We start from the raw sequence: 144179 nt of genomic DNA on the forward strand, positions 1-144179 counted from the left end.
TGTATTTTAAGTAGTTATGTTGTAGAAAAACATTTGTTCACACTTTTCGTTTTAAAAAAATATTGTAAAATTGTATAAAACCCGAAGCAATTAAAAAAAAATGCAAATTAAAAATGATTTCACTTCCAATCCGCCCATTATTTCCTTTAAACCAAAATGGTTCACCACACCATTTTCGTATGCTCATAAGGAAGATCAGGTAACTTGAAATAGAAAATTATCTTTTATGTAACATGCATAAATGCTGACACTAAATATAAACTAGATTTTCCTTTGATATTGCCATTAAAAAAAAAACTAATACAAATACACTTTCTGTGAAATCTTGTCTCTATTACCTGGTTTCACTTACAAGCAAACGGCATGCCATATACTTAAAACTAACGCGCTCTAAATACAACTGAAGGCCCATATGGCCCAGTAATATATTATTACTTAATCACATTGAATATTTAGGATTTAAGAGAGCATTCTTCGTAACCTATATCACAATAAAAGTAATTTGGCATGTCATTGACATGTAAGGCAACATTTTCGTTGTGTTCCGTTTATTAATAACTACCTTCAACAATTAATTAATTCAACTGTATATATATTTGACAAAAAAAAAACACTTAAGTCTATGGTTATAACTTTTGACATACTAATAAACCATAGACATTCGTATTTTTAGCACTTGATTCTATAATGATGTAAAATTATTCCATAAATAAAACAATTCTGTAATCAATATTAATTTTAAAACAACGCTTTTATGACTTATTTTAATTCTTCCTGTATGTTTCCTGTTAAAACCCGAAAGTTCATTACCATAAATAAATAATGAGTAAATAAAATTTTTAAAACCGTTTTGGAATCTCAAAATCACAAATACATATACCTGCATATATATACACATAAATCTGGAAAATTCCATCGAACGCAGCAACCAAATCATATATTATGCAATGTTTTTTTGTCCAATTTAGCATGACATTTTACATATATTTAAATTCATAATTAAAAAGTATATGATTTTTTTGTATTCTTATTTTAAAATTTATTTGTCATACATTAATATGGTAACTAGGCAAACTATGGAAGCTCCAACTTTTTCAAAACAGATCTACCATACCTGCAACTTCAAATAATAATACGCATTGTCATAATGCCTAGATGGCCTTATATATTACCTAGATATGGATAGAAGTCAATTTTCAAGAGAACAATATTTTTTAATCAAATCTAATTATAAAATGTCGTGTTAAACTAAACATAGATTAGTTCAAATAAAGGGCACAAATTAATTTATTGCATGAGGCAAAATTCCTTATAGTAAATATATAAAAAATACATTCCAGAAAAATGTCTGTATGAGAACTGAATTTGAAATATTACAAAATGCATTTACTAATGTAAGTAATTTATGTACTTTATGATCTTACACATTGTTACATGTATTTACACATTTTCATCACAAGGAAATTAAAATGTTTGATTGTGAGACATCCACAGATGGTAGGAACTGTTCGAATATAGCATCAAGGATAATTGTATATGCTCAATTATCTGGACATTACCATATCTTATATTACTGAATTTTTGAATAACTCTTGTAGAAGTTAGACTTTGGATACTGTAAAAAAATTTTTAAAGTTTTCTTTGGACCAATAAAAAGAGATATGTCAATGTGACAATGGTGTATTTTTGCATTCACTGTTAACATGCAATACAATGTAAAATTTATGTGCTCTTATAACATATACAGGATGTGTCATATTGAGGCTAAGTCTGGTCATAGAGCAGGTAAACACTAGATTATTAATTTAAAAAAAAATAATCTCATACTCTTTTCATATCTTGATTGATGATAGATTTAGTAATAATTCTGTGTACACCCTTTGAAAAGATGTGCCATTTTTTTAAAAACCAATGATCTTAGAATATGTTATAGCTTTACATTTTGTGAAAGGTTAGTAATATTAACAACAATAAAAAGAAAAATTTTGAAAAATAGATTTGTTTACTTTTTTCAATGGTAATGATTTAAAAATCCTTGACTTAGTTTTTTTTTCAATAGCCTTTGAGGTAGGTAGTGGCCTACCATATCAACCGATTTCGGCTTGAAATTAATTAATGGCTGTCCCCTGTATAACTATGTGATTTTAACTTTAAAAAATACACTTGTGCGACAAGTATGTATATGTGGATGTATTTTAAACAAATTTCATGCGAAATTTCCTGGCTGGAAAGGAAGACATTGATGATTCTATAGATGCTTGTGATTTACTTGATATATGGTTATGCCTTGCAGTATATCTATAACAGTGATTACATAAATAGTTATTTTTGTTTTTATCATCTTATAAATTTAAAAGTAATATCATATGTTTTTTTTTAATTTCCCTATGATGAATATGAGATAAAATTTGTTATATAAAAATGCATCAGTTCTATTTCACTTTTGTGGTAGTATTTGATCCCTTTATATAACTAAATTGATAGCATTATCCGTACAATGACATGCCCATAATATTAAAACTTACTCCACACTTTTGAACTATAATTCCGTTAACCTACTATACATAATGTGAGAAGAATCTTACGTATAAAAACTCGCCTTCATTAGTTTTCTATTATATACAGTTATATCTCACATACAAAAATCAACACTAGACACTTAACACTATGACTGAACTTGCGATGGCTCCATTACTTTCTCATGACATGACTCTTCTATATACACCGGGTCATCTTTTTTAACACTTAAATTTTGTATTGTCTCATCACAGCCTTCCTCGCACTTCATTAAGTTCAAACCTTGATTATATTCATTAACAAACTCAATATTTTGCTCACTGTGTTTAAATTGTAAATGCTTCTCTAGACTTGACTTCTGTACACATCTGTAAGGGCAATGTGGACACTTAACTGATTTCTGACGAGGTCTGTATGGTTTCACCTGGCCTTTTAGCTCAACCTTCTCACCTTCCTTATCATTCATATGCCTTTGCTTGTGTTTGGTTAAGTTTGTCTTTTGTACACAACGATAGCTGCACATGTCACAGCTGAATGGTTTCTGGTCTGTGTGCAAGTACATGTGTTTCACTAAATTCGGTTTCTGAACCGTACGGTAGTCACAGTATGGGCATGCAAAAGGCTTATACCCTGTGTGGGTTCTCTCGTGAACGACTAGATTATTCTTTTGCGCGCATCTATAATCACAGTATTGACATCTGAACGGTTTCTCCTTCATATGAACTAATATATGTTTGGCGACGTTGTTCTTTTGGCCAGATTTGTAATCACAAAACGTGCAGGAGTATGGTTTTTCGCCTGTGTGCGTGCGTTCGTGTATTTTCAAGATGGCGGGCGACTGACAGCGGTACGCACACTGTGTACAGCTAAATTTTCCCAATTTTTCAATTAGATCGTTCACCTCGCCGTTATCAACGCAAGTCTTCACATGTTGCTTTAATCCCCGCTTTGACGGGAATATTTCGTTGCATTTATAACAGACATACTCACCCTTTATGTTCATAGAAAGGTCATCCATATGCACCTTGTTATGATTACCTGAATCGTTTTCGTTTTTCTCTGCGTTATTAATGTATGTATTTGGATTATAGTCCGCGTAGAACATTTTGTTTTGGTCTGTTGGTCTAAGGTTCTCTTTTGGGTCTTCAGTTTTGGAGCTGTCAATTTTCCCGCCATCTTCGCTTTCATCTCTAGGTTTTTTGAACTCTTCCGCGTTGTATGGACTGCAATTATCGAACTGCCTATGAACGACTAGATTCTGTGGATTGTCCCTGTTGACGTTTGTTACGTAGCTTTGAACGTAATTCTGTGGTCTGGGGTACAGATGATCGATTGAGTTTAATGCGGAGATTGGTATATGGTTGTTGTATATTGTGTAAAGGTGCTCTTGTGGTAGCGTCGGTGAATTGGTCGAGGTGTGCTCTGTTTGCAATGATATGTGACCTGTAAAGAGAAACATTACCAATAAAAGCAGATAAGAAAATCTCGAATCCATGTGTCGACGTCTCGATTTTTAAAAAAAAGTTTTTTTTAAACTATATTAATAAATCGTCTGTTTTTAATATATTTCAATGAACTAAAAAATTATAATTACATTATAATGACCATCGCTTATGTTAGCAAGTGGTAAGGCGGAGTAACATTACAAAAAATTAAATATGGTTTTATAAGAAAACATGTACCATATACGCATGCTGATCTTAAATATCTAATGGATTCGGGGGTTATTTTGCGGAAGACCATCCTAAGTTAGAAAAGGACTAATATATAGCTACTTCCGCCAATGCAGTAGTAGTCGTGCAATAAAGTGCACCGCCCGCGTGCCTGCTGATAAATGCGCATGCGGCAAACAATGCGAATTACACAACTATCACCGTTAAATCACTCAACACGTGTTTCACCCCTCCATGGGGCATATTCAAGAGTAATGTTACACCGATTAGTGCTAAACTCAGAGTTTGACTCTGTAGTAGTAGTTGTGTAATACGCATTGTTTGTCGCATGCGCATTTATCAGCGGGCTGGCGGGCGGTGCACTTTATTGCACGACTACTACTACATTGGCGGAAGTAGCTACATATTAGTCCTTTTCTAATGTACCATATAGTTAAATTTTTAATATTTTAAATTAATTATCAGTTTCAAAATCGACTTTATTTGAACCTTTATCTTTTATTTTTAATAACTTTATATATCAGTGTTTTGTTGTATAATTTCTTTTCAAATGTCTCCAAATATATAAATTATCAGTTATCTTAAGCCCACATGAAAAAAAAATCACAATTTGCGATAACACCGCCGCTTGTGCTTCATCTTCTGCCCATTTCATACGAATCTTTTTTTGAACAAGAATATTAGTATCGTGACATATATACATACTTCGTTGTATTTTTTCTTAATTTATTTAAACATGTTATATGCAGCCTGTTATTATGTAATTAAGATACAACGAATTCTTCATATGATATATTGATGGCAAAAAAATTAGTTTCTTTTGCCAAAGTTAATTACGATCGCGTAATTACTTAATTAATTATACCATCGGCAACACCGCGACTGTCTAGTCTAATATAATTTAAATGAGATTTAGGATACTGGTTTATACATCGATGAAACAAGAAAACACAAAAAAAAACGTATGGTCACATGAAGGTGAAACATACACTATATCAGAAGTTATTTAAAAATAAATTAACTTTAAAAAAATAGTTTTGATATTCAGAATTGCATTATACAAATGGATTTACATAATATCATCCAATGACAACTATCCCGACTGGTTCTCTGCGAATTGAAAACACTCTAAAATATCTGTGCAAAGATGATAATCATCAAAGTCCTGGTCGTGCATCTAACAAACAAGTGGTATTAGAAACCAGTTTACAACTGACCTTTCTTATTGACATTACATAAATATTCATTGAGATGATGCTGTGACTCGAAAATATAATGCATTTCAGAATATTTAATAGATTTTAATGTTATAACTAATTAAAATATTATTTATCAATTCAAACTTTAAGGATGTACATTGTATACAACACGTATTGAAATCGATTAAAAATGTCAATTGACAACACTAGATTTGGCGGGAAAACATAACTAACTTTTGAGGTTATAACAACTTACCGTTCAACGCATTGTTGTTTAAACCCTGATTAATATTGTCGTAGAAATATCCATCGTCCTCTTGTTCAGATTTAATATGAAACGGCATTGGCAATAAATGTTCGCCTTGCTCCACCTGTCGTTGACTGTTCTCGTGTAAATTCAAACCTAACCTATGTTCCATTCCTTGACCCATCGTCTGATCCAGCCTCTGCGATAGATTCTGTTCTAACCTCTGGACTAGATTGCGTTCAAGTAGGTGACCATCTGGCACTGCTTGAATTAATGGTGTACGACGTTCATCTTGACTCAGCATTACATTTTGTTCAATGTTTGGGCGGTTTAGATGGTGAGATAAATCGATTTCATGTCCCAACTCGTGAGGTATATCAGGTTCACTCCGGCCAATATTCTGTGGTAGTACATCATTGATCCTACCCAAATCTGAGCTTATATTCCTTGACAGCTCTTGCTCATTAAGATTTTGTAATAATGTTTGAGTTATATTTGACTGTAATTCTAATTCATTGGTCAGAGACCTCAGGTCAATATTTCTAGCTATATTACCATTTATATGTAAATCCTCATGCCGTCCAAGGTTATGAGGTAGTTCATTTGCTAGGCTATGCACTAAATCCATATCCGTTGTAAGATTACGCGACAAATGTGCAGGTAATTCGTTAAAATTTAGACTTCTGCTCAAATGGTTTGATTTAAGCATCAGAGTTGACATCTGTCTGGGTGATAATGGTAATTGAAAATTATGTGCTATGTTACTGGCGTTGAGGGATGTTTGCATTGCTTGATGTAGTTGTTCCATAGATATTTGTGTGTGGTACTCTGATACATCCATCTGATGTGTTTTTTGAAACTGGAACAAAAATATTTGGTTGAAAAAGTATAGACTAGAAAGACCAAAACAGGTGTAAATATCCAAAGGTGGAGCTATAAATTAGTCCCCATTTTCCTCGGTCACTTTATAACTTGTAAAAGACTACCAATTTCAATAGATTTGAAACCTGTTTTTTTATTTTTAAATACTTTATAGAAGGTCCTAATGGAAAGAAATATAAGATATTAATAAAATATATATCTATGTATTTGTATATATATTTTTATTATATGTTAGTGGGACTGGAAAGTAATGTTGCTTTCTTAAGTTAAATTCACATGACTACATTTTTAACCAGTTTTTATTTCTCATCAACAATATCTTCGTCTTCATTATCAACAACCTTTTGCCATCTATTATACAAATTTTCAATATTGGAGCAGCATATATCAATTGATTTTTCTGTAAAATAAGTCAATAGAAACGACATTACTTTTCGGTCCCTCTAATATAACTTTCTTCAAATTGAATAATCAATTCAAACCTTAATAACAAATAAAAACACATACAGTAAACTTCTCTCTTAGTTAATTCAAGAAATTTATTATGTTCAGGCATAAAGTAGGTCATAAGGTAGGGTTTTTTTAACTGTTTAATAATAATAGTAACAAATAATAACTATAATAGAATACTGTAAAGTATCGCTAATATATACTACAACCCATATAGTAATACCATAGAAATACCATTGCTGGTCTTAATGCATTCGGCAATGTTTTACAGACAACTTTCTAATGGATTGAAAATAATTCTGTATCTAATAGAGTAGTTTCAATTAATATGGAAAAAGACAAATTATCATAGCATCAAAGTAATTTGTGATCTTATATTCTCAGAGAGTATGCTATTATTATTTAAATAATGTAAGGTCTCATTTTATGCAGTGGATATATTCTACAGAAAGATGTATACACTTAATTTAAAAAAGGAAGGATATGTTCCGTAATTTTTTAAAATTGGATAAGACCAAAACAAGGAGAAAAATTTAACTCAAGTTGTATAATAAAAGTTAGAAATTTAAAGTAATAGGCTGCCTAATAAATTACTTCAAATGTCTAAAAGAAATTTGTATAAAAGCTATTTAAAAGTAATATAGCTTTACATTTAGAAATCATTATCTGTTAAATTATACGAGGAGAGATTCTCTGTGTCATAGATATTTCAGGTAAAGATGGATTTTCATAAACTTTAATCTTCTTTGGTGTAGTTCGATTCTATTCAAACAATATAATCAGAAATAAAACTTTGCAAGAAAAATATTATTATTTTTTAATGTACATCACAATATCCAGACATGCGGTTTTAGAGTTTAATTTAAAGGCACATTCAGAATTGGAATCATTAATTAGAAAAATATTGCCAAGTTTTCTTCACTCTGAAATATATTACAAAATTTTATTTTTTTAATTTTGGGCCAGTAATTTCTGGCAGTATAAAGCCTGCAAGGTAAACAATTTTTAATTTTAATGTGTGGTAATCTTAATTTAGACAATGCCTTTAATTGCTATATTATCATTATATTAATTCTAAAACTATTGAATTTTCAATAGGAAATACTGTACATTAACTGGCAGTAAATAAGCTACACATCGATCCCTTTAAGGCTTTTACATCTATAACATTTTACATCACCCTGTATAGTATAGTGAGAGTAATAGTAGTGAATTTTTATAATGTATCCTTCCTCTGCAGAGTTAACCTTTTGTTATAATTTTTTTTTAATAATACATTTCACTTCTTCCAAAATGCTTTTTAACCATAGTGTATTAAAACTAATATTATTTGAAAACAGTTATATATAAAATCAAGCTTCATTTCAATATTATTTTTATAAATAAATATAACTTTATGTCAATAATTAGTTAATGAAACTTTTTAAAAACATGGTAGATGTTGTTTTAATTTTTTTATTAAATTAAATATATTGAAGTTGAAAACACTTCACATAGCAATATTTCATATTTTTACCTGCAATAAATGTTATGTACATTGCTTATATGTGATAAAATTAAATAAATTTTATTTAAAAAACAACTACACGAAACTTACACTGTCCAGATAAACCTTGTAACTTTCCTCGTCAAGCACATTTGGATCTTCTCTTTTAACGAAATCCATATTTACGTTTATTTGAAGACGAATAATATAAAAAAAATCAGTTAATGATTGAAAAATGCCCAGTTTCTAACCTCACTGTTATATTTACACTATAAACTAACACAAAAGTAACACTTAAAGTGTACGAAAATAAACTAAGGCTAGACTAGCGGCTATAAAATTACATGATTCACGAGCGAAAGGTCAAGTTTAATCAAATAAAATTAATAAAACAAAAAGGAACAGTTTTTTATTCGCTTGACGTTGTTAGCGACGAGAGGAAGCTGTCCATAGACAAAGCGGAGCAGCCGTCAACGAACATCTGTTCAATAATTAATTACAACTATGTACATCTTAGTAAACCGTCGAAGTTAACTAATAACAAAGAAATCTTAACAATTAATGCAATAATGCAACACTTTGGACTTCGAAAAATCTAAGCGGTTGCGGGCTTTTCTAGCTTTCATTGTCAAGTCTGAATTAACTTTATGGAGAATTATCTGTTAATCTCGTCCTATCTTGCACATCCAACCGAAAAATTAATGAAAATGCATTATTATCTTGTTATTTAAGCTAATATAAAAGTTATAATTATTCAAAGCATTTTATAGAAATATGGACAAAAATATTAAAAAAATATAAAGTGGTTATCGTAGTTGTATTATAAGATCGGTATATTTACATCTTTAGTATAACACTAACATTTAATAGCAATTTTCAGTCCATTTCTGTATAAAATTACCCATATATTACATTAACAATTAGAAATATTAAACGATATGATATTGGGATAAAATAGCATCATGTCATAATTGTAATATAAGTTTGTTAAAATACATTAGAGCACAACAGAGCGAAAAAATAGTTTATTATTGTACATTAAACAAGCAATTCAATTTAAAGTATATGCAATTTGATATAAAACTAACGCTACAAAATCATAGCATCTGTGGCGTTTTTAATTATATAACAGAATATTCTGGAGTATTTAAAGTGACCTTCACTAGAAACCGGGTATATGTCAATTTTGATGTTTTCAATTTTGAAAAAGACAACAGAAACCTATGCAAAGTTGTTTTATTCGCAAATAGAATTTAAGTGTAATTCTTATAACGTAGTTACTAAAAGGTTTGTATGATTTTATGTTGGCTTGTTTCAATCAGCTATATATTTTTAGATTACCTGTATATTTATTTACCGGCTTTCTTAAATTTACAAAATAGTTTGAATTTTGGGTTAAATGAAAAAATTGTAACAAATGTATTTTACACGGTATTTTTGTTTACAGGTCCCATAAAATTTGTCAGACCATGTCGAAAACGGCGCTCGTGATCTTGGCTCAAGGAGCGGAAGAGATGGAGACAGTCATCACTGTTGATATGTTGCGAAGAGGAGGTGTAAGTGTTAAAACTACAAATAAATTTAACGATGTTGAAGAATCTTTTGCAATAATCTAACCTTATATTAATATTGATGTAGTCTTAGTTTATATAAACTCTTAAATCAACTGATAACAAGTTGTAATACTCAATGTTACGATAGTTGTCAAAAAAGAATAAAACATTTATAACACAAACTGTTTTGTGATGAGTATCTTGCTTGGGTAAATTATAACATCTTTAAGAGGGGTGATCTTATAGTCTTAGTGACTCGCAAAGAACAATCAACGGTCGCGAGGGGTACGAGGGGTAAGCGAGGCGTGAATTATGTAAAAAAAATAGTATAAATATAAGAGCCTTTTGTGCAGTCCATGCTTCTGTTCATTGTAATTGTTTAAATTTATACCAACTTTGTGTGATATATAAATACTCTCAAAAAAATTCCTGGAGTTACTTTTCTTTTGCTACTGTGAAACCTGGGTAGTCTACATAGTCTACAAGTAACAGATTAAAAACGAATATGCTGATGCTGATGCAGATCTGTGAATGGAAAGAAAACTGATGTCCATCAATTTATGCATTATGTATTACTTGCAACGTTTCAACATTTGTATTTTTATTAAGTAAATTTAAAGATCAATAACAAATAATTATAGAATTCATTCATTATGTCCCATGCAAACCAAATCACCACTGATTATTCTTATGAAGAATATATATTAAAGAACTTAAATTTTCAGGTAACAGTAACACTGGCTGGCCTAGATGGCAACTCCCCTGTCTTGTGCTCCCGTCAAATTACACTTGTCCCAGACAAGTCTCTAAGTGATGCTCTGGCGGACAGTCCTCAATATGATGCGGTAGATAGTTAAAAAATGCTTATTAACTTTTCTTAATTAGTAGGGTAGTTCAATGCTTTGCAGTATACTGGTCATGGTGGAGAGCTACTCTAAGCCTCTGCCATCTGACCATGTCACCTGGTCACACTTAAGTTGCTTTAATTCTTAGATTTCTAGACTATTATTCTGCTTCAAATTCCATGAAGCCCAATTGCAAACAGCATCAGACTAATAATGGCTTTCTTGAGAAATGTGCACAAAACCAGTCATCATGGCGATCTCTGGAAAAAGCCTATATCTTGTGAATGGCCTCTATCGGCTAATATGATGATAGTGAGCTATTGTTATGTTGAGGGTTTCTTGTAAAAGTAATCATTCACCAAGCTTTATATATATATTTAATATTTTGCAGGTAATACTCCCTGGTGGTTTGGAGGGTTCTGATCGTCTTTCAAAGTCAAATGTGGTTGGAAGTCTGTTGAAGGAGCATGAGAAAAATGGAAAGATTGTAGCTGCCATTTGTGCTGGTAATTTTGTGGGAGTATTAAGTTTTTTTATAAGCAAGGGTAGTCTAGCAGTGAAGAACTGATATTAGGTTTGATTTCTAACCTTAAGACCGTGCATACATAAATAAGCCTTATTCTATTGTTTAACTAATCTAAGAATCTATTGGGGACCCAGAGTCTGAGCTAGTACTCTGGTGAGCAGCAATTTCCCTGGAGCCTAACCCAGACTGTCACTATGACCATCCAATGTCCTTTAGTTGAGTTTCTTGGAAGGGACATCAGATGTTTACATTGTTTTGACAGCTTATTTGACAAAGTAAAATCTAGGATATTGATATACCTTCTTACCTAGTTTGCACATTATTCTGCAATAAGCCATCTGGTATTTTCATACCTTGAGAGTGAAAGGAATATATATAGTTTAGTGTAAATAATGATATATCGACAACAGAAATCATTCACTTCTTTAAATACATTGTTATGATGTTATTCTAATATAAGAAGATTCATAGAAACTTTTGTATTAGAAAAATGTCGTAATAATCAGAATTATATTCCGCAAATATATCATTGGTAAAATTTTAATGACACACTTTTTAAATAACACGATAGAGACAATACATATCATCATTTCAGTCATCTATCGATCATATATCTATTGTAATTGTATATGTTCTTATCAAGTCTAAAATATTAATTTATTTATCATGACATATAATTATTTCTAGATTTGCTGTAATAATTTCACTGACATAAAATTGCCTGAAAATACAATTTAATTAAGAATAATTAGTTTAATAATATAACAAAAAAAATGTTGGTTGATCACTCATAAGCACAGAGAGGGATTTCTTGTTTAGAAAACTCAAAACCCTGTTATTGCTCTAGTGCCTTTCAAAAATTATTGCACCTTATGTAACATGTATAATTTTTATATTAAAGCGGATAAATTTGTGTCATGTCCACTTTCGAATTGCCCACCTGTGGGGCATGTACCCCATGTTGAGAAACACTGCTCTAGAGTGTACAGTTTATTGAGAACTATATCCCCAATCATATCCCAATTTAGGCCCCTTTCTATCTATACTGCGTGATTGAAAGTTAATTCTTCTACTACTTTTCAACCGAAAGATACTACTTAAAGGGATAGGTCTCCACGTAAAATCAACAGAATGATTGATCTTATGCTGCTCACTTTCAGTGACTTCCCGCGACCTAAATTTTGTCATTGGTCCACCATGTGGGAGGCTTAACCACATCCCCTACTAGTTATATAGTTATATACTATTAATAAATTTCTAGAAGTCTCAATGACTGTAAAAAAACAACTTTACTATCGCTTAAACATGTTAGATGTTAATAAAAACATTTTGTTTTGTCTCAGCACCGACAGCATTTGTTGCCCATGGAGTTGCAAAAGGCAAACGTTTGACTTCATATCCAACTACCAAAGACAAGATCACTGGAGATTATCAGTATGTAGAAGGAGAAAGAGTGGTTGTTGATGATAACATTGTGACCAGTAGAGTAAGTATAGATTATCATAATAATTTAAGCTGTAGGACATCTACAGTTTGATATAGGTCTCTGTCTCGAAGTAGTGTCTTTTGACTACCTTGACAAGGTGCTCTGTCCACCTCATGAGTAGATGTCCTCCTCGGCTCTTGCCAGTTGGTGGTCTCTACTCCAGAACCTCATACATATGTAGTAAATATTGTAATAATTAAAATAATTCATATTTGTTTAATTATTTTTTAATTTAAAAATCTAAGATTTTCTTCAAAAATATAACATTACAAAATTGGGACAGACACATAATAATACAAGAAATAAAAATAGATTCAAAATGCCCAAAATTTTCTCCAAAAGTTCACCTCTTTTAGGGGTACCGAGTGTGCATATATATAATTTAATTTCGCAAGAAATCTTAGCCCTTCCTTTTTGCATGTTTAATAACTAAAATGAAAAATATGTTTTGTATAAATCTGATAACTTATTATTTTAGTCTGATTGAAATATGGTACCTTGGTTTGTTGACTCATTAATGTTTATGGATGGAAAATTGTTAAAATTAATTGAAAAAGAGCAACAATAAAGATAGTTAAAACGAGATTTTTAATTATTATTATCATAGTTGTTTTATAGTACTATTGCAGTACAAATTTTAAATAATTTATATTTACCCACATAAATAATTTTAGGGCCCTGGCACTGCATACTGGTTTGGACTGAAGCTGATTGAAATGCTAACAGGGAAGGAAAAAGCTGACCAAGTGGAAAAAGGCATGATCATCACTGGTTATTAATTGAAATAACCATGTCATAAGCATTAACTGTGTATTTGCCCAAATTTTAGACGGCTTTGCAAACGTGATTTTTATTTGACATATTTGTAAATTAGTCACTAAAGATGGCAACACTGTGTCAGTAAATAATTGCTTTATTTCCCTAAAATGCTCTTGAATTGTTTAATTTTAAGCTTTTACTTCAGGTGTATAACTTGTACAAGTTAAAAATGTATCGTAATAAATAGTCTCCAATAAAATATTTCTTTTATAAATGTTTCATTTATTGACGATAGCCAATTTAAAAATTTTCGCCATTTTTATTTCGCGGAGATTCCGATAAAACCTTTACTTGATCATTTCGTAACATAAGATTGATCGTCCTCTGGATATAATTTTTTTTTATTAGTGGTAAAAAATGTGCTCTGGATTTGGGAAAATCAAGATTGAAAGATTACCACGAAATGACTTCACCTCATGGAGTAAAGAGATATTAAAAAGCAACACTACAAACACCTATTATCACACAGGGGTTTTACATTTTCAGATTTCTCCAGGTCGTGGCTCATTTTTCTATTATGGACCTAGTCAAAAATATGCAAGTATAGTAACTTTTGCTATACCTTCGTCTTAGTTTCCAGCGATTTCAAGATTAAATCTGAATATGATTAATGCAATGACAATGTTGCATTTTTGTCATCAACCAATATTCATAATTAATCTCCAAGGTTAAATAAGTAACATGCGATTAAGTAAAAATAAATGGGAAGTATTTTTAGAGAAACTACCATTAACACGATACCTATTAAAATGAACATAATATGTGAATAATTATAAATATACACATAACTTTAAACCTAGAGAAAAAAATACGTTTATGTTTTTGTAACATCCTTCAAATCATATGGGTAATGTTTGTTACTAGTTAATGATTTTTTCATAAGAACACGTTAATTATTTTCATATACATTATACATATATAAATCGTTGTTTTTGCTTTCGAGTTACTGATTCTTTAATAAAATATGTCTTGATTATGAATACCAGGTAAATAAAATATTTAAAAAAGTAATCAAAACTTTCCAGGTTATTTTAAATGATATTAAGGAGAAAAATAATCAATTTTTTTTAATCATATTAAAAACAGGTTTCAATTTTTTTGTTTTGTTTTAATGTGTGTATTTTTGCACTGGTAACACTAGAGTGCCATGCCCGTTCGAACTACACGACGGGCAACTGTTTATGTAAACTTTCTGTCAAGCCAATCGTGTTTCAAAATAGTCGAAGCTGCGAAAATAACATTTCGTCTCCACACGGGCGGAGACGTTGCAATCGTGTAGATTTTAATAATTTAACTGTGCCGATCGTGTCTTCTAATTCACCGAAAACTTATCTTTTGTCTATATTTAACGTCATACGAAGTAAAAAAAATCGCAACTGGTTTTAAACGCCTTAAACTGTTTTAACACGTTCAATACATGTTTTGAGACTTTTAAAAGCAAACGGTTGTTTCATTTGTTTCTCACCGGTTCATTTCAATTGGATTATAAACATGTTAGTGTAGTGTTGCCTTTGTATTTGCTATCAACTAATACTCCACTATATTGCACTGATAAGAATCGTGACATAAATTGTGTTTTGTTTTGTTTATGTGGTAACTCGGAAAGTGAAATTTGAGTGCTTAAACATGTTCGTTGATTTAAAATAATGATATCGTCGAGAAACAGAGTGCAAGCTATTAAAAGTAAATTTGAAAATTTGAACGTCGAAAACGTGCCCGTTGTTCGTAAAAAAACTGGCGCGAAACAGCTGTGCATACAAAGTAAGGAAGGCGAATCGGGAAACGAAAATATTTACATAGGAAAAGGAAACATAACTAGCCGAAATGAAATACCGTTTACGGAAAAAAATAATTGCGGTGATTCAGACTCTAGCGACGATTTATCGCCTAAACCTAACCACAGCTATCTGTACAGTGAAGTAAAAAGAACCAGCAGTGATGCAAAGAAAACTCTGACTCGGCAGACAAGTGACCCCGGGAAGAAACTACATAGGAGCCACGCCTTCCGATGTGATAGAAGTCAGAAAATCAACGACACTCCTAAGAGACACGGTAGTTGTAACGGGCGCTCCGAAACAAGCGATTTCACATTCAAAATGGGCGAAAAGAAACTCAGCAAAGAAAGATTAAAACGTCTAGGCAATCTACTAGAGGATCAAATGAGAAAAGAAAACTTTAAGATATCTGAGAAGGATGTTACAGTTCGAGAAATACACACGGTTAGAGCTCCTGGCGACTCTATACCCGATTCTCAAGTGCCAAAACATATTCTGGATCAATATGCTAAAGTTGTGAAAAAGAGAGATGCCGATAATAAACAGGATGCCATGACAGATAGTGGTGTGAGTTCTGAAACAGAGAATTTAGAGGAGGAAAAATGTAGTAAGATAAAACAACTTGTGTCTCACTATGAAAAGCCAGATATCACTAATGACTTGTCTGATATTAAGCAGGTACAGGAGGTACAAGAAGTTCAGGAAACTGAAGTCATAGATAAGCAGTTAGACAATCCAACAAACTTAGAATCTATGAATGTTCTATGTGCTTCAAGTGAGACAATGAAGCTAGAACGTAAGAATCCTCATTTAGTTCTAACAGATACACTTAAAAAAGCCCTTAAACAACCACTACCTCCTGGTCCTCCACCTAAGAAACCACCTAGAATATTCTCTGCCCCAATTCAGGAATCTCAATCAGTACCTCCACCAGAATCCATAGATAAAAGGAGAAAGGACACAAAAAAGATGATAGAGAAGCTTGAGAAAGTATTACAGAAGAGGGAAGCTGAGAACCAACCCAGTAAACATATATATGATGTTGTGGAAGCAGATTTGAGTAAAAAGAGGCCAAAAGAGATACACTACCTGTGTACAGAGGTTCTTGATATAGCTCAAAGGACATTTCTACCTGATCACAAAGTTTTGGATCCCATAACAAACTGTTTTACTTCATTAAACTGTGCCATAGTGACTAATAATTCTACTTTAAGCCTGCCATATACAAGACTGAGTACTGCTTCAAATAATAGAGATTCCGGGCACTTTTGTACAGGTGGCAACAATTGCATGGAATGCAGGCCACGTTTGAGTACATTTTTAGATGATAAAACTCAGAAAGCATGTGCCAAATGTAACTCTACTGATGGTTTTAAATGCTATTTGAACTGTAGAGGCCATTGTGAAGAAATTGAAAATCATGGTAGGTTTAAAAGCTTCCTTAAATCTGAATCTAAAATAAATAAATTGGATTATTTAGATGAGGAACCAATATATGATGAACCTTTCACTGGTGATTGTGACAGTGTGCCTGCTTTAAGGGGGAAGTGTGAATATGGAACTTTGAGCAGTTGGAAGTTTAGAGACAACTGCAGTAAAAGCCTAGAAGACTTAAGAGTTGCTGGGAAAACAGAGGTGAGTTTAATTTTATAATCCTTTATATGTTTTTCATAATATGCATTTTAATATAAACCATACTGTAGCATTGGCATATATTCTCAGATACAACATATTTTCCTGCCTGTTACTGTTTTTATATGAGGTTGACATTTTTCAGTTCTCTTAAAAATTTGTCATAGGATAAATAAATTGTTTGTTTGCAATCAAATATTCTTAATATCTAAGATGCATAAACATAATAGTCATAACAAAACAGTGTAACAGGAAGTATGACAAGGGATGGGAGGCCATGCCTAAATGTAATATGGGGAATGCTGTATGATCAAAGTATGCTGAATGAGAGAAAATACAAAGGATGAAAGAGAGAATAAATAGAGAAATTGTAAAGGATGTGAGAGAGAAATGAAAGTAGGAGGATGTATATTCCTCTTCCGAAGACAAGATGGAAGAAAGAATATTTAATAAAAATACAGTACAGTACAGTAACATATATATTATTATATATTTTTAAACTCCCTGTCTATCACTGTTCAACATAGGCTGTCAGCTGTTTTTTTTACATTATTTATAATTAAATTATAACAAGTATAAGACATACTGCTCTAAGATACTTGACTGTATTGTCAAAAATCAAAAACAGCAAATTATGAAAAATATTTTATTAACAAATTAACACAATTGTTTCTGACAATAACAACATTGAGTGTAAGTTCTTATTGTCTATTTTACATAATTAAGTTGTAATTGCTCTTTGGCAAAGTAGCCATTGTAGAAACTTCAGTCACAATGTAAACTAACAAGCAACTGTGTCACAACTTCCTCTGTGCAACATACTGTTGATCACCTGGAACTGTGCATGTTTATACTTGAAATCCTGTGCTGCACCATATTGTAAGAAATAATGTCTATAACTTATGATAAGTTTACCTTGTTTGTTTAGTAACTTTAAAAAAAACTTTGATTGATAGACCTGGAAGGTTGGTCTTTTTTAAATATTTTTATTTGATAACCATATTCATATAAATTCTAGAAAGAGTCTCATGCAAATAACTTTAGGCATTCATTTAGTTATTATTTCTTTTTTAATTTAATGAGTGATGAATTTGTTTTCTAAATCTTATAGGTAAAATCTATTAGCGTAAATGGATGGTTTTTTGTATCTTCTGGCAAACATAGTACCTCCTTTTTAAAATGTTAATATATTATTAATAAAAATCTAAGAGATTTCTACCTACATTCCTATTTACCACAATATCTCTGGAAGCATAAAACTTAGAATCTTGAAATTTGATAGAAAAATTTATTTTCTGGAGGTCAGCAAAGGGACTTAATGACTTTCAACCTGCAAGAGAGGAATTGAAGGAGTGTTCATAACAAAAAATGCCTATTGATTTTTATTTTATTTTTGAAACTAAATTTGAAAGAAGAATAAAATTTTGCTAAAGTATATCCTCCGACATGTTAAAAATTACCAAAGATGGATTTTATGAAATAACACCCACAAAAGACAGTGCTAGCTGTGCAAAGCGGACTGGAGGCAAATGGTTAATAATAAATGTATGCTAGCATTCAATGTAACATAACATGGTTTAACTCTTTAATGGTTGAGTTAATATCATGAAAAAAAAAAGTTTTTGTGACTAAACATATTAAAGTTTACTCAGTCTTGCCAAACTACCAGGAAATAGAGAATGAATTGCCCCAATTAAATGTTCCCGTTATCAAAAAAACATATGCGTTACACTTCATTGAATATATAGTATCCTCGGGTGTAGGATTACATTAACTGTAGATATCTAATAGATTCAGGCGTTAATTTGTGTAAGTCCATCTTAAGTAAGAAAAGGACTAATATATAGCTACATCTGCTATGTAGCAGTAGTCGTGGAAGAGAGACAGAGTCGAGGAGTAATGACTCGGTGTTTGGCACTAATCGGTGTAACATTACTCCTGAGGATGCCCCGTGGAGGGGTGAAACACGTGTGGAGTGATTTAACAGTGGTAGTTGTGTAATTCGCATTGTTCGTCGCATGCGCATTTATAAGCGGGCTGGCGGACGGTGCACTTTATTGCACGACTACTGCTACATAGCGGAAGTAGCTATATATTAGTCGTTTTCTTAATTAACAGTAGAGAAAAACTTGTATATGATTCTACAACACATATTTTCTTCCTTTACCAAAGCTATCCACGACGTTCGATCCTAAGCTAGCCGCATCTAGTAACTTTCTTTGATTATTATGTCGGTCTATCTAGAAGAGATCTACCCACACAGCGTCTACCGGCTCGTGGTCGAGGCTCCGACGACCATCAGCACGATGTGACCACGCCCATTTTCACTTCAGACGAGCATTTCTTCAAGACGGATACTTTGATATATCTTAACTAATCTCAATGGGCTGGTTTCAGCAACCAAGTGACACTGCGTTCATTTTGCCTTCGGTTTATTTTGTTTTCGATTTTACTTTGCGTTTCTGTCAACATATTTTACAGAAAAATCGGTTGAGTTTTATCCGGTCCGGCATTTATTTGTGTATTAGATGGCAAAAGGAAGTTGATAAAAAAGGTGAAAATATTGTTGATCAAAAAAAAAAAACTTGTTAAAAATGTAGTCGTGTGAATTTATTTTGAGAAAGCGATGTTGCTTTCCGGTCACCTAATAAATGCGGAAATAATATATTGAAGGGTTCCAACAACTGCGCAATTGTTGGAACCCTTCAAGATCAATTATATATATCAATATATCAATAGTATTATATTCATTGCGCTTATAAGCGGCATGTTGTGGCGACGTTTTTAATGCGATGTTCTGTTGTATTTTAGGTGGTTCTCTAATTACATCGTCTGCTAATATCATTTTAGTAAATATACGCTCACTGTATAGCATATGCTTTTTCCAAAGATGGCCACGATCACCGGTCTTGCGCCGTCCGCTTCCAAATTACTTCCCAGGACCTTGACTTTGTCATACTAGGTAATGGAGAGCATATCCAAGTCGTCATCGTCTGTTCCCAAAACGATAATTCGCTTTCCGCTTGAACTATTTCGTTGGTCGGGACTCGCGCGTTAGCAACTTGGCTGATAACATATTTAGCTTAGTGTGGCAACACCACTATCTATACCGGAATAACACGCAATACAAAGGATAACGATCCTTTGTCTCAAGATGTCAAAAGTATATAGGTCGCCGAGTTCATTAGCGTATGTCCAAACTGCGCAGCAAGTTGATTATATATGTAAATATATATATATTCAAAGATGAATAGTTTGAATGTCTTTATATATTATTGTTAAAGCATACATCTAACAGGTGGCGCAAAAGTAATGTCAAAATGTGAACGCGCCTTAATTTTTAGAAATGTCGCCAAACGTCACTGTGTTTTGACATTTATGATATATAGAGACAATTAGTTGTCAACAAGCGATGGAGTAAAAATTAAGGTACGTTCACATTATGACATTTCTTTTGCACCACCTGTTGTAACTTCAAGTAACTAAGTTGCAATTTGTCAATTATTATTTGATCATTGTTAAGTTGAAGAAAGCAATACAAAGTTTAAAATTAAGACTAATAATTCTGAGCATGTGTTTAAACACACATTAAAAAATTATATATACACACCAACATATTGACGAGTTAAAAATTAATTGCGTGTATGGTAATAGAATTTTTAACTTAAGATTAAAATTTTTGTTGTTTGCATAGTGTATTTAAATTATTTTGTAATTTAAGATGATAGTTGTAAAACAGTTTGTAACCAGTAAAGTTGCCAACGATATAAAATTTCTTATCCTCATAGGATAGTTGGGAATCGTAATATCCACCGATGGTGGATAATACGTAATGTAGCTCTTGTTAGTGGATCGAACAAATAAACTTTACATGTTTATTATATATATATATGGTTATATAGAAGCCGTTAGCATATTTATGTATTTTATGAGATTCTCTTCCTTCTCTATTTGATTTTACCTTTTCATTCTATCTCTAGTATTTTATGATATTAATTAGTTTCTCCTACCTTTTCAATATGTTTCAATACCGCCGAAATGTTTAACTGGCAGAGAATGCTTTCAGCATTAAGTTCAAATAAATAAACAAAAATTAGACTATAGTAAATACGGACATGAATTGTGAAATAAAAGTTTAATAAAAATAATTTTCCTTCTCTAAAAGGTCTCTGTTATTTGGCAGAGGGTTTTAGGTGACTAAATAAATAAAAACCGGCGTTGGAGGCTTTTAGGAATAAAAACAAACTAGTAGCTCCGAGCAAAATCGGAACAAAATTACAGATGTCGCGTGAGATTCATAAGTGAATAAGTCGGCCATATTGCTAGAAGACAATATTTCTGGTGAACGTGCTACATAGAATGGACTTAAAGACTAGATAAAGCCTCAAAAGGGATGAAGGGTATGAAGGTTACAGCAATTAGAATCTCACTGCAGGGATAAGTCGATAGAGAAGAGGTCTATTTTAAATTGAAGAAAGCTCAAAGTGAAAAAAGAACATTCGAGAATTGTCTAGTCATCATCGTCATGTCAGCTGATAGAAGTCTACTTTTTTTTATTAATTTTAATTTGTGTCGCTAGTATTTTTTTTTACAATATTTATTTTTCGCTTTAACTAAACGCAGACAGTTGGGAGAGGGTTGCCGCTATTTGATACGGATCTTTCTTCTCCCAGCTGCGAGGCACGACAGCGTTTCATAATTTTTTTCAATTTTTCTTACACAATTTTCTCTTATGACTAAATACAGCTAAAATTTATACATATTAACAATACAATTTGGAATACTCAATTATATATTAGTTGCTACATTATTTTATTTCAAGTCGCTGCCTAAGCGCTACAGACCGTTAAATGCCTGGAGATTTAGGACAACGTGCCGGGCTAACTCATCTTAAGATTCTGCTGTAGATTTTTTCTTGAGAAGGTCCGGTAAGTTGAACGGAGGTAAATTAAGGTTTTCACATAAGGGTCACGTGGTTACGTCCTTTAGATGCGAATCGGGAGCAGTGTCTGAGTAAGTAATCAAAAGATAGAAGTCTACTGCAATACAAAAGTTTTTCCCCTAAGATTACCACGATGCTTGTTGCTCACGTCAAGTTACTTTTGTTTCCTGATTCGTGGTCGCCACTCTAGAACTGTAATTGTCTCAACGTGATCCAATATAGGTAAAGAGGGTCAAACTCGAGTGCGCCAGAGCGTTTCCGAGTAAGGTTGACATTGACTCGTCTCGCTTCGCTGCATGGGAAGCCATCCCTTGTGCATTCAACTTGCCGTATGGGTGGTCATTTAAATAATGATGAAATAGTATCGCATTTTAATAGAAAGAGGGTAACTAAGGTTACATCCTTGAACCTTTATCATGCTATAGAGCAGTGTGCCTCCTTTATTGTGTGCCATGCCCCACCTAAAATTCTTACGCCCCCCTATGTAATATAAATATTTTTTATATTAAAGCGAAAGGGTTAAACTCGTATCGATTCTATTTTAGAATTACCCCTCTTTTTTTAGATTTAATTTTTTATCATTTTTCATCCAAATATTACGCTGATATTCCATTGTTTAAAAGATGTCGACATTTTTCTACTATATTGATTTAATGGAATCAGGCGTTACCTTGCGGAAGTCCATCCTAAGTAAGAAAAGGACCAATATTTAGCCACTTCCGCACATGCAGTGGTAGTCGACTTTTTTTACATTGTAATAGGATTTCTTGTTTTGATTGTTTTATAAGAGAGAGCCATCCGAGAATTTTACGGCTTAAAGCCGCCAATCTCCTTGTGAAAAGGATTCAAAGAAATCAATATTCTTACATTGGCCTCACAATACATTTATGATAATATTTTGTACGCTTAAAATAATTATTCTAAATTAAAAAAAAATAAGGGACGGCCATAGTGTATGACTGTAAATCTCTAAATCATTCAATAAACGGGCTGATTTGCAAAAATCAAATCGCAAATAAAAATTAAATTGACGGAAAATGCTTATTATTCAATAAACGAATATTGAAATGAACAGAATTGTTGGTAGTGAAGTGGCTTGATTATTTTGATTTTATTTAGGCTATATAATACAGTGTATATATATAAAACTATGTTGAAGTAATAAAAGAAGTGTTGTGGAGTTCTTCCTGCTTATTCTCCACAACTATAACACCTTGCGAGAGTAAAAATAAATAAATCGATCATCAATAAGATAGATAAATAGATAGATAGATAAAAGTTCAAATGTAGAATAAATTAATTTTACCATTATCTTTTAGTTGGTTGTTTATACGCCAGCATGGCAACAAATATTTGATTCAAAATATAATACATAAGCGTAAGTTATATAATATGACATTTAATTAATGTCGCTAGTGTTATCTGTATTTTTTTTCTTTCAATTCGATGCCGGCATCGGTAATCGTGTTCGGCTATTGACCGCGGAATATAATCTGGATTATTAATTAAAAAATTAAAAAATCAAACTAATTAAATCATTCATTTATGCATATTATTGTCTATATAGAATCAGTTACAATGATTACTTGTGTGCATCTATTGAAAGAGTAACCGAGCAATATTTTTGTGAAAAAGTTATCAAAACGTCGGCACAAGTGTATCAAGATATCATTCTTGAAAAGATAGTTAAGCACCTTAGAACACCATGGTCAATAACCAAGAATATTCCTTTCAGACTCGGCGCCGGGTCACAAGGCTCGATCCATCCAATCATGATTAAAATGTTTTGGACTTCATCAGAGCTGGAGACTGTCATCTAGTCCTGATATCAATCCACTGGATTATGATAACTAAACGCCACGATAATTTGGAGTTTCTAAAACTATCCATACGATTGACAGTGAAGAATTTTCCCATCGAGTGCGTATTGATAGCTAGCATCAAAGTCTAAAGTACTGTATTGTAGCCAAATGGAGACCGCGTCGTTTTATATTCATGTATTAACTATCACACTGTAATAGTTATAAATGTTAGGTACAATAATCAATGTAGTTTTTTTGTAACAATATTTATGACAAGATCTAATAGTGAGTTTCTTTCGCTTGCATTTTACAGGTGAGGTATTTCATACGAACAGGTAGACTCCACTTGAATTCGATAAGAGATTTTTTTTATGACCCCCGCTATTGGGGGCCTCTCGTACGCCTATTTATGGTGGGACAGGGACTTTATTTGCATTTTTTTTTTCACATAGTTTTTTATTTTCTTTCTCTTCTTTCGTACTTTATTGTCTCTTTCGGTCTATTATCTATCTTTCGATAAGAGATTTAGTACATCGTATGTTGAAAAAGGAATTTTGGAAAAACAATTTTCAGAGCGAGATTTTGATATTTTAGTTAATTCCTCAGGAGTGTGACATACTAATTCGTGCCTCCACAAAACAATGCAAAATGAGGATAATTTCAACATTTAATGTTTATTTAGTAATCCTTCATAAATACTATTTGTCAATTCGTAGATAAGCCAGAGTTAAAGGTTTAATTTATGTTGAGATAGAAGTGTTATCTATGTTCACACCAATTATGATAAAAGGCGGTGATTTTTAATTGGGTAACATTGGATATAGCACGTGCACGTTGCAATTCAAGGGCCCCTGTAGTGGTTTGGTTGTGCGTGTGTGAGTGCCCTCGTGTGAACGACCTTTCTCTCGGCTTGTTGCATCGACCGCATTGTCTACTTCGCTTATGTCGGCCGGCGTCATTAAAATGCGTTTTAAAACGTAACAACTGCTGTCGTTGCGATCATCGGGGATCGATAATATATGTATTTTTTTCCGAGAAATTACTACTATATGTTATCTAACTTATATTAATACACTACCGTAAATATGAGGGGGAGTTTAATTTTATGTTCACCCTCAAAAATGTACACGATATTTAAAGATAAAAATATAAAATTTATTGATTGAACATTGGAACTATTAACACAACTCTTATTGATCGTCAACTTGTTACTTTTTAATATATTTTATCTTTGAATCTACTCTGCTTCGTTAGGTGTTAGGAGAAGAATCAGGAAGAAACTCCACAACAACACATTTTTAATAAATTTTGAAGTACATGTATGTACACTATCAGATATAAAGCCTAAATGAAATCAAAATATTTAGGCGTCATTACCAGGATTTCATGACATTTGAATATTTGTTTATTGAATAGAAAGCTTATTTTAAGACGAGACAATCGAAATATATATTTAATATTGATTTCATTCCGTTTATTAATTTGTAAGTACAATTTACCGTACAATGCATAAAGTCATAGCGATTTTTTTAAACAAATATTCTTATTGCAAAAAAAATTATGGAGTCCAATTTTAAGTTACGAGCGTACGGTACAGGTCTCTGTGTTTTTTGGTTTTTAAATTTTATTTTTGTTAAAAAAAAATTGACGTAATTCCCTAAAAATTAGTTTTAACTTAAATGAATATTCACACCAATTTTTTGGCCAGATTAATCTAATAAATTATTCTAGTGACCAGTTTTTTTTCATATAAAATAAAATTTGCAATGTTATATAAATCGTTAGGCCAAATTCATAAAGTGCCAAATCAAATCGCCGGAGCCATTAAGAGGTCATTATTGTGTCATTTCTGTCAAGTCATGTCAAGACGCGTCGGTGAAACTTTCGCTCGCATCTTTACGCGATTTCTAATGTGCGATTTGAGACACCGTATCAGGAACTGAATGTATTTTCGCTATGTAATGTCGAATATTAAAATTTTAATGTTATATTTAAACGAGAAATCGTGCGATTGGTAAGAAACTTGGTCACTAAATGACGTGCGTAAGCATTACTATATAAATTATAGTCCGACCGGAACCGCTGTACCGTTCGTTAGGAAAATGCACACAACCAACGGTAAAACGGTGTCGGTTGGACAGTAAATTTACAGGTAACTAATTTTAAAGTATTAAGCAAGCAGATCAAATTAAGCCGCGCATCTTTTCACTATAGTAAAGTTTTTCAGAATATTAAACTTTTTAAAAATATTTACACTCATAAATGGTATCATCTTTATTTCAGTCACTACGGTATAAAGGCATTTGAAGACACATGATAAATGCAAGAAATAAAAAAAAACTCGAGACTTTTGACTTCAAAGTTAACAAATCCTTTATGGATATGGGTGGGTAGGCATATATAATACAGTTACAAAAATTTCTTAGACCTCCCGTATATTAGTTTTAAATCTAAATTTAAAAATATATTATTAAATAGGTCTTATCATAGCATTCGTGAGTTTTTAGTTGATGCGTGGAACTTGGTTTGTTGAATCATTTACATGTTTGATATAATATGTACAAATAAAAAAACTAAATTTCATTTAAAAGAGCACATGTTGAGTTTCTGGCTCTTTTCAACAGATCAGCTTTCCGAGCCGGTGTTTGCTTACTTATGTTAAAATAATCGTCGATTTAAAAGCGCGTGTCTATGCGTACTTAAATAGAGATATTTTGAATTTGGAACATAGTATTCAAATAAGACCGATGGAAAGTGGCCAGTACACAGCGCCTTTATATTGACAAGGTCATCTATCGTTCTACACTGCGTTTTTCGGTCTGTGGTAAATACAAAACATTAAAACGAATGCAGCCATCTGTTCTATATGCTTGGCTATGTGGATACTATCTTCGTCTATGTAGTTATCCATTCCGGATTTGATCAATTCGGGGAATCCCATCTACAGTTTCACTGTGCCTGGGATTTTAGGATGATGAGATGATAAGATTCCATGGAGACTGAGCTTGTCTATCATGTGGGACGAATAAAGTAATATAGCTACTTTAGTATCAAAATAGCGTTTCAAATCACATTTCCTCAGTGAACAAAGTGAAAATAAAATGAACTCGACAGTCGACAAAAAGTTCTTAATGGAGCAGGCCGGAGAGACGCGATCAATTAAATCTTACAATGCTATCGACATCTAACTAATTAACGGGTAAAAGTCGGATATTGGTTACAAAAAAATTAAACTCGTTTTTGTGAGAATGGAGAAAGAGACATCTTGCTATAGTGTGCCTGTACATGTCTGTGGTACATGAAGAGACAAATCAAACTGTCTAAAATCAATCTGTATAGAAATATCTCGTGTGAGTAAGAAAAGGACCAATATTTAGCCACTTCCGCACATGCAGTGGCCGTCGTGCAACAAAGTGACTTTGTGTTTGGCATTAATCGGTGTAACATAACTCCTGAAGAAACCCCGTGGAGGGGTGAAACACGTGTTGAGTAATTTGGCGGTGGCGGTTGTGTGATTTGCATTGTTTGCCGCATGCGCATTTATCAGCGGGCTGGCGGGCGGTGCGCTTTGTTGTACGACTACCACTGCATGTGCGGAAGTGGCCAAATATTGGTCCTTTTCTTACTTAGGATGGACTTCCGCGAAGTAACGCCTGATTCCATTAAATACATATCTCGTGTGAGTCCTGTCAAACATGCCCTCCCTCGTCTCACCGATTAACATATAACAAAACAACGTTTCTCAACGAGAACAAGAATGAAAGAAATTTAAACTTTATTAAACAAAATGTAAATGTTTGATCCTGCATAGAAGGCGGTGGAAGTGAGGCGATGTACGAAAGGAAAGGTAACAAAAGGGATGCAAGATATTGTGAACGGAAAAAAAGAGAAATGAATAGAAGATATTAAGAAGCATGACAATGATAATATTCAGTTTAAATTAGTAATTGTATAAAAAGTTCCTGCTTTACCATGGTAGGAAAGAACGAGAGGTCTTCAAACATGGAGGTCAAATCAAAAAAATACATAGACAATATCAGTTTACACATTTGACTTCTTTTAAATGTATATTTATAATATGTATTATACCTTATTATGTGTGTTTTGTACACGTTTACTACCTATTATACTTCCACTGTTTCCATACTATGGTTGTCTGTAAGAGATTGCCTCGTGTGATAGGCCGGTCCATTGTACACTTTTGTTTATTATAATGAAACTATTTATATGCATCCTAGCGTGTACAATTAAGAATATTAAATTAAAACGATTTGTGTTGCTGATAGTATGTACATATCTATAATTTGTTACTTATAATATACTAATGTCACCCGATAGGTACCCACAGCAAGGGATAGGTCTCTCTCACGTCAAACTCTTTCACGTGGACGAAGTCACGTGCGAACATGAGTTATATAACTGTATCGATACAACGCGCCAGACAAAGGTATCGCTTTTGCATATTATGCAATTACCGCCATTGTTGAGAAGAAGCGTGTAGCATGATTGTTAATAACAGTCTTTATAATGACGCATCAATATGCGCTCATACATTATTTCTCTATATAAGGGTTTTGAGATAAGAGTCCTCGGAACTCTGCAACGCCCAGTTCAAATGTTAGCGCTCTGAGCAGAGACTCCCACGGGAGCCAGATATACAATATCGATATCAGTAAAGAGGCTTGGAATAAAAAACCCAAATAATTGCGAGGTAATTTGACATCAAACAATATGAAACAAATAATGGAATCAGGCGTTATTTTGTGGAAGTCCATCCTAAGTAACAAAAGGACTAATATTTATCAGTCCTAAGTGGCTAAATATTGGTCCTTTTTTTACTTAATATCAAACATTATCTTGTAAATCTTACTTCGTAAATAATTTATTAAATGACGGAATAAGTTAAATCTCTGAATGCGGCAGATTAAAATCGGCCACCGTGGTGATTATTGGCCTGCAGAAAAAAAAGAAGGCATTCTTTTTTATGAATCTCTCGTTCCACCAACTATGTAGTGCAGGGACCTTACAACTCGAGTAAATATTTCATTCATTTTATGATAATTATCTAAATTTATTTTATGTTATAATCTCATAAATTACTTTCCTTCTATTCTTCACACTATCCATCTTTAATCACATTCAAATCGTCTCATTTGTATCATCTACGTACCTCATATTTATTCCAGACCACTATTTGCTACATTATCACAGTATGTTACATTATCACAGTTTGTTACATTATCACAATTTGTTACAATATCACAGTTTAGGCTCAATTTTGCGATTTTATTTTTATTTTACTATTTGTTGTAATTTTTATTTGTTGTTTTATTTTTATACAATTATAGTCAGTTTATTATTTACTAAACCTGTATTGACTTTATGCTAGCATGAAATGATTAGCTTGAGATTTGTTCGACCCTTTTTGACCTTTACAAAAACCAAGTAGTTGTTTATGGAATAGTAATTAGGACCATCGGTAGTCTTGAATTTTGTGTGCTTAATTTGGGTGAAGGTACGACACAACAAGTGTTTATTATCCTGTCGAGAAATTCATCTGATTTTACTGATAAACACCAGACGTATTTATCTTACGGGTGAAAAGTGGCCAGGTGTCAGGTAATGTCTTGACATGACAACAAAATCGGCTTATCACAGACCAGTATATTCTAATACTGTTAAGTTACCTTATGGGTTTGGAGTCAAATCCTCGTTGAGACTTTAATAGGATACTAGGTTACTCGCAGCAGTTGGAACATTCCTCTCGCTATAAATGGAGTGACATAATCGGTCGATGACCGCCTGGATCTGTGTAGATATTTTACGAAGAGGTTTAGAAATGAAGACCAGGGCAAAGGACATGCATCAGATACTTCCATAACTGTCAACATTCTTTGTTTACAGTTGTATAGTTTTCATTGCATATGGGGTGTGCCCTTAACGTTTTCAAAAACACAGTAACGTCTCCTGTAGCTCATATATATATATATATATATATATATATATATATATATATATATATATATATATCTTTCGTTTTACATTACGATTTATTTAAGACAATTATACACTGATATATGTTGGAAATAATCTGTTTGACACGGCCATCTGTTGACCGCTAAATTTATTAAGGAAATAACAATTTCAAGGCATTTAATATGTTCGATAATTAATTATTTAATTATAGATTTTAAGGATAATTTTGTTCAATAAATGTGCACACCGAAAAATATAATACAGGAATAGCATAGGAATTTATTTCAGCTCTATTATATTATAGACTGTACCAAAAAGGATTTATATGGTATAGAATTCGTGCTATGATAATTATCCGAATTGTCATTTCAGATATAAGAGATAGTCAAGGTCGCATGAAGTCTATGCGGACAGTATAAGCCCCAAGGCTGGGTCGTTCTTGTCTGACTGTACTTATACTACAAATGCTTAACCCTTTTAGTGCCTGGAGCCTATATATCGGCTCCTGCTACACTGGCGAGAAAAGAGTTAATAAACATAAACGTATGGACATGAGTGAAATTGTTTTCACAGATTATAAATAGCTATATATATATATATATATATATATATATATATATATATATATATATATATATATATATATATATATATATATATATGTCTATATAAATTTCGTGTTTCTAAAGCCAGCACGGCGCGGGTAATCCCCCATTAGATGGACTGACAACACACTGTAGGTCTTGGGAAGTCTCTGCATGCGTGCAGTATAAGCCCCGAAGCTGGGTCGTTCTTATCTGACTGTACTTACGAATGCTTAATGAACATAAACGTATAAACATAAATGAAATTGTTGTCACAGATTATAAAAAATAGGTCTATATAATTTCGTGTTTCTAAAGCCAGCATGGCGCGGGTAAACCCCCATTAAATGGACTGACAACATACTCAAGGTCTTGGGAAGTCTGATTACGGGCAGCGCAAGACCTGTTGTTGTTGAAAGTCATAAGTGGAATCCTATGCCTTGTAAGCATCTATCGCCTGATGATGACGATTATACAACGGAATAGCGTATACACCATTACCCCACTTTGCGTCATGGTCACGTTTCAAAAAAACTCGGCGCAAAATGATTTAAGATTTCTATAATAAACCATGTAGAGATCGAAGATACGTTCCAGGGCTACGAAAATGCTACTTTTTAATAAGGATATTGAACAAAGTAAATATTAATAAAACAAAAATATAGCCAATCTGCCAATAAATAAATTGGAAATTTATTTACCATTTTTGTAACCGGAAACAACACGAAAAATATATATATATATTTTTAATTCTCTTTTAAAGAAAAGTACAATACACTACGTATTTGAAAGTGAACTCTAAAATTAGCAAAACAAAGTGAAAATAAAACTATTAAAATTGCGATGGTTTTTAATTAGGAACAAAATTGTTGTCATCTTTTAGAAAAAGAAAATTTACAAGAAAAATTAAAGACTAACCCAAAATAATGCAAACTCGAAAATCTAACGACGCACAGTGAGAATTAGTAATAATTAACCACGTTTATTACATTAGGAGGTCTAAAAGACCCCTCGATTTTTATTTTATGCAAACAAAATCATGACACTGGAGCAGAAGCAATGTTTAAAGTACCTTGTGTATGTAATATAGTAAAATAAAGTAATATAAGGGACTTATTGGGTCTCATACATAGTACAGGAAAGTTTAGTATTTGGTTTTCTTTTTGAAACAACAAACTCGTAGTTTGAAAATGACGCAGCGAGCGTGTTAAGCAGCGACGCGACTTAGAAAAAACGCAAAATAAAACTTCGAAAAGCGATGTATTGGTGTACAATATGACCATCATCACGTCAGCAGAAAGATGCCCAAGGCGTACGACGCAAAGCGATATATTGGTGTACAATATAACCATCATCACGTCAGCAGAAAGATGCCCAAGGCGTACGACGCAAAGCGATGTATTGGTGTACAATATAACCATCATCACGTCAGCAGAAAGATGCCCAAGGCGTACGACGCAAAGCGATGCATTGCTGTACAACATAACCATCATCACGTCAGCAGAAAGATGCCCAAAGCGTGCATACATAGTTATGTAATATTCATAACATGCCCTTCCAAACACTCCGCGCGCTTATAGTTTAGTGAATCACGCGGTTTAATGAACTCGTCCTCTTGCCGCGCACATGCGATAGCCCTCTACAGTCGGGAGGGAATTGTGAAATAGAGAAACAAAAACTAATTATTGTTTAAAAATTAAACGTTCCATTTTTAAAGTTCCCTTTTTTGACACTAGAATATCATTCAAGATCTCAACACATGTGGATTATTAAATGTATAAGAATGATTATATATGCTTGTAAACGATCGTTCTGGTGTGAAGACTACGGATATATAAACGCAGTGAAAGATGCCCAATCACAAGGACAGATAGCCTAGATATACTTTACGTTGGATTGAAGTTAAAAAGATAAAATTTATTTATTCAATATTGGAACATTTAACAGAACACTTATTGATCGTCAACTATTTTTTTTTCATTATTTTATTTTTAAATCTTCTCTACTACGTAAGATATTATAAAAGGTTGTCAAATATCTCCCTTCCGCCTTTTTGTCTTTTGAATTTCGCGGCTATGTACAAAGCGCTACAGAGCTCGTATCTGGCAATACTATATATAATTTGAAAGGTCTTGACATAACCTACAAATCGACGCTATGCATGATTAGTTTGGATATTGCGTTCAACAGTTATAGACGTGTAAACATGGAGTTCACTAACGCCGAAATTCGCGCTATTTTAAAGTTTTCCTTCGTTAAAGGCAAATCCGCTAGAGAAACGTTCCGTGAGATTAATGGTGTTTTGGGGGATGGTACTCTATCACTTCGAACCGCGGAGGAATGGTTTCGACGATTCAGAGCCGGCGAAAACGACACCATGGATAAGCCAGCCGGCGGAAGACCTGTGACGACAAATACCGATCAAATCATGGACTACATCGAGTTAGACCGGCATGTGGCATCTCGTGACATCGTCTAGGAGATGGGAGTTAGTCACCAAACCATTTTAAACCATCTGCAGAAGGCTGGATACAAAAAAAAGCTTGATGTTTAGGTGCCGCATGATTTGACGCAAAAACACCTTCTGGACCGAATCAACGCCTGCGATATGCTGCTGAAACGGAACGAACTCGACCCATTCTTGAAGCGGTTGGTGACTGGCGACGAAAAATGGATCACATACGACAATATCAAGCGAAAACGGTCGTGGTCGAAGGCCGGTGAATCGTCCCAAACAGTGGCCAAGCCGGGATTGACGGCCAGGAAGGTTTTGCTGTGTGTTTGGTGGGATTGGAAGGGAATCATCCACTATGAGCTGCTCCCATATGGCCAGACGCTTAATTCTACCATCTACTGCGAACAACTGGACCGCTTGAAGCAGGCGATCGATCAGAAGCGTCCAGAATTGGCCAACAGGAAGGGTGTAGTGTTCCACCAGGACAACGCCAGAACACACACTTCGTTGATGACTCGTCAGTAGCTACGGCAGCTCGGATGGGAGGTTTTATCACATCCACCATATAGCCCGGACATAGCGCCAAGTGATTACCACCTGTTCCTGTCAATGGCGAACGCCCTTGGTGGTGTAAAGTTGAACTCAAAAGAGGTTTGTGAAAAGTGGCTGTCCGAGTTCTTCGCAAATAAGGAGGGGGGCTTCTACGAGGGAGGTATTATGAAGTTGCCGTCGATAAAGAGCAAAAAAGCGGAAGGGAGATATTTGACAACCTGTTATGTGGAGAAGAAGCAGGAAGAAACTCCTCAATAATACATCTTTTAATAAAGTTTAACAATACAGATTTATATATATACACAATGTTAGATGCAGACTGTTTTTAACAGGTATTGCTATTGGATATCTATGGAGAGACCAGTGAATGTGACTGTGTGAAATAATGATATTGATGATGAAAAAATATCTGTACCAATCGAAAGGTAGATGGATGGCGACCAGATCCAAAACACACTCGACATCCCAGTAGGAGAAACAATAAATGCCACCCGATGAGAAGAAATTTGTCCAAAAAGAGTTATGATCCTCGATGGTGAGGTATACGATGGACGATCTTGCTTAGGTTGAAGTGGATGCAGGCTGCTTCCAGACCTAAGTCTCTTGGGAGGCCTATATCCAGCCGTGGATGTTCTACGGCTAAAATAAGTTCAACAAAGTTTTAACATCATCTAGCATTCATCAAATATGGCTTTAAAACAAAAGGCTGAGATTAGGTCTGTACGTATGCACGTACAGACCTAATCTCAGCCTTTTGTTTTATATAAAAGTTATTTGTATAGTCGAGTGTATTTACTAAACTTAACTTGTTTCCGTGCTTTGTTCCAACTTGACGCACTGTGACCCGACTATCTGTTGGCAAATACAGGAGAGCTTCGTTTATACTGCGATATCGATACGTTATTTCAACTATATATTAACAAATGTCGTTTAATACATTTGTCTTATTCACCTGTACTTAGTTATTTGTCAATCAAGTTATTTTTTTAAAACTAAGATACTTCTATGCTGTCTTTTCAAGAATTACATACCATATTTACATAATTGTTAAATATATATATATATATATATATATATATATATATATATATATATATATATATATATATATATTACTTATAAGTTTTCAAAGGATGAGCAGCAGCGTCTGCTGCGTATATACTGCGATCGCCAACCCGCCCGCCCAAGTATGGCGATGATAGTATATCCCCTCCATATATATCTTTAGGAGAGGCTTTTATGTCTTTTCATGGTCGTCTTTTTTCTTTTTTCATGAGATGAAAAGAAGAAATCAAGAAAGATAACATTAACTTGATTCAGAATATCTTGAGTATTTACGAATTTATTTTTAATTAGAAAATAGCCTTTTATTTAACTTCTCAATTCTTTTTTTTGACGCTGATTTTTGTATAGGTTGTGAGATATTTTGACAGAAAATGAGCTATATATTCATTCCTTTATATCTTTTTTAAATTTTTATTTATCTACCCACTGGCATGGAGATGCAGTGTGTTTTGAATTCTATTTTTTTTTAATTTTGATTTTGTACACATTTAATGCCTTTGTCTTAACTGTTTCCTATTATTCTACAATCTATACTCTTCATGTACAATTACCGATGTTTAGTTATATGTGAAAGACGAGGCCATTAGACACTTGTGTCTTTCCATTTTAGTGTTATTAAAAAAAAACCACGTTCTTCAAGTCATTTACAAACCGTTGGCACTTATCACTCTGTTGCCAAACAAATGACATTTGAAACTAACCGACTGTTAGGAGAACCATTACTGACCATGACAACCGCTTTTACATGCCCTAGATCCAGGACAAATACCAGTTGCTGGCATGCCTTGTGACGTCGCACGGCGATTGTGTGTCAGTGAAAATGCCCCTTAAAGCATCCACAAAGAGTTGTTTGTTCCTTATTGCATGCGTTATTTTCAAAGTTATTTCAATATTAAACTCTATTGTACATTCTTAAGGTTGAGTTTTATAAGAAAAACACGAAGAGTCTAGGCCATCGGCACTTAACGGCTTATCCATATAAAACGTACAATAGTACATACAAATGTGTGTTCAAATGCGCTTGTCATAAAACAAATATTACCTTGAACAACACTATTTTCATATTAAATTTATGTGCAGATTGTGTGAGGTAAATTATACTTTAACCGTACGATATAAAGTGTATATTGATGTGTTTATTTTTGATATATATGCCGAATGATCAGTGCCCCTAGACATGCAGAAATGTAACTATTACCAAAGGAAATTCCTTGTATATATGTAAACAAAATACGTGCACCCCAAAACTTATTATAAAAATTACTTGTGTTTAAAAATACAATGAGGTTTAATTTAATAATAAAATACAATTTTAAACAATACGTGTATTTTAGAATATAACCCTTAATAGCCTAGAGTTTCAATTTTGATACCAATCTTTTAAACCGAATGTTCACATTACTATTAGTTTTTTTTATAGGTTGGCTGTACGAATTTTACTGTTGAATAATATTCTTTCCAACGAAATTAAAAAAAAATCTATTATCCCTTCATCTAGACCCTCAAGCAAACACAATAATATTTAAAAAAAATCACTTTCGTAAATCAGGCTATTAAGGATTAATAAACATCTGATCCTGACTGTAAAAACGATGTTTTTGGAAAATTAAAATCTGTTAGTCTTTTGTTTTGACTCCTGCGAATACGCTGTTGAGTGTTGTGTATTTGTAAAGTAGAGCAGTTTGCGATACGAAATGACGATACAACGAGACCATGGTATAGAAACTTGGACAAGACATCCAATTGCTTAATGATCAGGGAGAGTTTCAAGTAGAGATTGTTAGATTAGTGAAAGTGCGAAACTTCTACATAGCGAAGATGTGCTGTGCAATCAACCATTTAAAGGTATGCGTAGACTGGTTCTCACGCAAAAAAAATGAGCAGAAGTTTCATTACTACTGATGACCAGGTCACTTTTCCGTGACTCACTGAAAAGCCGCCGAAACATATTCTGACTCAGTTTTTCTCAGTCCGAGAGCTAATGTCTTGAGGTACAGCTGCAGTGAGCTCAGAAATTTTTTTACGGCTGGGTGTTTTTTTATTTACTTCACTCACGTCTCACTTCACGTCATGTATATGTAAAAGATAAAGAAGGAAGGTTTTGGAGTGGCGATCACATGTGAGCAGACGGCATAGTGGACTGTCTGTGTATGGCGGTGACGGAGGTGGAGGCCTATGCAGTTCGCGTTCATTGGCTGAAAATAAAAAAAAGATTAAAGAAAATTGGATAGATGTGTCTGTATGTTGATACTTATTAGTCGAAACTTACTTTCCAATCTACTGAAACTGTATGTAGCGACCCGAGCCTTGGCTCCCCAGGTAGCCCTCGAGCTAAGTTATCTTAAATGAGGTTTTACAATAAGCGTCCTCTACTCCTAGCCATCTAAACTTGCGAAATCTGCAAATTTCGCTTAGGCAGCAGTGTAAGCGAGGTAAAAAACAAATTTAATGTCTTATATACTTGCTACACGCAAGACCGCTAGAATAGTTGTCGTCTGACTCCTTCATTCCACATCTTGTTTTGTTTGTTTAGCAGTTATTAATAACAGTATCTAGCTTTTAATTATAACTGTAACATCGGTCCGTGCATTGCTAGCCTTGAAGTTGTAAAAAACAGACACAAAACATCCATGCGTAATAATAAATATATGGACATTTTCAAATTTAATCATTTGATATTTTTAATCATAAAACACTTCAAATTAGAAGAAAAAAATACTAGAGTATTTGATGTTTGATATTTAAACATTTTTTTACTTATTATATTGTACATAATGTTCACTTGTAAATAGTGGTAAATCTAGTTTTCTCTGTAAATTATGTTTATTTATATTTTTTTTTGTAGTTTAAGTAATGGATTAGTTTTGTGACGTCTATAGATGCGCGAGAAGGAACAAAAGAGTTTTTATATATTTAAATAAACTCAAGGTGACAGATTTGATACCATGGCGCCGTTTTGGACTGAATGTTTTTTTTTTAACAATGTCACTTGTGCAAGCAGTAAACGAATTTAATACTGGCGACCTAATTATGTCTATCTAGCTTAAATAGTTACATTAATCTGATGATGTAATCGCTCTCAATGTCCGAACGTTTGTAATAATAACGCAATTAGTGTTTTGACAAAGATAGTTAATGTTTACTGAACCAATATTTGCTAAGTGACATGTGTGTTTATTAAACTCCAGATGGGTTCAACTTTCAATTGGAATTAGATTGAACTTCCCTTTAAAAGCAATTCATTTGCCAAGCTCTATTATAAATAAGATTTCTGGTTGGACTGACAATCTTATTAATATTTTTCCCGGACGCCGTATCGGCCTATCGTGTACTAAGGAAAATCCAACTAGACACGTACTTAGTTCAAATGCTCATAGATTACGGGAGATTCTCTTGTACCAGGTTCAAGCTCAAGGAGAATCCCTCGTGCATCTCCTCGTGGAGGTGGACCAGACCATGATACACATAATTGCCGACTGACCTGTGTTTGGAGGACGATGAGAAAAGAGGATCGAAGAATGTAGCATCGCTTCCCTCATGGGCGATGTTAAATGTTATCCATTACTACTAAAATTCTCTAAAAAAGCAGTACAATATACAATAGAATAGAATAAGTAACTCAGAAGTAAGTCAAAAATGACCCATATGGCTTAGTAAATGGGAAAAAATAGTAAAATTTTTATAATCGTATAAAAATAAAACTAGAAATGAAAACCATAACAAATAGTAAGATGCAAATAAAATCTAATAAACGAGTCAAAACTGTTATAATGTTACAAACCGTGATAATAGCCAACTGTGGTCTAGGAACGAAGGTGAGAGAAGGAAGGTGATGCACGGGAGTCGATTTGAATACGAAAAAAAGTAAGAGATTGTAAAGGATGAAAGGAGAAAATGAAATAGAAGTTTAAAAAAAAAATACCCGAGTTATGACGTCCCCTACCTACACATGGTAGGGAGGAACAAGAGGTCTCCAATAATACAGGGACACAGGGACAGCTGTAAACCGCTTCTAACCTATCCTTTATTTAAAAGACAAAAAATGGATTTGCAAGCTAGAGATGGGAAGAATAGTAGGTGAAACCATCGCCTCTCTCTTAGGCTAATTATAAATATATACACTAACGGTACGATAATGACTACGCTTATATACCCAAATAATAACTTATTATTAAAATGTAATAACTTTTTATTTTATTCACATTTTTTTTGTAATGTTTAACATGGCTAAAAATATTTTAGTTATGTTTTATACCCATATGAGATATAACTTCATGATATGATATTGCCTCTCTCAGCGTGTTGAATTTATATCTGTGTATATATATTTAAACAGAGATATTTCTTTCTCAGCTTCAGTCATTCGTACCAAATTTCAAGTCTCTAAACGTTATCCTTCCAAAGATATTGTAACGAATTAGTAAGATAAGAATAAATAAATCCCAAACGTGGAGATTCTTGTGTATCCCCTCACAGATATCTTTGATAAAGTGAAAACGAGAAAGTAGATACATATTTTCAAGAGAAAATTGTAGTATAAGTGGGGCAGCCGTGAACAGGACACGTGTGTTCAGGAGTGAAGATCAAGGAATGGCAGAAGCAGCGGAGAACATCCACCTAAAAGGTGGACAAATCGCTTCCAACCGGTTTTATTGGAAGTCTATACACGAAGCCCATATCTACCAGTGATCAGTCTATGGCATAAAGGATGATGATGATTTTCATCATAATAATTAAACCTTACTTGATCAAATGTCGTTAATCATACATTTATTTCATGTTAAAAAATATAAATTCAATTCAATCCTTTACGTCTCAAAGTAGACATACAAAGCTGCTGTTTTCTACACGGTACAATAAAAAATAAATAGTTACATTTCAATTATAATTTACATGTAGTATTTTTATTTACTTATAATAATTATTTTCAGTTAAACTTATATTAGTTCAATAAATTGTTATTAAATGTCATCAAAACGTTTATTCGTTTAAACATCGATTTGTATACAGTCATTGTATTATTTACTTAAAGGAAATATATACAATAATTATAATCGTAATGTCTCATTATGCGGCGTCTGCGTAATTACTTTATAATTATTTAAAGGTAACATTATCTCAAAATGTAAGTTTAATGATTTACTTCATTGTAATGTTCAGACAATGGCTCTATTTTGTTAACATGTAGTTAAAGTGTATGTAGATATGATCTTAATGTCCTATTGTATCGAAAACAGATCAGGTCATTATTGAAATCAATGTCCAAGGTTGTTTCTAAGGAATCTATTTGCGAAAACGTTTTCCCAATTATTGTTATAATCAAACATTGTACACATATTTGTTTATTAAGAAGAGAAATATTTTTTGTGTTTATCAGCACATAAGCAGGTGTAGGTTGAATTTTCACTGGCACGTATAATAATGTAACATTTCATCATCGTCATTATTCCAGCAGTAGGATGTCCAATAGCACCGGTTGGATGCTGCCGGTCCACCCAGCGTTTTCAGACTCCCCTTATCTGTCCACCTTCGGACGTCTAACGGTGCATTTGAAGATCCTTGACCTTGGCCATTTCAACTGCGCACTTGTGGCTGCCCACTGCCATTTCAAATTGCCAATCACTTATCATAGGTTAAAATTTGACCGTTGGGTATTTTATTATTTAATCAATAATTAATTGTATCTATTAATGCTGTTGCTTGACATGCTGAGAGGCGGTAGAAGACCTGGTCGATCGTAATATATTTATATACACATATGTGGAAAATATATATATATATGCATGCATGTATGTATGTATGTATAAGTATATACTCAATAATAAAAATATATCTATAAAACAACGGCTAAGTTTAATTTTTTGTAAATTATATATACTTAACAACATATATTTACACTACGTATTTTTATCCATTGCTAATTCAAGAGGTTATGTATCAGAGATGATGGTTATGGATGTAAAAACCTTAAATGTGTGAATTTATAGCTCATTCGCTGTCAATTATTGTATAATACTCTATGCTAAAATCAATAATTTCATAAATAATATAGTCAGACAACGTTTTGAAAATTAGGATTACTTCAAATTCAAATTAATTATTGTTTACTATCTTTCGTTAAAACTTTGTACAGCCAGAAGTTGTTAGCCTTTCGCATAGTTATAATATAATAAAAAAAATTACATGATTATTTATCTGTATGACCACTTTATATAGACTTCTAGCTGATCCCGCAAACGTTGTTTTGCAAAAAAAAATAAAGTTTTTAATTAACAAATGTAAGATAAGGGTTGATCGTAGAGGGGTGAAATTTAGGTTTGTATGTATTTTTGTATGCTGTATCATAATAAAATAAAAACCAAAAAAATTGTCTAAAAAAATTAAAAATAAAATATAGGGGTGGACCACCATTATCACTTAGGGGTATGGAAAATAGATAGTAGCCGATTCTCAGACACACTGAATACGCATGTAAAATTTGGTAAAAATCGGACAAGCCGTTTCGGAGGAGTTCAAGTTCGAACACCGTGACACGAGAATTTTATATATTAGATATATATATATACAATAACCGTGTATAATTCACAGCATCCTATCTGGAATCGAACCCCGTAATTGGTGTACCGTACAGTAATTTTATTTACGTATGTTTAACCACATACGAGTGTAGAACTTCAATTTTGTTAGCACAGTGTCGGTTACTGTATCGTAAGCAAACGTCGGCCGGGTCCAAACATCCGTGCGTTGTTACAACTAACGGTTTCAAACATTCACGCCAGTTCAACCGCTATATTATAATTGCCTAATAACTGCGAATTATAGCACAAGTATTACTTGTTTAAATCTAAACCGTTGTACAAGTACACTCGGTGCACGCGAACAGACGTGCACGCTATTATAACACACGAACGCTATTCATAAAAATACGCTATATAGCAATGAATAATGCTAAAATGCTTTTTCTAACGGCTAACCTGGGAGAAGTAAAACGGTGTGAAATGCGAAAAACACGCCTCCCCTATAAGTTTTAAATAGGATTTTTGTTTTTTTAGGATTGTTTCGGATTGTTTTTTTTTTAACTGTCTCTGCTTGGGTATATCTTGTTTACCTCCACCTCAGTGGGACATCAGGGACATTACATTTCGGAGTAAATAATTTTTTCAGATAAAATTTTTATTTACACATTTATCTTTTTCCATTCTTCGTATTACCATTCGTTCTTTTCCTATCGTTCGTCCTTCTAGTCTATTTTTATTACTTCTCTCATTCATCGCCTATCCTCCCTCTATTCTTTTCCAAGTAGTTACAGTTTTATTTGATTTAGCTTATCATAGACATCATGTTTTACTTATTTATTTGGTTTTATTTTATTACTATTTGATATATGGTTCAAGATTTTTTGTTTTGTATTTGGACGTTTTATGTTGCCTGATATCTTTAGTCGTGAGTTTTTTTCAATAACTTTCTTCATGTCTTTTCTGCAATATTTTTTGGGCTAATTATATATATTTATATATGTATATATATATATATATATATATATATATATCTTGTACCAAGATGGAGTTGTCTTCTTCGCCTGTGAAGTCTTTCTTACACTGTTAGTCTCATAAAATTCTCCAAAGCCGTGCTGTATTGGAAGTGTTTCGTAATTATGTAAATGATGTCAATGTTGCAGACATCAGGTTTTTTTAAAACAATATGACTTTCTCAGGCACATATGCAATTAAATAAATGAGCATACGAATTTTACGGGTGATATAAAGTAATATTTAGTATTTATGTATACATATAGAAAGTGTATATCCTGACCATACGATGTATGTTAATTTGTGTTGCCTTGAAAGCCAGTTTTATATCCTGCGCCAGTCGCCCGGTTAGCTACTAGTCAAACTGGGTTTCTGTGTTTAGCCACACGTACAATTCTCTCTGTTCGTTATAAACATATGTATTTACAATATATGTATAACTTGTTTAAATATCGACGAGTAAAGACATACATATTTTTAATGTTTTTTTCTGAATGTTCTTTGGTTATTGTATGAAAACTAGCTGATCCCGCAAACGTTGTTTTGCAAAAAAAAATTGATATTTTAATTTACAAATAAAAAATAAGGGTTGATCGTAGAGTAGTGAAAATTTATGGTTGTATGTATTCTTGTATGCTGTATCATAAAAAAATAAAAACAAAAAATTTCGTTAAAAAAATAAAAAAAATTTTTTAAGTGTGAACAACATTTATCACTTAGGGATATAGAAAATAGATAGTAGCCGATTCTCAGACCTACTGAATACGCATATTAAATTTGGTAAAAATCAGTCAAGCCGTTTCAGAGTTCTTCAAGTTCAAGTTCGAACACCGTGACACGAGAATTTTATATATTAGATTAAATATCAGTCCTAAGAGGTTCACTACTGAACATAGGTCTCCCTTACAGATTTCTCCAAGGACCGATATAAAGTCCGACTGTCTTAACAAAGTCATTTGTCCACCTAGACATAGATAATGACTACTTTATGATGTCTACTCTCTATCAGTGTAAAGCATGGATGCACAGACCGCGGCCCGCCAGTCGAATACTGGTGGCCCGCCGACAACAAAAATAATACTCTCGTTCGTTCGAAAATTATTGAATTCTAATTATTATCAATTCTTTATAGTCTTTAATTACCTATACTTCTGGCGGCCGGCCCGCCATCAGTTCATGATTTGCCCGAGTGGCCCCTAGTCTTAATAAGTCTGTTTAACCATGGAGTAAAGGTTTCTTAAAGCTAAAGAATGAATTGCTCTAATTACGAGAATCGGTAATGAAAAATATACCGAAATAATACCCGTCTGAATTCGGTGTGAGTTTTTAGATCAAACCGTGTTTGGAACTTTCGCCGCTTGAGTTAAGAAAACCGATAGGGGAGTTGAATTTGATACTAGTCTCTACTTTCTTCTCCTTTTATAGTTGGTGTCAAAAAGAGATTACCCTCACCGACTTTCGTAAGATCTCACTATAGGACTATACGTCACACAAATGTGGCGCAATATCTTCATTTAAATTAAGTACAACTATAAGAAACTATAAGGCAATGAATAAAACACAATGACAGTTATTAATTTTAATAATTATGTTGGATGACGGAGAGAGTAAAAAGCCCTATTTCACAAATTATCTGGGATTCTAATATAAAGGATACACTTCCTTTAATGATCATAGACAGATTTAATAACTTGATGAAGTCGACTTAGGCTTTGTGCAGCTTCATAGAAATTGACCTCGGGGAAAAAATACCGTAGAGAAGACACGTCATTTTTTCATATAAATAAATAAATAGGAATAGATAGATTCGAAATATTCGTTACGCAATCTTTTTTAACAGTTTCTTAATACACTGTGTTAATGGCGAACCATTTGGAGCAAAACAAGTGCGATCGGTGTAGATAACAAAATTTCACATATACCCTCGTGTAACTGGTTCGTACAGCTATCTGATATAATAACACCGATTTAAACTCTCCCACGATATTGAACAACATTTGATTGAGGTATTGCCGTGTGATGAAAGTAAATGTGAAAGTTTCGCTTCCTGTAGACGTCTCCGTATTTTTAATGCGTACAGAGGAGTTTGAATGTATTGCGTCATTGTTGCCATGTCAAAGAAGTTGCCGTTAACCTTCTAAATGCCAAGCTGATTTGGCCATGACTTCCCCAGGTGCCAAATGGAAATATCAAGTGTAGGCTTTCCTTATGTGAAAATTTGGGATCTTTATATTCTATGAATGAATATAACACATGTATATCATTAAGTACTACGACCTTCATGGCACTTAAAGGCAACAGAGTACTCGGTGTGCCATGAGGTCGCCGGCGGGTCACGTTTTTGTAACACAGAAAACACGATAGGTTTTCAAAGCCAGCTTTGAAATATGAATAAATTGTGAATTCAATACAAAGAAAGGTTTCTATATACATATTCTAATGTAAATTTTATATAAAAAGTGAGGCCGCCCGCGGTCTCATTGGCACCCATGGTAACCGCTTCTAAAACATGCTGCAATTCGTATACCATCCCGTGATCCAGTTGCTAGGTGCCTAATGAAGCTAATAATTACCGGGAGGTCAGAAAAAAAATAATATTCCTTAGATGTACAGATGAAAAATTGTGAGGTAGCCGGCGGCCCTCACGGCACCTATTGTTGGGTATCGTGAGGTAGCCGGCGGTCCTCATGGCACTTAAAAGGTTAAAGGAATATTACTAAGTTAGTGCATTAGTAGTGACGCCTGTTGCATTTGAAATTAAGTTTGATCGTGGTCCAGTTGTATTCCACAATATAATTCCTAACTTTCTAATTGAATAGTTATTCATTCATTTTGTCATATACTTTGGATTATTTGCAGTGATCACATATGATATGAATGCCAGGAGAGAACAATTTACAGCAATTAGAATCAATTCCACGATTTCTTATACACAACCTTTGAATTGATTAGAAAAAAGTTATAATTTTAATTCTGGCTTATAATTATCGATGTAACTTTAATTTTGAAAATTATGATTAAATTAGAAATATAAAAATTAGAGAACTATAACAATGTAACTACTAATACAATAATGAAAAATTTAAATAATAAAATTAAATAAAGATAATATAGTATTCATGTAATATAGTATTCATTAAACAACATAAAATGTGCGGATTTTCAATTGATGCAGATTTCCGATTGATATTTATACACACGCACGCACGCATGCACACACACACGCACGCACGCACGCCTGCGCACACACACACGCAAGCACGCACGCACGCAAGCACGCACACACACACTCATATAAATATATGTGTATGTATATATATATATATATATATATGCATGTATATGCATAACATTGTCAGATAGAATAATACTAAATGTAAGATGTAAAAGTAGAAGGAAAGCAAAGGACAGGACAGGATAACTAAGAAAGAGAAGTAATCAAAGAACTTGGTTTCCATGCCCGAGGGAGTAGATAAACATTTTAAATTCAGAACAAATGTATATCTGGAGGTGTTTCTTCCATAGCAATTTTAGTGGTTTTATTGCAAAATTCCGGTGACACCTACATAATTAAATGTTTTATTAACTTTAATAAAATTAAAATCTCCGGTTTTTTGTAGAAAATAAGCAAACAAGGAGTGAATTTATTTGTAGAATGTGTTTAAGTTTTATTGTCCATTAGTTCGCTGTTTGTTTAGAGATATGTGGGTAGACGTGGGAGAAATGGGTCGTTGTAAGCCGAATGATTTATGTTTTAGATGCCGTGTTTTGCAACCTGTGTTTGTACTCGTAGAATAATTATATACTTGTTTTAAATGAGCATAGGTAGTTTAGTGGTCAGGGTCTGCTACATAGGCTCTTGGATATTGGGTTCAATTTGCGATAGGTTGAACACTATAATATATGTTACACCAGATGAGATATAGTATAGTAAATGTTATTTCAAATACAGAGATGAGTGGATATATGTAAAAATGTCGAAGGAGTTCATTGGTCAGTTAAAAGCTTCAAAGATTTTACATCTATTACCAATCATGTATATAGTGGTCATTATTAAATATTTTTATATAGATATGTGACGAGACAATTACTTTTAGTACTACAGTCGACAGGGACAGATTGTAAACAGTAATTAATTTTAATATATAGTTATATACACTATGTTGTTTATTATGTTTGAAACCATTGATTTGGATAGGGTTTACAATATATTAGTTGACAGTAAATGAGATAGATATATGTTTATTCCTTTAAAGTCTGTAATCAATTACTCTGTATGTAACATGTAACCATTATAAGTTTCATTACATTAATTGTTTGAGCCTATGATAAAGAAGAATCCAACAAAAGTAGTGTTATAAATATGAATATTATAATTTTTTTTTAATTTTCACAAAGTTGTCAAAACATGGCAATAATGATAAAAATAAGGGAACTCCCCGACTAGGCAATGTAAAGTGTTCCAAATTCAAAAAGATCGTGGTAGTAAAGATTAAGACATAAACTGTGTAGAGTACCTGCGTGACTGATCGCCGCGTGGGCGCCGGCTCAATAAAACGCCGCTTCATAAGTATCGATAGAATATGTATTGTTGAAAGCGAAAGTTGATTAATACCGTTACGGCATGTTCGGACGTGGGTAGAATGTGAATTGATGGATTGTCTTGTGTTTTTTTTTTTAATAAAACAATACCATACAAAGTGGTCGCTGACGGGTTAGGTTGTGGCTAGAGCCTGTTCTATGCTTTTAAGCGCCTCGGGTAAAATTAATATCGAGATTACGCGCTATTTCATGTAAGAATATACAAATTGAATAAAATAGTAAATTGAAATGATACCCAGAAAAATGTATATGATGCAGGTAAAAGAGTAAGGAGGGGGAACCTTCGAAGTGGATAAAGGAGATGGTTGATGTCACGGGTAGTCGTTGCGGGCAGTATAAGATGGGTCCTGGTGTCGATCATGCAGTGGGTTATCATGCGAGTTGATGGTGATGCAACATATGGAATATCACACCGAGCGCATTTGAATAAGTTATGTTATTACTATTGCATACGTGTGAGTTACAAGTTTTTTTTTGTAAACATATTTGTAAAGAAAAAGAAACAAATTATTATAGAACATGGTTACAAAATGGCGGATTACGTATTTTTCCTTAACCCCCTCAATATGGGTATCAAATGAAAAGGCTACACTAGTAAAACACGATGATTATGTCAATTCAAGATAGACGCCGTTCCAATATGGCGGACTAGGTATATATTTTTCCACAACCACCACAATATGGGTATCAAAAAACCGTTTAACTTAAAAATTTTTTAAAATGTTTTTTTTTTTTTTAATTATACCAAAAATAGATTATGAAAGTAATAATTTACATTTATAGTCCATACCTTAATGTAGAAAATACACCTATAACCTATCATCCTATATAGCTTCCTTCTATATACGGGATGAGTTTGCAACTTCCACGTATGGATCGGGGAAAGTGTTCGCAGTTCATTTGTTATCATCACGCCGACATCGCGAAGCGGGTAGGAAAGTGAAATGAACGCCGTAACGTTTACGTTACGTTAATGAGCGGAGCGGTAACGTGCGGAAATCATTAGTTTTTTATGTTTCGATTCATGATTAGATATTCTGCCGTGCGATTGCAGGCATTCTCACGTCGTTAATATTTATAATTCTTATAACATATTTACATCATACGGAAATACAAAAAAGAGCCATAAGACTGATTATTTATGTAAAGTTATAAAATAAAGAAGTTAAAAAAATCTTTCCCTAAGATCGCCACGATGTCTGCACGCCTCCAATTACTTCCCGCGTACTCCGCAGTGTTGAGATGGATACGGTCTTGGCCTTCAAGGAGGACCCCTCGTGCTTCTGTGAACCGGGCGTGGGCCAGACCGTGGTCCACCTTGTGGCCCATTGTCCGGCGTTCGGAAGACTGCGCGCAGATTCCGAATGCCGGATGGGCAAAAAGATAGAGGAAAGGAATGTCTCGGCCATCATGCAAGACGAAGGGGGAGAGAATGCTTCCTCAGCTACTGCAGGAAGGTGGTAATAAATGCAATAGGTAAAAATAAAATAAACACTAAAATATAGAAATAAAAGGAATATAGTAGTACCAAAAATAGTGATAAGATGATACAAGAAAGAGAAGAATGATAATAATAAAAAATATGAATAAATTACTAGAATTAAAAAGTCCCTGTCCCACACGAGATAGGGGAACGAGAGGTCCCCAACAGCGGGGACCATTTTAATAAAAAAACAAAAAAAACTACTTCCCGCGACTTTAGCTCTGTCCTTGGTCCACCTATAAGGCCCCCCGCATTACTCACGCAGTGATTAACAAATAATACCATTGATATATCGTTAGTAAATAACTATGTATATATATGGGATTCTCAAACAGTGAAGGCCGCGGTCTCGTACACAAGTCTTTATTTTATTCTTAGCAGCGTAACAATCTTTTCACTCCGTACTTCTCGTGACATTACATCGGCTTGATGGTCAAACATCAAGGAAGCAAAAAAGTGAAACATAGTGTGTTTATGAATTTAGAAGTATTAAGTAAATAAAAACAAAAAACACGCGCACACATGCACACGCACACACGCGTATATGTATACGCGCACGCACACATGCGCACGCTATAGTTGTTAATTGTGTTTTGATTTTTCACGTTTTTTACTATTTTTATCAATTAGTAATTTTAAAGTATTTTTATCAAGTAGTAAATTTGTATATTGTAGTATGAAAGGTCGCTTCATTTTCTTTTGCCCGAGGTCCTTTGGTGCATAGAACCGACCCTGGCCATAGTCTACACACAATTGTTTACCCGCGAGCCCCGAACGATGGTACCGCTTTGAGCGAAGAGAGGCCGACTGTCCGGTACTTCATGTGACCTGCCTTCAAGAACAATGCCGCTACAGACGACACTCTTTAAATATCGCAACCATTCAGAATGTTACTGTACTGTACTGTTTCGAAGATGCTAATGCTGTTAGCCCTAAGGCTTTTACAGCTTCGTCTAATATGAGTTCACAGAGCGGAAGGATCTGTGAACAATACTCCACGATGTTCTTCCGCGAGTGTATAAATAACTATGGAATGTTTGTTATATTTTTCCATATGATTTTACTTTACACTTTTGTCGTACATTATGTCACGATGTAGCTATGTAAGCTTTTTTAGGGGCATCGACATGCGAAATATTTTCTTTCAGTATTTTATCCTTCAGTTTTATTCTTTCATCCCTCGCAATATATTTCACTCTATAACTTTTATATTCTGTTCATACATCATTTCTATCCGTCGCAATATCTCTATATTATATAGACCTATGCGTGGTGTTTTTTAATGCTTCTTCTCCACAACTATAACACCTTGCAAAGCAGAGTAGAATCGAAAATAAAATAGATAAAAAAAGGTTAACGACCAGTATGAGTTCTGTTAAAAGTTTCAAATTTGAATGAATTAAAAAAAGGACTAATATATAGCTGCTTTCGCTATGCAGCAGTAGTCTTGCAATAAAGTGCACCGCCCGCCAGCCCGCTGATAAATGCGCATGCGGCAAACAATGCGATTTACACAACTACCATCGTTTAATCTCTCAACACGTGTTTCATCCCTCCACGAGGCATCCTCAGGAGTAATGTTACACCGATTAGTGTCAAACACAGAGACACACACATGACACAGCTATATATTGGTCATTTTCTTATTTAGGATGGACTTCCGCAAAATAACGCCAGAATCCATTAGATACTTGAATGAATTAATTTTATCTTATCTTTATCTTGGAGTGGGCGTCTATCTACTAGCATGATGATAATCATGAATATGATGCCGATGGAGTTGAAGACTAGATGCTGCAGGTCAAACTTCGTGACATATATATATATTATATATATTATATATATATATATATATATATATAAGAGAACAAAAGAGAAAAGAGAACGCCATCCGTCCACGCTACAAGTGCAGCACAAGCGATAGGCGTTGAGTTACTTGGCATGCGTTTTATATTTATAGACATGTGACTCGATAGAAAGCTATTTAGTTTTCTATTTAATTTCTCTCTATTTTGGTATAGACTGTGACGTAATTAAAATCAAGTTTAAGAATATATTCTAAATAGAGCACGAAACAAGGAAGTGGGTCTATATTTAGACAACGAGTGCACTACATGTGCGGGGAACCGTAAAGGAGGGCGTGGGGCGGAGAAAGAAGTTATTTTTAATTAAACGTACGATCGATTGAGCACATTTCGAATGTATGTAAACGAGCGATAAATTATTCATATCCGTTGGAAATTTGGTGTTGCCAACTATTATGGTTTCTTTAAAGCATGCTTGCACAGACTTATTAAGACTAGGGGCCATTCGGGCAAATCATGAACTGATGGCGGGCCGGCCGCCAGAAGTATAAGTAATTAAATTTTTTTGGTTTTAATCTGGAATAGAGTTCAATATTTTTCGAATGTACGAGAGTATTATTTTTGTTGTCGGCGGGTCACCAGTATTCGACAGGCGGGCCGCGGTCTGTGCATCCATGGCATACAAATCCTAGATCTGCACTAAGAGACATCACGGACCCTTCCGCTCCGTGAACTCGGTTCCGATGAAGCTAAAAACTTCCGGGCTAACGGCACCGACTTCAATCGAAACCAAACAAGCAGTAAATGATAACAGGTGGTGCAAAAGTAATGTCACAATTTGAACCGGCAGCCATTTTGTTATGAATTAAAAAAGAGCTCTGTTGTTGAAAAAAAGTTTGTTTAAAAAGTGTAAGATTGATGGCATCAATTGGAAAAAATATATCGCTCAAGTAGCCATCTACCGAGTTGATGAATAACTGCGCCCCTTTTACGGCATTTTGAATTATTGCACGCAAGACATCTGGTTCGAAATTGGCAATATCTTCAATGTTATGTTCAAGGCTTGTATGGTGCGTGGTTTTTTTGCGGTAAACGCGAGATTTTAAAAAGTCCCAAAAGAGTCAGATATAAGGATGTATACCGTTCGCTTAAGGGTTAATAGTTACATGCAGTCAAAAAGGTTCAATGAGATTATTCGGTTTTTATGATATTTACTCGTATTGCTCTTCTTATGCGCACAGACTTTAAACCGCAATATTTATAAGTGTAGAAAAGAAATTTTGTTTATCTTTCGATAGGTTATTCTAATGACGGCTTGTAGCGCTTGGGCTTCGACTTAAAATAAAATAATGTACGAGTTAATGTATAACTGAGTAATTCCAAATCTTCTTGTTAATATGTATATTTTTTAGCTGTACTTACCCATAATAGAAAATTGTGTAGGTAAAATTGTAAATAATTATAAAACGCTGTCGTGCCTCCCAGCTGGAAAAAGAAAGATCCGTATTAAATAGCAGCAACCTTGTCCCAACTGTCAGCGTTTAGTAAAAGCGAAAAATATTTGAAAAAAAAGAACCACTAGCAATGATTTTGAAATAAATGCGTAAATTTGTGTCATCAGAATTACTTGACGTAATTGAGGCCGTTCGAATCGTCCTAAATTGTAATAAGTACAAAATAATATAACATTGATCCAGAGTAATAAAATGTATTTATAAATCCAAGTGTCCAATGTCGCCGGGGAGATAAGCGGCCGGTTCATGGACCTGCGACCGGGCGATTAGCCCACAGGCCTAATTGATTATTATCAGTTTACCCGCTGAAGATTGTTTACTAAGCCGTATCAACATTTTGATTTATTTCGTTTCGAAGTATTATTTATGCAAAATATTCAAGCTAGCTGAGAAATATACGTTCAGGATAACTAATGAATTAACATTGAGATAGCAACGAGCTATACATGTTTAGTTTTAAACGATTTAAAAAATCTTTAGATCGAAATTTATTTCACATATTTTGGTCTACACATTCTATGCCATGTGGTGCCTTAAAGCCTATGGCCTAATGCCTTAAAGGTTTGACGATAAAAACAATTTAGATTTCCGTCTCAATAGACTTCGTATTGCCAGAAATTATTGGTCTGTTGCATTGCAATAGAAAAATGTAGTAGTGCAACATAATCATAGTTATATATTTATTAATTAAATAGGTAATAAATAAATTATATTTGTGATTACCGACGACTAAATACACACCGCTGCATATAGCTATTAAATGACAATATAGATTTGGAACGTGTCGATAGCTAAACGCGCGAAGTTCATTGCGAACTGTCAAATGCGCAGTTTCAATAGCTTAAGTTACTTTTCTTATTTATATGAATTTTAGGATAGTCATTATTATATTCCATGCCATGTGGGGCGTATACGACCCCCGCTGCACTTTCCGTTGAGGCCATTTGCAATTCTCATTTAAAAACAAAGGATTTTTAAACAAATGAATTCTAGGCTCCAATATAGATAACTTCACATCACATACGCGCGTACGTAATGCATATTAAAATTTATTATTTTTTCTCGTTAATCATAGCTTTGTAGCATTGAAAGTGTAAAGCACACGTCTTAAACGACTTTTTTTAAATTTTAAAGTGTGGGTCGTATACGCCCCACATTTTAAAAATATCTAAAATCTTTAAAAATTGCCGCGGCACGGAACATGTTAACTTTATACGATTGCGTTTTAAATATAGCTATTGTTCACATATCACTGGATTTCGTGATATATTTTCTTGCTGCTTCTCCATAACTATGACACCTTTTCAGGCAGAGTAAAGTCAAAAATAAAATTGATAAAGAAAAATAACGAGTTGACGGTACCACTTCAAATCTGTAAGTGCCATTTGGGTAGCAGTAAGAGACTTCTTTTTTAACATGTCTACTTCCCACATGAGTAAATTCTTTATATTATTCACAAGACTTTTCTCTGCCTTAGTCAATAGTGAGACTATTTTCCTTATAATCATTTATTCATGTATATCCAATTAAGATCATTTACAATAAATATTTGTGTATATAAGGCCTGCAACTAAAACGAATAGAAAACAAAAAGCTATCGACAATTTGCAGCGCCAATGTTTGATAAATTTATATCCGAAACACCTCACTGAAACGAAATATTTTGGTAGAAAAAGAAACAATATATACTATATGATGCTTATGGATACCATAAAAGTTATAACTCGCTCAATAAAATTATTTTGGCTATAGATAGATTTATTGAAGACACAGGCAAAGTATGCTAAAGTTAAGTTCAAATGAGAGATCGAGGAAATCAATATGTCCATTTATTACTTATAAAAATTGTAAAGTTATTTTTAAAATTATGTAGCTTATCCGTTATACTGATCATGACATATAAACGAAAAGTTTTTTGTGAGAAACATCCCTTCCGGTGTCCGGAAACAGGATATCCTCTATCAACTTGTACATCCCTCAACGATGTGTTTGCGCAGGTTAACTTTTTCAAGTGGGATCCTGTTTAAGATAAAGTAATACATTCGAGAATATTTTAATTTGTTTATATCATTTCAAATACAGGGTGGTCCATAAATTTTTGCACTTTTGAAACGCGTGTAGAAATAAAAGTACAAATGCTATTTTGTTTATGATTTATTTACCGTAATTATCATTTATTAAAATTTATTTTTTTAAAATTACATCGTCGAGACCGTTGGCACTCCTGTAATCGACTACGTAAACTTTGGAAAACTCGTTGACACATGCTATTTGCAAAAATTTTTGGCCCACCCTATATATGATGTTATAACGATATTACAAAAGTGTATGTGTGTGTCTGTACGAAGTTTCCTCGGGACCATGTTACCTTAGGACAGCGGACTATCTAAAGAGGTTTTAGTTAGTAGAAATCTTACATAAATTAATTCTTTTTCTCGTGTTTGACAAGACGCACATGAGATATTTCAGAACTGACGTCTTGACGTTTCTCTGTCTCCAATATTTCGGTAGTTGAGCGCTGACATGATGAGCGGGATTGACAAAACGCACACATGATTTTTAACCCTTTCGATACTGCAGTACAATAGTGTGTCAGGACTAAAATTGAAATTATATTTAATTCTTACTTCAGGCGTGTGAATGTACTTATTTGTGCCAATTGGCAATAAACATTTAATTTTCAGTAAGATTTAAGGAGTGTAAAGACCAAATTGGGACCATTCAAATCAAACTGCTTATAAATTCGACGTAGCAGTCTCTCATCACAATTTTATTAAGTACCTTATTCTATACAGTTTTATGTCTTTCAATCGTATCACTCGCGACCCCACGAGCGAAAGATAGGAATGATGGGCGAAGGTTGTCGTCGCCCATCATAACGGCGATGCTCTCTATGTCTATCTTTAGCTTTGTTTCAGTCTCCAGGGCACTGCGCATCCGTGCATGTGCGATCTATAGATGTTACACCTTCCGTTAGTAATCCAGTTTGCAAAGTACAATGTGAGTACTGTCTTTGCAAGTGTTAACTCGTGAGACATTAAAATGCTTGCCCGCGATAACGGCGGACTACGTGCAGCCGTGTCTGATAAGGTGGACGGTGGATTGCGTGGAATTAAACATGAGAAAGTAGTGTATGCGTGTTTAAATACGGCTAAAAAAACAACTAATGAATTTATTGAACATTGGAACTTTAAACACAACTCTTATTGATCTTCAACTTATTATTTATTTACTCTTTAATGTATTTTATTTTTGATCCTACTCTTCTTCGCAAGGTGATATAGTTGTGGAGAAGAAACACTGTACGATTTTAACCAATATTGTTATTATTTAAGCAGCTAAAAAAACAACTAATAAATATAAAATGAATTTATTGAACATTGGAACTTTTAACACAACTCTTATTGATCTTCAACTTATTATTTATTTACTCTTTAATGTATTTTATTTTTGACTTTACTCTAATTCGCAAGGTGATATAGTTGTGGAGAAGAAACACTGTACTATTTTACCAATATTGCTCTTATTTAACCCTTAGTAGCCTGATTTACGAAAGTGATTTTTTTATATTACTTTGTTTGATTGTGGGTCTGGATGAAGGAAAAAATAGATTTTTTTTTAATTTCGTTGGAAAGAATATTATACAACAGTAAAATACGTGCAGTCAACTTATAAAAAAAACTTATAGTAATGTGAACATTCGGTTTATAAGATTGGTATCAAAATTGAAACTTTAGGTTATTAAGGGTTAAGTCTTCAATTATCGCTCTGAAACATTGGAACGCAGGCCTGTCTTCGTTACTGTTTATCAGTGAGGCGATGCTGTCCTCACAATTTTTTTTCCCAAGCAGGAGCACGTACTTGCTTAGTTATACTGTACCTGCTTGCTTATACTGTACTCGCTTACTTATACTGTACTTGCTTACTTATAATGTACTTGCTTACTTATACTGTACTTGCTTACTTATACTGTATTTGTTTACTTGGTACTTCACCATGCTGTGAACAGTGGTTTGCGACCAAAACAGGTATATCGGACGTCGGCAAAGATCCAGAATCCACCAGCTAATTCAAACATTCTATTCACATGTAATGTAAGCATTCTTTCTTCACTCTCCCCCATTCACATACGTGCATACGTATCGCAATGTAAATAAAACAAAGTTGTTATAGTTGTAACGGAAGAGGGGACTCGACTGTCCACTGTGAACTGATCAGTACTAAATAAATTGATGTAATATGTTTCAGAGATCACTTTATTTCTACAAGATTGTGAATGAGATATTTATTCTAAACTTTAACCTTTTCACTCTGAAATTATTTTCACATTTACTTTTGACACCTCGATAGTGACATGAAAACAGTTGTATAACTTTTTAGTTAAAATAAATTAAATATGATTTTGTAGTTGGCTTTTGCGGATTATAGGTACGGATGCACATTCGTCCGTTATCATTGTAGATTCATCAAGTGATAATTATTTTTCTGGAATGTAATGTTACATAAATTGTTTATGGAAAAACTCTAGATAGCTGCTTATTCTTCTAGTCCTCGTTGTCATCTTCGTGACTAACCTTGGAAATGTTTCTAAATGTAATGACCGAAATATTTACATGAATCTATCACATGAGAATGGCTTGAAAAAAAAGTATTTCCGAAAAAATATATTTGTCCAATAATCTTGCAAACTTAACGTTATATATTATAAGTCCCATATTCATAATAACACCAAAGAAAGCTTTTGATGTATTTATTTCGCTTTGTCTCATGTTTTTCATGCCAGCAATGTTTGCATTCAGAGTTGCCGGAATAAAACTTCATGCCAGCACTGCTGGCATTCCGAGTGCAAAGGGTTAAAGCAACACCTAAAACCAATCAACCTGTTTTGATAAATATCTACAAATATCGCAAGCGAACTGTGTTCCCTTCTTATAGTTTTTTTATTTCTAACTACAAACTTCGCAATTTTATTTAGTACGTAACCTTGTGCAATACGGATTCCGCAATCCGCATAAGTTTTATATTTCTCTATTCAGCGCGAAATCTACTCAGTCGAGGTTAGGGCGTGCGAAACTGGCACGACTATTCATCTTTACGTTTCTTTTGTTTTAATCGCTGTTAAATGTAACACTAATTTGAAATTAGTGATGTGCGGTGTTACTTATGTATTAGGTGGGGCGGAAAGTAATGTCGCTTTCTTAAGTTAAATTCACACGACTACATTCTTTACGAGGTCGAAAAATACGTACAGCTGCAACGTTTATGCCAAAAAATATTGCCCAAAAACCACACATATGGAACTGTTAATGTTGAGAAGCATTTAAATTAGTGTTTTCCAACGTTAGGTCCACGCCCCACAGAGGGGTAATTTGATAGTTAAGGGGGCAATTTGAACTGTCATGTATTAATTGCACAGATATACAAAGTGATTGGTATATTTTTTTAAAGTGGTTAATGTATAACACTTTTTACAGCAAAAAGCTTTAAATCAATGTTTCCCAACGTGGAGCCCACACCAAACATTGGGGCAATTTGATTATTAATAATAACAGGAGTAATTCGAAAGTAGACAGGACATGAGTTTAAACCTTTCGCTGTAATGTAAAAATTATATTACATAGGATATTAGAAAAGCTAGAGAGGGGCATGGCACTAAAACAGTTGGAAAATATTGACTAAAACTGGATTAATATTATCGACATTTAACAGCACAACCCTAGTTGGTCCGAGTAAAAGCGCAACGTAACAATGGTTTAGTAATAGCTCACGCCGCAATCCCCGGGCATTGTGCCGCGTCTGTGCCGAATCTGTGCCGCATTGTGCCGCATCTGTGCCAGATGCCTATCTGACCGGGTCAGCGCAGGTTTGCGAGCGCCGGTGTAATTGCACGATAACACTGTTACGCCTGTGATATCACACTCATTGTAATTATTAAGTGCGTCGCTCTATTCTGACAAGTTCATTGACCCACCGACATTTTGCTTTTCTTTATCCTCGTAACTTGTAATATTTATTAAGGACTCGGTTGTTTCGATGCACCTAATAAGACTCGAGAGTCTTGTGCACCAAGTCATGGAACGAATGGATTGTCAGCTTCGGTTGCAAGAAAGGATAGAGGAAAGTAACATCGCCTCGTTAGTTAGCTAAAAGGGAAGATGCCATATCTTTCTGGAATACTGCAGGACGATAATCGGAACTGTAATAAAAAAGAATCAGACGTAATTCACCAGAAGAGAGAGAAATATTGTGAACAAACTGGGGAAATATTAATAAAAATTGTTACAGTATTCTGGACGGAAGGCGAAGAAAAGGAGACGATGTACAAAAAGTAACAAGGTATGGAAGAGAATGAAAAAGACAACAAAGGAATGATTGAAAGATCTTAAAAAGGACTAAAAGGAGCGTGAAAATTAGAAAAAAAAAAATGAAAAAAAAATATTGTAAATAATTTAATGGAATCAGGTGTTACCTTGTGGAGGTCCATCCTAAGTAAGAAAATGAACTAATATTTAGCCACTTCCGCACATGCAGTGGTAGTCGTGCAACAAAGTGCACCGCCCGCCAGCCCGTTAATAAATGCGTATGCGGTAGGCAGGAGCTAACTCCTGAAGATGCCCCGTGGAGGGGTGATCACGTGTTGAGTGATTTAACGATGGCAGTTGTGTAATTCGCATTGTTTGCCGAAGTGGCTAAATATTGGTCTTTTTCTTACTATTGTAAATAAAGTCCCTTTTTGGGCTAGGGAGCACGAGATGTCTCCAAAGACATAGCCCATAAAAATTAGGCTCAATGTCAGCCAGAGAACAACAGAGAGCCAGAGATGCTCGTGAATCGAATCATGAATGAGGAGATCCGCGGAAGAACCTTGGTCGTCGCTGTCGTGGCCCGAAGAATTCCTGACCTAAAGCGGACGATGGCGGGGCGAGCCCAGAGTTTCTCAATAACTATGAGCCGGTGGTCACGGTGTAGGCGGGCCCTTTCTAGTTGGATGATATAGTCAAGGTCGCAGGAGGTCGTTGAATACGGGTATCGCAATACCGATCATTGTAGCGATTATTGGTCTAGGTCTTATGCCTTGCATTGGGCGTCTATCGGCTGATGATGGTGATGGTGATGATATTTTGTTTCCAAAACATGAGAATTGCAATAAAAAAAAATTTTAATCAAATACAATTCTAGGTACAGTGTGTCTCATAGGTTGGCAAAACATTTAAAAGTAGTCGTAAAAATTTACGACTACGATGTTATAGTCAATTGATGAAAATAGAACTAATTTGACAGTTCTTCCTGCTTCCCTGGAAATATATGGGGGAGGCCTGTGTCTAGTGACTGTGGACGTCTTAAGGCTAAAATGGTGACGATAGTGAAGGTTATGAATTTATTAAGCCTGGAAGTATATTGGCGAATGCTCCAAGTAGAAATAACAATGGCCGCCTATAAAGTTTGTCTCATCGTTGCTTTAAAAAATACTAATTATTAAAATGGTAACAGAGCTGTCCGCCTTGAGTATATTATACCATCGTACTTCGACGTAAACCGGTGTTGTAGTTTTGCGTGTTTTTTTTATCCTCGTATTATATTTCCTGATTTAACATTTTTTTTAGTTTTTTTATTATACATGATTAGTTATAGTCGTATAAAACTTTACAGGGATAAATATATAGCTAACTGTTAACAAAACGCTTATCTGACTTTATAAATTGATCTCTTTGAAATATGATACATTATTTTTTTATTATAATGTGATAGACCATCAACTTCATCAGTAAAAAGTCTTTAGGGATGGATAGTAAACAATAAATAATTTTAATATGTAGTAATTCGAATTTAGAAAAGGTATTTTACTACTATATTATCATTAAGTTATGTATTATATCTGAAACTGATTATTGGATAGAGTGTGATTATATTATTTGACGAGTAGTGATAGTCTAGCGGTTGAGGATTAAGACTTGCGATTGTAGGTCGCGGGTTCGATGTCCGGAATACGATCACACTTTGTGCGTATACAGGACTACCACTGCTGGATGGATAGGCAGCAGCGTCCTTTGCATATCGTATGATAACTATTCGATCGCCAACTCTCCTGTCAGGCGTGGCAAATATGGTTTATCCCCTCGTTGATATCCCTGAGAGAGGCCTTGCAGTGGGCGTCTATGGGCTTAAACGGACTACTATCTAATAGATTCAGGAGTTACCTTGCCAAAGTCCATTCTAAGTAAAAAAGGGACTAATATATAGCTACTTCGGCTATGCAGCAGTAGTCGTGCAATGAAGTGCACCGCTCGCTGATAAATGCGCGTGCGGTAAACAATGCGAAACATAACTACCACCGTTAATCTACTCTACACGTGTTTCATCCCCCCGCGAGGCATCCTTAGGAGTAACGTTACACCGACAAGTGTCTGGTCCTTGAGTGAATTAACGGTGGTAGTCATGTAATTCCAATATATTATAATAACTCAGACATAAAACTCGATGAAGCTATAAATTCTAACGAGAAATCGGCATTAATTTGCATCAAAAAATTCCTACGATAGTGATGTGGGTAGTCTTAAAAACCAATTACTTGTAAATCACGTTAGTTCGTTATGATAAACTGCATACAGTAATTATTTGACGATGGCGAAGTGATGGTATTAAAATGATGCAATATCTGCAGGATGCTGGTCAAGTTTCCTGTTGAACGTGCTTGATGTAAAATGTAAATCGGTTGGGAGGTGTCTGTGACTGGTGGCCATAGGGACTTGCCGTTTCTCTCGATATATATAACTAGTTAACCCTTTTCTTGATAATGTATCTGTAGAGATACATCAGAATTAAAAAAAAATACATTTAAAAAACTTTTAAGTTAAACGGTTTTTTGATACTCATATTGTGGTGGTTGTGGAAAAATATGTACCTAGTCCGCCATATTGAAACGGCGTCCATCTTGAATTTTAAATTTTGACATAATCATCGTGTTTTACTAGTGTAGCCCTTTCATTTGATACCCATATTGAGGGGGTTAAGGAAAAATATGTAATCCGCCATTTTGTATCGGCGGCCATCTTAGATTGATAATGTTATTGATTTTATTATATTGTATTGTCATCTAAATTAAATGTGTGTACCAAATTTCGGATCAATCTGACAACGGGAAGAATTTAAGCACAATTTCAATTTCTAATTTAGACCCAAATAAACAAATTCCGTATGGGTCGAACTAAACAAAACCGTTTAAAAAATAGTGGCGTCAATTTTGAACGCAAAGTAATCATTTGTATTTGAATGTTAAGGTAATTTCTTAATTTTCGAACGCTTGTTCAGTTTATTCTGTTGGCATCCTTGGGTCTTAAAAGTCAAGTGGTATGAATATTAAAAAAAAATCTGCCAAGTTCAGGGTTAATACGGACATGTAGAATATGCTAATGTGTACGGTAGGTAATTTATTTTTAAAAATGGGCTACCTAAAAATGTATGTAATGTAATGATGATCAATTAAGTTTGGGTTTATTGATGAAATATCAGTTATTTTAGGCTTTTTATTTCATTCTTTATAATACTGTTGTCTACGTTATTTTTACTGTATGTAACCAGTTCCCCCAACCGGTTATATCGACGACATAGTACAATAGTCGGTAAAGTGCTTCTCTGGCACAAATGTCAATGGAAGGCTCGATGATATTTTCATTAAAAAAAACTTATTAAAAAAAATACGATCAGCTGGAAAAGTTCGCATTTGTTTTTCTTTCATTTTGCAGTTCTACATATAGACGTGAAGAATCTTTTTCCGGCATGAAAATTATCAAAAGTAAAGTGAGAAGTTGTCTTATCGATAAAAAATTGATCCATGCTTAAAATTATAAACAACAACATACAAATCTGATTCTCAAAATTTCCTAGGAGATACAAGCAAAATTTTCGCATTATAATTATTTATTTAGTATGATATTTGGTATAATTTAGTGTATTACTTATGTAGTGCAATAAAAGTGAATAAACAAGCAAATTTGGCTCCCGATTTATTTTTAAATTGTTGTTAGAACATATTTGGCTTTTTGGCCAATAACTTTGCCGACCACTAACATAGTAAATGTTGTTTTATACGGACAGGGTAAGACCGGTCTTCGTGGCGATCTTTGGGAAAGGCTTATGCCTTAAAGTGTCCGTCGATCGGCTGATAGGTTGATGAAGATGATAAACAAGTCTTCTGATTATATTTCTTATGACTCTTCTTTTCTAACTCAGTACACCAGTCCAACATATTACTTTTACGTAGTTAAGAGACGATAAAATCCGCGTTATAGGTATACGCGTCTCTATAAAACGGTCAAGTTACTCCGTATAATGCTTTAAGTACGAATGTCTTTGATACAGAACATTACTGTCATAATGTACAAATCATTATTAAATTTTAGTACAAACATACGATGGAAATCCCTGCGTTATGAACAGTGAAACACTTGTTCTACTTGAAATAATATAAAATGAAGTAATTTCATAAATTACCGTGTTATACGGGAATTACTGTAAATAAATAAAATTGCTGGAATTGTATATCCTTTTTACTTTACAAATGGAAAAGAAAAGTAAAGATATGCGAGATGCTATCAACTTCAGCATGGATCTTTTATCTGTGAATGTGTCCCAACAGTGAGGTGATGAGAAGTTTAGTAACACGACTTGCGTCATTCGATTACTGTATGTGGACGGCGTAGAATGCGTGTCGGTATGTACGGATCGCTATTGCGTTTGCTTCGAGAGCGTCGTGTTTACAAACCATGCATATTGTTGATTATCTTTTGGGAATCCAGTGCAAGCTGTAGTTTTACAAATTGAATATCTCGTTTAGAAATAGTTTTGTTGTTCAAAAACTAATTTCAGGACACCTACTGCTGGACACAGTATTCCCGTATAAATTTCCAAAAGGACCGGTCTGAAGCGACCTGCTTTCAGTGTCTTCCGAGATCCTTAACGAAGGAGTCTATCTACCTTGTGGGTCAAATATCCAACTCAATATCAGAAGGCTTTTTAATTCTTGAATTTGTTGATTCGTATTTCTCATCCTACTTCGAGTAAGAGGTTACTTACGAATCCAACACGGATAGGCAATGTTCGGAAAATTACAAGGACGAGCAATCCCATATCTTTAGTTAAGTTTTGGTTAGTTATACAGGGTGATTGGTTATAGGAGTAAAAATATGTAAGGGGTGAATATGTAGATATGTAAGAAAATCATTTCTTTTATATAGCTGTAGTTTAAACGTATAGACTCTGCAGAAGATGTTTATGTGGGGGGGGGGGTCGTAATCGCCACGGTAGGCAGGCAGGTTGGCGATCGCAGAGAACGCTGCCGTCCATCCTCAGGAAACTTGTTTACGAGCAGTGGCAATCCTGTATAATTGATACACAAATTGTTAATTATATAAGATTTTGTCCCGAGAATTGAACCCGCGACCTACGATCGCAAGTCTCAGTGCTTATCGCCTGGCTACCACTGCTCTGGCTCTGGCCACTGGTTCTTTTATAAAATAGGTCTAATGAAAGTAAAGGTGGTCGGAAAACGTTGAAAGCCGCTTATAGATGGTCTCGTTGAAATCTATGGCAGAGGTCTATGTACAATAGTGAACAATCTATGACAAAAATGGTGATGATGATGAAAAATTTAACAGATGAAAGTAAAAAAATTAAACTACGTGACAATTTTTTTTCTAGGTTTAGTCTACGGCACCGGATCTTGTTCGTATGCGCGACAATTAACAATATCCTGTGGTGCTACTGCCGAATGGTGTTCGGAATGCTTATTATTTAGGAACGGTGTCAATGACCTTATCGATTGTATGTACGTTTCTAGTTGAATGTAAAGTGATACGCTGTCTTCATTTTAATGATGAAATTAATATTTTATCTCAATGTTAACAGACATTAGAGGGACAACAAATGCAACAGCGGACCATGGTGGGAAAGAAATTTTAAAACGATTTTCTGAATGGTGCTGATGATATTTTAAAAAGAGAGGGGCAATTCCAAATGGCCCTAGGCAAGAATGAGAATTATGGGAGGCGTTAAGAGAAGAACAGAGAACCAGAATATTTTATTACGTAATACCATATTTTATGTGTAATAAAATATGTCTAATAAACATAGAATGATGAAGGGTATAGTATTATTATTATCGTTTTATCACCAATACAAATTATAATAAGAAACAAAATCCAAAATGACCGGGTAAAATTAAATCCTAGGACACATACGCACATTTGTATTTAATCTCTTCATTACAATTAAGGAATGGTGAAGACATATAAAAGCTTCCAGAGGTTTCCAAATTAGGCAGAGCCTGGGTTTTTGGAAAACATTACATTAATATAAAACATATAATATATATATATATGTATACCTATATATATGTACATATATATACATAAGTATATGTGTATGTCGTTATCTACTTCACTTTGTCTATTATATACCACGATGATTTCTTCTGCGTAAATATAAGCTTTTCAAAATTATAATCGGCTTCTTCAAAGCAAACAAATGGCTGTTAAAAATATTTTGTTTTAATTATAAATTAAAATTAAATACTATTTGTGCAAAATTTACTCGAATATATTATATGACATCATTATTGTTACCTTAATATATTTCTTAAAATAAAATTAAACAAAAAAACAGGAAATTAAAAGGAAATCTTCAGCTCTTCCTTAGCCAGCTCTTTGCTACGCATGCAATTAATGCACAAAGTGTGAGTCGTATAATATTGTATCCGAGGAATTGAACCCTCAAATTTCAGCAGTATACCGCTGCGCTAGCACGGCCTACGTCTTATTGTGATATAGCATGCCCATAACAATGCTATACATGGTTTTATTACAAAATGTACTGCGATAAGAAATTTTAAATTTTTTTGATTTGAAACAAAAGAACAATTTCATTTTATTTTAATGTACATTAGCTTGTGAATGATTAAAATAAATGATAGTTTTATGCAGTTTTTTATTACAATTTCATAATAGATTTAGAAAGGTATGGATAGACTTAGTTTAAAAAGAATAAAATATTTAAAAAGAAGTGTTATAGAGAAATTGACGTAGTAGTGTTTTTAGAGTGATGTCTGCATTGTTGACATCAATAACAATCACGGTGATTTTAACAAGTTTTGAATACGACATAGTTTAGGAGAATTTTTCTTTATTTAGTTAACAGCTGAAAAAATTATCCGAATCCTTAGGAGGTTATAGAGACCACTACCTTTATATTCATGACCACTAACAATACTTGCTAAAATCCGTCTACCTTCATTTTTTTTAACAATCACCTAATGTGACAATGCGCTCTGTGTCATAATCATCATTTCAGCCATAGGAAGTCCACTGCTGGACATCGTCAGATGCCTTCTGTCCACCTTGCGGGTGAACGTCCTATGCTGTGCTTGCTGGTGCGGGGTCTAAACCTTAGAAACCAAATAAATTTATTTAAATATAGTTATCAAAATGGGACGATTGATAATTTGATTTTAGTTCAGCTTCGGTCCGAATAGGGATGCTACGGAGGAACTTGCAACTTAGCTATGAAATGTTTTAAAGCGACTAGAGCTCGGTGACTTAACTGGTAATTATGAAGTTGAGGTCTATCACATATCGCATTTTGTTTCATGGAGGGAAGGGATATTTTCTAAATAGGAGGATCCTTTGGGAGGAAGACAAGGTTAAATAGGATTCTTACTAGCTAAAGCAATTTGTGGTCTAATATGTACCTATAAAAAAGCACGCCGGGTACGGAACTCGCAGGTGCCAACATTACTGAGCCAAGGCCCATCTTTGCTAAGCAGCAGTAACACGAGACCACCTCGTGTTGTAGCCCTCCTTCGGTTGGTATCGTGTGAACGACAAAGGCCCTCACGATTGGCAGGGGATACCCCGGGCTAGTGTTAGGAAAATAGCTTAAAACTGGTGAAGATTCTACGACAGCTGAAAAAAAAATTCTTCAGTTACCGTGCACAGATGTCATTTCATATAAAAGCCGATGTGTGACGCAACAAGTAACTCTACGCAGGCGTGTGGGCGCGAGTCAACGGCCACGCTGACGGGTCAATTCGATCTGCGGTTCGGTGCCCGGGTCAGGTTACCGCTCGAGCTCTAGAATGTTCCCAGGATGTTAATTGACTCGAAACTGTATACGTGCATGATATCTTAAAAAAATGTCTATGCGACTTTACATATGACTTATCATATACATAGACAAACATACATTGATGAGATATACACAGGTGTTAAAAACATGTACGTGACTTTACATATATATATAATAGCTGTTCCCGCAAACTTGTTTTGCAAAAAAATAGGGTTTTAATTAAAAATAAGGGTTGATCGTAGAGGGGTGAAAATTTAAGGTTGTATGTATTTTTGTATGCTGTATCATAATAAAATAAAAACCAAAAAAATTGTCTAAAAAATAAAAAAAACAATTTAGGGGTGGACCTCCCTTATCACTTAGGGGTATGAAAAATAGATAGTAGCCGATTCTCAGATTTACTGAATACGCATATAAAATTTGGTAAAAGTCGGTCAAGCCGTTTAGGAGGAGTTCAAGTTCGAACACCGTGACACGAGAATTTTATATATTAGATATATATATATATATATATATATATACACGATACAAATGTACAAACATTGATAAGTTATATACAGGTGTTTTGTGTAAGAACAATAAGAGGTAAATTTATTGCCTACAAAAAACTTTAAAGCTATTTCTAATCAATTTCTATGAAGTGTTTACGATGAAATATGCTACATTAATTTATTTTTTCTGCCGGAAAGCGACCGGCCAATAACTTCTGTTAGTACAAAGTCCATAAACAGATAGTATACAATAATTTATTTTATATGCGGTAATGAGAATTTTGATAACGATTTTCCTTACTAAATTATTAATAAGTCATTTATTATTTCCCAAATCATTGGTTTTGACGTAGAGTGTACCATGTATTAATTGACAGAAAATGAAATATACATTCACCCTACTGAAGCTTCTACACCTATAATCAATCATTTTGTATAGATATTGTACAGGGAATTGAACAAGTAGATCACAACAATGTTTGACGCTAATAAAATACATTCATAGCATAGTTACATATATATATCTCGACAGACTTCGTATTGCTTGTCGCATTGCAATATGAAAATGTATTAATATAATATATTTCACAGTGATATATATTAAATAGAAAATAAATAAATTATATTTGTGATTACCGACGACTAAATTCACACTGCTGCATATAGCTATTAAATGATAATATAGATTTGAAACGTGTCGATCTAACCGCGCGAAGTTCACAGCGAACTGTCAAATGCGCAGTTTTAATAGTTTAAGTTTCTGATCTCATTTATATGAATTTTAAGATGGTCATTAACATATTCCATGCCACGTGGGGCGTATACGACCCCTGCTGCACTTTCCGTTCAGGCCATTTGCAGGTATCATTGAAAAACAAAGGATTCTTAACCCTTTCAGGACCATAAGGTTACGGTACCTTATTTAATCAATTTAGCTAGATGTAATGAATTAATAGGCATCCTAAAAACATAATTTATACTAAAAATTCAAAAAAGTTTTACATTTTTTTTGGAAATTTATGGGACAAATATGTCCCTATGGTCGCTAAGGGTTACTTTCTACTTAAACATCTAAATTTTGGTTTACTTGTTGGTAAGTCTGTTTTGTTGTAAATAATGTTCATTTGTTACTTAGTGCACTTTTTTTACTTGTTTATGAATAATATAAATATAATAGGGCAAGTTATTTGTGGTACTGGGCGAAACAATTCCTGTTGTTAGATGATTGGTTAATGATTAGATGGATTGTTTTTTTGAGATGTTGAAGGTTCAGGTGATTCTTGCCGTTGAAGAGTCGTTGTTTCTTCAACCTCGACATCAAATACCCCTTGGTCATCATCCTGTACTAGAAGTCTTTGGTCTTCGTCATCAAGCACTAAGTCATCTTCCTCATCGCTATTGTCACCCACAAAAATTTGAAGAATTTTATTTTTTCGAAGTTCATAAACTTCACGTTCCTTACGAAACATATTCTGCGAAGAATATGAATAAGAAAATGATAGCATTTTGGTATATCACCAGGCCAAAAGTTAAGAAATTCTGTATAAAAAGTATCCCTTTACGCCGACAGGGACATCCGTGTCCCATAATCTTTATAACGATTTAACACAGAATACAACATAAATACATTACTAACGAATATTTAGAATAACAATTTACTTACCAGGTAATTATAATTTAACACTGTAAAAATTTGAAAAGCACTTTTACAATATTAATTATTCATTCCAAACAGCAGATCATTCGCGCCAAAAGAACTCTAACGTTCCGGTGATGATAGACAATAAACGGTGTTAGTTATCATGTATTTCCAGTAAAAAATAATAAAAAGGTACTTTCCGAAATGTTAAAACAAAAAAATAATTTACAATTGTTACGTAAATATTTAATTAATCCATGATTTTTGCTTGGGACACCGGCGTCCCCGTGGTCGTGAAAGGGTTAAACAAATTAATTGTAGGGTCGAATATAGATAAATTCACATCACATATGCGCGTACGTAATGCAAATTAAAATTTATAACTGTTTACTGCTAATTATAGCTTTATTTAAAAAGTGTAAAGCGTACGTCTGTTTTTAAGAAATTAAAATCTTCAAAAATTGCCGTGTCACGGAACATGTTAACTTATAAAAAAAATGAATGAAATCTGTAGTCGTTTTCAAGTTACAGCGTGACGAAAGGAAAAAATGATTAATTTTTATTTATGTCAGATTTTCGTTGATTCTAATTGTTAATACCGACGCAATAGTGCGGTGCTATTTTGTACAACTACCCGTAAAACTAACGCGAGGTAATAACTAGCGCCATCTGTTAATGATGTCTGAAGTTACAGCAATACTGACAGAAATATATATTATCCTTATCTATATACGGAATAAATCGGAGTGATTTTTGAAAATCACATGATAATAATGAATGATTCGCAATCGCTAACAGATATCGCTTCACGTGATGGTTATAAAAATGATTTATCGAAAGTTTCAAAATTAGTGCTTTTTTATTTATTTATAAACGTCATATACATCTACCCTAAAACGGCAGAAACCTTGTAGTACCTCAATTATAGTTTTTTTCTCTCTTAAATTCCTATTTTTATTAATTTACTCAACTCCAGTTCCTAGGATTGTGTTATGTGAATCTTAATTTTAATGTTATAATTAGGCATCCGTGCTATATATTACTCTATTAGATGGCATTTAGAATGGTACATAAAATCAGCATTAGCACAGTGATTTACTTTTGGCTGATTTAAAGCCGTGGGTTACCGGTTCGAATTCAGAGTCTGCGCATTCTGGACAAAATAAGGATTTTTTATGGAAGCATCCATGACCTAATGCTATCAAATATTACAGAGACAAGATATTGACCACCACCATATCATCCCTTGCATAAATGTTGAATTATGTTGTTTTACCATCTTACAATTTTTTCTTACATATTAATAAATATAAACATTCTACTTTGAACGTATTTGTTATTTTGATAATGAGTACAATTTAAATCTAATACAAATTTCCTTTGCTTTATATAATGATCTGCTAAATGAAATTGCGTCGAGAAATTTCGATGAAATTGCTTGCATGACTAATTTATTTTGAACGGTATTTCACAATTGACTTCAATTGAAGCCATTGTAGTGTAGATATTGGTATAAAACAAATGAATAAACTATGAATATATGTACAGTATGATTGGTTATAGGCGTAAAAACTCTAGGGGCGAGTGCACGTGTGATGCACCCTGCTCGCTGCCACTGCAGATGAGTAATTCTTCAAGTTAAGGTGGTGACTTTGGTTCTTCTCCGGATCCGGTTCGTCCCCTCGATCTTAGAGCTTAGCCCTCTCGGTTGTTCTCTGGGTGACCTGGAATCTTTTTTTTTAGATCCATAGTAAGCGACCACCTCTAGGATCCGTATGTCATCATCTATGTCTTAAGACATTTACCTTTTTATTTATTATTAGTATTTTTAACCCTTAGTAGCCTGATTTACGAAAGTGATTTTTTTTAATATTACTATGTTTACTTGAGGGTCTAGATGAAGGGAAAAATAGTTTTTTTTTAAATTCGTTGGAAAGAATATTACACAGTATATATTACAACATTAAAATACGTACAGCCAACCTAAAAAAAAACTATTAGTAATGTGAACATTCGGTTTAAAAGATTGGTATCAAAATTGAAACTCTAGGTTATTAAGGGTTAAGGCGTTAGGCTTGTTGTATACACTTAACAGTGAAAATCACGGTTAACAGAGTTATATGGATCACTATGGGAGCTTGTTGACTTGAATGGCGGCGAAACTTCACGGGCCCGCCATTTATATATGGCTTACAAACATAAACGGTTAGGAAAACATGCAGTGGAAACGAAACCTAAGGCGTGTTTTATTTAATATTAAATGACCGTGTATTAATGTTGTTACAATTTTGGTGGTTGAAATATTGAAATCAAACGATCTTGAAAAATGCAATTTTGTATATTGCGTTTCCACATAGAGAGGAAGAAGTGTTAGAGATATAATTAATATGACAAAAGTGAAGAGTGTTGTCAACGTGACAGTGTTGCTACTGTTATATATTTATTAATACATAAATATGAGTGTGTTCTCAATTATCTAACAAATGTTATACAATAAATTTCAATACTTTTAAAGGTAAATTTAAATACAGCCTCAGATTTAAGATTCTCTATTTTACTCCTTTTTTTAGACATAAGTGAGGGTAAACAAAAAAACCTTGATAAAGATTGTTGTGGGCTCTTAGATCAGAACGCTTGGAACCCTCGTAACTTTATGTAATGTTCAAGTTTGCCATTACAAGTTAACTGGATTTGATTATAGATTCTCTAAGTATTAGATTCTTGGAATTCTGATGATGTGTCAAGTGATCACTATAAATCAGTAATAAATGAATAGATATTCAATACCACTATACCCTTTGTTATATCTTTTATAACCTTTCTGTATCATCAATAACAAGACAACAATATATATACAAGTAAAAAGATTGGCATAATTTTATAAATTTTTCGTGTAATAAAAGAGATTTATGAAGGCGCGGCATGTGAGACATCAATTACTAGGTTGTGAACAAATTTGACAATTCGTACAGAAAATAATTGTAATTTTTAATAATTAGTGACTGACACACTCACGCGCGCGTGACACATGCTCACACATTTTTATAAATATAAACATTATTCTTTAATTGTCATTGTTTTCTGGTATAATTTTATTTTCATTTTTTTTAATATTCTTCACATAACTTATTTTAATTTACAAATAGGGACCCTAATTTTTGCAACACAGATCTCAATCTACCATAGAAGTGAACATTGACATCGGGTGGAAATTTAATAAAATTTATTTTAAAAATTGTTGTGTAAGTAAAGACCATGCCTACTCGTGATATGGGTTGATCAAGTCAATTAAAAAACTAGGCCATTAAAAAAAATACATTGCCATACAGTTTAAAGTTTCGTCGTATGCATCGAAGACCTTTCTAAACAAATACGACGGTTAAAATTCGTTCCAAATTCTTAAATCTGTTTGCGAATAGAGAAAGCGCATGTTGATGGCAGTGCGTAGTGAGGCAGATGTCTCCGTGTTCACAAATCGGTTGCATCGCTTTCTTTTTACATCTGTACGCGGGGTAAGCGATACATGTGTCGAGGTCACGTTTCGAAATAGCCCGTACAATACAACGCGATAGTTCGTACTGTCTTATGTACTATTTTATAAAGATTAGGAGAGTTACTTTTTATCACACTTCAATACGTTAATATTGTAACGCCATAAACGGGTCTATATTAGCACAAGTGTCCGCTGAAAAATGTATCTGAAACGCGTGTAATGCAAATTCTGTTTAACTCTAAAGTTTATTGTCTTAATTTAATCTGTTTTAAAGTCGTATAAAGCAAGTTGTTACATTCCAATAAAAGAAAAAAATTGGAACATTTAGATCAGAGTCCTCAAACTTTTTTGTGTCGTAAACCCCTTGCCATGTTTTTCCGTGTTGGGTCGACCCCCTACTTACCTGATATTGATTTCCTGTAAATTTCTAATTGTAGTGAAGTTTAATGTTAAAAACTTAGAGTAAAAACACATGTTAATTTATAAATTTAGTGATAGAATTTAAATTAAAACTACTCAAAATAAAATTTTGTATCTGTTATGTCAAATATACATAACACTAATATACATAAAATAAACTATAAATAAATTTTTTACTTCATAGGTACTTTTATAAATAATAAAAATGTTTCGATATTATAAGATAGTATGATGTAAATAAATAGGTACTATCAGTGTGTGTGTTGAGATCCACTATCGTGGACCCCCATTTTCATTTCATGGACCTCCAAATTTTTTTTCGCTTAACGTAGACACCTTGCAGGTTGTCATAGACCCCTAGGGGTCGATAAAGACTACTTTGGGAATCATTGATTTAGATAGTTATAATTTCTGAAAGACTAACTGCAAATGGTCAATGTGAATATGACTTTCGAATTTAATTGTTTAATAGGCGTGGCTAAGAGTGACAACGTTGAGTCACACACACATTTTCACTTAAACACAATAAACGAGATATTTTTAAAAAAAATTCTAACTTTTTAACTCATCTAAACAACTTAAAGGTTAATCTTTCCGAAAAAATTAAAACTCAAAAATATCTAAAAATAGTGTCTGGTAAATACATGAATTGTTTTGGATATAAAGTCTTTTATTTGTAAAATCTGCTAGCAAGTATTTTGAGAGTCGAAATATGTTAAGTAACCGCAGATGGAAATCTATTTTTGGGTTTTTAATATCACAAATGTTAAAGTTTTTGTTTCTCCTTTGTTACAGGATAAGAAGATATACGACATACCATGTGAAATATCTCGTCCAACTACACCGGACTTTGCAATACCGTCGACGAAAATAGACTTTCAAAAGTTGCGACAGAATTTCGAAGTTGGTTTCTCTGATGCCGCAACTGATCTGAAACTAACTAAAACTGAAGCAGAGAACCAGAAAGGTTACATCAGCGAGGCGAAAAAGTTATTCGATGGAGAGAAAACGGAGAAACCGTTGCTGGCGAAGAAGGTGTGGAAGTCGACGGAGAATGTATCCGACGAGTTTAAAGTGGCGAAGAAGTCCATCCAGAAACAGTTCTGCACTGACACGAGGAGGTATAGAAAGTTCGAGAAAAGTGAATCGAGGTCAGGAGCCAGGCTGAGTTTAGCGAAGAAGGAAAATAGTCAGCTGGACGTTGACAGAGAAAATGTGAGTATCACTTTATTTATAACAAGCTAATAGAAGCCTTAGAGTCAATGTGAATTAGTAGTTTTCAGATTTTCAGAGTTTCCAAAAACACTAAGAATTTCATAATTTAAAAATGGTGTAATTAAAACGACTTTGTTTTTAAATACAGATTTTCATTTAGTTGTGTGTATATCACACGATCGTATATTATCCTATTGTAAAACCGACACGGTTGTGGATCTATACACTCTTGCATCTTTGAATAGAAATGTTGTGTAACGAGAGGCAGCCTAAACAGAATTCTCAGGTGCCTTTACGGTCCAGTCACTTCAAGGAGACTTCCCCTAAACAATCTTATATTAAACTAGCTGATCCCGCAAATTTTGTTTTGCAAAAAAAAATTAAGTTTTTAATTAACAAATAAAAATTTAGGGTTGTATGTATTTTTGTATGCTGTATCATAAAAAAATTAAAAAAAAAATTAGGGTTGGACCACACTTAACATTTAGGGGGATGAAAAATAGATGTCCGATTCTCCACCCTGGCCGATATGTGCGATAAGATTCACGAAAGTCGGTCGAACCGTTTCGGAGGAGTTCATTCACGCACACCGTGACACGAGAATTTTATGCATTAGATATTAAACTAATATTTATCAAATTCATTAGGAGGAGGCCACGGGAGATATATTAACTAATATTTTTAATAATATTATTTATGCGCTATATTTTAAAGTATTTTATGTAAAATAGTGATAGACACAGTAGGGGTTTATTTCGGGTTAAAAATGTTAACGAATCCTTCACGGGCATGGATGTAAGCAATAAGTTTCACGATAAATCTTAGGCCTTGTTTTCCTAGTTATATAAAAGGTTGTCAAATAACTCCCTTCCGCCTTTTTGTCTTTTGAATTTCGCGGCTATGTACAAAGCGCTACAGAGCTCGTATCTGGCAATACTATACATAATTTGAAAGGTCTTGACATAACCTACAAAACGACGCTATGCATGATTAGTTTGGATATTGCGTTCAACAGTTATAGACGTGTAAACATGGAGTTCACTAACGCCGAAATTCGCGCTATTTTAAAGTTTTCCTTCGTTAAAGGCAAATCCGCTAGAGAAACGTTCCGTGAGATTAATGGTGTTTTGGGGGATGGTACTCTATCACTTCGAATCGCGGAGGAATGGTTTCGACGATTCAGAGCCGGCGAAAACGACACCATGGATAAGTCAGCCGGCGGAAGACCTGTGACGACAAATACCGATCAAATCATGGACTACATCGAGTTAGACCGGCATGTGGCATCTCGTGACATCGCCCAGGAGATGGGAGTTAGTCACCAAACCATTTTAAACCATCTGCAGAAGGCTGGATACCAAAAAAAGCTTGATGTTTGGGTGCCGCATGATTTGACGCAAAAAAACCTTCTGGACCGAATCAACGCCTGCGATATGCTGCTGAAACGGAACGAACTCGACCCATTCTTGAAGCGGATGGTGACTGGCGACGAAAAATGGATCACATACGACAATATCAAGCGAAAACGGTCGTGTTCGAAGGCCGGTGAATCGTCCCAAACAGTGGCCAAGCCGGGATTGACGGCCAGGAAGGTTTTGCTGTGTGTTTGGTGGGATTGGAAGGGAATCATCCACTATGAGCTGCTCCCATATGGCCAGACGCTTAATTCTACCATCTACTGCGAACAACTGGACCGCTTGAAGTAGGCGATCGACCAGAAGCGTCCAGAATTGGCCAACAGGAAGGATGTAGTGTTCCACCAGGACAACGCCAGACCACACACTTCGTTGATGACTCGTCAGAAGCTATGGGAGCTCGGATGGGAGGTTTTATCACATCCACCATATAGCCCGGACATAGCGCCAAGTGATTACCACCTGTTCCTGTCCATGGCGAACGCCCTTGGTGGTGTAAAGTTGAACTCAAAAGAGGTTTGTGAAAAGTGGCTGTCCGAGTTCTTCGCAAATAAGGAGGGGGGCTTCTACGAGGGAGGTATTATGAAGTTGCCGTCTAGATGGAAACAGATTATCGAACAAAACGGCGCATATTTGAACTAAATCCGATCACTGTAACACTTTTTATAAAGCATTGAATAAAGAGCAAAAAAGCGGAAGGGAGATATTTGACAACCTGTTATCTAAAATTAAAAGTATAGGATCAAAAAAAATGTTATAAGAACATTCAAGAGTTTTAGTTGATGGAAATGTGAGGAACTTGGTTTGTAATCATTTACATGGTTGATATAAGGTAAATGTGAAAAAAAAAAAATAGTTAAATTTAATGTTGAGTTTCTGGTCGTTTTTTTCTGAACAGATCAGCGAGCCGGTGGTAGCTACTTAGTGTTAAAATATTCTAGAATAAAGTTATTTTAATTTTGACGCGGGTACAAAAGATGCAATTGAATTATATTGAGCGTCTTCAACGTGGGGTGAAAGTTTTGGGATGAAAAACCATTTTTACTATAAATTTAATATAGCACGTTAATATTCCGGTATGAACCACGTAACTGTTGTTATAAAAACGTTAACCATTAAACCGACTTTTCTCTACGATTGTACAGTATTTATCGAACGAAGACGATTTCGTATGAATCAAACCATTGTCTCGACGCATCTGGTGGGAAGGTTCCCAGTGCATTAATCACCGTTGATTAAGTTTAAACGAATATAAACTTTAATGTGTTGTTGTTACAATTTGAATTTAATTATCAATAGATATATCTTATGCATATGGGTCGAATTTGTTCGGTTGTAGGAAAGAGACAGATTACGTACTGTTATTCTCAATGCCAGTTAATAAAAAACGGGTGGTATTCATTTGCAACGGTAGATGGATTTCCAAGATTTTTACGAATGCGTATAAAGTTTCGTTTTCTTTAAAATCGAATAATATATGTAGCAAACCATTAACTAGAGCTTTGGCGATTACTGTTTTGAATTCTCTGTTCACTTTGAATTTGATTTTACTTTTTTATTTTATTTTTCGTCTTTAATAATATTTACTTGTTTCAACTATTTTTTTAATTTATGTCTGCACCGCCTAACGGTTAAATGGTACCGAATGCCTGCGGCATTAAGTTCGCCCTTACACATATAGTAAAGAAAAAAATAGTATATTAACTGTAGATTAATTAGTAAGAAATAATCATGAATTCAAATGTGCAAAAGCAATAACGATACGTGCATTTTTAATGCAATAGTTCAAAATGGGTCATTTGAACCGAATATGGTACGCTTAGTGTTAAGGTCGAAGAAAGACGTGCGCAGGCTTCACACGCAGGCAGTACTATTGAACATATTTAGGACAGGCCTGTGTTCTACAACTGAAATGTCAGCGATGAAATAGTTTAAACAAGATTCATTTGCCACATATGATCCGGTAAATCCCAAAAAAGAACATCAATGCCTCACAACTTAGTTTTTGTTTAATTTTATTACTTTTGCAATGCTGAAATCGAATTGTGGTAATAAAAGAATGCGGCGAAGGAAAATAGGCAATGTGTGTAAGGATTGTGAAAGAAAGGAGTATACAAGAAAGAAGATGTACTAAAAAAATTTGTGACGGATGGACACAGAAGAGAACGCTAATAAAAAATGTATAAAATTATTTGAAACAAAGGTCTGTCACATTTAATATACGCAAACGAGAATAACAAAAAAGAAGATAAAAAAAATGCTGACATTTTATCATCAGGGTCGTGGTGGATTGTGATGTTCCATGTTTAAAATAGATTTTAAAGCAATTTGAAAGCAATTGAAAATAGGTTTTAAAGCAGTAATTCAAACGGTATTAAATGCGCTGTTTGTGAAGGTTGGCGCTTAGGACTTTTATTTATTCCGTTTTATTTATTTTTTTCAATAATAAAAATCTACGAGTACCTTCGATTTAAGTTACTGGCTGTACAGGCTAGAGGGAGGTCCACACCCTACACGAGTAGACCTTGAAAATATAAGCAAATCAAAGTTCCTCAGTTACCGACGGACAATCTGGGTCAATTAGTAAACTTTTGATAGGTGCGCAGACTAATCGTGTTATGTGAATTTAGTACGAATGAAAGTATAGAAGCCGTATAGGTTAAAAACACCAATTTTTCCCGAAAAAAAAAGAAAAATAAAATAAAAAAAATACTGTAATGTTAGGTAAGTATAAATTTTTTGAATTAATTTCATTTGTCGAAATAAGTATCATGTTACACGACTTATACATATATCATTGTGAAGGTACTTTGAAGTTAAATAAAAATATCTTCTGAAACTTACATAGAACAACTAACGCCATCTCGTGTCTACTCCTAATAAACAAGTCGATTTCATGTCTACATTCTATTTCGCGTGTTTTAAATTTTGCCATGTGTACTCTCTATTTGTTCAAACTAATAATCAATTCTGGCTAGTAATAAATATTTGAAAAACTTCCATCTTAATTTAATATTCTTTGTTGTACACGCTAGAAAATATAGACAAAATTCCATAATAGTAAAGAAATGGTACAATGGGCCGTCTTATCACACAAGGCAATTTCTTCCCGACAACCGGGTAGTTAACATGTCATCTTAGTATTAGACAAAGCATATTAAAAAATTCTGTTTCTCGTCAAATGCTGTTTATAATACAAGTAGTTTTATTTCCGTTAGAAAAATCAAATTAAATTTTTACGGCTATGCAAATTGTATAGAGGACGTCCATAGAGTATTTACGGCGCACCGTGAAGTCTAATTTACTTCTTATAAACTGAATGAAATATTAAAAAATAATGCCTTAGAAAATTATTAAACTACCATTTGTTATTTATTAAATAAAGGATTGTTTAAATGTCAAGAATTCGCTTGATTATTTTGGTTTCATTTAGGCTATATTTGACAGAAATTGTGTGTGCATAAATCGGTATTGTTAAAATTTATTAAAATGTGTGTTGTTGTGAAGTACCTTCCTGGTTTTTTTCACAACTATAACACCTGGCGAAGTAGAGAGTCAAAAGTAAAATAGATTCTAAAAAAGCTGACGATCAATAAGAGTTAAAAGTTCCAATGTTGTATACAAGAAAATTATCAACTATGCAATAAACTTTATAAACAATGGATATTTATGGATACAATAATTATAATTTTTAAGAGCATAATAAAAATTGGATAATCTCGATCACCGATGAGGTGTAAAGAGTAATAGAGCTACCGAAACAGCTGTACCGGGCTTTGGGAAAGCGGCGAGAGGGGGGGGGGGGATAAAGCACGAGTGCCGCAACCGCGAGCGTTAACGGTAGGCTGATGGAACATAATCTATACGTTTAGTAACATGTCAAGTGTTAATTCTGCTTCCCTCTGTGTACTCTTTGAATTTTCTCCGGTGTAATTCCTTAAAATAAACAAACACCAATGATTATATCTTATAATCTGATGTGATAAAAAGTAACTTAGGTTAATTTTATTTAATTAAATAATGTTTTTCATAAATTCCACGCGGACGAAGTCACGGGCACAGCTTGTACTTTATAAACATTGAAATTGTTTGCAAAAGATGGTGCTGCTTGCATCCAGCGACTTCCCAAGGTCTTGCTTATGTCGTAAGTCCACATGGCGGTGGCAAACCCAGACTTCACAGGGCGTTTTTTCTTTATAGTTGAAGCATTTGACTTCTGCCTCGCCTGGTCCTAAGCAATGACTCGTTTCACGATGTTACATGCTTGCCTAGAAGAAACCTATTCACTTTAGCCTTAGCTGGAAACAATGACGACGGTAAGTTGTTTAACTCCTTGGCTGTTCGCATTATAAAAGTATTAGCATAATGTTTAGTGCGGGTAGAAAGAATTTCAACCGTGTACGGATGTCGTGAATCCGTACGGAATGAATGAATGATTGAATCCAATGGAAGAAAGGAGATGGGGGAATTATTGGGTGTAATTCTGAATATTAATATTAAAAATATGAAATTCATATAATAGTTCTATATTTGTTTATAATCTTTCAAATTAGTTTCATTGATATTCACTCAGTTTGTACATTACTCACTCTAAGTACATCTGATAGAAGAGCAACCTGATTTATTTGGACGACCGTACACAGGCGCTAACGAATACAATCACTGTGTACAAACAAGTCATCAGCACTGCCACTGTTGGTACTGAAAGTACACACGATTATTGCACTTAGTGTACGGTAATAGCGAAGCTAATTGCGTACCACGGTGGTGGCGTTCTGCGCGGTGGTGCGTGGGGATGTACAATAGCGGTTATTATCTTCAATGAGTCACGCCATACCAACGGAAAAAGTCACGAAATGTAAGGGCGGGTTTCTATGGACTTGCTCTATTTTTAACTACAGGTTGATTAGTTACACTACATTCGATTAATGTATGGTATACTCTATTCAAAAATCAATAATAAACAACGTAGTTATAATATAGATAGAAAAAGCGTTTTCAAAATTCCTATTACTACATATTAAAATTAATTATTTTTTATTATCTGTCCCTGCAGAATTTGTACTGAAAGAAGATCTGTGGGATATCTAAAGAAAAAAAAGATATTTCAGAGTGATCACTTTATAAATGGTTATTGGAAATAGGTGCAAAAGCTTTTAAGTTATCAACTAGAAAGCTTGAGAGAATCCCTAGAAGCCTCAACGATTCGACAATTTAATTAAGTCAAGCAATTTCCCAAGTAAATAGATGTTATCTCCACCCATATGGATTACCTTGTTCACTGCTAGGTATACCGGTTTTCTAGATTATCACCTTACTGAATAATCATTTACAGTTAGTGCTATAATATAACTCGTATTTAAATTATTAAATTTTACCGTTTTTAATCAATCTGGTAGATGGTTTTAATTTCTTGCGTATATTTACTCGTCTAATAGTTAAGGGAAAAGGATTGAGGAGGCGACTATCGCCTCCATCATGACAGACAAGGATGGAAGAGAATCCTTACTCGGATTCTGCAGGAAGGTAATTAAATTAGCAATAAATATAAATAAGTAAGCAAAATAGTGTGAAAATAAAATGTAATCTGAATTAAAATATTGTAGAAGACAAATAAAATCGTAAAAAATAAAAAAACATAACTGTGATATTAAACAAATCGTGATACACTTATGTAGAAGTGAAAAAATTAAAATAAAATGTGTGATATATTGTAAATAAATATACCTAACTGCAGTGTTAGAGGATGAATGGAATAGAATAGAAGATAAATATAGAAAAAATTGTTGAATGAAAGATTAGAAAGACATGTCATGTGATGTATGAAAGAAGAGAATGGAAATAAAAACAGGAAAGTGAAAAACTACTAAATAGGGGTGGAACGAGAGGACCCCAATAGCGGGGGCCATAAATAAAAAAAATGGTTAAAAAGTGTTACCTCAAGTTTTACATCAGACTCGCGTGCAGTTAGTGTGGTTTAAATATCACTGTTAATACTAACAACAGACTGAGTTTTAAATACCTTTATGTGTTACAAGTTCAGAAGCAATGATATGTAAACTCCTAACCTCAATTTATGATTTAGCTTTCTACTTGAAGAATTGGCCTAAATGTAGCAGATAACAGCCTGCCATAATACCAACACAAATAACCTCTCTATTTGTAGTTTTGGGACCCCAGAAAATGAGTCCTGTATGTAGAATAGGTTGTCAGCGTTTCTCAAACTTTATTGTTGCCATTCTCTATCTTAGCAATATTAAAACATTTTATCACCTCATCCCCCCCTCTATATAACATACGTAGTTTTTAATTGAACTTTTCACTTAAATGATAGGTTTAAGGAGGAAATCATTAGCAAATTGTCAAGGAAACACTATGTAAAATTACAATACATATAACGAAAATCTGAAATTAAAATTAATAGTTATTTTAATAAAGATTTCAAACTTATAATTATTTAACGAAATTATTAAAGAATTCGCTTTTTTCATTAATTTTAGCACTAAAATCTAGCATTGCATTTAAATGGCCTCGGAGTGAAAGGGTTAAAACCGTTTCGAGTGCATTTTCGAATTGCTTCACGAATTGTCGTACGCGTTCCCATGGTTGGTACTCTTATAATATCTTGTTTGTATTAATTTTAAGTTAAGCCAAGAATAAAGATATTCTTTCGTTGGTTTTATCAAATGGCGAAGAAAAACAGACTACGTGCGCGTAAGTTCAAGATCGAAGAGATAGACGTCGTCTGTCCAAATATCTCGTGTGCGTCATTTCAATCGCGATCTTCTGGTCTCACCGTTCATATACAAAAATAGGGAAGTTAAATGTCAAGTTGTCCGTTTATACGTATCTCGTGTGAATCTTATCTCCGTCTTACCGATTACATATCAGGACTAGGTAGACAAAGTATGTAGTGACATCCAATAATCAGCTAAGGGTCAGTTAGTTAATTTCATGGCTCTTGTTCTCACATAAGTGTAAGGCATGATTATAACTACGTAGGTGACACTTCAATTTATATTAAAAGTGGCCACTTAAAAATTAGGTAAAAAAATATTTTTGAAAATAGAACTCCTTAATTTCCGTTTCAGTTACATTACGACATTCTGACATTAATTCTCACAAATTGGCAGCTATTTAAGAAAAACATGTAAATATTTTTTTACGATTTTCATTGCGGTCTAGCCCAGTAACAAAATCATTTCTTCTTCGTTGTGGACATCAGTTGTTAGTATTTGGTAATGAAGTTCCACCTCGTGCTACTATTTACTAATTGTTTAACGAATTAAAACGTGTAGATATTAACAACGTGAAACATGAGTTTTAGACGAAAATGATTTTGATGATGGAAAGATTTCAACTAATCCAACAAATTACTTACAAGATGATTCTTGGTTTAATGTTTGGTACTTTTAAAACCTCCAGCGTTACCTATGTAACAGGCAATATAATAATTATACACTATATAACCAAATATAGATATGAACATATTACATATGTGTTTAAATTATCCCTATCGGTAATGAACGCGGTATAAATGGTAATTGATTATAGGTATAAACGTTTTAAAGGGGTGAATGTATAGCTAGCTCATTTGTCACGAATAACTTAAAGGCTTTAACAACTGTGTAAGTAACTAACGATATAAAAATATCAGTCTGAAACATGTTACAGTAACATATTTTTTCTATTAGATTCGGGAGGAAAAAACTTCTGCTAACACAAGGTCTACATGGACAGATAATAAACAATTTTTAGAACTCTTTTTCTTACTATGGTATCATTACGTCATTTATTATAAATGAAAGCCGATGGACGGTTACTTCAAGGCATAGATCTCCCCCAAAAATCGCCAAGATGACCGGTCCTGCGCTGCTAGCATCCAGCGACTTCCGGTAACTTTTTCGACCTGCCATCTAGTGGGGGCCTTACCCATATATACATATATGCATCAATTAAAAATGCACACATTTAATGTTATTTAATATTTGGTGCATTACTTTATTTAAATTATTTATTATTGTACTGTTAGTTACATTGTTATAGTTCTCTAATTTTTAAAATTAAAACTAGATCGATAATGATAAGCCAAAATTAAAATTATAACTGTTTTCCATTCAACTCAAAGGTTATGTATAAGAAAACGTGGAATTGATTTTAATTACTATAAAATAGTCGTTTCCATTCATATCATATATGATCACTGCAAATAATCCAAAGTATGACAAAACAAATGAATAACTATTTATATAGAAAGTTAGGAATTATATTGTGGACTACATATATATATATACATATATATATATATATATATATATATATATATATATATATATATATTTACATATACTGATTTTCTATTTTAAGACCAAACTATGATAATTAATTAATGTTGACTAAGACACTTTACAATTTTACTCCACTACATTGATCGATCGAAGGCGGAAAATCATTAATAAATAAGATACGAGATGTTTACATCTTGATATAGTCTCCATACTAACCTTGCGTCGCTATCGGCCGCTGCATGTGAACCAGCCTTTATCTGAAACGGTGGTTTCCACAAACTCTGCGCTAGTCGCCGTCTAACTGCAATGGGGTGTTGTGTTATTGTGCAAATAAATATACATTTTTGTGTTTTTGTGTAAAACAACTTATGTGACATTGTGTTTGTGTATTGTTAAATCGTGCATATATATTTTTGTGTGAAAATGACATTGAATCTTTGCGAATATTCCTGAAAATCTTTGTGCTTGGTATGACATTACATTCCATTGTGTAATTCTCTTTGGCCTTATTTGGTGGCGGTTTTAATGTTTCTTTTGCTTCGCAGTGTAGTGCTATAGATGTCACATTATTTGGGTCAATTTTCGGTGCACAGATAATAAATGGAGGCATATGATAGCGGTAATATGTTATATACCCTTGATCTGTATATTTTCATTTTTAACATATTACTATGTATAGCTTCGCTTATATTAACCTAATAGATAACGTTTTGTTATCAAACTATTGAAGTATTGTTTTTTTTTTAGATTTATTAATTGCATGTTTTTTTCACGCCGAGTGTTCTTTGCCCTTTGCCCTTCAATTTGTTGTTTAAGTGCAGAGCGTTAAATAATTTTTTAGACCTCTTTCCAATGACCTTACTTGAACCTTTTTACTAGTCTAAGCTTGTTTATGCCTATACTCTTGGATACTGAAAATCTTTCACAATAAACTCTCACACCCACAGCAAGATATGTGTCTCCCTCAAAGATATCTTTGAAGAGATATACCATAATCATGGCAGACGGGTTGGCGATAGTAGTGTGGTCATTATACCACACAGAGGACGCAGCTGTCCATCCTCTGGAAACTTATTTATGAGCGCTGGCAATTCTATATATTTAATGCACAAAGTGTGAACTATATATTAGGGGGACCGGAAAGTAATGTCGTTGCTGCGCATGTCGATATTTGATTGTCATTTGGTAGGTCATTACTTGTAAGACGTTGTATACTAGATGGCAAAAGGTTGTTGATAACGAAGGTGAATGTATTGTTGATAAGAAAAAAATAACATGTTAAAAATGTTGTCGTGTGAATTTAATTTAAGAAAGCGATGTTACTTTCCGGTCTTCCTAATAAGACTGTATCTCGAGTACCGGTCTCGCTACCTACAATTGTAAAAGCTAAACGGGTAGTTGTTTTCGGTCTACCTTGTGGAGGGCCTGATCCTCAACGATGACGACAACATAAAGTCGTGGAAAGCTCTGGATGCGACAAGATATTGAAAATTAATGTATAGGATATAAATTTTAAATATCTGGCTTACATTAATATGTTACATATATTATATAATATCGTCCTTAATTCCGTAACATACTTAAACAAATAGATTTAAAAGTTGTAATAGTGTACGATTTAGTGTTACATAGATGGTTCTAAATTTTACTTAACCTATCAGCATTACAATCAAGCAGTCTGGTACAAACTAGGTGGAAGGGTTTCGTATTCAGGAATCAGGGGATAAATTCCCTTTATATATATATGTATATATATATATATATATATATATATATATATATATATATATATATTTGGCGTTTTTCGTGAAGAAAATAGGCGTGGTAGCTTGAACCTTTATAGCTGCGCTTGTGTTACGTCACGCTGGAAAAGGTTATTATTCCTGGTATATCGTGACTGAATACATTAAACTGACTGAAAGATATTTTAAGCATAACCCAAATGAAATATAAATTCTAATTTTAATTCAAAAATAAACTGCAAGTACATTTATTTATTACGTGTATTGATTATGGCCATAGATTTTGTGATACATTTAATTTATTTACCTATATGTATTATTATTTATTACGTTGTATGATCATCATTTTTTTGTGATCAACTGTCATGAATACCGGAAGAGCCCAATCTGATAGAAATTGGAAATAAATTGTACACTAGAATAATGCTATCCTTTAATAATAATGCTACCACACATTTTAACATTGACTTAACGCATTTGGCTTAACGCGTTGTGATCGAAGGGTTTTTAAAAGGCCACCACGTGCCATTAGACGCGGCGTTGATATGCTCCTCTTTAGTTGGACCGACGATATAGATACAGGATGAGGGATAAGCAGTGGGCGTCTATTGGCTGAAAAGAAGAAGGTCCTAAACGCACCATGGTTTGCGTAGAGTTCACAGGAAACTCAGGCGGTTTTTTTTAATTATAAATCAATTAACATCTGTCAAATAAATATCGAATTTTATTAGGATATCACAGGTTTCAATAGAATTTAGAGTGCACGAGTACTCTATAAGCAGTTGGAGGAAGCCAATGTTTCTTAAGAACAAAAGTTATGAGAAAATCTTTTGTTTATATATATATATATATATATTTATATATGTATATTTATATATGTATATTTATATATATATATCTATATATATATATATATATCTATATATATCTATATATATATTTATATATATAGATATATGTAACAAATTTCTGAACAAGATACAACAGTAAAGGTTTAAATGAAATATTTATAATCTTATGAAACTAATCTTTAAAGTTTACTTTAGACCAGTGATTCCCAAAGTGGTCTATATCGACCCCTAGGGGTCTATGACAACCTGCAAGGGGTCTACGTCAGCGAAAAAAATTTGGGGTTCCATGAAACGAAAATGGGGGTCCACGATAGTGTATCTCAACACATACACTGATAGTACCTATTTACTTACATCATTTTATCTTGTAATATCAAAACATTTACATTATTTATAAAAGTACCTATGAAGTAAAAAAATTATTATATATGTTCATACGTTACTATATACACGTTTATATATACGTTACGTATATTTTACATAACAGATACAAAATTTTATTTTGAGTAGTTTTAATTTAAATTCTATTAATAAACGTATAAATTAACATGTGTTTTTACTTTAAGTTTTTAACACTAAACTTCACTACAGTTAGAAATTTACAGGAAATCAATATCAGGTAAGTAGGGGGTCTACCCAACACGGAAAAACGTGGCAAGGGGTCTACGACACAAAAAAGATTGGGGAACTCTGCTTTAGAAACTTAAAATTCGTCCATTGGCATAAATATGTAAACATTTTTAATGTATTGAGTTTATATATATTAGCGAGGGTAGGGTCGATTGTTTATTATCGTGGGTACGCCTTATATCACGTTACTTTACGATCTAGATAGAATAAAAAAGAACTAAGATATTTGAGACTGTCTAATCAAATAATTACAGTGATTAACTGAACTAAAAATGTGGTGATTTAATGAAAGATTTATTAATTAATTGAATTTATTTATGACTAGCTGTGCTCGCGACTTTGTCCGCGTAGAATTTAACAAAAAAAAATCTAGTTTCATTTGTTTTATATAAGATTTTTTCTGAAATAAACGTAGCCTAAGTTATTCTTTATTACACTAGCTACCTGTCTGTATAAATCATGTCTAAATTGATCCAGCCATTTTAGAGTCCGGAACAGACAGACAAAAATTTAAGAAATGTAGTTTTGGTATATGTACTGTATATATATTCATATGCATGTAGTAAAAAGCGGTTAAAACTACAATCAGACACTCCATTTTTATTTATTTGTACAGATATACGAAAAATATGTTTCTCTGTACAACCCACAGAATAAATTAAAACACCAGTGACTGTCAAGTTTTGTAGTCTATAAAATGTAATGGAATTAAAAATATCGCGTACCTTGAAGTATTCGTATAAAAATATGAAGCTGTTTTATAATATTTTAGTGTACTAGATAGAGATATTATGTTTGTTAGTTATCGATGTTTCTTATTAGGATGTAAATTGTGAAATATTATGGTTACTTTGAAAACGTATTTTTTACATTTGTCTTCGTCAGACCAATAACTTGTGATAGTGCTGTCAAGCCAATTTTTTCAAAACTTTTACCCCTGTAACAAACTAATCACCCTGCATCTTCATCATCTTTGTAAGAGACAAATAATACATGTATAATTTACTACCTTTTTGTATTTTGTACACTTCAAACCCAATATGTCTTTTTTATGTGCTGCAGCTAGTTTGTGAACTTATCCCTTTGGACTCCAGACTATTCTAGATGTTCGCTACCAGCTACTCTGCGCTCCTTCGTGGTAGACGTGTGCATTCATAGACCTTCGTATTATTTAATAGAGCTTTTGGAACTAAGTAACGGATTGTAATGATATTGGACTTATATGAATTGGTTGACATCGAGAAATATATTTGCAAAAAAAAAAACAATATATAATAGTATTTTTTATAATTTTGTACAGTATGAGTTTAAAACACTCCACAATATGTGTAGGCTAATTTACGCACGTTTAACAGTAATTTGTCTGACGTCTGCCACCAGGTGTTTTCTTGTCAGAACAGACAATGCGATCCCTTTTCTTGTCCGCGAGTACGCTTCTCACTTTATTTTCAAATATAAAACTCGCTGATATTGATTTTATATATTAATTTACTATATTTTGATTTGATGCCATGAAAATTCGAGAGAAAATATCAGAGAAACATACAAGTATTAAAAAGTTGCACAGAAATAACTTAATTCCCCGTAAACACTAATAAACTTTAATGTACCCTCTGAAGGGACGAATCACAGGCTAGAATTAATTAAGAAAGAAACTAACGATGTCCTACGAGAGGTGAGAACGGAGCGCAAAGGGTTAATATATATATATGCATATATATATGTACATATATATATACATATATATGTATATGTATATATATATACATATATACATGTTAATTAATTTTTATATATGTGTATATATATATATATATATATAATACTAGCTGCTCCCGCAAACGTTGTTTTGCAAAAAAAATTGATATTTTATTTTACAAATAAAAAATAAGGGTTGATCGTAGAGGGGTGAAAATTTAGGGTTGTATGTATTTTCGAATGCTGTATCATAAAAAAATAAAAAGAAAAAATTTCGTCAAAAAATTAAAAAAAATTTTTAAGGGTGAACAGCCTTTATCACTTAGGGGTATGGAATAGTAGCTGATTCTCAGACCTACTGAATACGCATATAAAATTTGGTATAAATCGGTCAAGCCGTTTCGGAGGAGTACGGTAAGTAACATTGTGACATGGAAATTTTATATATTAGATAAAAATTGAAAGATTACTATAGACATTCGTTACCAAAACTAACCAATGAACGTTGTCGACCATTGTTCATTGTTTTCATATCAATGAAAGGAACCAACGAGGTCTTCAGACCAGCTGATTGTCCGCTCACTCTATTTCCACTTGCAATTCGGTCAAGGTCTATGTATTCATTTTTATATTTAAAACATTGTAAACTAAATTTAACAACATATATTGATTGTAAAAATTTTGAAATAATATTACGATTTTTAAAAATAATTTTTGTTGTTACTGGTTTTTTTTATGTTACAATTTTTGCGATGCTACTTATCTTGCGAAAATGTATTGCCTCTATGTAAACATATGAGATTATGCTCAATGAAGAGACTGGAAAATGTCGACGGTATATCCTTCCGCAGCCGATACGCTCCGTGCATGAAACGCTACGGTGTTGGTCGGTGACGGAACGGTCTAGTAGGTATAGCTTCATACAATAAACGATGATTGCAATTATAGACAGGACAATAACTTCTAACAAAGCAGTCTGTAGAAACCTAATTCGAAATTTTAAAACGATTTTTCTTACTGTATTACTATTACGTCATTATTTCTAAAACAATTTATGTGGGTGTGGATTCACCCTTTCAAAGCCTATATATCTATTTCCAACCAGCTGTATATTTTAAAAAAAGAATACATATTTATATATGCGTTGCTTACAGTTGTTATACAGGGGGAACAGACAGAGCGTATCGTGTCATAGTATGATACGGTATAGCAGAGTTCCCCAAACTTTTTTGTGTCGTAGACCCCTTGCCATGTTTTTCCGTGTTGTGTAGACCCCCTACTTAGCTGATATTGATTTCCTGTAAATTTTTAACTGTAGTGAAGTTTAGCGTTAAAAACTTAAAAGTAAAAACACATGGTAATTTATACCTTTATTAATTTAATTTAAATTAAAACTACTCAAAATAAAATTTTGTATCTGTTATGTAAAATATACGTAAAATTAAATAAACATAAAATAAAGTTTAAATAAAAGAACATAAGCAATAAGTCAAAATTTTTAGTGAGAAGGATGAACCTGATGCTTTAATGATAAATTATCAACATTTGACGTCAATTTTGTAAGGGTTAATGTTAAATCTCCTCGGCTAATGATGTCCAGTCTGTGGACCCCCATTTTCATTTCATGGACTCACAAATTTTTTTTCGCTGACGTAGACCCCTTGCAGGTTGTCATAGACCCCTAGGGGTCGATATAGACCACTTTAGAAATCACTGCGGTATAGACTTTAAAATTTTTGCAACCGGTTTATACGTGATGTATATTTCATGCATGCATCTTTATTTATGATGAAGATGCTAGTAAAGATTTTTTTTTTCTATTTAATGATACGTAAGTCTATAGATGGATATCGTTTCATAACAATGAGGTTCACATGAGTCGTTTTATAATGTGACTTAAATTGCAGTGACGTCACTGCGTCGCAGTTCCTGTAATTGCGATGTGCTATTATCTATACGTACGGGTATATAATCTTAGTTTACCGGACTAAAAATAGTTATGGCTACGAATGTTTTAACACTAATACAGGATGTTTATTAATATAACAATATATGTCTGTTGTCGTGTTTGATATATCCATATCTAAGTATGAATTAGATCTGGGTTAGGTTGTTTTTGTTATGGAAATTTTATTTTCCTTTAGTATGGGCCGCTGAGGTCTTAAGTTGTGAAGATATTAGAATTGGAGACCATGAACTCGAACAGATTTTCCCTAACTGTTTTGTGTCGTAGACCCCTTGCCACGTTTTTCCGTGTTGGGTAGACCCCCTTACTTACCTGATATTGATTTCCTGTACATTTCTAACTGTAATGAAGTTTAGTGTTAAAAACTTAAAGTAAAAACACATGTTAATTTATACATTTATTAATTGAATTTAAATTAAAACTATTCAAAATAAAATTTTGTATCTGTTATGTAAAACATACGTAACATATTAATATTTTTTACTTCATAGGTACTTTTATAAATAATGTAAATGTTTTGATATTATAAGATAGTATGATGTAAGTAAATAGGTACTATCAGTGTATGTGTTGAGATCCACTATCATGGACCCCCATTTTCATTTCAACGACCCCCAATTTTTTTTCGTTGACGTAGATCCTTTGCAGATTGTCATAGACCCCTAGGGGTCGATATAAACCACTTTGGTAATCACTGAACTAGAAAATCATCATAGGATTTTAAACCACAAGGTGAAAAGGCTGGATGCAGGATTTTTACCGGTCCTATTGGAGTTAAAGAAGAGAGGGGAGTCCTATACCCGGCAGCGGATGCCTTACGTGAAATGATGAAAGGAAGAGGTTTTCACGCTACCATTGAATGTCGTGCAATGTTGTTGACAGCCACATAATTATAATAAGTAATTAATATTCAAAGCCGTGGATTGATTGTTCATAGCATTACGAAGGTCGGCAGAGTGACATGAAAATGTATGCGACCCTGTTAGTATCTCTTTATGAGATTTTAACTGAACTGAACTTAAACTTTTTTAGAAGTTAAAAATAAAGTCACAATTGTTTAATCATTTTTGCTGTTTGTAACAGTATTTTTATCATCATTACCATCATCATTTTAGGCGGCTGATGTTCACTCCTGGATATTGGCCGCGCAGCTATAGATGCCCAATAGGAACGGTTGGAAGCGGCCTGCATATCGAGATAATTTTTCCTTAATAAATTTCTTTGCTATTTAAGTCTAAATTATATTTGTCTAATATGGTTTTTATATTAAACTCTTTCAGTTGCGTCGCTATTTTGCTTTTTTAAATGGTTTTATTTAGTTCGACCCTTACGGAATTTGTTTATTTATTTGGGTTAAAGTAAGAAATTGAAATTTATGCACCTTCCCGTTGTCAGATTGATCTGAAATTTGGTACACACATATCATTTAGATGACAATACAATATAATAAAATCAATAAATAACATTATAAATCTAAGGTGGCCGCCGATACAAAATGGCATTTTACAAGTTTTTCCTTAACCCCCTCAATATGGGTATCAAAATGGCTTCACTAGTAAAACACGATGATTATGTCAAAATTTAAAACTCAAGATGGACGCTGTTCCAATATGGCGGACTAGGTACATATTTTTCCTCAACCACCACAATATGGGTATCAAAAAACCGTTTTACTTAAAAGTTTTTTAAATGTATTTATTTTTATATATAAGTATAACCTTCAATACTGGTATAAAAATATATGTGTGTTAAAAAAAATTGCATTGCCATGTAAACGATCAGAACAATGCGGGTATCGAGGTCTCGTGAAATAAACAAGGCCCAATATTCTTAAGAATGCAATGTGAACAACTATTATTTTAAGTTTAACTCGCGTCAATTGATGTTGGGTTTAATTTCGCGTTTAAATTTTAAGGTTATAGCAGAGCTGGTAGGGTAAACACGATCTACAAGCGGCTCATTAAAGTATTACTTGTGGGTCTTGATATAATTTCAACTGTCCAAGTTTTTTTAATGTTTATGAAATAGGTAATTATAAATAATAAAGAATACTTAGTTCCGTTGAGTATCTCTCGCCTGGTTTCTTCTCAGGTCTGATGTATTTCATTTTGAACAGTTGGTATACTCAATTTGAAGCTACCGATACATGTTATCGTGTGTAGAATAAGAATTTTTAAATTTGAAATTTAAATATCCGGAAAAACGTACTTATGAGAGCCATGTTATTCAAATAAAAAGTGTGTGCGTGAAGTACAAAGAGACTAAGTAACCAGCATCTGAAATAATCTACACGCAGACCGCTTTTGTGATCATATTCATCAACATCTCAGCCGTAAGTCCACCACTGGACATACGCATCTTCCCAAAGATTTCCAATAGAACCGGTTGGAATATAGCGTCTTACACACCACCATAAATAAGGCCGTTTGTCCACATTTTGGACGAACGTGTTATGCTGTATTTACGCTTATGATCACTTAAAAAATAGTTGAAGGTTAAAGACCAAAGGTGTTTATTTCTGTCTAAACAATCCACTATAGTCCGTGGAGAAGTTAGTTCGCTCTAAAAATTTCCAAATGCCGATAGATATTTGCACACTAGATAACAATTGTTCGTATATATGTTGTGTTATCCGCTTATAAGATCATAGGTTACAAACAAAAGGGTACCGACACCACGCCTGCGAATTGAACCACTAATTGGTGTTTTTTTTTTTTTTTTTTTTTTTTTTTTTTTTCTCGTACCCCTATTTATGTTGGGATAGGGACTTTACAAGCATTAAATTTTTTCACTTAGTTATTTTATTTTCATTCTCTTCTCTTTCATTCTTCACATAATCTTTCTTTCTGTTCTAATCTTTCATGCCACAATTCGTCTGTCTTTCTCTTTTGCTCTGATCATCTATCATTCTTCCCTTGCTTTTTACATTTTCAATAGCTTTTTTTTTTTTTTATATTTTTTATTTTACATTTTTGTTTCTTATACAGTTATTAACTTTATCACAGATTTATATATTTTAATAGTTAATAATTATATTTTCTATTTTAATTTTTTAATATATATTTATTTATTTATTTCCTGTATTTACGTTTTGTTTCTTTTTATTGCACTTTCCGCTATTTCTCTGCAAAGGGATAGGAATGATTGTTTATATTCTCCGCCTATCAGGGAGGGTATTGTCTCCTCCCTGACTTGAATTCCAGACCGGCACTCGAAGCCGAACCGGAGTCCCCCGAATGCGGGACACCGGGCCACAAGGTGGATCACGGTCTGGTCCACGCCCGGTTCACAGAAGCACGAGGGGTCCTCCTTGAGCTTAAACCTATGAAGGTACTCAGAGAACCCCCCGTGCCCCGTGAAGAGCTGGGCCGAGACCGCGTCCACCTCGATGCTGCGGAGCACGCGGTAGGCTGAGACGGCGTCCGGGAAAAACATCCTCGTTACCGAAGCCGTCGTTCCTTCCACATACCTCCTGTTCCATTCGTCGAGCGACTCCAGTCTCAGTTGCCGCTTGACGAATGAAACAGGGCATCTCTCGTACTCTGGTCGTCTTTTACTCTTCAGGGCCGCTTCCTTGGCCAGCTGGTCCGCCCTCTCGTTCCCCTCCATCCCCGCGTGCGCTTTCACCCAGAACAACCTTACATCCTTCCCTTTTTCTCTCGCTTTCATTACATTCTCCTTCACTCTTAACGCTAAGGGATGGAGGGTGTCCGATCTTGCGACAGTTTCGAGAGCGGACCGCGAGTCGCTCAGTACGGCGCAGACTTGCGCCGACTCGCCGGCCGCGTACCCTGTTGCCTCAGCTAGAGCCAGCAGCTCTGCCTGGTATACGGTGCAGAAGTTGCCCAACTTGAGTTTCTTTGTGTATGACTCTACGGCGCCCCGCTTGACGCAGAACGCCGCACCCACCTTATCCTCTATGCGGCTGCCGTCGGTATAAATTACCAGATCGGCAGCCGCGGTGGCAAGTCGGACTTCCTCCGCACTTTCCCCCAGACAGGAGAACTCCACACCAACTTGACCAGACGGGTGTGGTAGTCTCAGGTAGCTGACCGGTACCTCCAGGTCTCGGTCCTTTACCACCTGCCGGGAATGACCCTTTCTTATTTCAAATAAGCGGGCTGCTTCTTGGACCCGAAGGTCCAGGGGAAGCAACCCGGCAAGTATAAGGGCCGAGTGCAGGGACGCGGTCCTGTGGGTCCTCGCGATCTTCTGCGCGAAGCCCCGCTGGACCGCGCCCAACTGCCTGCGGACCAGCAGCTTCCTAGCCGCCGGCTAATTGCGCGACTAATTGGTGTTAATTAGCATCTGTTGTTACTTACACTGCTAAACTTATTGATAACGTAATAGCCTATGTATCAAGGTGATGAGCGTATATGTGTTTAGTAACTTAAGTCACACTCGTTATAGCTTCGTTATGTTTCGACTATTACGACGTAAGACTACAATCAACCATGGATCCAGTGCAGATAGCATATGAACATCATATAATTTTATATTGTGACGATCGTCGAAATATCTGACACAAAGGATAAATTACGCGATTGAGCCAGTCGGGGCTGACGGCCCGCATCGAAAAGTTGCAGGTGGGGTAACTAAGGCAAGGTGTTATGTTATCTTGCACTACAGCTGCCAGGCGGTGAGATGAAATAAGGTACGGGTTACTATAGATGCTCGTCTTTCGGGTGGCTTTATTGTGTATTTATCCTTCCCAACGTAGAACTGTCTAGAAATTACTTGCATGAGGGTTAAGTGCCTTTCCTTACGGCAGTCCGTTTCGCCGAATTGAAGCTACTGAACCGTCCATGTGCGCCGCGAAGTGCGCACATTGTATGGCGTTAAGCTGATGTTCGAATTTTCTCATTTGTGTTACATATTTAAAGATTTTACTGGTATATTAATTAAATATAGAAGTTAGGATAATTGTTAGTAATTTATCTGGCTGTGATAAATCTTAAAACACGGATCTACACATAAGCCCACATTACAAGGTGGACGCCGGCTAACTCCGGCGCTAGTAACGAAAGGGTTAAGGAAGGGTCTCGAAGAAAGCCGGTAGTTGTTTGACCTCTAAGAGCGACAACTAAATGAGGGTCGGTACGTTTACCGTAGGTTGGAATAGAGTTCGTGGCGTCAATACAGAGGATGTTCAGTTATATCGTTCGAGTGACGAAATCGTACGCGACCGTGGCTATTCGTTATCTCGGCGCCGTGAATAAACACATCTTTTGAGTAAGTGTCATTTAAATTCGAGTCCTATCCTGTCACGTAATATTGTTTTATTTTTAATGCACATCAACAACGTAAACGCAAACCTAAAATTAGTTCGTACGTTACACAGATAGCATGTAACCTTCATTTAAATTACGTACAATAAGTATAAGAAACTGTAAGGCAATAAACACACACTATGTTAGTTATAAATTCTAAGAATTACGATTGATATGGTCAGGAAAAAAAATTAATCTACATTAAGTGTAGTTGTAAGAACACGAAGGGATAACAGATAATAATATGCAAATTTTTGCATTGACATGGCAATCTAATATTAACGCCGTGAAAATTGGTTACAAGTAGAGTTAAGTGATTTATAAAAGTTACTAACTTAGTAAGTTATAGTTGTAGGTCATAGTGACCAGGGAATCTATATTCAGAAGCATCAGCTCCTGTAGCACACTCAATGTTATTGGGTTTGATTGAAGACGCGGTTGCTAACGATGGGTTTTATAAGAAGATTCAAGGTTACCTGGAGAGGAATGGAGCAGCTATGCACAGAGTTTCACTAAGTAAGAAAAGGACCAACATTTAGCCACTTCCGCACATGCAGTGGTAATCGTGCAATGAAATGCACCGCCCGCCAGCCCGCTGATAAATGCGTATGCGGCAAAAAATGCGAATCACACAACCGCCACCACCAAATTACTCAACACGTGTTTCACCCCTCCACGGGGCATCTTCAGGAGTTATGTTACACCGATTAGTGCCAAACACAGAGTTTCACTGTCAGATTGAATCAGAAATGAGGAAATTCGTAGAAAAACCAAGATCAACGACGCAGCTCGAAGAATTGCTAATCTGAAGTCGTAGTGATTCGAGCACATCGCTCGTGGAACCGATGAACGTTGGGGCCGAAAGGTTCTCGAGTAGTGACGACAAGCCGGTAGACGCTTGGGTAGTCCTCCCACCAAGTAGACTGAAGACATGGGCGGTCATCGTGGCGATCTCTGAGCGAGGCCCTAGGCCTTGCAGTGGACGTGGTAAAAATATAGACAACTGTTTTGATGAAATAGTAACCGCCGCTCCGTTTTTTTTTATTATGGCCCCCGCTATTGGGAGCCTCTCGTACCCCTGTTTTGTTTGGGACAGGGATTTTATTTACAAATAATTTTTTCATGGTTTTATCTTTATTCTACACTTACATTCTTCTCAATTTCTTTTATTCTTTCCTTTTATCCTTCACCAGCCGCTCCGTTAACACACCCGGCGGTGGCGGCCATGTTCTTTTTTCCCTGGCCTCCACCTCGCCACGTTTTTCTAAAGCTCGGTACAGCGATTATTATACGAAGTATGAACTAAATATTTTATTATTTATAATATTTTTATTAATTACTCATAATTTAGTCCCAAAGGAGGTTTTAATAGAAAGAAAAAATAGTAAATCATGTTGCGACAGGACTTGCGATACGCCAGTAATTATTGACAATATAAAGTATGTTAGGGCAGCTGTAATAAACATTGATGTCAAAGAGTGCATTACACGGAGAACACAACCAAACACTCAAGTAAAAATGAATACAAAACAAACACGAACGCGTATCGCCAATTCCTCGACACCGAGATAGCAGAGGTCAAGTTGGAACAAATTCGGATCAACTGCCAACAGTTACGCGTTTGAAATACGCCGCCTGGTTTCCTTTGATCCAGTTCATCGTGCCAGAATGATAAAAACGTACCCAATTCATCTCCACGAACCGCTAGGCGTCCGTCTGTCTGATCGTCTCAATGTTTTGGACCTCTCAGTCTTGTTATCGATAATTAAATTGCTGCGTAGTGACGTTATCCACTCTTAACTCTAGTGAAGTTATCGATGTAATCATATTATTTAATATGTTCGAGAATGTTCCTTGCCAATTTTTGCAATTTTTTGTTACATATACATACATAAATAAAACTGCAAATTATGTGTATTGAATTCATTGAGTTGTTTTTGCTTTTTATAATTGTCATCAGCAAATTAAAATATGTCTTTTGAAATATATACAGAATGATAATATATATTATTTAAATATAATAAAACCTCTTTGTTCTTTCTGAAGCATGTGCAATCCAGGTCAGTTTGATGTTTTTATTATTGTATGTATAAAATGTATTATACAGTATTTATTATAAGTGTACATGCTATTTAAGTTTTTTTGTACACGTTAACTACGCATTATTAATATTTCTACTGTTTTCAAACTATCGTTGTCCGGATGAAGTTTCGTGTAATAAGACCGTCCATTGTACTTTTTTCTTTACTAATATGTAACTATGTATATATTTTCTAGTATAAGGGAATCAAAAGTATTGAAAGAAAATGAATAGGAAAGTTGGGAACATTTGTTCCGAATTTTATAAATATAATTCTTTTTATTTCTTCTTTAAAAACAACAACCGCCTTCTTCCCCGCGCGGCAATAATATTTCTCGACACGTGATGTGTTAATCATGTTATAAATATCTGTTTATATTCATCATTTTCTTCAGTAATCAATTTGAATAATAATGGTTCTTTATAACAAAGGAATCTTATATTTAAGATTTTTTGCTTTAATCGACTTCTGCAACCAAGTAAAGTTAAATTTTGGTAATAACCTACATAAAAACAATAAAAAATGATATAATATTGCAAATAGATGTCAGATTTTGATATATTTAGTTTGTATTACAGTTATAATTTTTTTTTTATTTTGTAAAGGTCGTAGCGTGCCAGACTAAAACTACATGAAACTATAAAATATAAAAACTTTTTGTGTCGATTTTTTTAAAATGAATATATCGATATGTTGCACAACATTAAACAGCATCATTATCTTTTGTAATACGTCACAAACAATGTTGTGATGTGACCTAGCCTCGTTCGTGTGTGCGTCGGTCGAGTTATGCGAGAGGGAGGCAAGCAGCGCGATGGTATTTACGGACATATGTCAAGGTCCGTTTACATCGACAATTAGTACCACCCTTCAGTGTACACAGCCTTCTTGACCTTTATTTTTATGATACTTTCTTTTATAAGTTTACTAGTTGTTTTGATCAAGTTATTTTGCCAGATATTACCGGCTTCTCGCATTCGAATGGAGAAAATAAATTAATTTGCCATATTTCAGCGCCAGGGTTTAGCCCATCACTGGGTGAATGACACAGTTAACGTCGCAAAGAGTCGCTGGATGTGGACAGTGCAAGACCGGTTATCGTATCTATCTTTGTGAAAGGCCTTGCAGTGGGCGTCCATAGGCTGATGTGGTGATGATTTCACAGTGATCATTTTATTTGTTGATTAATTGTGCAATAAATAAACTAATATTGCGATCGATTGCTGACCGATGTAGCTCTTAAACGACATTATAATTTTTTAATGGAATCAGGTGTTACCTTGCAGAAGTCCATACTAAGTAAAGAAAAAGACCAATATTTAGCCACTTCCGCACATGCAGTGGTAGTCGTGCAACAAAGTGCACTGCCCGCCAGCCCGCTGATAAATGCGTATGCGGCAAACAATGCGAATTACACAACTGCCACCGTCAAATCACTCAACACGTGTTTTACCCCTCCACGGGGCATCTTCAGGACATTATTAATTTGCAGAGTGTTAACTGCCAAACGGACGATGTTCAGAGCGAACTGTCAACTGCGCAGTTACAATAGTCACGGTTTTTAAATTGAATTTTATTCCATAATAATCTACTATCTATAAAGTATTAAGATACTTATTAAAACCATGAATGAAATCGGTCAAGTCGTTTTCTAGTTATGGCGTAACTAGGGGAAAAGGGATTTATTTTTATATACTTCGATATTATAAAAATCATGTGTTACATAGATTAAATCAATAACACATTGTGAGTTTAGAAATTATGTCACCTATGTACGGACCGTCAAACATAGCGTAGGCAGTTCGGTTACAAGGTGGACAGACAACGTTGCCAAAGTTGTCGGTAGGTGTGGAATGCGGCCAACTGGCCTTTCTTTGAAGTCTACAGGAGGCTTTAGGCTAAAAGTAAACGTCTTGCAGCTGAAATAATTATGATGATACTATGTATCTATAAAAGCCAATAATTGCTTAGACTAGAGTTAATCTAGAGGTAGTTCTCAACACAGCTTTCTAAATTTGCATTCAAACTAGTTATAATATATTGTGCCTTAAATTGAGCAAGGTTTAACTAATTAATTAACCGTGCTAATGAGAGGTTGTTCACCATCATCGTTTCAGCTATTGAACATCCAGTCATCACTCCCCCATAGTTTTCCAGTTGGTTGAAAGCGGTTCACATCCAACGACTTTAACCCTTTCACGACCACGGGGACGCCGGTGTCCCAAGCAAAAATCATGGATTAATTAAATATTTACGTAACAATTGTAAATTATTTTTTTGTTTTAACATTTCGGAAAGTACCTTTTTATTATTTTTTACTGGAAATACATGATAACTAACACCGTTTATTGTCTATCGTCACCGGAACGTTAGAGTTCTTTTGGCGCGAATGATCTGCTGTTTAGAATAAATAATTAATATTGTAAAAGCGCTTTTCAAGTTTTTATAGCGTCAAATTATCATTACCTGGTAAGTAAATTGTTATTCTAAATATTCAGTAGTAATGTATTTATGTTGTATTCTGTGATAAATCGTTATAAAGATTATGGGACACAGATGTCCCTGTCGGCATAAAGGGATACTTTTTCAAATTTCAATTCAAATTTTTGTGGGTGACAATAGCGATGTGGAAGATGACTTAGTGCTTGATGACGAAGACCAAAGACTTCTAGTACAGGATGATGACCAAGGGGTATTTGATGTCGAGGTTGAAGAAACGACGACTCTTCAACGGCAAGAATCACCTGAACCTTCAACATCTCAAAAAAACAATCCATCTAATCATTAACCAATCATCTAACAACAGGAATTGTTTCGCCGAGTACCACAAATAACTTGCCCTATTATATTTATATTATTCATAAACAAGTAAAAAAGTACACTTAGTAACAAATGGTAAGTCTGTTTTGTTGTAAATAATGTATTTACAACAAAACAGACTTACCAACAAGTAAACCAAAATTTTGATGTTTAAGTAGAAAGTAACCCTTAGCGACCATAGGGACATATTTGTCCCATAAATTTCCAAAAAAAATGTAAAACTTTTTTGAAGTTTTAGTATAAATTATGTTTTTAGGATGCCTATTAATTCATTACATCTAGCTAAATTGATTAAATAAGGTACCGTAACCTTATGGTCCTGAAAGGGTTAACGTCTTAACTTTTATCAACCATGTGGGTGGACGTCCAATTTTGAGTTTGCCGGCGCTCACTACTCTAGAACCTTAAAGCTCCAGTAGCTATCAGATCTTGCCGCTGTGTGGCCTGCTCATTGACACTTCAAGTTACAAATATGTTAGGCTATGACGATTACCTTCGTTCGTCTACGTCTCATTCGTAATACGATTTATCAGAGAAATCCCGAGCAAAACTCTTTATGGTTCGTTGAGCGACTTGCCAATGAGGATCAGATGAAAAGATCACATACCCATATGTCACTAGAATGTAGAATTTGCCCGTAAAGTCCCTGTCCCGCAAAAGATAGGGGGTACGAGAGGCCCCCAATAGCGGGGGCCATAAAAAAAAACACGCTTTTAGAGGTTGTTCATGTTTTGTATTGTCGAACATCACTTCCTTTCAGATGAATGACTTTCGTCTATTCTCAATTTTTATCAACATTTTACTCACTAATTCAAGCGATTTTTCATTCTGGATCATTTACAATTATCATTTGTAAACGTCGAGAAAAATGTCAGAAGAGACTTACTTGAAACTGAAATCAAATTCAGCGCCCCTATAATGCCACCTAATAAATTAAAATAAATCACTTCCTAATCTCAGTACACAAAAAAACTGTCAGTTATCTTTGTAAATATATTCACAGATATCTTTGTTACATGTGTTAGAGACATTTTCAAGTATTATTGTAACTCTAAAAATCTTTTCCTTTAATAACATTTAGTATTAGTTATTTTGATAAATTTATAATCGTAATGATTGATATCATATGTAATGGATTCAGGCGTTATTTATTTAACTCTGTGTTTTGCACTAATCGGTGTAACATTACTCCTAAGGATGCCCCGTGGTGGAGTGAAACACGTGTTGAGTGAATTAACGGTGGTAGTTGTGTAATTCGCATTGTTTGCCGTATACGCATTTATCAGCGGGCTGGCGGGCGGTGCACTTTAGTAGTAAGTAGCTATATATTGGTCCTTTTCTTACTGATTGATACCATGGAGAACGTGGGTGTAACGCTCGTTGATCTTAGCCTTCGGAGGAAGCCTTAAAATAAACATGGGTAAGACCAAACTGATTAATAATATGTAGTCGTGTCGTACCTACTAAAGTAGTTCTCGGAAATGCTACACTCAAAGTTGTAGACGACAATATATACCTTGGACAAATCGTCCAGTTTGCTAAAATAAATTAATGTAACATATTTTAGAATAATTATATATTTTTCAACCATTTATGTGCCATGCCCACACCTTTCACTTTCTTAAATTGTTACGCCGCTTTTGAAATATATTATTTTGTTATATTAAAGCATAGGGTTAAATTCTTGTCCACTTTCGAATTACCCCCGTTAAAAATGAAACTGTCCCCTGTGGGGCTTGGGCACAACGTTGGGAAACACAGAGCTATACATTTACTCCTTTAAAGTAATCATAACAATCATCCTGTATATCTGTGCAATTAATTCATGATAGTTTCTCCTGAGTCAATTTTCGTGTTGCTCCACTCAAAATCCCTTATTTGGTCTACACAATATTTCTCCGTGATAAAATCTGTCGAAGTGTTTGCCATTTTCACTTTCGAGAGCTGACTGCTTTGTTAGATTTCACTGGTACGTTTTAGATTTCTAAATAATTTTGTGTTTCTATTTTTGAACTTTCTATATCTATGGAAAGTTCACCTATAAAAACACTATGAATAATTTTAAAACCACATACAGGATGATTGAAAATAGGTGTGAAAGCTTTAAAGCGATGAATGTGTAGTCCATTTGTCAGCAAAAAGATTCGAAAGCTTTTACGCCAGTTTTCAATCAGCATGTATAAATTTGTTACTCTGAAACTCATTATTGATGTTTAATGGAATCAGGCGTTATCTCGCGGAAGTCCATCCTAAGTAAGAAAACGACCAATGTTTAGCTACTTCCGCACATGCAGTGGTAGTCGTGCAATGAAATGCACCGCCCGCCAGCCTGCTGATAAATGCGTATGCGGCAAACAATGCGAATCACACAACCGCCACCGGCCAATTACTCAACACGTGTACGCCCCCACGAGGGATCTTCAGGAGTTATGTTACACCGATTAGTGCCAAACACAGAGTCTCTCTGACTCTGTGTTTGGCACTAATAAGTGGCTAAATATTGGTCCTTTTCTTACTCATTATTGATGCGCCAGCTTAATAACTTATAGTATCACAAAGTCTGCAGGGAAAGATAGTAAACTATAATTCATTCTAATTCAGAAAACGCTTTTTCTTACTATACTACTATTACGTTTTCTAAAGCCATTGATTTTTAGATAAGACAATACATGTTATGAGCTATACATCTACTCCCTTAAAAGCTAGCTCGAATTTCATCAGTGAAACCTAATTATATTTGACAGTTGTGAAATATTACCAATTCGATTGTAATTATCTTGTAAGAAAATAATTAATTAATCAAAATTTCTAACACAACGTCTGCGTGGCGATATATTGCATAACCCCGTCATTCGATCACGATAAATTTATTATCGAGACACTTTATGTTTCGTAATTATACAAATTAGATCACTGGCTACCGTCGCACGTGCTCGCCGGGAGGCCTGTGCGGTTTTTTTTTTTTTAAATTTCCACACCCTCGAATCAAAAGCTCGCGAGATGGAGTTAAAAGGTGATTGGTGCATTCCGAATTGATTAGTTTCAAATTACGAATGTGTTTATTTTTTTTAAGTGTATGTTATTGGCGGATTATGTGTGCCAGGATTCGAAGATGAAATTTCCGTTGGAATGTACGGTAGGAAAGTAATTTAAAATTGCAGCACTATTGCGTGTTAATTTTTTTTATGTTATTTTCTGTATGCGTGTATATAGGTGAAATATATTTTTCAGAAATCTGCAAAATTCTCTAACTCCTGTGTTGATTACTTTTAATATTTTTTTCTTATAAATCATGATTCATTCGTAATGTTATTTTTTAATAATGCAACAATACCGACATTTCATGAAAAAACAGATTAGATATTTTAATTTAATTTTTACATCTCAATTTAACGCCTAGTGTTTCAACCGTTAAATTTCAAATTAATTATTCAAATTCCTAACAGATTCTTCTACTTTTTATTATCAGAAAGAAAAAAATCTTTTAGATATTTTAAAAATAAACGAGTTCAATGATCGTGATTAATCTTGACGTACTTCAATAAAAGAAAAAAAAAAATGCGTTTGCCAGCTTATTGGTTGACAGTGTAAAGGAGGAAGTATTTTTTTTTAATTCAATAGGTAGGATATTGTTAGTCTTATCTTGACCTGATGCATGTTTTTTTAGAATTTATTCATTTTTAAGTAACAATTAAAAATATATATATTTTTCCATTACTCAAAATGATTATTGAATGAATATTGATATTAATATTGAATTTCTTTCCAAAGTAGAAGTATTTTCATGCCTATATTTTATTATATTGAGATATATTTTAATATTTTACATTAGCGTACATATTCAAATATATATATGATAAATATATGTGTGGATGTGTAAACAATTATGCAAATAAACCTTGAATTTATACATACATATATATATATATACATCTATATATATGTATATATATATATATATATACATATATATATACATGTATATATATCATTACATTACATGTCATTCGAATTTTGAAAACACTTCCTTTGTGTATTATCATTATGCCCCCCTATCCCTTAATATAATTAGGGGGATCGGAAAGTAATGTCGTTTGTGTCGACATATTTTCCAGAAAAACCAATTGATTTTTTATTGCTCAAGCAAATTTGTATACTAGATGGCAAAAGGTTGTTGATAACGAAGGTGAATATATTGTTGATTAGAAATAAAAACTTGTTAAAAATGTAGTCGTGTGAATTTAACTTAAGAAAGCAACATTACTTTTCGATCTCCCTAATATATATGGTAGGTTGAGAAAAAAAGTTTTTTGCAAATAGCATGTACAAGCTGCAATAGAATCTCTTTGATTCTACTATTTCTGTTTGGTTGGTTTCGATGACCTTGAGAAGTTTTTTTTTTTAAAAAAAAAAACGTTCGAAATTCGAAACTATCTATTTAAATTTGAATGTTTTTCTTACCACAGCGTCTTTACGTTATTTATTATATCTGAAAAATTTGTTCTTTTTTTTTTATATCGAGCCTATATTTTTAATGGCAGCAAATGTGTGATACATCAATTCTTTAAGTCTTTCAGTATTATTACTACTAAGTTTTCTGCCGCCGCCGTAAATCTTAACTCACCAGTTTAACGGCACCGTAAGTAGGTGATGATGATGTATTGTGTTGCCCAGTACATTGTAATACTAAACTCTAAGTACAGTTATGCGCGGACTGAATCACCTATACAGACAGTGGCGCTCAACCTTTTTACCCACGTGTACTACAAACGCGCGTTGGTCGTGATGACGTATTAGAAAAAAAAAAAACGTTGCGACTATAGGTTGTCGCAATTTTATTTATTTAATTTAGTTAATACGTTTCAAGTATCCTCTTATAATTTATTTCTTACGAATATCTTTACAAAGTGAATTGCCGATATAGCGATAAAATTTTTAACCTGTGCTTGTCAAAAGATAGTGTTAAGGTATTCTTGCTCCAGGAATACCAACTTAATAAAGACAGTTACAAACTCAACGATTATAAACAGATTAATTGCGTATATTTTAATGTTCTTTGTGGTAAACCGTGTGGTTTTAAACACTAGGCCGTGATAATAAGATTTTTCACAATTTTTTTTGTGCTGTAATATATGTAAATAAAAATAAATGGATATATAATGAAAACGCTATATCTACTCCGCCCATAGAAGCCTACTTCAAGGCACAGATCTCCCTTAAACGTATCTATATATATATATATATATATATATATATATATATATATATATATATATATATATATATATATATATATATATATATATATATATATATATATATATATATTTATGTGTATATATATATATATATACATACATATATATATATATATATACACATATATATATAAACACCCTATACCATACCGCCACGCTTGGTAGACCGGTTGGCGATCGCAATGCAGTATTATGGTACGCAGATGTTACCCATCCTCTGAGCAGTGGTGATCCTATATGATTAACGAACAATGTTTGAATTATATAAGATTGTATTCTAAGATTAGTACCCGCGATCTACAATCGCAAGTCTAAATTCCTTACCGCTGTGCAACCACTGCTTCTACCTTCTTGCACTAACCGTTAATGATTTACATTTTTACGCATATACATTTTGACGAGAGTCAGGCCCCGCAGTTCCGCTGTGATAACGCAGCGATACCGCTATCGTCTCTAACAATAACAATGCGCAATTTTTTAATTTATTTTATATACAAAGACATTCCATTGCTTAAAGCTGAGTATCTTAGTTAGAGCTATACACAATTGATGTGAGACGTTTATTCGGATTCTTTTGCACTATTATATCCTTAACTTATATTATTATAACATTGGAAGTTATCTAATAGTGCCTTGTGATTTTTTTAGTTCCTATGGCCCCAGTTTTTGGGGTCTTCTCATTTCTATACCATATTTTTTTGGACAGGTACTTTGATATCACTAAATTTTTTAGTATGTTTTTATTATTTTTTCTTCTTTCGTCCGTCACAATATCTGTCATTCTATATTACTTCCTTCACATTTTCTTTAATTCTTTTTGCTTTTAATTGTGTACGCATCGCCTTCTATCCTTCGCTGCATTTTATAATGTAACATATATTTTTATAATTTATTTAATATCCATATTTACATTTTTTGTACTAGTCGCATTTTTAGACTTATGTTACAAAACAGTTTCGTAAAGGAAAAATTGAAAGCACAGGACATCCGCCTAGTAGACGGGTGATGATGTCATGATGATGGTTGTTGAAAGATGATAGATGTAGCCTGCGTTCAACGGGATCCACTAGGAAGTAAATAGGGAACCCTAAGTCCGGCAGTAGACGTCTTACAGCTGAAATGATAATGAAATAGAAAAAAATATGTAAATAAACAGTCAATATACATAAAAACTTTTTTCACATAAGAATATGATTAAATATAATAAAATAAACAATTTAAATAAGGTTAGCACTAGGAATAAAGAAAAGTTTGTAGTAACTTTCTCTAGGCTCCTTGACTTTAGTAAACTCAAAAAGGCATATACGGCTTTCACAAAATTCGCCACCACAACCTTGCGCTGCCCGCATACATCGACTTTCCGGGACCTCGAGTGTCGTTGGACGACCTACTGGGGGACCTATCTACACAGCCTACAGGCTCTCGGTTGCCACTCGTGAAAAGTTCGGTCCAAATGGCCGTAGGAAGCACAGACGAAAGCACATCAGACGAGATATTCTTCAAGCTACGTCATATCTTCTGCGGATCTCATAAATAATGTCAAATCTAATGTATGAAAGGTAAAGAAAAAAAGAAATTAAGTAGAAGGAAAAAAGAGAAACGAGTGAGAGATATTGAGACGGACAAAAGAAGAGTGCGGAAATAATAAGAAAAGAAAATGAGTAAATTATTTAATAAAAAACTGTCCTTGTGAACCCAAGACAGGGGTTATACGAGAGGTCCCCAACAGCGGGGGCTTTAAAAAGAATCTAATGAGCACGACCTTTGCATTTGAAACTTTAAAACATTCATATGTCGTAAAAATATTCTAATGTGTCACATCTGACGTCACCAACATTGTTTCGGTGATTATAGTTTTTCTACGAATATTGATGTTTTATACAAAAAATAAAATAAATTGGAAGATTTCTCTCTGTATTCATGGACGTTATAAAACATCCGCGGTATTTCTCTCCGCTTGTGAACAATGAACGCGTTCGATACAAATTGGCGCGATTGCAGAGTCGCGTAATTTAGGCGTTGACTCACAAAGCTATCGGGACAATAAATTGCAACTGACTAACTGCGGGGCCATGCCCTGTGGGTGTTATATATCTAATAGTCTATATTTCGTATTCTGGCTACATATAGATTCATATTTTGAACATTGACGGACCTCAACACTTTCTAAGGTTATTAACAAAGTATACATTGTTGGTGAACGTCTTACGCCACGCTTGCCGGTCTATTTTTGACTCCAGAAACTTAAGCCCCAAGCGGCCATACGTTCTGCGCGTCATAAGGCCTGTTTTTGTTATCGATGGGGAAATTTTCAGGATGTACACTAGGTACACTGTTCTCTGGGGGAGGGACAGGGTTATGTGGAATTTCTACCCAGTAAGATCCCGTCCGTGGTCGTCTTCAGTACCTTCAGAGGAGCGGCTGGATCTTCTACGGAGCTGCTCTTACTATGTCAAGACATGTAAGGCGGTGGGCGGGGCACAACGCTTGTGCAACTGATGGCCATTGGGGTTGATAGGTTCTGGAGTGGCGACCACGAGCCGGTAGACGCGGCTAAGGTAGGTCCCCACCAGGTAGACCGACGAACATGGTTAAGGTCGCGAGAAATTGCTGGATGGAAGAAGGCGCTGGAGGCGAGTAGGGCAAGATCGGTCATCGACGCGATCTTTACGGAAGAAAAAAGTAAGAAGGACATATACAAAGCTACTGGCAGAGATCATGACCAAGTGCCGCTCTGTAGAGATTTTTCTGTGTTAAGGTATAGATTCGCTCACCATATATGTTTACTAGTAAAAGATTATCCTTGCATATCATGTATATAGGAAACTCAATAAAAAGTGACGACTCCTAGATGCAGGTACGGCGTGTGCGACGTATACGGCGACGGTGCTGTCAAGTTTTGTATCAACAAGCTACCACAGTGATACATATAACACTTGTAACAGTGCCTGCCTTTTCTAATTTGTCCATAGGTTTTTATGATCAAAAAACTTGTATTTATAACAGGTCTTACACAACTATGATTTAGTTGTTCCGGAAAATCGACGTGTCCGTATATGTACAGTGGTTGGGTTCTTAACTCTTGACTACTACATGATATTTATTTAGTTCGTACAGCTAACTATAAATAGTAAAATTTTTAAATGTCGCAGTTGAGATGTAAAAATGTCTGTTCGTTTCATATAAAGGTTATCGCAGCACCGCCCGGGCCTCTCGTGCCAACAGTGTCGTACGCTATTACACAATACGATCAATCAATAGATAAAAAATTGCGACGTTTACATACGATTTTATCGCTTTTTTTTCAATTTTTTCCATTGTCTCGTTCATAAATTCGTTTTAAATAATATCAAAGAAAATCTAAGTCGTAAATTTTAGAATTAATTTTTTAAAAGGACAGTTACTTTCTTCGCGTTAATTTCTAGTCTAAGTAATAAAACAAGTTTGTTAAACTCAAGAATACTAAACTTCAGTTCGGGTTTTTTATTGAAATCATTCACCATCGATCTCTTAGGTGTTTCAAGCTGTTATCATTTTCACAAATATCATTAATACAGTAGTTAATACAATTAATTACAAGGCCTGAGTCCAACGTCCTTATTACCAATAAGGAAACCCTTTACAGTGTAATAGAATTTTAAGTCCAAATATATAAAGCAAACGAAAAAGCTACTGATTTTTCGGAGTCTGTAGAAAAGTAAACTTCTTAAATCTAAGATGTTTTTGAGGGATTCTAAAATATTTTTAATCGTGAAAATGACAAACATTTATTTACATTATTAGGATAATGATCCTGTCAATGTACAATGACCGCTTGTATACATCAAGATAAGAATTCTAGAAGCTTCCAATTTTATTGAAATTAGAGTCAGATTGAACTATTCCATAATCGCATCTATAAATTTAAATATATGATACTATATGCGAAAAGAAACGTACCCCCCGGTTGTGGGATATGGAGGTCTACTATCATGTAGTTCGGAAAAGTTTAAGAACTTAGTCATGGAATAGCATTGCTACTTCATTTCCCTGTTTACAGATGAACAATTTGTAAACAGATTGATTTATTATTATTGCCCTTATCGTGTCAATGTCTTATTGAAGCTACAACGTAATTGTTGTAATTGATGTCGGTGAAATGTTTATAATAATAATAAGGCTTTCGCACCCATGATCTATATTACATAACTTGTTGTCCTCTGCCCGTTTCGCGTGGCGGCACTGCTTTTAAGGTGAAATTTTTTAAAATATTTTTTTCGTAATTTTAAAATTTCATTATTATTTTCAATGCAGAACTTTCCACTCTTCTTGCATAGAATTTTATAAAATTCAATTTTAGTTTCATTTCTTCAAGCCAATTAATATTACAAAATATATGTATTTCATCACCTACCCCAATGATCGACACCATTACCTATCTTGAGTCGCCCGCATCGATTATATTTGGTTGGTGTTGGGCGCTGTTAGCATTTCTGGCTTTTAAAGCTTCTTCGGAGTCAGAGTTCCCGGATCCGAAATCCGTAAAATAAAAAAAAAAAACTACTTCAGATCTGACGGCTTACTAATTGATCATCTACTCACTTGTCGGAGGGAAGCATGAACCTCTTCTCCGAGGATCTTTAGCTGATTTGATATTAGAGTTGAGAGAGAAGCAGTCGCCAGTGAGTGTGGCATTATGTCACGTACGGATCGCGTCCCGTGACTTTGACTACATGTCGTTGCCATGCTGCGTCTACCGCCTCGCGATCACCATTCGAGAATCTTCTATCTATCGAAAAATAGCACGGCGCGAGGGAAGACCGCGTGGCGATCCCTGACCGGGAGATACCGCGGTCCCCCGTATAGCGCAGAGGGCAACCACGGGGGGGGGGGGGTTTAGTGGGTAGAAATCCCACATACCCCTGTCCTCCCCCCAGAGGTAGGGCATCTTGAATACCGGAAGATTTCCCCCACCGAAACAAAAAAAAAAGCGATGTGCTCCATCCACTACGTAATATGTGTTTAGTCTGCAATTATATCTTATTTACGATCAAGTGATTTTTCAACGCTGGTATATAACCGCGTTATATATATATATATATATATTACTCTGATTTAAAAGGCTGCATAGTTTTCGAGTTCACTTGACCAATAAAACGTATTATCTCATGGTTTAGGAAGATAAATACACGTGCGTTATACAAGATTCTAGCTAACGACGGCGTATAAGTTATCGTATGTTGAAGTACTATTTGTCACACAGTTTAAAAAAGTTTGATTGTTTACAAAATGCTTATGAACAGTCTGGAGAATGTTTGCATAAAGAAAACATTCGACTCTTTTAGCTACTAAGTGAAACTCTGTATACAACTTTCTTAAATTAATATCAATCTATGGCGCCTTAGTACGCCTTCGTCACAGCACTTGCTTTCATGAGCTTTAATGAATGTTAGATAATCACAACTAAGAATATCGTCAAATCTAAAACTTCAAATGAGTCTTCATGTGAAATGTAGGGTTGTACTGAAGTAGTTTATATTTGAATTGCAGCTGAACCGTCTGATGACGGAGATCTACGAGACGGTGTCGGCAGCCTGCAACATGGACGAGAACCGGCCCGGCAGCTTCCCCACAGAGCTGTCTGATGGCAGCACCAGCGAAGGTATTAGTAACTTACATTTGGTTGAAATAAAATTATAAAACTAATGTGAAATAGATGTAAAATAAAATAAACAGAAATAAAATGTTAATGTGTAATGAGAGAGGAAAAGAAGATCATAGAGCGAAAGAGAACGAAATAAGCAATGTAGAATGAACACCGAATGGAAGATCATAAGATGCATAAATAAAGAGATAAAAAAAGGTTGTGAAAAATTAAATATATGTGAAAGAAGTCCCTGTCCCACACCAGATACTTGTACCCCCACGAGAGGCTCCCAATAGCGGGGGCCATAAAAAAATCTTTGGTTGAAGTTCAGAAACATGGTTATTTAATAAGAGTGTTTAATATGGGAGGGGAGGGAGGGGAGAAGTCGATTGGAACTTTTACCAATTTTTATACCAATAAAGGGTAACAGATTTTATATATCATCGTCGTTTCAGATCTAGAACGTCCACTGCAGACCTGGATCTCTTCTATCTATTTACAATAAGACTCATCGCTAAGCATCCGGCGTTTGCCGACAACACCTTCACAGGATTATTTGTTCACCTTGCAGGGGGATTTCATATGTGCACTCCCCACTGTCACTTAATTAGGAGGATTTAATTAATTATTTATAACCTCTTTTTACGTAACTATACTGTCATTTTAAAAAAAGAATTATAACAAAAGTATCCGACAATGAGTACCAATTGAAAGTAAGAAAAGGCCCAATATTTAGCCACTTCCTTACATACAGTGGTAGTCGTGCAATAAAGTGCACCGCCCGCCAGCCCGCTGATAAATGCGTATGCGGCAAACAATGCGAGTCACACAACCGCCACTGCCAAATTACTCAACACGTGTTTCACCCCTCCACGGGGCATCTTCAGGAGTTATGTTACACCGATTAGTGCCAAACACAGAATTCTGTGCATGTGCGGAAGTGGCTAAATATTGGTCCTTTTCTTACTTAGGATGGACTTCCGCGAGGTAACGCCTGATTCCATTAAAAGCCAATTAAATATAAATACAGACATTAATTAAAACACACACATTTTCAAACTATAGTTCTTATAGGTAAATGACAAAATTCACCCATAAAAGGTAGTGTCGTCCACGCAAAGCAGGCAGTGTACAGCCATTAGGCTATATTTATATTTTAAAGTCATCTTAAAACATTTATAGATAACAATTGTATCATATGTGGAATGTTACTGTGTTTTTTTTTAATCTAATGTAAACATAGGGGTAATTACCACTATGTTGATTTCAATATTCGTGATCAAAAATAAATTATTTTTTTCTTTAAATCAGTCAATAAATGTGCAACTTTCACGGAAAATTGCATCAGCCCTTATCTATAATATATATGTATATAACTAAATTTATCTTGACCATAAACAATTATATTTTTTTAGAAACAGGTCAATGCGATATGTTAATAATGCCATTGAACATTAAGGCATATTTTTCTCAGTTTATCTGTGTAATCCTCTGGTATATAAGCTTTCATACATCGAAAACTAGATGTCCCCCGCCCGCTTTACGCAGTTTGCACAGTTTTTTGTGGGTGTCATAAAATTTATTTCGTTCTAATTTTTAACTCGGCAAATAATATATATACAGTTAGATAAAAAAATTTTTTTTTAATCAAAGCCTCGTCAACCTCCTGGTGGATAGAAGTTCGGAAAAACTATTCTTAGCTGATCTGTACTGGACGAAGAGAATATTTTTACTCAATTTCAAGTTTATAAGGCTTATTGTTCTAGAGATATTGTGATGAGTCAGCACATAAGTGGAAATCTCTATATAGATTATGTACAGAAAAAAATGTATGTTACATTTTAATATTTTTTTATTTTTATTCTGTATTAAACACATTTTTACTTTATCTGTAATGTCATCTAAGAGTGTGTTAATATTTATACGTTAATGTATTTGTTATTAAAAGATAATTTTTTAATTTTCAGAATCTGTAAAGTTAACAAGAAGTCTCACGGAGAAGAGAAAGAACTACGTTCGTCGCGTGTCATCCAGGGTAGCTTATCTGGACCCCAAGAATGTTAAGAACCTTCGCTTCCGCCACCAGACCTCCATCTGCTCTTATAAATCCGAAATAATCGACAATCCTTACTCTACGTTCCGTTCATGGAAGAGCTTCCGCGCCTCGCAGAGCAACCTGTCTAAGGACAAGATGGCGGACGTTACGGATTCCAAATTCAATTTGACAGATTCGCGCGGTAACGTACTGTCAATGAAGGACGATTTGGCGGTCAGCGACGATAGCATAGACAACCAGAGTATCGATGAGAAGACTGGATGCGTGGATATAGGTCTCCCGTTTGAGCCCAGAGAGCGGGGACTTTTTAACGTTTGTTTGTTGGTGGGGATGAATTATATGACGGGGCAGGCGTACGTCAAGAGCGTGTTTCCGAGTCAGGTCAGTCTCTTCATGAAATTTTCATTATCATCATCATTTCAGCCGTTTGATGTCCAATAGTGGAGATAAGAGTCCCCTAGAGGCTCCAAAAGGTTCCTTTGGATGGGGTCTACATCCATGGTCTTTAAACGACTATATATATTATTCTATCTACTATATATATAGTAGATAGAATATTATAAATAGTCGTTTAATATAGATATATTTTTATATTATTATGTACAACTGTCCACATTTATGGGCGTTCTAAGTTCTTTGCGGTCTCATTGAGCTATGTGGCTTGGCCACTGCCACGCAGCTTGCTAATCCAATTAACTCTTGTGGGAATATTAGTTTAACACGTGTATTTTTGGTCAAAGAACGACTTCGGAATCCTTCACTTAGTATAATATAGTAGTGTTAAATGCTTTAGAGACCTGGTGCTGATTTAATCTGACTCTGATATGATGTTTGGAGATTCATAAAAACAGCTAAATTAATAACAGTTTTATCGGATTGAAGGTGGAGTGTTGAAGGAAGGAACTTGGCTTAAATCTGGACAGTACAATATCTCGAGGGCTCCCACGGGCAAAATGGCACGTCACATTGATTTTCTCACATAAGAGGCGGCCATGTTTAAGTGGTCTAGGTAAACGCTATCCAATGACTGAAAAAATGAAAGATTCTGGGCCTTGGACTGTCACTTTAGAACTACCAAAACCGCTGTACCGCGTCTTAGGCCTAGGTGGAAAGATGCGGCCGATATTCTCTCTCCCCTCTCGCCGCGTGCACACCTAAGGCGCGGTACGATATTTTCAGTACCATATGTCTATGCCTATTTAGAATAAATAAATAGTTAAATAAAGGACGAAGTGATTTAGATGCGAAGGTTTTTCATTAGTATTACAGTTGCGGTCCTCGGATGATGCGAAGCTTAATTAAGAAGGTTGGATGATGATTGTGTTCTGTTTAGGTGAACGCACCTGCCCACATCGAGAACCTGGTGTTCCCGGAGACGCTGTGCGGCACCCAGTGCGCGGCTGATGCCCGCAGCGTGCAGCAGTACTCGCTGGTGTTGACAGACGAGCGCGGAGAGCGAAGCTATGGGTATGTGGTTCATTAATCATGCTTATGGTGGCAAGATCGTAAAATTGAAGGTGATTCACGGTCACGACCCTTATCTCTAATGTGAATGGCGAAAATGGCGAGAGACCTTTAAAATCATTATCTATGTATTTATTTATTAGGCGATTGTTTCATATTTGATTTACATTAACTTATTACCATAAAAATAAAATTTTTACCAATTCACAGCGGTTGTACACTAGACAAAATTGAACTTTTACCAATTCACATCGGTTGAATACTTGACAAAATTGAAGTATTTGATATAAAAACTGGACGGTAGGTTGTGGTTAAAGATATAATTATTATTTTGAGTGTTACTAATTAAAGTTTAATCAACGACATATAGCCAGGAGGCACGGAGTTGTCAGGCCCTTTAGTAGGTGGTACGACCTATTTTTAATAATTAATGTATAAATTTATAACTGTAATATGTTATATTAACTTATTTTTTCTATAGAAAAAAGCTAATAATTATGTTATGTTTAATTTCTGTAACAATTGATTTTTGGATAGAGTGTACTATACATTAAATACAAATGATCTACATTCACCTCCTTATAGCTTTTACGTTTATATCCAATCACCCTATAGAATATTTTTATTGTAGCATGTAGTCACACATTCAAATATCATTCATTCTTAGTTTTAAGTTATGCGCATAGATGGCAGCAGTGGTGTATAACTTTGATAAAAAAAGTAAAGATTTAGTTAGTTACCGTGGCAAATCTACATTTTCCTATATAAACGTGATATTTATTTCGTATTAAAAATGTATATTGCATTGTGAACACTACCTTTGTGCCTTTATTTTGATAGAAAAAAAAAAGATTATTGGCAGATTATTATTATTTATTTATTTTTGTTGTAGCTACTGCCGACGAGTGTTGCCAGAAGGCGCTACGACTTGCCTACCTCTCTGCTACTGTCTGATCGGGAGATATCGTGCTCCCGGTTTTTATTATAAAGTAAGTTTATGATAAGTTTAAGTCAATAGTCGTATGTATATACATACTTTTTCTTAGCTTTGTTCTTCTAATTTTTACTTTACTCTCTTTTCTTTTACCTTCTTTTTTACCCTTACCCTTTTGATAGATTCGTCTTAATAACTTCTTTTTTCTATTATTTTCTTGTTACTTTCTTTTCTTGTTATCCTATTTTCTTGGTATTTTTCTACGACGTTTTCTTCCTTCTAGGTTTTCTCACTATCCTCTTTTTTTTTCTACTCTCTTTTTAGTGTCCGTATTTTTTCATTAATCACTTTTTTATGCTATCATTTCTTACTATACCTTTTATTTGGGACTTTTGTTTTTTTACTTATGAATGAATTTGTCACCAGGTATTACAAGAAATCGAATCCCACCATGGCAACTCAGAAGTAGAAACGAATCTACTTCTGCAGCAGTTGTTCGAAAGCGACTTCCCCAGCCCCGGGGAAGAGATCACACTCACCTATCCGCCCATCGACGACAACAGCGCCAGAGCCAACAGGAAGTCCGTGAACCTTGGTGAAGTCTTCGCTAAGACCGGGGATCAGACCGTCGAGCCCGGTGAAGTCAGACGTCCAAGGGACAATAGTAGGGGATTGATGAAAGTAGACAGCCTGCCCGATAACGTGAAGGATATGCCGCACCTATATGACCTCCACAACAATAACACTCCTAAAAGGGTTTTGCTCGATCTTGAAGGACCAAGGTTCGTTTTAATTACCTTTCTTTTTTTTATAAGGGCATATTGTTTAATTTAATTTTTCTGATCTTTGAATCTTTTCTATACTACCCCTCGTTGTTACACATACCATACACTTTCAGCTCCCTTCAGAAATATAAAGATAACAAAATGATAAATGGTGACATTTATGAACTTTTTATACTCGTTCTGCTGTACTTCTCATGTCGTACAAAAATAATTGTAATGATTGCTTAAAAATAGGTAATAAATTAATAAAACCTCACAATAAAAACACACAAAATAATACAACACAATAAAATTTGTGATTCCAATTTAAGTGTTTATGCCTCTCTCATGTACACGGATATAGTAACATAAATTATCAAAAGTTTATCCAATTTTAAATCAATATGTAATTATATTAATAAAAAAATATACTATCATTGCACTTTATGGTACATATTATATAAGTGTTAGTCTCAAATTAAATCGTCGAAAAAAATTGAATATTTAATGGAATCAGGCGTTACCTTGCGGAAGTCTATCCTAAGTAAGAAAAGGACCAATATTTAGCCACCGTAACCAATAGATAGTACACCGATTAGTGTCACTCTGTGTTTGGCACTAATCGGTGTAACATAAATAACTGAAGATGCTCCGTGGAGGGGTGAAACACGTGTTGAGTGATTTAACGGTGGCAGTTGTGTAATTCGCATTGTTTGCCGCATATGCATTTATCAGCGGACTGGCGGGCGGTGCACTTTGTTGCACGACTGCCGCTGCATGTGCGGAAGTGGCTGAATATTGTTCCTTTTGTTACTTAGAAAAAATTGATGTAGTAATATAGTAATCTAACATATTTCTTTTAGAACAAAGATCATTAAGAGACCCATAGAGCCGAGAGTGGACGAGGACAACTTCTCCATACTGCTGGACTCTTTCGGCGCCGGGCTGGTCATAAAGGTGTTCAGCTCTTTACTCCTGGAGCGGAAGGTCGTTATTATGGGAAATCAGTTGAGGTAAGTTGTATATAACATCTATCCTTTTCTCTCTATGTCCTTTCACTTAGAAGAGAAATGTAGAAGGAGAAAATATTTAAAGATCAATTCATGTTTTTTTTTTTCATTTATTTATGGTAATTTAGGAAGACTATTAAATTAATTACTCCTGGATATGGGCACCACCCATAAATTCTATTGCGAATCTAGACTTCCCAAAGGAAAGTGGCCTGCATTCAGCGCCTTCTGACGAAATTAAGAATGTATGTCCTTCACTGTTCTTGCCGATCCGTGGTTTCCACACCCAAAGTTTAAAACCTCAGCAGCCATCCATTTTATGTGCTACATGGTCTGCATACTGCCACTTTAACTACAGATCCCATCCCTGGATCCATCTCGAAAAGAAAACTTCTCCATACAGTAATTGCATGGCCAATTGAGCCACTGTGACCTACAATGGTGTGTAAAATAATAAATAACGTAATGATAACATAGAACAATCGTTTCAAAAATTGTGATTGCTCTGTGTATTAAATATTACTATATGTCCCTGTATTTGTATTATCAGAAGTTTGGCCTGACATATTCCAATAGAATAAATAAATTGATGTTACATATATAAAGTTTCTCTATATGATTGAATAGGTGTACAAACTGGGCAAATGAGATAAACATTCACTCTATTAAAGCTTTTATATCAAAAACCAATCACCCTATATATATTTCATGATTTCCGCAGCGTGGTGTCGTCGTGCCTGGAGGCGTTGCAGAGCGCGCTGTACCCGTTCGTGTGGCAACAGCCGCTCATCTCCAGTATTCCAGCGGAGATCCAACGCGATGTCCTGGAGGCGCCATTGCCCATCCTCGCTGGCGCACTTTGCGGTGACACAGACCTGGACCCCAGCGGCATACTCTTTGAGGAGGTCACTACTTAGTTATATTCCTCTAATCTCCTCCTAAACTTCTATTTCAGCCTTGTGGACTACCTTCTGCTGTATTTGTTCTAAGGATCTCTTATATACTTATGTCAAAGGTAAAAGATATATTTTAATTAATTTCCTTTATCTCACATTGCAGGGAATGTTAATAGACCTCACGCACCCCAATAAGGTTCTTTTCTACCAAGGCGACGAGTCCACAATCCTGCCCACGTCTAGCTACAAGACCCTGAAGACGTCGCTTCAAATGGAATCCATAAAGCAGAAGGATAAACACGAGGACACTAAGACAAGGAACGTCATGATCTCGGAGGCGTTCTTGCGGTTCTTCGTGGACATCCTCGGCGACTTCTGGCGTTTCTTCGTGTCGAGGGAAATGAAAGATGGCGATATGGGCAAAAATGGCGTCGTTTTCGATGTGAGTTTCATAATGTTCTAAATACTGATAAAATCTTCTACATTTTAATAGAAACTAAAAATAAATATCTTCTTCTTGGTCTTGTTACTTCATTGCTAAAGGTCACCACACCATGGAAAGCTGGAAAGCTTTAGTCGAGGTTTTGACAAGTTGTGTCCACATGTCTCTTTCATCTGCATTTCTTTTCTTTCGTTATTGTGTGATACATTATCTACCGCACAGTCTGTTTATGGGGTTGATTGGCCTCCTGGTCTCTTTCTCTCTACTTTTTCTTTAACAACCAGCTTATCTAGACTCTCTTGTTGCTTCTGAATTTTGTAGCCCTGCTTAGGCTTGTAGCAGATGGTACAGAGCCTGGACTTTAAGTTGATAATGAACAGATCTGTTGGTTTTTCTGGTAGTCCACAGTATGCGTAGCAACTTGGATATTTGTAGATGCTAACAGCAATTAATATCAAAATACCACATATAATTTGGGAAAGGGACAAGTAAACAAGAAATTCAAAAATATTGAAAACGATGTCCCCGAAGAACATTAATATATACATTTTGCTAAAAAACAAATTTAAGTTACAAGTGCTATATAAATATTAACAAAGATTACGACAATTAAAATACATAAAATGTAATATATACCATACAATAATAGTTATTGTGAAAAAAAAAATGAAAAGTGACAAACACAACTTCAAGATTATGGGTAACAACATTGCATAAACATAGGTAAATGTTATTAATCATAATATCAAATAATAAAAGAGGTCTATATCATAGATATTTTAATTAGCAACATTGTTAAAGTTTCATATTATTTGTTTCCAGAAAGAAGCGTTCGTAAAAAGCGCCTCATCCAAACAGAACCAATACTTCCTTGAGTGGTTCGCGGAGACGGCCATGTTCAACCACTTCGTACAAAACATGGCGGTCTGTTACCCTCGACAAAGCGACGGCGCAACGCTGGCTGGGGCGAATTTAGGATCTCTGTCCACTCCAGATGCACAGCTGGTCGACACACCCTTACCCAACTTCTACGAACTCTTCCACCAGCGTCTCGGCAGTAGGACTAAAGCGGAGCATAGGATAAATGACTCCAAAAGCAATTACAAAAGTGCGGTTAATAAAAAAGTTAAAATGTTGAAAACGAAACTTAGAGAATTAGTGGCCTAGTGGACTGTGATCTAGTGTTTAAGTTAATCTATGGTGCAGTGCGATCAGAACATTCTAGCAACAATTATAGATGAAAGTGGGAGAATGATTGTAAGATATACCCAAGTGATAAACTTAAGCCCTATTTTAGCTAATTAAGTTATAGAACTTAAACAATTATTACACAATAGTGTTTTTATGTGGTCCGAAGTGCAGGAATAACAATCTTTATATTATAGCAAACTTTCACCAATGCTTACTTTGAAAAGGTACTGTCACAAGGACTGGTAATGACCACCAAATAGTTTTAGATCTAAATACAGAAAAATACATCTCTGTGCATGAAATATTTGAATCTATACTTAAATTTTTATATTGAACTCTATATTATTGAAATAAAACTCATAATTGCATGCTGAATGTGAGAAACATATCATTAAAAGCAATATTTTTACAAATCACACTCACTGAAACATATTTATTAAAACATTGTTCATGTCATATAGCTATGCTCTAGACTATAGCTTCCCAACAATAGCGGTACTGCCCTTTAGTAAATCCTACAACTTCTCCTAGATTGTAAGCAGGTCTAAAGACAAATTGGGGTATTACGATATAAAATAAGAGGTTTCTTTGCAAATATGAATTAACAATGCAGTTTCTGGATCCACTGCATAGCGAGAGGAGCTGGATATTGTGCCGAAGGAGGCTAACTTCTTAGCAGTCTTAGTTAGGTCTCCTTGCAAAGTCATTCACCTTGATCATCACCAGTGCTACTTTGAAAGCCTATATCAAAAATTAACTATATATTTGTTTTGGACAGGCCTAAATCCTTTGGCAGGTTATAAAGAGATTTTGCTATTATGCCTCCTATTTCTACTGCCTTCAAACACAATATGAATTTATTCCTAGTTATTTTGTTACTTGGTTATAACATTTGTTCACCAGTATAAGTTGTTAATATGATGTAAATAAACTTTTATATTTAATTTTATTGTAATTCGGGATAGAACACAAAAAATTGGGAACCTGTAGTCAAGACTATATCGTATTTATTATTCAAATGTGATTCCATTTTTAATTTATTGTAACAACAATTTATTGCGCCCCTTTGATGTTGATATTTCGTTAATAAATGGTGTTGATTCCTGTTTTCGAATTTTAATATATGCTTCAAACTTTTTATATGTGAATGAACATATTTAGTGGAACATATAAAGCAATAGTTTATTCACAAGTAAATTTCATTTTAAATTGCATGCATTGAAATTTGCATGTAATATATGTAAGTGTATGTTGATAGAACATTGATCTTAAAAGAAATGTATTTTGATGTGTCGAGAGCTTGTTGTATTAGAGCAGTGAAATGTAACAAATACTAAAATAGGGGAGGAATATGCCAATAGGAACACTAGTATTATAAATAATGAAGTAATTATGTCCATATGTTGTAGATAAACCTAACTGTGGCCTTGTGTGAATGTGAGTTTAACAAGAAATGAAAGTTAGTTTTAAAATTGAAAAATTTATCTTGTAATTTGTGATTGTCGATAAGTAGGCTTTCTTAAAGGCGGTTTTGATATATATATAGTATATTTGAAACTATATATCTCGTTATAGATTCTTCTAGAATTCATACCTTAATTTTAAATTATAAATGGTGCATTGAAAATAATATTGGCACAATTTTTAAGCTTTCATTTCTTAAAACAAATATAATTGATATTTTGTGGTGCCTTATATTACATGTCTATTGTAAATATTAGACATGATATAAAAACATTAAAGTGAAAAATTGGCAATTCATACTTTTACTAGTGGAAGTGCCTTTTTAATACATCATTATGTCTATATGTATGTCTGTATTTGTATATAGCAGTCCTTGAGATCACAGGATTAGGGTGTATATTGGATATTTATGTATGTTTTACTGTAGTTTATTATATTACAGTTTACTGACTATAGTATACAGTCTTTGGTAAAGGACTTCATATAAGTCTGCTTAGTAATTAAATGCCGTAAAAAGATGCAGTAAACAATTGAATTCCTCGATTTTGGACATTTTTAAATGTCACAAAGCGATCTCCTTAGTAAATTTATTGATTTTTCTTACTGCGTTTCTTAATCTCTTTAATAAGTAGAACTTGTTTGGTTCGATTTAATAGAATTTTTTAAGAAATCCTTATGTAAATGGATTATATGTAATCAAAATTTAAAAAAAATCATTTTATTCTAAAGAAAACTGTCAATTATACTACTACTTGTACTAAATATTAAGTCTGTATGTTACTTGTTTAAATGTCATAAAAAACATGTCACTTTCAGGCAACCTGTGTATTCACATTGTGTAAACACTTTTCAAAATGTTACTATTACATATCACAATTATTTAAAATATCACAATTGTATGTTAAAATCTTTATTTGATGGTATTTAGAGATTTTATTAAGGATTTTAATCATATACTATCCGAAAAATTGCTTTATTGTCATTTACTCTATGTTAACATACAACATGTATCACACTGTAAATCGAACGTATGTCATCAGGGAATATAACTATTTAAATACATTTGTGAAATGTTTATGTCATATGTGTAAAAAGTGGGGAAATGTATAGTAGTCCCCCTTAAAACAAAGATTCGCAGATATGGCCCCGTATAACGCGTTATGTACAAATGATTCTCGTTGCAAGGGGTTTGATTTCAATATTATGTGCTTTTTATTAAAATCTAAAAATATTTTAGCGAGAGAAACTTATACATATATGATTACAAAATTTTAAAAATACACGAAATTATGAATTGTATAAATTTTATAGCACATAAATATGACGAATTAAACCCACGTTATAGGGAGGACATACATTCGTTATAAAAGGGTCTGAAAATCGTCAAAATGCTATATAAAACCTTTCGAGGAAGTAAACAGTAATACCACTGTATTTTTATGCTGAAAGTGTAGACAAAGTGAATAAAAATAATTAAAAAAAACATTCCTATGGTTTTATGAAACATAATATGGTACACTGAAAAATAACTCTGTTTTAATTCTACCAGTTTATAGTTACTGGCAATTGGGTGATAATAAATTCCATTGTTATAAATGTTATGTATTGTCATTATATATTTTTTAACATACTTGTAAATAGCCGATCTATAAATTTCTTACAAAGAGACTGTAATGCCTTCCAATCATTTATTTATATTGATGTAAATAGTTCGCCATTTAATGTATTTATTGCATGTTTATTTTCAATTACATATTTCAATATGCAATTTTATTATAAAATTGTATAGTAAGCCTAAATAGTTGAAAAGAGTATATATTTTAATATACCAATAAATTCATGTACACAGATAAAAAATAAAGCAAATGTAAAGAGTCTACCAGAATATTTAAAAAAATCATTTTATAATTTAAATTTTAAGTAACCAATTTCATTGTTATTTTGTCATTATTTCGTATTTATTTAAGGAATTTCAAGAATACTTCTTTACAAAATCAAATTTCAGTTCAATTATAGCACGACTGTCCTGAATTTCTTATTAGTCTTTATTGTGTAGTATGGTGGAACTTTACTTGTGACTTATTGGTATTGTCTTCTAAATATACATTGAATATGAATGAATATTTGTCGAAGTGTTGTCTTAATGTGGAAAACACTTTTGTACACTAAAAATCCCATACAATGTCTTAAGCTGATGGCGAAAAACTATAACTGCTACAGATAAACACTCTGAAAATAGCTAATTTTGTTAATTTAGCTATAGAAGCTGTCTTCATAATTTCTTGGCTCATGAAACTTAGTTAAATATGCATCTCATATCTTTTAGATCTTGTGTGAAGGAATATCTCATGTACACACTTGATGTTATAGGATTGTTAAAGTGCCTAAATTTGTATGATATTGTATTAATAGGTTTTGTATTGGTTTTTAGGTTATGAACTTATTATTAAAATAATTATTATTAAAAATATGTTCGTAAGAATCTGTTTTTTAATTCGAAAATAAAGCTGTTAAATGGTACTTATTGAATAAATTGCATTATTTTAATTCTTACCTATACCATTTATTTTTGTAGCAAAGTATTAAATTTCATCTGTGATTTTGAATAACTGGGGAAACTGAATTTAAAAATCAAGAACATTAAATAACTATAAAATTGACTATAATAAAATTTATTTTTTCATCTATAAAATGCAAAGACAATTGTTAATCTGTTATACTCAACTTTTTTAAAAGTGCAAAAAAGAAGTGATTCTAATCCTAAGTTTCAGTGATTGTTACAAATTGAATTGAACAACAATGAATGGATTCTTTTTATGTGTTTTGACACTTTTTTATGTTTTCCTAACATTTTAAACTAATCTTAGTGCTCCAGGTCAAAAGGTGTTGAAATTATCTAGGTGCTAAAAACCTATATAGAAGATCCATTCATTATAAATAATTAAAAAAATCTTTATTTTACATACTCAAATTTGCTACCTAATACTTTTTGGTAACATAAGTTTAAAAAAAATAGAATTTGTGAGACTAAAAATTATGATTTTATTTCAAAATGTTGTAACACCAGAAGGATTAAACACAATACAGGAAGTTGCAGGTTAGTATAGATGCTGCATTTCAATGAATCCTCATTGTCAGGATCGAACTGGCAGAAAGTGATGGACATTTTATTTTTTCTTTATACAATACAACACTAACCCTTATTCATTATCTTATTTCCCGATAGTGATCCATTTTAACGCATTGACTAACTTGCATCATACTATCTTTTAATATCAAAACATTTACATTATTTATAAAAGTACCTATGAAGTAAAAGAATTATTATATATGTTTATAAAATTGTGTAAGTTGTAGGATGTTGGTATTCGCTTTGTGGTCGTAATACATTTTGATACCTTACAAAATTGACGCTAAATGTTGATAATTTATTATTGAAAGCATCAGGTTCATCCTTCTCACTAAAAATATTGACTTATTGCTTATGTTATTTTATTTATAGTTTATTTTATGTTTATTTAATGTTACGTATATTTTACATAACAGATACAAAATTTTATTTTAGGTAGTTTTAATTTAAATTCAATTTATAAATGTATAAATTAACACGTGTTTTTACTTTATGTTTTTAACACTTCGAAATGGATAGTTAAATAAGCCTATATAGCATAGCAATAAACTGTAATTTATTTTACAACAAATATTTTTCAGTTAATTTTTTTTTAGATCCTGTGCTTGCAGCCACAGTAATTAATTTGTAAACATTTTTTTCTTGATTCCAATTAATTTAATATTTGCATCGAGGTAGTGAAACGAATTAAACAGCGCCATTTATCATAATTGTGTTATTATTTAATTGTTGCCGACACAATAACATCAATTGTTAAACTAATTATTACATTTTTTCCCGCCATCATTTGACAGCTGTAGTCGAGTCGGCCTATGAATAAAATTGGCCGCCATTATTGTTTATTATGTATACGCTTCCTGATTATTGTGTTTTAATTGACTTATGGAAATATGGAGAACCATAATTTGGTGTAATATTCCGCATAGTTAATTATTAAAGAATATTTTTATAAAGACCATGCGCAGCCATATTGTTTTTTATATAGTTGTAATGAAATAGGCGTTTGTCTTCCATATTACCCGATGGAAAGTGTCGATGAAGACGAAGGTGGTACACGCCCGTCCAAAAGAAACCTGTTCACTCTATTCCTAAAGGCTCCAGAGTTCAATTCGTCAGGAAAAATAGACCCAGGTAAGTCGTTCCGAATCTTGTCGACTCTCACCAAAAACGAGTTGTCAAACCGTTTAGTTCGACTTTTGGGTATGTCAACAACGTATGGATGAAACTTTTACCAGCGCTTAGTAATCCGACAAAGGAATGGAGATGGCTCAATCAGTTCGAAAAGAGCCTTCGAGCACTCTCCAAAGTGTATTCTATAAAAAACCGATAAGCTGGCAACTCGATGACGATGCTCAAGAGTGTGTAGTCTGCTATTTAAGAGCTTTTCGTTGTCAAATAACCTACGGGCTCTTCGGTCAACTGAGTCCAAAGCTTTCATATTATATTTGTTATTTGTAAGGTTGTTGTAAAAACAAATTTCTATGAACATATTAAGAGATGAAAACTAATACGACTAAATTTTCGTATAAAAAGCAATATATGACTAGACGCCATATTGTAAAATGCTGGCTTGTCTAATATTTGTTACAAATAATTGCAAAGTTTTTTTTAAATCATTGTCATGATTAGACATTGACAGCAAAGATTTAACTGTGAAATCAACGATAGTTTAATTTAAGTTAAAAGATCTCTGCCGTAGTTTTTCTACTCTACTCAATGAGTTTGTCTATCCATATTGGTGGATGTTCTACGCTTCCTTCTATTATCAGATTACAATGGTTTTTCTGGATTTTTTCTTTAAAAAAAGGTTAAATTTTCTTACGTGACTATTGATTTTGAAATATATATATTAGCTGAGAAATCTGATGTTTCGTATTAATTTTTGCACACCACACCCATAGACGAATTTCAACTGTTACTCATCACACGTTTATATATTCAAAATAAGTTTTGAGTATACAAACACCTAATATTATTTATCGATGTAGCTCTGACCTTTTACCTTCGGCGCCCGCGCGGACGTCGCCGTTAATTGGAACGAATACATTAAAGTGAACATTACAAATATTTAATTAATGTTTCGTAACCGTTTCGATGCGATGTTTTTGTCAAATTTTTATCTAATAAGAAATTTCGCAACCACTTCAGAATAGTATGCAAAATGAAGAGTTGTCAAATTATTTTTAAAGTTGGAATTTTTTAAATATAGGATAATTAGTTGAACTTAAACGTGTCGAAAACTTTTTTAAAGTGCCTTAGTTCACGGACCTCTGTTAGCAGCTAAATTCAATTAAATCAAATGCGTAAAGAGGTGAATGTATAATTCATTTGGTGTCAATCAATGTATGGTATGCCTTGTCGTAACATCAATGGTTTCAGAAATAATAAAGAACGTAATGATAATACAGTAAGAAAAAGCATGTTTTATGATGATAGTGACATGATATTAGGAAATAGATGTAAAAGACTTACTGATTAATGACCTCTAAAGATTTTTTTTATAATACAATATATAATCGCATTTGGCTAAATAAACTCTAGCAATATCTAAAATGATTGGTGGTTGTAGTCTTCTGAAATTTATGTTCGGACCGTGCACTTTGAAAAAAGAGACCTTGCACACATTTTGCGACATTTTTATAAAGCCCACCTAACTCTTAGAAAAAATCCTAGCAGAGCTTGGATATCGCCGGTGAACTCGGAGAGGCTATGAACTGTGTTGGATAGTCCTGTAGGATACCCCGTATACTACTAGTAGTGGTAATAGTACGTGAGCGCCCGTTTTCTCCAAATCTGCGCATGCTATGAACAAACTTTCCGTAACACTTAAAGTAAAGACATGTTTGTTAAGAAGGCTATGTTCAGTTGCGACTTCTGTCACCAGACGCAGTCGGGGTCACGACAGCGAAAGCAGTATATTTTTTATGGCCTCGTTTTTGGAGCCTCTAGTTCAACCCCTATCATTGGTGAACAGGGTGTTTATATATTAACAATTTTTGTTTTTAATCCCATACTCATATTTTGTCCTTCACAATGTCATTCATTCTTTACTCTAATTTCGTTCATAACATCTTTCATTCCTTTCCATATTTTCTTTTCATATCGCCTCACTTCCTTCCCTCCAGAGTTCTTCAATTTTATTTTCATTCTCATTTGTTCTCTTATTATAAATATCGCACTTAATTTACATTTCTATTATCAGCTATATTATCATACTTGTTTATTATATCCATTATATTTGTTCGTTTTTGAAATTTATTCATTCGTCGTGATTGTTTTTCCTATTACCTTTTTGCAGAGTTCCGAAAAGGTAGGGCGACACTTATCTTTGCTCATCCGTGAGGTGATGTTCTCCTCCTCTATTCTCTATGCTAACCAAAACTGGTACTCTGTCTTTACCGTGTCAAATATGAGATAGCCGGTGATCAGGTGTACCACGGTCTGGTCCACACTAGGATCACAGATGTACGAGGGACTCTTTCTGAGTTTGAACCAATGCAGGTACTCGGGGAAAACTTCGTGCTAAGGCAGGGTATTGGATAGCCAGCAATTTAAGGTATTCATTGCCTCCTTAGCTTGACGGCATTCCTCATGGTTTGTCCATTGATTGTGTTGACTCCTAGTGCGGTCCGATAAGAGAGGTCTGGCTTTAAGTTCAAACTGTTGATGTATCGTTGTCTCGAAAGCGTGTCTCGGTCTATTCGAAGGTAGAATTGTGAGGTAGGTTGCAGTTCATACTTGAAGAATTTGGATGTGTGCCCGAAGAGTCGAAATAACGTACACTGATACAGGATGATTGGTTATGTGTATAAATTCTTTAAAGGGATTATTGTATTGCTTATTCATCTGCAATAAAGTTGTAACACACATATTAGATCACCTTGTATGAAATGATCACTCTAAATATGTTACATCACATAAAAATATTTTTGTCTGATGGAATAGGTCAGATCAATAACTTTGAGCTATATCGTCTACAGGTTCCAACAGTAACCAATATTTAATTTTAATATGTAGATAGAAATCCGTATTTTGATATGTAATCATAGTTATTTATTGATTTTCGGATAGTGTATACAGTAGTTGACATCTAGTTAAAACACCCTGTATACAAATCAAACCCACGACCCGTGCATCCAATTGACATTGACACAGCGCTCATGGAATTTTATTGAAACACATCGAGGACATTTATTCTTCACTGTAATGTCGTATGACAATTCTCTTGTCGTTTGCCAGACATGATAAATATAAAATGGTATAAATGTAATAAATTTGTTATTTTTGACACATCGTGAATTCTTTTAACGCATGTGAAAGATATTTATGTCGTGTAGGAGGTGAGATCGGATCCGGGTGAGTTGACATAACAGAGGAATAAAGTTAACTAAATGAATATATAAGTAAACTAACCAGTTCTCCGGTTATATGTAACTATATGTTTTTTTATATGAGACCTCCGCTATTGGGACCTCTCCTTCCTCCCCTATTTTGTTGGGAACACGGTTTTTTATTTCTTAACAATTTTTTCACATGAATTTTTTATTTTCGTCCTCGTCTTCCATAGTTCACAATATCTTTTTTTCTTCCTTCTATCATTCCATAATTCCATCTTCCCTTCTCAATCATTCCATTCCTTTCATCCATCCTCAAACACTTCAGTTGTATTTTCTATTGCAGTATCACAGCTTTATTTAGTTTATTTATTTTTCTCATGTACATCAAATTATTCCTATTAATTACGTAATGTGCAACTTTCCTAAAGAATTTGAGGACTAACTCTCTTGCATCCTTTTCCATTATAATGGAGGCGAGTGTGGGTAACTATATGTTACATGTAACCGGAGAAATGCTAGTACAGAGAACCGGAGTGCAGGTTAATTATTTACAGGTAGATTAATTATCATTAAAAGGGTGAATGTATAATGCCTTCTGTATGTTAAATCCTATCTAAAAATCACACGCATTGGCTTCCGCAGTTTTTTACTTTAAGTATATTCGGTAGATGCTGTTGCCTATCGAACTTGAATAACGAATTAAGATAATTAAATTTCTTAATATTGCAATGTATTAATTATTAATAGTATAAACATAAATATACGTTGGTCTTCTTTAAAAGATTGAATGCATGCCTCGTAAGCCGTCAAAGTAAGGAACATCCTAATCAAAAATAAATAGTTTCAAAAATAATAAATAGCGTAAAAAGCAAAATGCGTTTTCTAAATTCTTATTACTACATATTAAAAATTTATTATTGTTTACTACCTGTCCATGCAGACAATGTACTGCTAGAAGTTATTGTCACGTTGCATTACAATATAAAAATAAATTAATGTAACGTATTTCAGAGTGAGTACATTATACAGAATGATTGTAAATAAGTGTAAAAGCTTTTTGCTGATAAATGAACTGAATTACGTCTTTTGTTATTTTTGAAACCATTTATTTTTAAACATGGAGTACCTTATATTATTTGACAGCTCATGACATATAAAAGTACTTTTAAAGTTTTTACACGTATAACCTAATTATTTTTTATATATTTTATTAAAAATAAATAGGTATCATATAATAGTATCAATAATAGGCTCACTTTGCGTCGTAGTTACGTTCTAAAAAAACACAACGCAAATTGAAACGTCCCAAAGTGAATTAAGATTTTCTATACCAAACCATGTAGAGATCGAAGATAGGTTCCAGGGTCACAAAAATACTACTTTTTAAAAAGGAAATTTAACAAAGTAAACATTTAAAAAACAAAAATAATATAATAAATAAATAAATTGGAATAATATTTACCTTTTTTGTAACCAGAAACAACACGTAAAAATTTATATAAATTTATTTATTTGTTTACAATAAATATAATTTCTGTGTTTTTTATCTGTGACACCATTTTATGCATACCTTTTAAATACGTATTTAATTACGGCTCGCAATATAATATACTTTGAAAAATGTCTCGGACAATCATAGAGCTTGGCCACCTTTGTTCTATATGAATAAATGCTATGGGGAGGCCTATATTCGGTGGTGGATGTCTTACTGCTGAAATGACTGTAAGGTATGTGTACCTTCCAAACATCATCACGATGACATGTGTTCCGTTGCCCAAATGAATGAATGTTATAATAATAAAATCAAAACCGGTATTTTTTAACTGATTCACCCATATCTATCTTCTGATAGGTATTCTTATCCGTTACGGTTTCGAAACTAAAAATCACCTCGTTTTCTTTTATAGAAGTGTTAAAATATACTTATATGTAATAATTGGTGTGGGTTGATCGGTATGCAAGATACGCCTTCGAAAGTTCTTTAAGCTTTTGGGAATAACCAGATATCTTATTTGATCTCTTTACAATTTGTGTAATGGCGGAAGTAATGCCTTTATGTATCTACTAATCAATCCGAGGTGGTGAAGAGATAATTATTAGGCAAGTATCTTAAAGTTCATTAGTTATATGAACATATAAGATGTAAAAACGAGCGATACTGCACATATAATAACTAGTCAATTAATAATAAGAAAAAATATTATAAGAAAAGTGTAGTAATGTATTAAGAAAGCACAACCCAAATAAAACTGTGATAAAAAAATTGAATATGTAAATAATAAAAAAAAAAAAAAATGTACCTAGCCATCTAAGAGTAATAAGATGATAGAAGGAAGGCGATTAAAGCAAGAAGGGATGGAAGAACAAAATGAAAGATATTGTGATGAAAAGAATAAAAGAAATTGAGAAGTATGACAGTGAGTGAAGAATAAAGATGAAAAATCTGAAAAACTTATTTGTAAACAAAGACCCTGATCTCAACTAATTAGGGGTACGAGAGGCCTCCAATTGCGAGGGCCACAAAAAAAATACGAGCGATGTGCTCACCTACTGTCACCTTAGATGATCAGTCATCGCCACGTCATCGATCTTGGTTCTTTTCTGCATATAAGTCTTTACTTAATCACAACAGCGTTCAATGAAACAAATAAATGTTTACGCCAGCCGCCTTCGCACAGGTCATAGAGTCACGGCGCTTGCGCAAACCATTCGTCTAATTAACGGAATTTACATAAAAATTCACACAATCCGTACCAATGTCGCACTTTTACGCAACAACCGAGTGTATATATTTAGTTTTATGCGATGTTTTTTTTTTGTATTATAAATGTATATATTTATAAATATACGTATCACGTGATCAATAATTAATTTCGTTTTGTATTTTGATAAATTTATTATAGCTTTAGAAATAGAAAATCTAAGCAGAGATGGAATCTCTATCTAAAATAAAAGACTTGTGTGAAGTTCACAGTATGATTGTTCCATACGGAACGTCATTCCGGTTTGCTTGTATTTGTCATTGACGTTACGCTGCTAGTCGATTTGGACTTTGTGCAGCATATAAATTGAGCTCATAGAAACAGAGGTTCGGGAGCTAGAAATTTGTCCTGGATGATCGTATTCCAGTTATAACGAAGACGTTTGCAAGATGAGAGACTATACTCGTATAGGTGTATAGTAGAGTAGTGTTATGTAGGTTGCGAAATAAGTAGTCGGTGGTTGAAGAAGATACAGGCCTGTCCTGACCGCCCTCGGTTGAAGTCTGAATGAATCTGGTAGTGAATTGTGTTCGTCGAGAGCCCGATGTACTATATGTATTGTACTGAAGAATGTGGTGAGGAATATATATAAATTCCGCGTTAACAGCGGAAAGTAGCACCGATAGTATATAACAAAGCTACATGGCTATTTATACACCTGGGGGAATAATGATGCGCGGCACATGAGTATTGATGCACTAATGTTGCTCTTATGTTTATTTAGGCGTCGATTAGGATACCTGGGTTAGCAAGCGGTCGATAAAATAAAGATTAATTAATATTAAGGTAAAATAAAGATAGAGGAAAGGAGTATCTCGGCCATCATGCAAGACGAAGGGGAGAAAGAACGCTTCCTCAGCTACTACAGGATGCAGGATGGTGATAAATGCCATAGGTAAAAATAAAACACAATAATAGATTCAAATAGACTTGAATATGAATAAAAAAGTAAAGCAAACACTAAAATAAAGAAATAAAATAAATAAAGTTGTACCAAAAATAGTGCAATAAACAGTATAATATAATATGATAATTAAAAAGAAAATATGTGTTAAATGTTTGAACAATAAATGTAATGTTGCAAAATAAAAAAGTAAGGAAACCTAGATATAGTGGTCGAGGATGGATGTATGGCTAATGGAATGAAAGAGAAAGACTGGGAAAATTGTAGAATGAAAGAAACAGTACGACAGATAATATGATACATGAAAGAGGAGAATGATAATATTAAAAAATTATATGAATAAATTATTAGAAATAAAAAGTCCCTGTCCCACACGAGATAGGGGAACGAGAGGTCCCCAATAGCGGGGTTCATGAAGAAAAAAAAAATAAAGATATAGGATTCTAGTGACAGCTAAAGAACATTCCAGAAGTTAATATCTAGTTATGTTCCTATGTTTTATCCTGAACGTATGAACTTGGATATGTTGAGCAACATTTCTCGCATATTCTTCAAATACATACTCGTAAATAGAAGTAATGTATTAGATTTGACATATGATTTGTTTACGTTTTCTAAATTTGAAATTTTAAATTCAATGAAAATGTAATAATTATGTATTCATGTAAACTTAGATGTGGTATATATGTACATTAGACTATGGTAGCCCAGTAGAGGAGTGAGATTTCTGATCGTATGTCGCGGGTTCGATTTCCGAGATATAGTCTTATATAAATCTCACTGTGAATTATTTATATAGGTATATATCACTGCTCACAAATTAGCTTTCATAGAATGGGCAGCAGCGTTCTCTGCGTACCATAATCCCACACTGCGATCGCCAACCCGCCTGCTAAGCGTGGCGATTTTGGTATATCTCCCCATATTTTTGGGGGAGGCGTATGCCTTTCAGTGGTTGTCTAAGGTCTGAAACTACTATGTGTGTAATTTATGTATAAAACATATATTAATGAAATATTTTTTTATCGTTTACACACCTGCATATTTGTTTTCTGTGAACCACTTTGGGTTTTGGTTAGTGTGTAAAATGATTTAAGAAATAAACAAATATTACTCCCACACAAGGAAAAAAAATTGCAGTGGCAGACTAGCGTTAGATTGTGACTTGCAGCGGATCCGACTCCCGGGGTCCATCTTATATGTTATAATTCACACTTTGTGAATTTAATACACAGGATTCGTGAATCGATTTGTGTATTGTCTATTTCGTATAATAATCGATATTTTGATAGAATCGAATAAAAACAAAGATTCCAGAGGATATGCAGCAGCGTTCTTCGAGTACCATAATACTATACGATCGCCAACCCGTGTGCCAGGCGTGGCGTTATTCGTATATTCACCTATATATATATATATCTTTATGGGAAGCCTGTGTCCATGCCAGTGGACGACTATGACGACAGCTTGAAGTAATAATAAATTTCTCTAACTAGTTTATAGATCCGGCTTTTTCAATATAGTTTCAATTAAAAAAAGAAAACCATTCAATGCTCATAAATCTGCAATCTATATGTTTCATCAACCATATTATTAATGATATCGTTAAGCAATATGTATTAGAAATTTTAAATATCAAAACATCTAATAATTCTGTTATCTGTATACTGATGGGTTTTTCCCCGACGATACGTGTTTGACGGTTGAAATGGCTCGTTTAACGAAATAAAAATAAAATAGGATAATTATTATATAACCTGATTTATATTGTCACTGATTTATTATCGTGGGATGGAATTATAATTATAATTTTAATTAATTATATTATATTTCTACTTATTCTTTCAGAAGTTTTAATAATATATAAATACATTTAAAAAACTTTTAAGTTAAACGGTTTTTTGATACCCATATTGTGGTGGTTGTGGAAAAATATGTACCTAGTCGGTCATATTGGAACGGCGACCATCTTGAATTTTAAATTTTGACATAATCATCGTGTTTTACTAGTGTAGCCCTTTCATTTGATACCCATATTGAGGGAGTTAAGGAAAAATACGTAATCCGCCATTTTGTATCGGCGACCATCTTAAATTTATAATGTTATTGATTTTATTATGGTTTATTATGGTTTATGATATATTGATTTTTGATGGTTACTGGATGCATGCTGTTTCAAACTGGTCTTATTTGAAATCTTTAGAAGAGGCCAGGGTATAGCAGTGGAATTTCTACGTCTGAAATGATGATAATAAGTTTATTTCTTATCTTTTTGGCTAAGTCCATGTCGAAATCCTTACATATTATATTGTTAATTAATTCTAGTAAATTATTATGTGATGTAAACGTCAAAAATTATAAATGACAAATTGTTGCTGGTTTTTAATTAAGATGTATGTTAACTGCTTGCTTTCCAATAAATAAGTAAAAATGATATAATAAATTGAATTAAGTGATATCGGCTGATAGTAGGCTACTTAGCTCAGAACAGATGCCCGCTAAAGCCTTAAGGTTGTAGAGTAAAAACTAAGGATCATTGAGAAAAAGGTTGATAGACCTTTAAGCTTGTCGTAAATGGCTAGACGAAGGAAGCTTCCATTGCGTCTATTATAAACCTATTGCGAAGGACCATGTCGAACAGTGGACATCCTAAGGCAGAAATAAATGGAAAAAGTAACATTCAGCCTAATGGGATTAATTTTACAAATACATATGTAAATTTAAATATTTAATTTTCTAGCTCTAGCCACTACCGTTTCGAACATCTTGTTTTAGATTGACTTTGATTTGTGAGACAACAAATCGAATATGAAAAAGCTATAAACTTTAAACATTACCTTCAAATTCTTATGATTTTTTATATAAGTAATAAATAAAGGCATTAAAATATATAAATATACGATAGAATGACTGACAGTAGATATTTCGCAGCATTTCCGAACTCTGCGTTCCATATAAATTCCAGCCTGTGGTAATGTCAGGTCCTAATTGACAGCTCAAAACGAAGATAAATTCATATTAAATCACAAGAAGATATATGTACTGCGAACAAAATACATGCACAATACGCTACATGATTATTATAAACATATTGATATATGAGAATTAATTAATTTAAATCAATAAACATTTGTTTGGATTGAATTCTTTTTGCTACCGTATATATATAGCCCGTTGTTCATTAATTATATAGGTTTACAAACAAGTTTCTAGAAGATGTACATAATACCACACTGCGTTTGCTTACCTGGCAATTATGGTATATTCCTCTATAGACTTCTTTGAAGAAGGCATGTGCCCTACAGTGGGCATCTATGGGCTAAAAATATTTTTGCTCATATATTTTTATATCTATTATAAAAACACATGCAGAATCAGCTGACTAGGTACAGTGAAATGAATTCCCATCTGCATGTTTGAAGGTCAACAAATCAGTTGCCTAAAGGATGTTACAATCTTATATAATTCGTACTTAGTGCATTAATTATATAAGATTGTCATTGCTCATTAGCTTCCAGAAGATGAGCAGCAGCGTTCTCTGCGTACCATAATAGCATGCTGCGATCACCAACCAACCTGCTAAGCTATATGTTATATCCCCCATAGATATCTTTGGTGGAGGTCCATTATGCCTTGCAGTAGGTATCTATAGGCTGATAGAACGAAGACGACTCTTTATATACATATACATACATATATAGAGATGTAAATACTCTGTTTATTTAATGGAATCAGGCGTTACCTTGCGGAAGTCCATCCTAAGTAAGAAAAGTACCAATATTTAGCCACTTCCGCACATGTAGTGGTAGTCGTGCAACAAAGTGCACCGCCCGCCAGCCCGCTGATAAATGCGTATGCGGCAAACAATGCGAATCACACAACTGCCACCGTTAAACCACTTAAAACGTGTTTCACCCCTCCACGGGGCATATTCAGGAGTTATGTTATACCGATTTGTGCCAAACACAGAGTGCCAATTACATACCTTACATACATTTCATCATCATCATCATCATTTTAGCCATAGAACGGCCAACGATATACCATAATCACCAAGCTTAGCAGGCGGGTTGGCTAAAGCAGTGTGATATTGTGGTACGTGGAGGTCGCTGCCGCCCATCATCTGGAAACCTATGAGCAGTGGCAATCCTGTATAATTAATGCACAAAGTATGAATTATATAAGATTGTGTCCAAGGAAACGAACCTGTGGCGTGCATATCGCGCGCCACTCAAACGCCAAGCTCTTACCCACGTGACCGTCAATCGCATGGCGGCGGCGGCAGTGAAACAGATACATGACAGATGGCGCCACAGTAGACGCAACGTAAATCTGCATCGCGCTGTTGAGAGTCTCCGCGCTCATTATAAGGGCTAGCGGAGGTGCGGTCAACGCAGGAAGAAGCAACTGAAGTTCAAGAAGCTACCGTACTACGACCACTCCTACACTACCGACCAACTACCGACAAGAAGCTACCGAAGAACTAGAAGCTACCGCACCGCGCCCTACAAACCCTTGACCTGTGATCGAAAGCCTAAATGTCTAAAAGTTTATGCCTAAACAAAGATATTTTGATATCTGAACTACTTATCGAGATATTGGGTCCGAGTTAAGCAAATATATCAATCCTTTAAAATATTCGTTACAAATAGAGTTATTTATTAAGAAATTATTTAAATTTAACACGATGGAACTTAATAGATTAGATTAGATAAATGTGGGCCAGCGTTTAAAATATTGTGAACGCGAGAACTGATTTATTGTTATTTCAGTTTTGACATTTGCAGACAAAAAAAAATCAGGTCGACGAACTATCGTCTTTGGTAACGCAACGTTCTCGTGACGGATTGGAATTTTATTATCCATAAATTAACTGGAATTACCTTAAGTGGGTACTTTAAATGATCCACATACTATCATTTTAATTTATCACTAGTTTATGCTATGAAAAGAGTGCTAATGCAAACTAGAATCAGATTGAACTCCTCTTTAAAATCATCTTTATAACCTAAAGCAAGGAAGTTTCTGTTTCCTGGTCTGAGAAGAGTTCTAACCAACTAAGGTTTATTATCAGATGTTAGTGTAGTGTAGTGTAGTGTAGATATCAGTGTTCAGTTTTACAATGTCTTTTAATAGCAGAACAATGCATGAAAGGAAAAATGAGGATATTCGCAGAAGAATCAAGAGGCGAGGATAGGCTTTAACAAACAGGACCAACGACATAGTTCAAGTCGAGGGAAGTCTGTTTGTCTATCTCCTAAAAAGAAGAAGAGAAATATATCCCCAAGCTCTATTGTCACTTAAAAATCTAATAGATCTAGGAGTTACCTTGCGGAAGTCCATTCGAAGAAAGAAAGTGACTAATATATAGCTACTTACGCTATGCAGCAGTAGTCGTGCAATGAAGTGCACTGCCCGCAAGCCCGCTGATAAATGCTCGTGCGGCAAACAATGCGAAACAAAACTACCACCGTGTCACTCTACACGTGTTTCACCCCTCCATGGGGTATCCTCAGGAGTAATGTTACACCGACCAGTGCCAAGACTCGCTGTTTTGCACTAGCTGTATATTAGTCCTTTTCTTACTTAAAAATCTTTCACATTGTAATAGAATTTTTTATCTAGTTTTTCTTTAATGAAATTTTTAAATTTATTCCAAAATAATATACATTTTTTTACATGTAAATGCAGTATCCAGTTACCGACAAAAGAATTATAAATTTTTTGAATCCCAGAGAAAGGTGTAACAGAATTTTTTGTATTTATAGCGCTAACTTAATTTACTTTGCTATTTATCTACATAGTACATACTCTAGTGATAGTCATAAAATTTTCTTAACAGTGTATTTCATTTTGGTTGTGTAAAATACACGTTGGATCTTTGTTTCTAATAAGGCATACATAATAATCGAGCAGTGGTAGCTTAGCGGTAGAGTGCTAAGACTTGGGATCATAGATTGCAGGTTCTATTCCCGAGATACGGTCTTATATTATTCACACTTTGTGCATCAATTATATATGATTGCTGCTGCTTATAATCAAGTTTCCTGATGATGGGCAGTAGCTTTGCGTACCATATTTATTTACTTTATTGGAGATAAACAGTAACAAAAGGCAGTAAGAAAGTACAAACTTAGAAGCTTAGAAATATAAAATTTGTTGCATTTGTTACCTTATGACTATCTCACTGAGAACATATAAAATAAATCCAAAATGTGATCGCCAGGCCACCTGCTAAGTGTGGCGATTATGGTATATCCCTCTATAAATATAATTGGGGGACGGCTAAACTTTGCAAAGGGCTGTGGGTCTTTGAGCTTAAACAAAATAATAACATTTTTTTATTTTTGTATGTCTGTTTGTTTCGGCTATCTTCGAAATGGCTGAACCGATTTTGACCGAAATTATACTGGAACTGAAGTAACAAGGAGTAACTTATGCCACTTTTATTTTAGAAAAAATTTTAAATCTAGAATAAACTTAATATTTTTTTTGTAAATTCCACGCGTACGACGTGGCGGGCACATCTAGTGTATAAATATAACAAAATGACTTTTAGTTACGTATTTAATCGGCACGCGTTCCACTGACAAGGATTAATACATTATATGTAAATACCGAAATGTGACGCTTGCTCGACATTATGTGAGTTATACTTGTTAGGTGTCAAAGTATACAGTTCAAACCGATGTAAAATAAACATTAAAACTGAAGAGAGCATTGAATATTGGTTAAAAAAGTGGATGACACTGTGGCTTAAGATGTAAATTCGCGGGTTCCATTTACAATATGCGAGAATTATAAAAAGGCTCAATGTTACCCGGAGAGCAGAGGATATCTATACTAGTTGAATCCGCCAACGTTGCTTTGCAAAAAAATTAAGTTTTATAATAACAAATAAAAAATAAGGGTTGATCGTAGAGGGGTGAAAATTTAGGGCTGTATGTATTTTTGTATGCTGTATCATAAAAAAGTAAAAACAATAAATTTTGTTTCAAAAATACCCTTACACTTAGGGGTATGGAAATAAGATAGCAGCCGATTCTCAGACCTACTGAATACGCATATAAAAATCGGACAAGCTGCTTCGGAGGAGTACGGTAACTAATATTGTGACATGGAAATTTTACATATTAGTGATATATATATATATATATATATATATATATATATATATATCACTAATATGTAAAACTTTATATCTCTTCTATTTTTTCTTTCAGGCAATGAACGCCCACTGCAAGGACTAACACTGCCCGCATAAAGCGACTTCCCACAACCTTAACTATGTCGTCAGCCCACCTAGTGGGAGAACTGCCCACGCCGCGACTATCGGCTCGCGGACGCTACTCGAGAACCTTTTGGTGCCAACGGCCATCGTCAACTGTCTCTTTAGACGAGGAATTCTTCGAGCTACGTGGCTATCTTTTAATTTTTTATTCAATCTCGCAGCGAAACTCCAAGCATTGCAACACGACAACAAGCTCTATTGCTTTCTGTGTTGAGCAGCCTTATGAAGCTCGTCTTAAGCGACCACATATGTATATATGTATACATTTATATGATTTAAATATATATATACACACGTATATTTGTGTATATGTATATATACATATATACATATATAGATGTGATACACGTACATATCTTGCTAGTAGTACGCTGTTTTTAGAGTAATTACTAGAATAACCATACTTTACCATCTTAAGCGTTATAAACGCGAACAAAAACGTGTTTTTCAACTTTTATATACTCTTAATTATTGTAAAGAACTTTGTTGTGTTAGTTAAGGCGTATAAAAAGGTCTTTGACGAATATTTGTTGATAGTAATGACATATGGATACGTGAAATGAGAACCGCAGAAGAATTAACATCACGGACGTAATTCAAAGAATTGCTCATATGAACTGGCAATTGGGCACATTACTAGTGCAACTGTCGACCGAAAGGAACGGAAGGTTCTAGAGTGGCAACCAGGAGACGGTAGCCATAGTAAATAGTGCGCTGTAATATAAGTAGGCTGTAATAATAGTTCTGAATTGAATATGGCCTTTGTAAATATTATATATATACACACTATTTACTACATGGATAGCTCCTTGTTTTAATTCATCACCAATCTTTTCTTACGAAATATATATACGTATATCCAGACACAATAAAGTGGTCTTTCGAAATATTTATCTAATTATTAATAAATTTATCCATGACATGATTATATACCTACGAATAATTTATTAATGCATGGAATTTATTTAATTCGTGTCACCTGATTTCGTAATTAATTCTCTTGATTTTTCACTATTTTACATAATCTCACTATTAGCGGTTGTGGTCTTTATGCAACAGATACAAAAAAGGACATTGTTTACGACATTTCGCTATCTAGTTCATATGCAACTTGTCGAAATAACGTATTGTGTTTGATACAGATTAGGAAACATCTAGCTTTATCATGTTTTATTTCTAAATTTCTAGATTTTCTATTTTAGGTCAGCAAAACTTATTTGGCCACTTTTTTGCAGCTCTATCACAAAATTTTGAATTTGTTTTTAATATTTGGGCGCCGAGCTCCGAAATTGCTTCGGCTGATACTTCATAGAGTTACTAGACTCAAGGACTCCCAAGAGGGGACCTCGGCTTAGACTGTTTTCGATAATACCCTCTTAGTATTTTGACACCAGGGCATCTAAGACGTTTGAACCTTGACTTAGACAGTTGCTATTACTTAGCTAATAACATAACTACCACTTCTGAAAGCGTTGACGCTGGGAGAAGAAGTGACGGAAAAGGGACTCCAGCAACACATATCTAGTATGATCAGGGGTTGGCGTCGCATGTGATTTACGAGCCTTGATTCCGACGAGACTGGTTGATTATCCAATGGCGACTTTGTTGTGGATTCTTTCAGATAATTGCGAGTTTGGATACCTTTACGATTTTTACAGCTTATTCGGATTTATTCTTTAACTAACCGAAAGGTGCTATTATGAACAACAATCCGTGTACATAGCGCGAGGTAATCTATTTCTAACGCCATCTATCGGCGCTGAAGATACAACGTTTTTTTTTATGACCCCCGCTATTTGGGCCTCTCGTACCCCTGTTTATGGTGGGATAGGGACTTTATTAGCATTTAATTTATTCACTTAATTATTTTATTTTCATTCTCTTCTCTTTCATTCTGTTCTTTTACACCACAATTCTGCTTTCTTTCCCTTTTGCTCTGTTTAACCTTTCTTTCATCCTCTTTTCATTTTACATTTTCTTAATTTCTAGTTTTGTTGTATCACATTTTAATCTTTATCTTTATCACAGTTTAATATTATTTATTTTTACATATCTTTTTTGTTTTTGTTTGTTGATGCCTAACTTTTATTTTTTTCTATTGCATATTGTATAATTCTTTTGCAATAAGATACAACGTTACAACAAATAATTTTATCATACTTTATTAACGGAAGTAAAGTGAGTAATCTAAAATGGGTCGATCAGTGTCCTTCGACATCTAAAATGAATGTCATACAAACTAATTTTAAATATTCATCACACATTTCTTTACAAGGAAAACTCGGTCAAAAACATAGTGAATCATCGCGAAATCGGAAAACACATATTTACAATAAGAATAAAAACGATGGTCACATCCTTTACGTAATTGTTTTACGACTCCCGAACGGTTTACTAAAAGAATTTCTTTTATTTTTATTTAGATGGCGGATGACTTCATCAAAAGGTTTTAATGACTTTAGGATGTAATAAATACATCGTTATATCTATTGACAAAATTAAGTTTAATCGGTAAAACAACCTCTTTTGTAATAATTGTGCTAAATGCCAACAAATATTTTTTTTAACTTAAACTTTGATATTTTGATACATCTAATATAGTTACGTCGTATTCAAAGATATGATTTATGTACATGAAAAGATAATTTTAACTTAAGTTGTAAAAATAAGATCTTTTACACAGAAAAGTTGGACTCCCCATCTATTAATATATCGTTTATATTAATCAAGATGTTTCAAATGCCTAATTTATAACATTTTCTTTTATTATCACATATATTCATTCATGTTCTCACTCACCACTCTCACTCTGTTTTTACCCCGTCGCAATACATGCTACTGCATCTGGCATCGCTATTGTAGCGCTTTGTAAAAGCGACTAGCACAAGCAGCAATGCCATTGCGCGTTTACTAAACCACCAGCGACTTTCCACTTTGATCATGTCATCGATCCTCGTGATGGGGCACCGTCACACGCCGCGTCCACACATATAATTTCACATATATAATTAACAAAAATATGTGCAAAATCTCAAAGTGTACACTGTACAAAATCTTCATAATTATTACAGTCGAAGTGCTTTCTCTACCGGACATAGGCCGCTCCCAAAGATATGCATAGAACAGTTTGGAAGCGCCCAGCATTCAGCATCTTTAAACGACCTTAGTAAGTTCGTCTGCCCAATTATGGGCGGACGTAGTGCGCTGCTCTTGCCGAACCGTGATATCTATATATATATATATATATATCCTGTATTTTATCATTTTAACTACCCCTCAAACTTTTCTGCTTTTTAACTCTGTAAGTTATAGGTGTATCTTGTTGTTTTATACATTAACCCTTTCACGACCACGGGGACGCCGGTGTCCCAAGCAAAAATCATGGATTGATTAAATATTTACGTAACCATTGTAAATTATTTTTTTGTTTTAACATTTCGGAAAGTACCTTTTTATTATTTTTACTGGAAATACATGATAACTAACACCGTTTATTGTCTATCGTCACCGAAACGTTAGAGTTCTTTTGGCGCGAATGATCTGCTGTTTGGAATAAATAATTGATATTGTAAAAGTGCTTTTCAAATTTTTACAGTGTCAAATTATCATTACCTGGTAAGTAAATGGTTATTCTAAATATTCAGTAGTAATGTATTTATGTTGTATTCTATGATAAATCATTATAAAGATTATGGGACACGGATGTCCCTGTCGGCGTAAAGGGATACTTTTTATACGGAATTTCTTAACTTTTGGCTTGGTGATATACCAAAATGCTATCATTTTCTTATTCATATTTTTCGCAGAATATGTTTCGTAAGGGACGTGAAGTTTTTGAACTTCGAAAAATTAAAATTATTTAAATTTTTGTGGGTGACAATAGCGATGAGGAAGATGACTTAGTGCTTGATGACGAAGACCAAAGACTTCTAGTACAGGATGATGACCAAGGGGTATGATATGATGTCGAGGTCGAAGAAACGACGACTCTTCAACAGCAAGAATCACCTGAACCTTCAACATCTCAAAAAAACAATCCATCTAATCAGTAACCAATCATCTAACAACAAGAATTGTTTCGCCGAGTACCACAAATAACTTGCCCTATTATATTTATATTATTCATAAACAAGTAAAAAAAAAGTACACTAAGTAACAAATGTACATTATTTACAACAAAACAGACTTACCAATAAGAAAACTAAAATTTAGATGTTTAAGTAGAAAGTAACCCTTAGCGACCATAGGGACATATTTGTCCCATAATTTTCCAAAAAAAAATGTAAAACTTTTTTGAATTTTTTGTATAAATTATGTTTTTAGGATGCCTATTAATTCAATACATCTAGCTAAATTGATTAAATAAGGTACCGTAACCTTATGGTCCTGAAAGGGTTAAATAAAAGAGGAGAAGACAAACAACTTTTCTATCTTGAATCGTTTTTCAAGCACGTTTTTTATTTGTAGAAACGCACTGGTGTTGATAAAACTCAATAAGAATTTTTTGTATCGTTATTTTTAGTTAGAATACGATTGTTTTTGTTATTATAAAATTTAAATCACTTTGATTCTATTGTGGGTTATCTCCTTATTTTAAAAACAACAAAAATGAATATATATTTTTTTAAATAGCTCAAAAGATTTTTCCCTATTGTTTAAAACAACTAAAACATATCAGACCATGGTGCTCATATAAAAAATAATTATATAGACTAACTCCATCCACTTGCAAAATGTCTACATAACAACCTGTATTTTAATAACATAGGGCTAAAAACTGTATCACGAATATCAAATGTTGTGGCTTACTTTTAAAAAATGATGACAAAATTTATCCATGTTTAATAATTGTTCCTATTGTAATAAAAAATATATTAAATAACTTAAATTACGTAGTTAGTGATATTTAAAAAAATAATGTCTACGGTATGCTTGTACGTTTTTTATATGTATGTAAGACAGCAAAAAAATTTTACGTAACCAAAAACCAGAAGTAAACAAATATTTATTCATTTCAATTTGTTTATACACATAAATCAACATGCTTATTATAATCATACATCGTATTGTAAATGTATTTTGTGATTTAATATGAATTTATTGTCGCTTTGAGC

At 33.9% G+C, this 144179-nt stretch overlaps 3 protein-coding genes across 3 annotated transcripts; 2 read left to right on the top strand and 1 right to left on the bottom strand.

The window, feature by feature from the left end:
• Positions 1–2377: 2377 nt before the first annotated feature.
• Positions 2378–8857, bottom strand: LOC137922749 (uncharacterized). Its single transcript, XM_068765798.1, has 3 exons — positions 8566–8857; positions 5646–6495; positions 2378–3960 (listed from the first exon to the last, which is right to left on the bottom strand). Exons 1-3 carry the CDS (start codon positions 8632–8634, stop codon positions 2666–2668), a joined length of 2214 nt encoding a protein of 737 aa, XP_068621899.1. The 5' UTR covers positions 8635–8857; the 3' UTR covers positions 2378–2665.
• A 727-nt stretch (positions 8858–9584) lies between these two features.
• On the top strand, positions 9585–13805 carry dj-1beta. The gene is made up of 6 exons (XM_068765861.1): positions 9585–9741; positions 9902–10010; positions 10733–10852; positions 11244–11358; positions 12722–12864; positions 13539–13805. Exons 1-6 carry the CDS (start codon positions 9632–9634, stop codon positions 13641–13643), a joined length of 702 nt encoding a protein of 233 aa, XP_068621962.1. The 5' UTR covers positions 9585–9631; the 3' UTR covers positions 13644–13805.
• Positions 13806–14908: 1103 nt separating this feature from the next.
• Positions 14909–119153, top strand: LOC137922949 (uncharacterized). The gene is made up of 11 exons (XM_068766062.1): positions 14909–17093; positions 72356–72775; positions 110324–110435; positions 112388–112857; positions 113810–113943; positions 114833–114929; positions 115301–115656; positions 116502–116651; positions 117370–117553; positions 117708–117986; positions 118809–119153. Exons 1-11 carry the CDS (start codon positions 15330–15332, stop codon positions 119151–119153), a joined length of 4311 nt encoding a protein of 1436 aa, XP_068622163.1. The 5' UTR covers positions 14909–15329.
• Positions 119154–144179: the final 25026 nt, after the last annotated feature.

The sequence above is a fragment of the Battus philenor genome, unplaced genomic scaffold, assembly GCF_028537555.1.
Source record: "Battus philenor isolate CCGP_79_NKW_IND1 unplaced genomic scaffold, ilBatPhil1.0.hap1 SCAF_20, whole genome shotgun sequence".
NCBI lineage: Eukaryota > Metazoa > Arthropoda > Insecta > Lepidoptera > Papilionidae > Battus > Battus philenor.

Coding starts and splice junctions, on each gene's coding strand:
- LOC137922749 (XM_068765798.1), bottom strand. CDS start 8,634: ATGGATTTCGTTAAAAGAGAAGATCCAAATGTGCTTGACGAGGAAAGT. Junction 6,496..8,565: donor ACAAGGTTTATCTGGACAGT/GTAAGTTTCGTG, acceptor TTTTTGTTCCAG/TTTCAAAAAACACATCAGAT. Junction 3,961..5,645: donor AAACAACAATGCGTTGAACG/GTAAGTTGTTAT, acceptor TTCTCTTTACAG/GTCACATATCATTGCAAACA.
- dj-1beta (XM_068765861.1), top strand. CDS start 9,632: ATGTCAATTTTGATGTTTTCAATTTTGAAAAAGACAACAGAAACCTAT. Junction 9,742..9,901: donor TATAACGTAGTTACTAAAAG/GTTTGTATGATT, acceptor TTTTGTTTACAG/GTCCCATAAAATTTGTCAGA. Junction 10,853..11,243: donor ACAGTCCTCAATATGATGCG/GTAGATAGTTAA, acceptor AATATTTTGCAG/GTAATACTCCCTGGTGGTTT.
- LOC137922949 (XM_068766062.1), top strand. CDS start 15,330: ATGATATCGTCGAGAAACAGAGTGCAAGCTATTAAAAGTAAATTTGAA. Junction 110,436..112,387: donor TGATGGCAGCACCAGCGAAG/GTATTAGTAACT, acceptor TTTAATTTTCAG/AATCTGTAAAGTTAACAAGA. Junction 113,944..114,832: donor CGCGGAGAGCGAAGCTATGG/GTATGTGGTTCA, acceptor TTTTTGTTGTAG/CTACTGCCGACGAGTGTTGC.